This window comes from Pteropus medius, unplaced genomic scaffold, assembly GCF_902729225.1.
Source record: "Pteropus medius unplaced genomic scaffold, Ma_sr-lr_union100, whole genome shotgun sequence".
Lineage (NCBI taxonomy): Eukaryota > Metazoa > Chordata > Mammalia > Chiroptera > Pteropodidae > Pteropus > Pteropus medius.
Window position 1 is genome coordinate 799 of NW_024353789.1, and position 116,850 is coordinate 117,648.

At 46.5% G+C, this 116,850-nt stretch overlaps 1 protein-coding gene and 1 long non-coding RNA gene across 9 annotated transcripts; one reads left to right on the forward strand and one right to left on the reverse strand.

Moving 5' to 3' along the window:
- Positions 1-18,772: 18,772 nt before the first annotated feature.
- Positions 18,773-69,628, reverse strand: BIN1 (bridging integrator 1). Of its 8 annotated transcripts, XM_039851247.1 has the most exons (16): positions 69,277-69,628; positions 39,642-39,722; positions 36,141-36,195; positions 35,857-35,951; positions 35,547-35,642; positions 34,373-34,480; positions 33,419-33,511; positions 29,618-29,703; positions 29,351-29,426; positions 27,920-28,002; positions 24,706-24,853; positions 23,203-23,331; positions 22,038-22,127; positions 21,677-21,787; positions 21,283-21,384; positions 18,773-19,430 (listed from the first exon to the last, which is right to left on the reverse strand). In XM_039851247.1, exons 1-16 carry the CDS (start codon positions 69,358-69,360, stop codon positions 19,323-19,325), a joined length of 1,545 nt encoding a protein of 514 aa, XP_039707181.1. In that variant the 5' UTR covers positions 69,361-69,628; the 3' UTR covers positions 18,773-19,322. The 8 variants fall into 8 exon arrangements, with proteins under 8 accessions (XP_039707181.1, XP_039707182.1, XP_039707175.1 ...); XM_039851248.1 differs by lacking the exon at positions 23,203-23,331 and having other exon boundaries at positions 69,277-69,620; XM_039851241.1 differs by lacking the exon at positions 33,419-33,511 and having other exon boundaries at positions 69,277-69,607.
- On the forward strand, positions 69,093-75,469 carry LOC120593425 (uncharacterized). The gene is made up of 2 exons (XR_005650361.1): positions 69,093-69,292; positions 74,608-75,469. It is a non-coding gene; the product is annotated as an uncharacterized LOC120593425 (long non-coding RNA).
- Positions 75,470-116,850: the final 41,381 nt, after the last annotated feature.

Genomic DNA, 116,850 nt, shown 5'->3' on the forward strand with positions numbered 1-116,850 from the left:
TCCTTTCCCATTTTTTGGCTTCCTCGTTAACATCATGTTCTACTAAGAATTATGTGCTTCAGAAGCTTAGGAAAAGGCTAGGATCTGGGTTTTGAAGCAGTTCTGAAAACACCATGGCCTTTAAACCAGATAGAATCATTTGTTTCTAGTGCCATCTTTCAGCCATTTCTGAGAACTGCAACTGATGGTGCTGAAGTAATGGGCCCACTTGCTGAAAAAGCCTTTTCTTTACTTCTAGTTTAGGGAAAATGCCAGCCTAACTTAACGAAAAGTCTGAGCTGGAGATCATTTCTGAGTAAAATGATGGTTTTAAATATTTCAAGAGCTTACAGTAACAGTTACTGGACCAGGAGGCAGGTCGAAGGCCTGGTCTAGTCTTTCAGGAGACAAGTTCTTGATGAGTGAGAGTCAACAATTAGCTCAGTCTTCATTTTAGCCAATACCTGGATGAAATCAGTTTTACATGAGAAAATAACTTTGCTTTTGCCTTTAAGAAGAGCTCAATGGCTGCTTTTCCAGGACAGCCAAGGCTCCTCACTCTTCCAGCCCTTTGTACACGGTCAGCCCCTCGCCATCCAGCACTTCTTGCCTTGGGCTGTCAGAGAAAAATAACATCTTCTTAAGGCTGTGCACCCCTTGTAGGCCTAATCCCAAAACTGTTGCAAGCATGTCTAGGTGTCGGTGGTGTCTCTGGGCACATAGTACCCAGATGGGGTTTCTCTTTCAAAAGCCCCACCTCCCACAGGAGCCATGAACTCAGATGGCCAAACCCAACAATGTCATTTCTAGAAGTGTAGCTGCTGGAGAAATACACTAGTGTGAAACGCTATTTGAATAAAGTTATTCATAGCAGTGGTTTTTTTTTTTTTCAATTATAATTGACATTCAGTATTATTTTATATTAGTTTCAGATGTATAGGGACTAGTTAGACAGTTATATAATTACTAATTGGTGATTCCCCCCAATTAGTCTAGTACCCACCTGGTACCATACATATTTATTACAATGTAATTGACTGTATTCCCTATGCTATACTTTACATCCCCATGACTATTTTATAACTACCAATTTGTACTTATTAATCTCTTCTCTATTTTCTCAGCCCCCAATATCCCTCCCATCTGGCAATCACAAACTGGTTCTCTGTATCTATGAGTCTGTTTCCATTTAGTTTGTTCATTTATTTTGTTCCTTAGATCCCACATATAAGTAAAACCATATGGTATTTGTCTTTCTCTGACTTATTTCACTTAGCATAATACTCCTTAGGTCCATCCATGTTGTTGCAAATAGTAAGATTTTATTTTTTTAAGACTGAGTAATATTTCATTTTCTATTTGTACCACAACTTGCTTATTCAATCGTATATTGATGGACACTTAAGTTTCTTCCATATCTTGGCTGTTGTAAATACCGCCAGTGAACGTAGTGATGAATATATCTTTTGAATTAGTGTCTTGAATTCCTTGGGATAAATACCCAGAAGTAGAATTGCTGGGTCATAAGGTAGTTCTATTTTTAATTTTTTTAAGAAACCTTCATACTATTTTCCATAATGGCTGCACCAATTTTCAGTCCCACCAACAGTGCACAAGAGTTCCCTTTTCTCCACATTCTTGACCACACTTGTTTGTTGATTTATTGATAATAGCCATTCTGATAGGTGTGAGCTAATATCTCATTGTGGTTTTAATTTACATTTCTCTAATGATTAGTGATGTTGAGCATCTTTTCATATGTCTATTGCCCATCTGTATATCCTCATTGGAGAAATGCTTATTCAGGTCCTCTGCCCATTTTTTCATTGAATTGTTTGGGGGGGTTTTGGTGTTGAGTTGCGTGAGTTCTTTCTAAATTTTGGATATTAACCCCTTATCAGGTGTATCATTGGCAAATATCTTCTCCCATTCAGTAGGTTGTCTTTTTGTTTTGTTGATTGTTTCCTTTGCTGTTAAACACTTTTTTAGTTTGATGTAGTCTCATTTGTTTATTTTTTCTGTTGTTTTCCTTGCCCGAGGAGATATATCAGAAAAAAATATTACTAAGAGCAATGTGAGAGAGTTTACTGCCTATGCTTTCTCCTAGGAGTTTTAAGGTGTCAGGTCTTACATTTAAATCTTTAATCCATTCTAAGATTATTCTTATATATGGTGTAAGCAGGTGGTCCCGTTTTTTTTTTTTTTTTTTTTTTTTTGGCAGGTATCTGTCCAGTTTTCCCAACACCATTTATTAAGAAGATTGTCTTTACCCTGCTGAATATTCTTGCCTCCTCTGTTGCAGATTCATTGACCATATAGGCATGGTTTTTTTTCTGGGCTCTCTATGCTATACTGTTGATCTATGTGTCAGTTTTTAGGCCAGTACCATACTGTTTTGATTACTATAGCCCTTGTAGTATAGATGATATCACATATTGTGATACCTCCAACTTTGTTTTTCTTTCTCAAAATTGTCATATCTATTTGGGGTTTTTTGTGGTTCCATATACATTTTAGGATTATTAGTTCAAGTTCTGTGAAAAAATGCCATTAAATCTATATATTTCTTTGGGAAGTATGGACATTTTAATGATGTTAATTAATCCTACCTATGAGCATGGTATATGCTTCCATTTATTTGTATCTTCTTCAGTTTCTTTCTTCATTAACATAATTTTTCGAGTACAGGTTTTTATCCCCTTGATTAAAGTTATTCCTAGGTACTTTATTGTTTTTCATGCAATTGTAAATGGCATTGCTTTCTTAAATTCTCTTTTTTTTTTAATTTAATTTTGTTTTTTATTTTTGGTTTTGGTATTTTTACCATTTTATTTTTTAATTCTTCAATGTCACTACATGTTTGACCCCTTGTACCCCATCTACCTCCTTCCTCCTCCCTCTCCACCAACCCTCTGGTAACTACTATTCTATTGTCCATGTCCATGAGTCTCTGTTTGTCCTGTTGATTTGTTGCTTTTAGATTTATATCCCACATATAAGTGATAGCATGTGGTTTTCAACCTTTTCTGTCTGGCTTATTTTGCTTAGCATGATTATCTCAAGGTCCATCCAGGTTGTCTCAAATGGCAGTATTTCATCTGCCTTATGGCTGAGTAATATTCCATTGTATATATGTACCACCTATTCTTTATCCAATCATCTATCATAGGAGACTTCATTTGCTTTCATGTACTAGCCACCATGAATAATGCTGCTGTGAACATCAGTGTGCAAATATCTTTTCAGATATGAGTTTTCAAGTCTTTGGGGTAAATACCCAGTAGAGGGATTGCTGGATCATATGGTAGATCAATTCTTAGTTTTTTGAGGAACCTCTATACTGTTTTCCATAGTGGCTGTACCAATTTGCAGTCCCACCAGCAGTGTATGAGGGTTTCTTTTTCTCCACATCCTCTCCAACATTTGTTATTAATTGTTCTGTTGATTATAGCTATTCTAACAGGTGTGAGATGGTATCTCATTGTGGTTTTGATTTGCATTTCCCTAATAGCTAGCGATGTTGAGCATCCTTTCAAATATTTGTTGGCCGTTTGTACATACTCTAGGGAGAAGTGTCTGTTCAGGTCCTCTGCTCATTTTTTGATTGTATCATTTGTTTTTTTGTTGTTGTTGTTGTTATTGAGTCTTATGAGTTCTTTGTATATTTTGGATATTAGGCCCTTATCAGAGGAGTTGCTTGCAAATATATCTTCCCATTCGGATGGTTGTCTCTTTACCTCGCTGACAGTTTCTTTTGTTGTGTAGAAGCTTTTTAGTTTGATGTAGCCCCATTCGTTTATTTTTGCTTTTACTTCCCTTGCCTTTGAGGTCAAATTCATAAAATCCTCTTTAAGTCCAAGGTCCTTCAGTTTAGTTCTTATGTTTTCTTTTTTGCAATTTTTTGTTTCAGGTCTTAATCCATTTTGAGTTAATTTTGGTGTGTTGTGATAGACAACAGTCTAGTTTCATTCTTTTGCAGGTGGCCTTCCAGTTTTCCCAGCACCATTTATTGAAGAGGCTTTCCTTTCTCCACTGTATGTTTTGGCTTTTTTGTCGAAAATTATTTGCCCATATAAATATGGGTTTACTTCTGGACTCTCAATTCTGTTCTACTGGGTCGTGTGTCTATTTGTCTGCCAATACCATGCCCTTTTGATTATTGTCACTTTGCAGTATAATTTGAAGTCAGGCAGATGCCTCCAGCCTCGTTCTTTTTTCTCAAGATGGCTTTGATGATTCAAGTTCTTTTATGCTTCCCTATAAATCTGATGGTTTTTTGTTCTATTTCTTTAAAAAATGCTGATGGGATTTTGATGAGGATTGCATTAAATCTATAATACTTTAGGTAATATGGTCATTTTAACAATGTTGATTCTTCTAATCCAAGAACATGGAATCTCTTTCCATTTCTTTGTATCTTCTTCATTTCATTTAATAGGATCTTGTAGTTTTCATTATACAGGTCCTTCACATGTTCCATTAGATTTATTCCTAGGTATTTTATTCTTTTTGGTGCAATCGCAAAAGGAATTATTTTTTTCACTTCTTTTTCTGACACTTCATTATTAAGTATAAGAACACTATGGGTTTTTGAACATTATATTGTATCCAGAGACTTTTCTTTAAAAGTATTTGCTTATCGTTTCTAGTAGTGTTCTTGTGGAGTCTTTAGGGTTTTCTATATAGAGAATCATGTCATCTGCAAATAATAACAGTTTCACTTCTTCGTTTCCTATTTGGATGCCTTTTATATCTTTCTCTTGCCTGATTGCACTCCCTAGGACTTCCAGTGTTATACTGAATAACAGTGGTGATAGTGGACAGCCTTGTCTTGTTCCTGATCTTAGAGAAAAGGTTTTTTAGGTTTTCACCATTCAGTGCAATGTTGGCTGAGGGTTTATCATAGATGGCCTTTATTATGTTAAGGTACTTTCCTTCTATACTGATTTTGTGAAGATTTTTGATCATAAATGGATGCCATATCTTGTCAAAGGCTTTTTCTGCATCTATCGATATGATCATATGATTCATATTTTTTAATTTGTTTATGTGGTATATCTCATTAATCAATTTGCATATATTGAAACATCCCTGTGCCCCTGGGATGAAGCTCGCTTAATCATGGTTTGTAATCTGTTTAATATGTTGCTGTATACGGTTCGCTAGTATATTATTTAGGATTTTTGCATCTGTGTTCATGGAAATATTGGTCAGTAGTTTTCTTTTGTTGTGTGTTATCTTTATCAGGTTTTGGTGTCAAAGTAATATTAGCCTCATAAAATGAGTTAGGAAGTATTACCTCCTCTTTAATTTTTTGGAAGAGTTGAGGAGAATAGGTATTAAATCTTCTTTGAATGTTTGGTAGTATTCACTGGTGAATTCACTGGTGAATTCCTTTCCTCCATTTGGTCGACTCTATTTCTCAAGCTTGCTATTTCATTTTTCAACTTTTGCAGTGTGTTATTTATCTCCAGAAGTTCTATTCTGTTCTTTTTGAGGGTTTCAATCTCTTTGCTAAAGAACTCATTCTGCTCATCTAGATGCTTTTTCAATTCCTGAAATCATTTATATAAATCATTTCGGATCTCACAGAGTTTTTTCAGAAGTACCATCCTGAATTTTCTGTCATTTAAGTCACATTTCTATGTCTATAAGCTTATTTTCTCAAGATTTTTCTCTTTCTTCCTGAGATGACTTGCCACTTTGTTTGTTCATGGTGTTTAATGGACTATTTCTCCACCCCGGCATTAATGGAAGTGTATTTTGCTGTTTTTCCAGAAAAGATTTATAATATAAAGGTCTCTCTTTAGCCTGTTGCAAAGAAGGCGCTTTTCTTTTGGTTTCCAATAGGTGGCGTCTAAGCCTCTTGGATCCCTGCTTTATATGAAGCTTTAATAATACCTTTTTATTTTCTTGTAGATATTTAATCATGCTCACTACCCTCAGTCTCAGTACCTGTCAATGTTAGCAACAGTTTTGGTAGGGTTTTTCAGATTCCCCTAGGATTCTACAGTGTTCTGTCTTAAAGGATATGGGGAGAGAGACCCTCTGGGTTGGGAGATGGGGGCTGCAGCTCATCTTCGGTTTTGCAACTGCAGCTGGTAAAAATCAACTGTTGCTTCTCTGCCGTCCCTGCTTCTCTGCTTTCTGTCCTGGTGACTGGGCCCTGCTGCCAGCTACGCTGAGCTCCCTGCTCTTCCAGGCAGGGCTGTTCAGAGTACACGCCACACCTTCTCCCCTCTGCCTCCTCCTACAGAGAGCTCTGGTGGCTGCGAGAGGCACCATCTTTATTTTTCCCAGTCCACAACCTGATACCCAGGGTTCTGACCTGTGGTAGGTCTTATGCACAGATCTCACACTCAGATGTGCTGGTGTGCAGTTTGGGTGTTTTTTGTTGAGTTTTAGATGTTCAGCTTATTGTTGTTTCAAGAGGAGAGATCTGGGGACATCTCTCACTCCACCATGTTTTTCTAAATTCCTGGAAATTATTTTGAATATTGGCAGACTTGAGAAGGGAAATATGACTTTTCTAAAATGGATTACTATAAGGAGTTAACCATAATTTAGTACGTACTTGCAGAAAAATGTAGGTCTCTGTTTATTTCATTAAAGACACAATGTGTAAAATAAATAAATAAAACAAAATAAAATAAAATAACTGCCATGAGACAAACAGTAAGTTATGTTTAACCATTCAGATGGTTAAGGTTGTCTCTTATTAATATTTTGGAAAAAAATAATCTTATGGGAGCTATGGGATAGATTCTGGACAAAGGTGCTTGTATTTGTACTTAAAGAAAACAAACTTCTTTTTCTTTTATTTTCAGTCTTAGAAATTGGGGATAGTGAAAATAGGTGAGCTTTGATCTGCTTCTACAGCTGTATTTATGGTTTCACAAAGATTTGTAAGATAAGGAAAACCACTTTCAATTATGTTGTAATTTAAGGGACATCACAGGTTAACCTACCTGTCTAACTACACAGCCACTAATTTGCTTATTTCTCTCTGAGTATACAGTTTTATTTAACTTAGGGAAGAGAGCTTTAAAAAATTCCTATCAGTCTTGGAATTTTCAGCTTCCAATTTTGCCAAATTTCTGTTCAAAAAGTTATTAAATCCTTCCTTATATCTCATCAGGTTTCAGCTGGGACAAACTGAATATTTCTGGCAGTATTAAACAATTCCATGGACTTGAGAGGGTGCAAAAGTTAGTACCTTCCAGAGTTATTCCCTCTGATAGTCCAAAGAAAGAACTGACAGCCTGCATTTCCTAGGCAGGCAGAAAGCCACGCCAAGCCTTTAGGACACAGGCAACATATGTCCCTGGGAGAAAAAGGATCAATAACCAGTTTGTCTGGCTTTGGTTAGGAAGGGACAACATAAAACTTTATTTCCCCCTCTCACTGGACTCTGGATATGATCCATTTATAAAACTTTTGAGAATCCACTCTGGTTTTAAGAAATTCTCTAATTATGGCCCTCAGATTGGCCTTGATCAAGCAATAATATTTTAGAGTAGACTCAAATAAAGGAGGATAAAGGGGAGCAGTAAGAGTAATGTCAGCAGTCTTTTTTTTTAGGTACCTTTTACTTCTTTAATTTTTCATTAGCCTATTTTCAGTGAAGCTATTAAAATTTATTTCTAGCATGTCTAATTAATATTGCTTGAAGGGAAGATTTATATACTTTCTGATTTACAATATTAGGCAGGAGAGTGTTCCCCAGTGAGACACATGTTTATTTCCACAATACAATCAGGTAAATTTGATGCAATCATTTCACCTATAGCCTGTTCAAAATGTACCAATTCACCTATAAACTCTTACCTTAATTCTATCAACTCTCACATTCTTAACTACAGCTTCCATTAGGACTTACTAACAAGTTTTTGTTTTACAATACTGGGTAGGAGAAGTGTTCTCAGCCGGACATGATATCCATTCCCATAAAATGTTCAGGTAAAGTTGACGTAACTTCTTAACATAAAGCTTATTTAAACATTTCAATTTTCATAATCTTATCAATCCTTACATTTTCATATTTTTTTAATCTAACCATAGCCTGAGTCAGGGTTTCCTCAGTGGGTTTTGGTACCATAGTTCATGAAATTTCCATATCAAAGAGTCCCCGAAATTTTTCTTTCTATCCCCTGATCACTTTACCCACTCTTGTGTAAAAAGGCTTTGGGTCCCCAGCAAGAGATCAAGCTGAGGAACTCTGGCCTTGTTATCAAGCTTTAACTTGATTTAATCAGCCTGACTACTGCTCCAGGTAATCGCTGGTCAGGTTTCTCTTTGTGATCTCTGCTTTCCAGCTATTCAAATTTCTCTAAACGGTGTAAAAAAAAGCGGACTTGTTTGGGGCCCTTTAATGTCAGGGAATCAATAAGGGGGTCACCTTTGAACCATGCAGCCTCTAGTAGTGTGGTATTAAAACCTTTGTTTTAACCCCATCGATGCCCATTTTATTTATCCCCATTTGTTTATAACCATCTAAAGATTTCCACCTTGCCGAAACAAGTCCTGTGACTCTCCTTTCTCTTTTCTCTCTGTTGCACCTTTACTAATTTTTGTAAATAGGTATTTCATTCTGTTGACTTGCTTTTAAGTGCACCATTAAATAATCTAATCTAATTGACACATTCCTCACAATCACCAATATAACTTTAGGTACAATTTCCTTGAGGGCCAGCAGCAGTTTGGTAGGATGCTGGCCGTAAGTGGAGTTTGGCCCACATATCTATCTCGCCATGTTTTGGAGCTCCCGGCCTGACAGTTACTAAGCTGAGTTCTTAGGACATAAAATTTTGGAGTTGTCTTTTGGCAGGACTTTGCCATTCTTTTTCTTTTTCTTCGTGCAGGACAATTGTACTTCCAATGATCTAATTTTTTACAATATCTGAGAAGTCTGAAGGCAAATTAGAAGGAATATGAGTGGACTTTGATTTTTGTTCTAATTTCTGTCCTTCCATCTTATTAAGGGAATCTTGGTGACTAGTCATTATAACAATATGAGAGCCCTCTAATCATTTTTTTATTTCTTTTTAATTTTTAAGTTTTTCCAGTTCAAAGGATCCATCGCCTGGCCTTGAGGAGTAGGATCTTAACAGCAACTCAAACCAATAAGAACTATGGATACAGTAAGTGTCACCAAGGGAAAGTGCAGAAAGATCCAACCCTCACAAGATAAAGTTCACTCCCAGAGTTAGAAACAGCCATTCCACAACACAGGGAATTGCATGTTCCACTCTCCTTTTGAATAAAGTGTTTGGATTCCCTAAGCTCCAATCCAGAGCCTACTAGGCTGCCCACCAGATGCATATGCATCCTCCAATTAGCAGAAAACAAGAATGAGGCTCCATGGTTTACTGTCTCTTGGAGGAAATGGATAGACACAGGAAACTGAGAGGTTGGCACAGCCAGACAGCCCACAAGGTACTCCCCAGAAAGTGTACCCTCTAAGTGGTAGAGGCTAGAGAGAAAATATTGTCACTGGTGATAAGGCTGAGCTCTCAGGACATATAACAAGGTGAAAAGAGAGACAGAGAAAAACAGAAAAATCCATGAGTACTCATACCAACAGCCATTGCCAAAAAAACTAGTAACACAAATATTTTCTCCTAGAAATTTAAACTGAGAAAAGGAAAAGACTCTCACCACTCTGCTTCCACCTACCTCTGCAGGTACTATCTGAGAGTCTGCCTTGGCAAGAGTTCTTACTTTTGCTGGCTCATGCTAGAGGCCCCAGGATCTTTCTACTGCAGCAGCTTCGGGGTGAGCAGTGCCCAGTTGGTGAGGTATCCTGCTCGCAGTACCAACTGTGGGGGAGGAAGAGACTTTCCTCCACTCTCAAGATTCTTTTGTCTGGTCTAATATTCAAATAGACATGAGACAGATTAACAAGAGAAAAATAACCAAATGGGTGAGAGGTTCAGAGACAGATAGGGAAGATGAGATATATATGTTACTCTGAGCCAAGGATGAGGCAATGCATCTTGCAGCTTCAGAGCAGAAGAAGGTCATTCTCAGGACAATAAGAAGAGCAGATGTTCAGTAATCATAAGTTTGCCTTGCCCTATATACAGGTCATAAAATGTTATTTCTAGTGACAAATCTTATCATGGGTCCAGTTCTTAACTTAAATTCTTTAACGGAGAGGTAAAAGTTTCTTGTGAGACTTCGGGGTCTCAATTGCCTATACCTCAGAATAATCCTCATTCCGAAGAGGCACATCTTGGAGTGACTCGTTCCAAAACCCCATACCTGGGACCCCATCACTCAGCAAGTCCAAATGGGGACTGATAACTGTGGCCTCATTAAAGCTGCCACTTCACACGATTTTTGGTAAAGTGGGGTCCACTTTTTATTCTGGAGGCTGTGTAGGGAGTTGAAACTTCCTCCCAAAAGCTCCCCAATACTAAAAAGCCCACTTCTGCCCCAGGCATATATTGTGCATGCACAAGCAATGCAAGTCAGAGGTGTTGGCACCAGGAACCAGGCAGGTATATAAAGATTCATAGGTCTAATTAAAAGTACAGGGCTTCACTGGTTTAGGACACCTGGAATCTTGGGACAGACAAGGCACATGCTTAATTAATAGCCCTCACCCACACATATGGGCATTCCCCACTGAGGCCTGAGCTGAATAAATCTGGCCTACCTTGCCAGGAACAGGCCACATGGGCCAGCCACGGTTTCCTTCAATGAGAGACAGACACCTGTACATTTTGTTGACTGAAGAACCCAGGACCCATCAGGCAGCAAGTCCAAATGGGTATTGAGTGTGTGGTCATAATGTGTGGTGTTTGTGTTTTTAAAATGCTCTTGTTTGTTAGAGATACATACTATAGTATTTATAGGTAAAATTACTTGCTGCATGAGATTCTCTTTAAAGAAATCCAGATTTTTTTTAAATGTAAGAGAAGGGGTAACTCAAATAAAGATGGAAAATATTAACAATTATTGAAGTTGAGAGATAGTTACATAAGATATTTTTATTATATTAATTTCTTTACTTTGTGCATGCTTAAAATCTCTCCATTGAAAAGTATTTTATTGTTTTCAAGTTCAAAACAAAAAGTTAAATCCTGAGAAAAAAGAATGAGGCTGGAGGCATCATGCTGCCCGACTTCAAATTGTACTACAAAATGACAGTAATCAAAACGGCATGGTATTGGCAGAAAAACAGACACACGACCCAGTAGAACAGAATTGAGAGTCCAGAAGTAAACCCATATTTATATGGGCAAATAATTTTCGACAAAAAAAAGCCAAAAACATACAGTGGAGAAAGGAAAGCCTCTTCAATAAATAGTGCGGGGAAAACTGGAAGGCCATCTGCAAAAGAATGAAACTAGACCGTTGTTTATCACCACACACCAAAATTAACTCAAAATGGATTAAGACCTGAAACAAAAAATTGCAAAAAAGAAAACATAAGAACTAAACTGAAGGACCTTGGACTTAAAGAGGATTTTATGAATTTGACCTCAAAGGCAAGGGAAGTAAAAGCAAAAATAAACGAATGGGGCTACATCAAACTAAAAAGCTTCTACACAACAAAAGAAACTGTCAACGAGGTAAAGAGACAACCATCCGAATGGGAAGATATATTTGCAAGCAACTCCTCTGATAAGGGCCTAATATCCAAAATATACAAAGAACTCATAAGACTCAATAACAACAACAACAACAAAAAAACAAATGATCCAATCAAAAAATGAGCAGAGGACCTGAACAGGCACTTCTCCCTAGAGTATGTACAAACGGCCAACAAATATTTGAAAGGATGCTCAACATCGCTAGCTATTAGGGAAATGCAAATCAAAACCACAATGAGATACCATCTCACACCTGTTAGAATAGCTATAATCAACAGAACAATTAATAACAAATGTTGGAGAGGATGTGGAGAAAAAGAAACCCTCATACACTGCTGGCGGGACTGCAAATTGGTACAGCCACTATGGAAAACAGTATGGAGGTTCCTCAAAAAACTAAGAATTGATCTACCATATGATCCAGCAATCCCTCTACTGGGTATTTACCCCAAAGACTTGAAAACCCATATCTGAAAAGATATTTGCACACTAATGTTCACAGCAGCATTATTCACGGTGGCCAGGACATGGAAGCAATCGAGGTGTTCTACGATAGGTGATTGGCTAAAGAAGCTGTGGTATATATATATACAATGGGATATTACTCACTCATAAAAAGAAATGAAATTCTGCCATTCGCAACAACATGGATGGACCTCGAGATAATCATGCTAAGCAAAATAAGTCAGGCAGAAAAAGTTGAAAATCACATGATATCACTTAAATATGGGATATAAACCTAAATGCAACAAATGAGCAGGACAAACAAACATAGACTCATGGACATGGAATATAAACTAGTGATTACTAGAGGACTATAGACCAGTGGTTACTAGTGGGGTAGGGGAGGAGGGGGAGGTATACAAGGGAAAGGAAGTCAAATATAGGGTTTAAGGGTGGGTGAAATGGGTAAAGGGGATCAAATATATGGTAGCTATAGGAAACTGGACTTTGGGTGGTAAACACACAATAGAATATACAGATGTCAAATGATAATGTACACCTGAAAATTATATAATTGTATTAACCAATGTTACTCCAATAATCTTAATTTAAAAAAAAAAGGATTAAGAACATGAAACCAATTTGCCAAATTACAAATGGCTAGTGAACTTAAAAAATTGAATAGTCATTAATTTTTAAAGGAATCAAATTAAAAGTGATGAAATATTATTTTAAAATATGTTTCAAACTATTGTGATGTGATAAGAAATAGACACATACACTGCTGGGTAGATTATAAATTGTACAAACTTTCTGGCAAATAATTTAGCAACATGTATCAAAGACCCTTAAAAATGTATGCTCTGAGCTTTTTGAAATTGTTGGTTCTAATACTGGGGCAAGAAATATTCAGATGGATCTGTAGTGCCAGAAGGTAAAGAGGTGCCAGAAGAAAAACATAGAATGATGGGTTATGTCAAAGGGATACAGGAATCAAATGAAAACTGGAACAATTTGAGCAACAAAATTAAGTAGCTTTGGATAATAACCCAGAGTTTAAAATCAATAACAATGAGACCATTCTGATAAAAATGTACAAGTGAGTGAATGAGTGAATGGATGAACGAACGAAAGAATGAAAAGAGGAGAATAGACAAATCCCCATGCACTCCAGATAACTTCTTTAATACCCTCCCTCGAGGAGGTGAAGCATAACTGCCCATTCCTTAAGCAGGTTGTACATCATGACTTGCTTCCAAAGACCATGAAAAGAAGAGTCACTTTACAATGGAAAAGCTTGACAAACACAACCTCAGCCAGGTGATCAAGGTCAACACCAAGAGCAAAAGTCATATTGAGAGTATGTACCAATGATATGCTGTAATGAAAAAGGTATTTTACCTCTGTGGTCTTCAACCCCAAAACACATACACCCAGTGTAATCATGAGAAAATCATCAGACAAATCCCAAGTGAAGAACATTCTACAGGTATACCTCTCAAAACTGTCAAGGTCATCAAAATCAGGAAACAAGACAACTAAACGTAACATGGGATCCTGAATGGGATCGTGGAACAGAAAAGAACATTGCGGGGAAATGAGGAAATCTGAACAAAGCATGGAATTCTGGGCCTCCCCTAGTGGACCCTCAGAGACTGTCTGATTCTGTGGGTGCATGTCTTTGACTGTCTGGGTTTGGGCTGTTTTGTAGTTCTGTAGAGACTGAATTAGCTGATGTGGGGCTGACAGAGAGGCATATGATTCCTGCTCAAGACGATGCACATGAATCTTGTCCAGGGAAGACTATGCAGCTCTGTAAATCCAGTTCTCATTCAATCTGCCTGTAGCATCTTAGTGGTTCCTCATAAATGAAATAAAATGTGTTGCTTTTCTATTTGTATAATATGTAAGTATATACATAGGTATAATTTTTCCTTTTAAAAATATTCTGTGATACTTCTTAATTCATGCAACGCTGTGAATTGTGATGTCACCACTATTTGATAGGAAACAAACTGAGGCCCAAGGCAATGGTGCACCATAAAAGCTAGATGACCCTAGTGCCAGAGCCCAGCTCTTAACCACTCTAACACCTGCATCCAGATGCCTGAATACAACCCAGACTTATCAGTGCCCTGTGCCCTTGTACCTTCTGGAATCACCCTTTCCTTTGCTCTGAGGTAAAATGGCTCACTGTCTCTTCCCACATATTTTAGTTTCTACCCCATTATCTCCGAATACCTTTGCTGGGCACTGGGCTGGAAGGTGGCATTTTTCCCCATGCACTACTCTCTCCGTCCTCCTGCTCCTCACACATCCTCTCTCCCTTCCACCCTGAGTCAGCTTCTACATAGAACTCAGCTCCTTCTCCTTGATATCCTCAAAGTGACATTGACACACTAAAGGTTTAGGATTAAAGGTGGGATTTTTTTCAGCCCAGCACAGAATTAGAAACAACTTAAACTGAATATTAGTCTTCAGTGTCCTACAGACTCATCTGGTGTTTGCTGCAGGCGTAGTTCTCCGTTGGCCCGGATGACTGCCATCTCCTCAGGCGCCTCTCCCTCCAGACTCTCCTCATTCTCTCTCTACACTTCATATTCTGGGGGTCTTCACATCCACCTCCCAGTTCCCCACAGGTAGAAGTAAAAGGACTTTATCATGCAGAACAATTCACCTCTTTGGCTTCTCCCATCCAGGCTATGACGGGGGCAGAGGAATCATCTTTCAGAACCAAACGTGACCATTAAGGTATTTTTTTCCCAATAAATGACCTTTGACTCTGTTAGAGATATTTTTTGCTTTCTCCTATTTTCAACCACAGGCAACTTTTTAAATAAAAATTGTTTTCTTCCTATTACGTAAAAATTGAATTCCTTGACAGAAGATAATAATCTGTCAGCATGGGATGCACTCGAACAACGTTGCCACTGGCCTGATGATGCTTGCCAAAGAGGAAATTCAGAATATACTGAGCAACTGCAGCTTTTGCGAATATAAGGACACATGCACACAGCACACTATTTTAAAAGATAAATGTTCACTTGGATGAATGGCTAGCCTACAGAGTGCTGACAAGTCTCAGCTGTTGGGTCAAATCTAACCAGATAAAATGAGACCAGGAGAAACACCAGTCGCCCTTGAGTTTTTTAAAAACTACAGTCCAACATGGACAAAAAGTGAAATAAGTTACTAGGTTGGGATGATGAGATTATGACTCATTTATTTTACTTTTTATAAACAATGCCCTGTGGCCTCTGGAATAAGCAGTGGTGGCCACGTGGCAGGAACCGAGCAGAGTGTGATGAAGCCCAACATTCTCTGAGCACCCCGAGCCTGGACTCTGACCTGGCTCATACAGGCAAGGATCAGAAGAGTAGACAGCTCAATCCCCTACATGCAGCTTGACAAGTGCTTGACAGATGGATGGACAGATGAGGGTGAGTCAGAGGAAGGAACCAACCCTGGGACTGGGCACCCAGGTTCTAAAGGAGAGCGGGCATCAGCAGGCAACAAGAAGGGGCACCTCTGCAGAATGCTTGGCCACGACACAGCAGAGGGAAGTTGGCAGAGGGAAGAGGGCATGTGGCTCAGCTTCATCACTGGGACAGTAAACTCAGATCAGGGAGTGGAGGAATATGGACCAGAGAGATGGTCGGGGACCAGATCCCGAAGGGTCTGGGTAAAGGGTTCGGGCTAGCATTGGAATAAACTGCAGGAGTAACGTGGTCAGACATGAACTTCCAAGGAGGGAGCCCTTCTCTAAAGAAGACACTTGGCAGCCACAGTGCACTCCAGGGATGGACCAGAGCAAAAGGACGCAGAGGCCGTGAGGCCCACCAGGACACTATCACATTTGTGCAGGGGGAGGTGATAAGGCCTGAACTAGGAGAAAGCAAGCGAGGGGAGAAACAATTCAGAATTCTTTAAGAGTCAGTCAGAGAACTTGATGACAAACATAGGAACACAGAGCAACCAGGAACAGAAACCCCCACAATTATGATGGGCTTACATGTTTCACACACAAAAAGATGTCATGAGACAGCACAGTCAGGTTGGAATAAATACGACTTTTTAATGACATTTCTCCACCTTTCCACTCTGCTATCCTCAGTGAGTGGCTGTCCTCATACATGCAGCTTCAGAGTCACAAGATGGCTGCTGCACCTCCAACCCTCATTCCAGGCATGGGAGAGGGCAAGGGGCTTTCCTTTAAGAAGGCTTTGACTTTTTTATTTAGGAAGTGATGCCTTCTCTCATCTCATTGATTAACACTGTGTCATAAAGCCACCCAGAGCCACCCAATCGGAGTTCAGTTAAGGAGGAGGAGCAGGTGAATATTAGGTGGGCACAAAACCTCTTCTTCCTCCCACCTCTTGATGTTGGCAGTCAGGCCACCCCCCGGGCCCTCTTCCCTCCTTCACTGCCAGCTCTCCCCAGGTGTCTTCATCTCTTCCCAGGCCTCAATCTCCACCTAGTTGGCCCTCAGTCCTGACCTCTCCCCTATGCTCCAGGCTCCCCAGCAGAAGCTGGAACCCCTACGGGCCTCCTGGCAAGACTTGTTTCTCTCTGCTTGAGATGGGTCTTCCTTGCGTCAGCTCCAGTGGACTCCCCTTAACTCTAAAGGCAGCAGACACCTCTTCCCATGAGAAGCCAGGGTGGTGGCTCCTTTTTGTCTCCAGACCTTGAACACACCACCATGGCAGCTGCTGCTCTTTCTTGCCTATTCTTGTCTGCTTTTCCCCAAACTGTTAGGGCATTAGGGGTAGCAACCACATTTTAATCTCTGTAATCTCAGTGCCTATGTGAAAAATGAGCGAGTGAGTGAGTGAGTGAGTGAGTGAGTGAGTGAATGAGTGAGTGAATGTTCACGAGACTGAATTTATACAGACACAGGTGCATCCCCTGCTACAAGTCTCCAAATAGCTAAGGAAGACCACATACTGTCTATACTGGAACCAGTGGTGAGATGAGTTCTGGGACACGGAGGCAGAACGGGGCAGGGAGGTCAGATGAATATTCCTCCAGAAACATGGAAGGACAGATGCACATAGTTTATGTTCCTTGGTCACCCACTGACTTTGAGGTCAGCCTTAGATAGACTTGATAGAGTACACACACTCACACTCCCAATACATATTCACACACGGACCTACTTATAGTCACCCAGTCATATTCCCCAGTCTCATGGCCCTTTCTGGAAACCACTATTGAGGGATAGTCGCTATAGCTTCTAGAATCCATCCCCTCTTCTCCTTAAAAGCCATAGTTTTTTGTTCAGGTGTCCACCCTCCCCCGCCTAGCCCAACCCAGCCTCCAGCTCTAGGCCTTGCTAAGTGTTGGGCCAATGTAGAAGTCCACAGCAACTGCTTCAGTACTGGAAACCTGACCCAATTCAGGCCAATGAGAGAAAGATTTGCTGGGGGTCTTCTGGGAAGGAAGTTTGACACCCCGCTGTGGAAGTCTCATCTGTACTATGCAGTGTGCAGACATCAAACTTGGGATCGTTGAGTATCCAGCTTAAAGATGCTGACACCCAAGAGACAGAGGCAAGAGCTGCAGGCTGAGCACCCACCCACCTCAGACACCATTAACACCAGCCAAGACTTGCTGAACAAATGAATCCAATGTTTGCTCATCTGTCTGCATAGAACCTGGTGTTTGGGGATGGGTGGGGCTAGGGTGTGAATATCTAAATTCCCAGAGGCAGAGCTGGGGGTCTCCAGGCCAGTGGAACCAAGAGAAGCAAGGCTGCTGTGGTTATTAAACCCAACCAAGGATGAGGAAAAGAGGCCAGCCAGTGGGCTGTACAATGTCCAAGGTATGTGGAGGATCTCAGGAGCAGGCAGGAGACAGAGACTAGGGAGAGTTCCCCCTGAGACAGTATGGGGACTTCTGAGACACGCTGGCCACTGTGCAGTCTGTGGCCTTGGATACAGGGTGGGAGTGGCCATTAGCACTGACAAGTTGTGAGCTGCCAGGCTGAATTCTCTTGGAAAGACACAACCTGGAAGTGTCCCAGCTCCCAGACCCTCAGCACAGCTCAGGCTTCGGGCCCACTGGAACAGAACCACTGCACCCAGCTGCCCTGCCTCTGGGTGCTGTCCCAGTAGGGCCGGCTCCCCACCTCCCACAGAGAGCTTCCTACAGTGCTCACCCCGTAACACCTAATGTTGGAAAAATGAGGCTGGCAGCAAGGAGAGGGAGCAGCTAGGCAGCAGAGCTTGCTCCTTCCATCACCAGGCTCAGGCCTTCCCCACGTGCCTGGGCCAACTGCTCAGGTCAGACCCTTTCCACCACTCACCAACAAGCTGCCGAACCTCCTTGCACCTCAGTTTCCACATCTGTGAAATGGGGTCTTGGCACTTGACCCCTCAGTTCTCATACGTAGTATATCATGTCACTTAGGGCAGTATCTACCAGACTTCTTGGCACAGAGCAGGCTCTTCGAGCTCCTTGTCTTACTTGTCATCACCTGGTCCCTGTCATCTGCATCCCAACCGACATTAAAAATACCAAGGGACAAGGGTTGAAGCTCTCTGTTGGCTCTGAGTCCAGCCAAACTCAAAAGGAAGTGGTGGCCATGCAGCTGGCTGGGGGACTGCCGAGAACTAAGCCTCCTGCCCAGCAGAATTTGCCCAGGGCAGAGGGCCTGCAGAGGTGGACAGTCTTGGTAGAAAAGCCACAGATAATCACAGTTACAGTGCACAGCAGACAGAAATGGAGGGAGAAAAATGAACAAACGCACATTTTCTGAGTGCTTTTGTCAGTTTTTTTTGTTTCATTTTGTTTTGAACACTAAGATTTATTTTCAAACAGCACACAGATGGTCTGCGAGGCAGGGCCAGGCCAGATGGTTGTCTGGGTCCCGAGGTGTCTGGAGAGACTGGACCCTACCCACAGCAGCTGCCAGGAAAGGAGGACCCTTGCCCGGGTGGCTCAGCCAAAGCTTCAGGCAAGCGTGGTGGCTCTGCGGCCCCCAGGCCCCGCCCTGCGGCCGGGCTCACTAGCAGCTGCAGCAGCAGACACCCAAAGGATGCGGGGCAGGGCTGAGGGCAGCCAGGAACTCAACTAGGGGACACAGCAGCTTCAGGAACACTGGTGATTCCACCGAACTTGCCGAAACCAGGCTCTTTGGAAAACAACCTAATCTTTGGGAGAATACCTCTCGGCTTAGGTCTCTCCTCTCGATTTCCCTTTGCTTTCCAAAAATTAAAAAACAAAAACAGAAAAACCCACACACATTTTTCGGGAAAAGGTGTTCTTCACAGGCCCAGAGAGCTGCACCAGCCTCTGCCCTCACTGAACCCGCTCAGTGAAGTTCTCAGGGAAGACGCCCCGGCATTTCTCCAACTCCTTGTGCTGGTTCCAGTCGCTCTCCTTCACGCCCATGAGCCAGCCTTCATCCTGAAGGGGAAGCAGAGCACCCAAGTCGAAGAGGAATGGAGAAGGAGGGTAGTTGGATTCTACGAGGTATGCATCTCACTGGGGACCCAATAGAAGGAAGTCTCCTCCTCTACTTATTCATTCCTCCGAGCGGGTCACACCCCCCTTAAGAAATGCTTCCTCCAGGCAGCATTCCCTGCTAATCTCCCCAGACCCAAACCCAGCCACTGCAGGATCTTTCTGCCCTTCAGCAGGTGGATTTAACTCTTTGTGATCTGGCAAGTCCTTTTCACTCTGGAAAGGCAGGCTGACTGCCGCACTGGTATATACACGTCTGAACAATTCCCTCAATGCCAGCTGAGGAACTAGTTGCCCACCATCTGGTGCCCACAGAAGACACGTCACTGAAGAAGACATCAGCTGTCTGTCCAGACTTCTACAATTCCAGAAAGTTCTGCTGCATGCTGGCCACTTAAAGGCTTCTAGAGTGATCTGAGGCCACCCCACCAAGCCTTCCAACTCAAACTGGACCTTTGCTCTAATCCTGACCCTCCCAGGGATCACGACAACCTCCCTGGCCCCAGACTCTGACCCTGAGCCTGCAAGAGCCACACACCTGGCCTCTGGGTGAGGCCATTGCTATCCCGGCAACTGGGCTATGCCTGAGACCCACCTAGGTCTTTGTTGTTTCATTCTGCATCATTACATGCCTCGTCACAGGCCCTACGTATGTGCTATCTGAGCCACTTCCAGCCATCCTAGATGGCCCCCACTGTGGGCCAGGGGCTAGGATTCTGGTTCAGAAAATCCCACCCAACTCAGGACTGGCCCGCTAGGGAGATCAAGGGAGACCTGAAGATTTAAGAGAACTGGCCGAATTAACTCCAGGCCCAGGAAATCCTTGTTACTCAAACATCGCAGCCCAGTGTAGCCTCAGTAACCACCTGGTAGCCTCAGTCCCAACCTAGGACCCCCAGCCATGTTGGCCTCATCCTAAACCCAGCCCTCCTCCCCTGACAACTAAACCACACAGACCTGTTGATGACTAAGTGTGTCAGAGTCTAACCAGGACCGCTATGCACTGTGGATGTCACCTGGATATCAACATGAGCACCCCAATCCCACCACCGACATCCCACAAAGACTCACTCGATACCCACAGTGAGATTCCTACTGAAGGGCCACAGCTGCCTGCACGAAGCAGCCTGTCTCAACCTAGGAAACAGTTCTGCCTCACTCTGTGCCAGCCCTAGGCCCCGAGGGGGCCCGCTCTGAAGAGATGAACTAACGAGGAGAGGCCACAGCAGGAAGAGAAGGTTCCAGGAGGCATCTGGGGTGAGAAACAGCTGGGGGCATGGTGAGGGTGCTCAGGGGTCCTGCTGATACCACGCACTGTCCCTGTGGGTGCTGTGTGAATGGGTGAAGGGCCAGCCTGGAGGGGCAGCATGCGGGGACAACAGGGGCCCGACATGAGTCATAGAGCAGGCGCCTTGGCAGCAGTGACCAGGGTGGGACAGCTCATGGAGGGGCAGCCAAGGATCCTGTCCTGGAAGGAGGGAGGCTTCCAGGCAGGGAAGGGAGAAGTGGAGGAAAAAACAGATGCAGAAAGCTGGGGAAAAGTCAGATAGAGCCTGAGGAAAGGAGAAAGCAGGAAGAAGGAAGCAGACAGAGTTCGAGAAAAAAAGAAAGTGAAGAGAGAGGGGAGATACAGACAGGGAGACACCAACAGAGGGGGAAACGTGACAACACAGGAGATGGGCCAAAGAAAAAGGAAAGGGGATGGATAGAAGGAAGGGAGGAAGGGCAGAAGGGAGGAGAACAATGAATGATGAGAGAAAAGGACAGTAGGCCCCAGCCCAAACCCAGGCTTCACCTGTTCTTCTGGATTCTGGAAGGGGATCACCAGCACCACGTCCCCAGCCTTGAGCTGCAGCTCATCTGTGTCGGTGGCCGTGTAGTCGTGCTGGGCCTGCACCTGCAGAAGTTGAGAGAGAGCTCGACGTCCTTCCCTCAAAAACCCTTGGTCTCCGCTGCAACCCTGTACAAGGCACCAGGCCTCATAGCAGCTTTGGTGTGATGAGGCAACACGGTGACCAGGAGCTTATTAAAGTGGTGGGACCAGGGCTGACACCACCTCACCGACTGTAGCAGGGGATAAAAGGGTAGAACGACTTTGGGCCAAGCACATAGCCCCCAGGTGGTATCCCACCTCCAGGGCACTATCAGATAGTGGCAATCAGACTGTGGGGTCAGTACCCTGGGCTTACCTTGAACATGAACCCCGGGGGCAGATCCAAGCGTGCAGCCCCGCTGCCTCCCTCCACAGTGCCATTCACAGCTGCTGGGAAGGTCTCCACCACAACAGCAGGCAGAGAGCTCTAGGGAGGGAGCACAGGTCAGCATGAGCAGGAGGTGGTCCCCGAAGAGCCAGGGCAACAGGCAGGGAAAAGGGATGTCTGAGCCTGATGCCAGCCCAGCCTGCCTCCAGTCTCCTGGACAGGAACTATGACCTGGACAGAGCAAGGAGAACAGGCAAGATACAGGGCTGGGAGCCACAGGTGGGTGGGCATACAGATGGACAAACAGACAGCAGGAAAGAAAGACAGGGCCCTGGTCCCTGTGTCTTACGGAGGCTGCTTCACTTGCTGCCGTCTCCCCAGGCTCCTGGGCTCCAGCCGCAGGTTGGGTCCCACCCGCCACCTCTGAGGCCTCTGTTGGCTGCAACATAAATGCCGGCATGGGGTCAGACACAGGACGGGGCACCGCCACCAGGACAAGCACCCAAGTGGCATCCAGAGTTGGCCAGTCTCTCTGCACAGTATGGCGAGCTCCCGAAGGAAGCGTGGGGTCCTGGGCATGAGGAAGAGCTGGAGAAGGTACTAGCAGGCACGAAGAGGTTGCCGAGAGACATGCAGCAAAAACCCAGCAAAGGCCCCTGGGTACCACTCCTGACTCTCCCTCACAGGCCCCACCCCTAAGCCCACGAGCTGGCCCAGCTTCAGCTCCCTCGAACCTGCCTGGCCAGCCTGCACCTCACAGGTTGTTCCCAGAAAAGAACGAAGCGCAGGATGGGAACCATGGTGGGGGCCCGGGCAAGGCAAAGTTGACACAACCTGGCTGCAATCAGGCTGACCTGGGCCAGCACTCAGACTCAGCCACTTCCGAGCTCTGGGAGCAACCCCTCAACTTTCCCAGCCCCGATTTCCTCATCTGTAAAAGGAGGAGATGCCTAGTGTAGGGTGAAGATTAAATGAAAAAGTTCTGGAAAGATATTACTACAAACCAGCGGGTGCTCTAAGTGTTCCTCCCTCCCACTGTGGGAAGCCTAAGCTGGGAGGCTGNTAGGGCATTTATGAGCACATCGAACTCTAGAAGTTCTGAGCCCATCTCTCAGGCCTCCTGGCCTATGCACAAGCTGCTCTCTACTTGCAGCCACCTGGCAAACGTCACCTGTTCTGGGAAGCCTTCCCTTACTGGCCCAGGTCTTCCATGCTCCCCACCACTTTTGGCCACAGCATCGATGCAACCTTGAGGCCATTGCTGAGTTGTCTATCTCCAATAGGACCATTAACCTATGTCCCTGTGAGTGGCCACAGTACATGCTCAAGGATGGATGAGGGATGATGGATGAAGGGATAGACAAATGAATGAGAAGGAGGCTCCAGGCCGGTCTCTCTGGCCAGATTCCTGGCTTTCAAGGCAGAGGCACAGGGCATGGAATGGAGGCGAAGGCCATGCACGCCCCAAGAGAGCAGGAGAGGGGGAGAGCTGGGCCGCGGCGGCCGCGGCTGACCTGGGAGGGGGTGGTCACGCTGATCTCAGGGACAAACGTGTCATCAAACAGGCTGAGGATCTGCTCCTGCTTGACTTCCTTGGATGGGGTGTGTTTGGGAGGCGGAGGGACTGGTGGGCCTTTCCGGAGCTGTGAGTCGGCCACGGGTAAGGGGCCACACAGGGAGGCACAGCAGAGCGGGAAGGTTGGGGGGAGACAGAGACAAAGCCATGGTTAGTCACACCCCAGGCCATGGCCCCACTGAGGAAGATGAAGCAAGAAGTGTCACTGCTCCCCAAGTCACACACACCAGGACCATGACCACCCCAGAAAGGAGACCAAGGCAGGAGGTCCAGAAACACTGTACAGAACGAAGAAACGGGAGGGGAGAGGAAGGATAGGTGAGGAAAGAGGTGTGAGAAGAGAAAGGAGGAGGGAAGAATAAGGCAGTGGCAGTAGGAGGGCTCGCCACATGGTAAGAAGACAGAGAGAAACAGTAGCTGAGACACAGCCCGGGCACCCACTCTCCTGCACACCTAGGCCCCTCTCCACATTCCACCGGACAAGCTCCAGCTTGACCTCTGCAGTGACCTGTGGAGACCAGCCCAGAGCCAGGGCCCAGAGGAGGCCTAGGGAAGGGGATCACACACCTGCACACTTGGGGGGGACCTCAGGCAAGTCACACAACCCCCCACCCACCCCGAAGCCTGGGTTTCCTCATTTGTCACTCTGGGGTGATTTAAAAAAGCATCTGCCTCACAAGGTAGTTGTGAGGATTTAATGAATGAAAACGTGAAAAGTGCTGGCACAGCGTCTGGCCCAGAGTAAGTGCTGTTCAAGTGTGGGCTCTCATCACCATTCTTAACATCTTTATCCTAATCGGCTGAGTGATGGCCTAAAACCAAAAGAGCTGCTGCCAGGAATGAAAGGGCATGGGGGACAGCCTAACAAGGCTCAACCAGAGACACTGCAGAAATGCAGAGAAACCTCGTGGGGGTGGAGGCCAGGCGCTCCAGAGGGGCCGGACCAGAAGCCCAAGGCCTGTCCCCCTTCACCACTACACAGTCCCCTCACTGAGCCCTTTCCCATGCTGTCCCTCTAAAGGTCCTTCGTGGCAGTTCCAAGCAGGAGGAAGAAGGTGAGGACAGAGAAGGCAGTTGCCTCCACAGACCTGGACATTCCGGTGTTAGGGGCCGAGCCTGCGCCTCAGTTGGAAAGGAAGATGGAGGAAGTCAAGCCTCCCAAAAGCCAGGGAGAGAAGAAAGAGAGGGTACTACAGCGGGGCAGGGGGACACTTGAGGAGGAAACAGGCAGTCACAGATGTCCCTGAAAGGGCCCAGGGCCATTGAGGAGAGCCTGTGTCCAGCAGGGCCCAAGGGAGACCGATGTTCAGGCTCAGCCCCCATTGGGCAAAACCCCAGGAAGGAAATAGAGGACTAGAAATGGGAGGGATAGGTAGATGACAGCAAAGCAGGAGGAAGAGCAAGGAGGAGAGGGGATCAGTCACAGAGACACAGTGCCTACCTGAGATGGGGATTTGGGGAGGGCGGCCCCAGGGGTGGCAGCGCTGGCTGGTTCAGGCTCATGGTTGACTCTGATCTCAGGGGTGGCAGCAGGAGAGCCATCTGGTGGAGGTGAAGGGCTCTTGTTCTCTTTTGCAGGGGTGTTGTCACTGTGGAGGCAAGACAAGAAGGAGCCCAGTGGGGAAAGGTCATGGCCTCTGAGACAGGATGTGCAAATCCGCAGGTATGCGTGTGATGGGGCATGTGCACGAGCAGATGCTTTTGGTTCCATGTGTGGAAACATGTGTGTACATATGTATGAGCATGCAGACCAGTGTGCGAAACTGAGGATGTTTTCTTCCAAAGTGTATCCACAAAGATTCACTGTGAAAATGCAATGTTCCTGTGTGAAACTGTGATCTTGTACATGAGAATGGGTGGAAATGAGACTGCATGCTCTGGCAGCAGGGGCCTGTCTTGGAGACAGTGACAGCACATGGAGGAACTCCAAGCTGGAGGCCTGCAGTCCCCAGGGGAGGGGAGCAGGACTCTGGGAGCCACCGCCAGAGGTAGCCCAGCTGCCCCACAGGCCTGCATCAGGCTAGCCCTGTATGAGAGTCCGAACTCCCCAGCAGGAGAAAGCAAAACGTCCTAGAGGCAACGTGAGTCTCATTCCTCACACCACACAGCAGCCCCCATCTCAGCCTGACCCCCAAGGCCTCTTGGCTGCCTCCCTGCCTGTCTACTCACTCACACCAAAATGCCAAGCACAGCCTGCCACCCACACACACTCCCACCCACATGATGCCATCACTATGTCTGAACCTTTGCTCCCACAGGCCCTTCTGGGAAAACACGGGAAGCCACCCAGAGGCCATGGGCAGGTAGGTGAGTAAAGGCGGTGCCCTCACAGAGGATATGCTGGGGGTGAGAGGGCAAGGTCTCTAAGCCATATCGTTCAGTACCGAAAACCAGGGCAAACATGTGCATGAACCTCCACTTGGGTGCAAAGGGGGCAAAAAATAAATACTTATATTCGTACTTACACACAGTGCTGACCAAGACTAGCCATTAGCCGTAGGTGGCTGTTTACATTTATATTTAAATTAAATAAAGTTAAAAATTCAACTCCTCAGTCACACTGGCCGCAGTCCAAGTGCTGGCCAGCCATATGAGGCCAGTGGCCACAGTGATGGACAGGGAAGGTCTAGAAGGACACAAAAGAAACTGGTAACCACGTCACCTGGGGGAGGGAGTATCTAGATGATGAGACAGACATGAGAGAGACATTACTGGTACCTTCTCATCTTTCCTAAACTTGTGTTTCATGGGTTGTATTTGCCTCCTTAAAGAATTTAAGTACAGGACACATGCACATGTCATTTTAAAAACGCCACCGTGCCTCAGCAGCCCTCCCCAAGCCTCCTCAGGCCTCCTTTTTGGTGCCATTCTCCATCTGTTGATGCTCCTGGTCCAGGCCGCAGCCGGTGGACGCTCAGCAATGCAGAGAGGAAGGCGCTAACCTGAGCTCCGGCTGTCTGCACAGCATTCCCGCCCAACGAGCCCTCTGCCCTGTCCTGCAGCACACACGACACAGCGCAGGCCCGGCCTGCCGGGCAGCACCACACACAAGAAGGCAGGTTAGGGGTTAGTGGTGCCCTCAGAGAAGGGCGCTAGGCGCATGCACTGGGGCCACGGGCCAGCGTGCTGGCCTCGGACGCCCCACAATGCAGCACTCACTGCCGGTACCTGTTCTTCTTCCTGCGCAGCCGGGAGAACAGTTTAGTTTTCTTTCTGTGAGGATGGGACGCAGAGGCCTTCATTTTGGGGGAAAGCTGGATGTCGGGCTGGCCTGTCCCCTTCCTTCATCAGCAACCCCTCACAAAGGGGTTACACAAAGGGAAAAAGACTCCCCTAACACCCAGGGGCCTTGATGAGGGCTTAACTTCCCCCTCGGCCCCCCATCATACAGTCTCAGGGGCCCCACTGGCCTCAGCATGGTGTCAGGTGCCCTGGGGTGGTGCTGACAAAACAAGCAGAAGAGGAGGCTACTCGAACACAGGGGTGCAGGAGGCTCACACTGGCCACTGCAATGCCCATGGTCCAGCCCATAGCAGCACCAGGGGCCCAGAATGCCAGGAAAGAGTGGGGTCAGCTGGCCAGTATGGGACCCTAGGAGAGGAGGCAACCAGGATACCTAATGAAGGAGGCTCACAAGCCTCCACGCCCCTCCCTTCCCCCTCAGATCAGCCCCTTTCCTACAGAATGTCAGTCTAAGCAGCCTGCACTACCCAGGATGGCCACCACTTGCCCCTCCTCACCCAACCTGGGTGCTCCCGACCTTCCAGACCAGGCAGAGCAGCTCAAGGGAGGCCAATCCTTCCTGCAGTGATCTGGGAAACTGCCCCTGGGCCTTTACTCTCCCCACCCCCACCGCCCTCCCCACCCAGCTTGCTCCTCATCCCCAGGCACCCTGTGGGACCCTCTGCATCACATGTATTTTATTTTCAGGAGAGAAAAGGGGCAAAAATAATCACTGAATATCTTCTTAGTCCTAAGTAATACCTCCCTCACCCCAAAAAGCATATACAATCACCCCATTTCATAGACGGAAAGCAAGGTTCCCTGTGGTCCCCACACTGTGCTGAGATGGCCAGAAAGGAAGGAGAATCTCAGACTTGCTTGTTTCCCATGAGCCATAGCCAGAGAGCAAGACCCATCCCCTCCTCCTTCGCGTTTTCCCCTAAGGAAACAGGAATCTCCTGGGAGGTGAGGCAAAAGGCGACCAGGGCTGAGCTGAGGGCAGGAACATGGACACCTTTTCGGGTGTGCAGAATGCCACCATCCTGGGACTTAGGCTTCCCGGGAGCAGGACAGGGAAAAGGTGGCACCACCCCCTGCTCTAAGAGGACCATTCATTTTCCAAAGGCTCTGTGCCTGTGAATCACTTAGTTCCCCACCCTCCTCCCAAAGCTGTGCAGGTGCCCTGGCTGCTCCTGCCTCACAGATAAGGAAGGGAGTCCAGGCTCAGGTAATGTGCAGGCTTCAGGGACACACAGGGGGAATGGGGGTGCCCTTACCTGCACAGGGAGGCCAAGACAAGAAGGCCAAACTCTGGGGCCACAAAAACAAGCATTGTCCTAGCTTTGCATGAGTCAGGGAGCAACAGGAGTCGGCCCTTTGTTCACACCTCCCCACACCCACCCTCAGCCCGAAGAGTGGCGAGCATCACACACCTGGGCTGGGCCTTGACCGTGAAGGTGTTGCTCCCATGCTGCTTCTCCAGGCTGACCAGCACGTCGTTGAGGTTCTGATTGAGCTGCAGGTGGGACAGCAAGCAGGTAGGAGGGCCTCTAGGGCCACCAAACAACCTCACTCTCCCCAATAACATCACTGCTTCTCCCCCTACTCTAACCCCTTCCCTGCATCCCTGCCTCCTACCGAAAACAAGTTCTTCTTTCTTTCCCCATCAGTGGGAAAAACGGAGGAAGTGAGCTGCAGTGCTCATTTAATGTTTCTGGGGACCATTTTTTCTCTTCTTTCTACTTGTAGGATTTCCTAAGATGATACATAGAGCTTGTACTGTTCTTAAATTTTTTTTTAACTGTTTTTGCAAACTAACCGTTGATTCTAATTGTTAAGGTCATTTTGCTAAGATGTTTTCAGGCCACACTACAACTGCCAGAGAGTTCACCAAAAGCACAGGCAAGAGAAGAGGTTTATCCCATGCACATAGTGATTCTCATTACTGAGAATATTTCTCTCTTTTCGCCACTAAGATGCCCAGAGAGGAATTTCCCTCCTGCCTTACATAAATGTTTTCTTCCCCAAGTCACCTCTCTCTGTTTTTAAAAATTTTATAAGTTATCTCAAATGTCTAAAGGGAAGAAGGAAAAGAAAGAAGGAAAGGGACACCCCAAAAAGCAGGAAATCAGGGTGGTGGAGGTCCCAGGGTGGTGGAGGTCCCAGGCTTGCCTTTCCTCCCCCTGCCCTCAGCCTGGCATCCACCACCATCATCTCATTCCTCTTAGCCCACGGGGTAGAGTCAGGCAACCCCACTGAACCAAAGGAGGAAGCCGCCACTACTAGGTTTCTCCAACTCAGCTTTGCAGTTTAACTGCCAGCTAGATGAAGATGAAAATAACACAACATAGGAATTTAAGCTAATCACATCCCTTCTTACACCAGATTCTGGCAAATAAAGCAGACCTGTTTCAGTGTCTTAACACACATGAAAGAACATTAAAAACTGACAAAACACTAGCAATGCATTTATCATTTGCCTACAAATTGAGAAGCCACCACCGTTTTCTGGGCCGAAGTTGCCTGAGAACACATTTATAGTTTGAGAAGAGGTGGCTCTGTCCAGGCAAGAAGAGTAGGACTGGAAGAAGGAAGGAGGTGGGGCTGGACTTTCAAGCGCCACTGACGGCCTCCCCAGCGCACCCGGCACACCCGGCAGCTTCCACTGGGTAGAACACTCTGGATGGGGAGCTCTTTGTGAGCTGGGTCTAGGCAGCTCCTCTCCAGGGCCAGAGGAGACTCTGTGATCACTAGTGTGTGCAGAACCTCAACAGAGAAAAGGGAGCTCAGGCCACCCCTTCCGTGCCTCCGACCCTGGCCTTGGGCAGAGTGACTCTAAAGCCCACAGAGTCACCAGAACCTACCTTACTCATCTCCTTGTGGAAGTTTTCTTCCAAGCCCGCAATGCTCTGAAACGTGTTGACATAGAAACCTACACGGCTACAGGAGGCAAGGAAGGAGAAATGAACACACAGGTCAGGGCAACCCAAGAGAGCCACATACACGCCGATATGCCTCGACCCACATGAGACACAACCCTGAGAGGACACAGGGCACCCCAGGCAGACACACATGACACAGCTGTGCAGCTTGAAGGAGGCCAAGGCTCTTCTCCCACCTCCTGGCCTCACCTGTTCCACAAGGAAGGCAGCTCCTCCTGCAGATCCACATTCATCTCCTCAAACACCTTCTGGGCTTTGATGAGCTCCTCCTCGGCCTGAGGGGCAGGGCTTGTCATTCTTTCTGCTGAGCCTGTGTCCTAGCCAGCCCAGGCCAGGCCAGGCCCGCCCCCATGACCTGTACCCCCCAGTGCACTCTGGGCAAGATAGAGGTGGAACTCGATGTGGACGTCGTGGCGGACCTCCGCTTGCAGCCCCTCACAGCACTGTAGCCAGGACCTCAGGGACTGCTCCAGGAAGAGAAGGGCAGAGCATCCCTGGCAAAAAGGAGGACCCCTCTCTCTTGTGCAGATGGGATCAGTGGAGCACAATAAGAAGGTACAAGACACAGGGCCTGGGGTGCTGGGGCACGGAAAGGGGGAAGAGGCAGACCCAGACCCAGCCAAGTGAGGAAGGACCCTGTCCCCTTACACACGAACCTCTCTCAGGCTAGGTGTCAGCCCGCTGCCCAATTCCCAGGCCTTAGTGTCCCCTCCTGAGTATTCCTTTCCCCCTTTCTCAAGGTTGCCTCCTACTCAGTCTCAGCCAACAGCCTGTATTCACTTCCCCAGGAGAGTCTTTCTACCCTCCCCCTGCTTCCGTCACCTGTCCAGTCAGGTGGAGGGCAGGGCCAGGGTGGGAGGGAGCTGGGCAGCTCAGCAGGGTGCCTGAGTCCATTTCCAAGGCCTTCACCTTCTCCTGGGCAAGACCTGCTCCCTGCATCTGCTACATCCACCAGGTGGTGGCACCAAGTCCCCATCAAAGAGCCAGCGTATAGGGAAATAGAGCAGCAGGTGGCCTGCTCTGAAGGCAGAGAGCCAGAAGAGGGTGGGGATGAGTCACAAGACCCCAGAAGGGGCTCTGCTGGCTCATTCTGGAGGGCGCTGCTGGAAAGAGTGACTCGGATTCGGGGTCTGAGTCACAGCCCGGGAACGTGGCAGGCCCCACCCACGAGAAAACTTGCCGCCAGCAGCCTCAAATCCTCAGGCCTTCTGGCAAAGGCAGCCAATTGACCTGAACGCCAAATTGCCAGAAAGCACGAGATTTCCCCAAGCCCACCAAGCTGTTCCATCAGCTTCAGGCACCAGGCAGGACAAGCCCTATCTCCAGAGCTGAGCCTGGTGACTTTGGGGTGGAGGCAGAGGAAAGAGAGGCTACCACCTCTTCTGACTCCAATTACCTTCAGGTTGTTGGAACTTGCTAGGGTGAGCTTGAGCTCTTTATCTAACTTCTAAAGATCTAATTTAAAAATTAAAGGTAGAACAAGGGGGAAAAAGAAATCACTCTCTAAGCATGCGTGCTTCAGCTGCTCCAGAATGGATCATAACTGCTGGGCCCTCCAGGCTATTGGCTAGGCCATGCCTGCCTTACACCTCAGGGCACCCCTATGCCTGACTGGAGGCTACTGATGACGGTTTGTGAGCACAAGATGAGTGACTTCCACATCTGGCCATGAGCACCTCTCACTGTCATGCACACCTCCCATCTACTACCAAGAGTCTCACCCAAGTCCCATGTTCCCCAGGAGCCCACCTTGACCACCCCAGCCCTGTGCCTGCAGAGACCACCTCTGCACAAATATTCAGCCTCACAACGCTGCTCCTAACTCCTCAATAAACAATCGTGACAGTGGCACAGCATCTCGTCGCTGTGTGCCAGGCCTTTTTCCCACGTCCCAGCAATAATGCAAAGAAAAGGGTGGCTCTATTTTAGAGCTCCCAAAGGTCAGGACCTGAGTCTTTTATTCCCTTTGGATTGTATTCTCATATCCTGGACCCTTCAGAAGCACTGGGGTGGCAGGAAGGGCGGCAGGGCCACCCACTGTGGGAAAGGACTTGTAGTCCTGGTAGCTCTACTACATGCTGACAGACGGACATGGGCGGCAGACCCAAAATCGGCCCACTCACCATGCAGTAGGGCACCGGGGTCCTGCAGGCAGGTTTTTGGAGACTATGGTAAGTGTGAAGAGCTCAAAATTAGCCTAAGGGACACCTGGAGCTGGTCAGCTCAAGAGATCACAGTCTCCCCAAAGTCAAGTCAGCCAGGAGGGCAGCCGTGGGCCCTAAGTGCCCAGCTCACAGCCAGCCAGTTGCCCACAGGAAGCCTCGAGCCTCCCTCGCTTCCAGCCAGGCACGAGGCAGGGTGGAGGCAGAAGAAGGATATGCTCAAATAAACACTGGATCCAAATGGGAAAGCCAATTTGGCTGAAAGGCGAAATATCTATAGTCCAGCATCCAAAGATGGGATCACATGCTCTGGCCTCCCCTGCTGCTCCCCCCAAGGGTCGGGGTGTGGAGCCCTCCCAACAGGATCCCCAAACATACCCATTCCAGGAGCCCAAATGCAGCCACGTGCCTCACCCTGGCCCCACACTCTCAGGGGCTTCTCCCACACAACAAAAATGGTCACCTGGCCTCCTGCCGAACCCATTTCAGAAAAATTATGTAGAAACCCTGGCTCTGGGACAGTGGCTCCATTCTCCCTCCAGCTAGAAGTCTTGAATTTTATAGGCAGAAAAGGCCCAATCCAGCCCCTCACTCTTCCCGCACCTCCTGTGGCAGAGGAGACCCTGGCCTATCAAAGACTCCCTTAACCATTTCCCCAAGACTCTGGAGATTTGGGGTCACTCTGCCCTCCAAAATCAGCCCACAGCTTTGCCCTAAAAGAAATCAGGTAGGTCAGGTAAAAAATTAAACTATGAGCCTATGCTGAGCCCAGAGGTCTCCACATCACAATATTCAATACATGCAGGTTGAAAATGAAGAAATCAGAGAGTGGCCAGAAAAAATGGGGCAGCTTCCCAAAGAGAAACCCAACCTCCCAGGTCAGGCTTATTGCTTGCCCCCAGCCCAGGACTATAAAAGGAGTGCTGAAGTCACGTCAGTTTTACTGGAGAGAAAACCACAAGGCCACCTCTCCCAGGGCACTACACCCAGTGGCCCCTGGCCACACTGGGTCCATTCCGAGAGCAGGAGACTGAGAAGAGTACTGCCAGGGTAGTAGTATCATTCAGGAATTTTGTACCAATAGCCTCCTCCAGGACCACTATGGTGCAGACTGTCCTCTGTGAAAATCCCAAAGAGCCAATCCCAGGTCTCAGCATCCCAGCCATACTGAAAAGCACTCTGGTATCTCCTCCAGAGGCATTATAGGGGCCCATGAGGGGTCCCAAGGGTTCCCATGAGTCTGGCCAACTGTGGCAGGACCACCCACATGGAGCCCCAGGCCAGGGAGCTAAAAGAATGGCCCAGGCCTTGAATCAGGTGAGCCCCAACTCAGCCAGTAAGAGGCTCAGTAAGACTGCCTCTCTGTAGCTTTGTCTACTCAGTAAATTCAAGATCACCTCACAGTTCTTATGAGGCAGGCTTGAAGAACAATACATGTCCAGACAGAAGCCCTAGTGACATCATGTCCCTCCCTGTAGGAGCCCTCACAGAGGACGGATGGCTCCAAGGCTTTCCTGGGCTCCTGGAGGATAGGATTTCAGAGAGTCTCAGCACTACCAGGGACCTGGGTGCTGAGCAACAGACCTGGGCCCAGTCAACCAGAGCCTGCAGCCTCTATTCCTTCCCACATCACTGCAGGTCGCAGCTGAAGCAAGAGCTCTCCCAGCAGAGGCATTTGAAACCAACCCTGCCTCCCAATCCAGGAAAAGGGCCAAGCCCTCCCCACCGAGGGCAGTGCAGGGCAGTTGGGCAGACAGACGCCCAGCACCAAGGACAGGACAGCAGACCAGAAGGCGCCAGCACGTGCAAGGTTAGAAGCCAGTGTCACCTGATTTCGGAGCAGGTTAGTTTGAGCTACGAGATGAGCTTGCAGTTTGCCTTGGCACCACTGGGGGGCGGCTTTCTCAAGCAGCGAGACAGGCTGGGGGGAAGGGAGGGTAAGGCAAAGGAGAGTGGAGAAACAGGAGGGAGACGGGAGAGAAACAGAGACACAGATATTAAACACCAAGTCCAAACGTCCCGAACGCGGTGGCAGACAAGCTGGCAGCCTCTCCAGGGTGCCAGCCCCCCACAGCAGGCTGAGAAAATTAAGGAAAGCCCCTAGTGGAGCACAAAAGAGGGTGAACTCCAGCTGCAAAGCAAAATGTGAGAACTATTAGCAGGGGCAGAGGGGCTCAGCAAGCACGGTCCTCCCCAGGGGGTGGGGGCGGGGCAGGGCAAGCATAGGAGGATTCGCCCTTGGGGCCATGTGGAGAGTGTGGAGTGTGGCCAACCCAAATCCTGTGCACCCCCACCCCCTCACACCCAATTCCACCCTCACCATCCGGCTTCTTCCAATGGAGACAGGGTCACATATGATCCTGTGATGGAATTCCACTCAGAGAACAGCAGGCCAGGTGGGGCCTTGCCAGTGAAACTCAAGCCTTTTCTCATTCTGGGAGGTGGCCTCAGAGTGAGTGGAAGGGCCAGGAGTCAGGGCAGGCACCATAGAAGGGCTGTAGGTGGTCCCTCACCCAGGGGACCACGAGGACCTTTTACTCACCCACCCAGGGCCCAGCCCCATCTCCACCCCAGCCCTGGGACCTGGTACTAGTCACAGGTGGAAACCGATCCATAACGGGGTCAGGGTCAAGGATTCCCATCCCCCAGGGGAGTGTGAGAGCCAGGGTGCAAAGGGGCAGATGAGCGCAGTGCAAGAGGAAGGCTCCCCATAGCGGGGCACCCACACTCTCCCTGCTTTGTCTCTCTGAACACTCTGCCCTGGCCCCTCTCCAGCCCTTACCTTGGCAATTTTGGCTTCATCCTTCTTTTTGGCTGTTTGGAGGGACTCGTAATGGTGCCGGGCACTGTCATAGTCTACCAGCTTCCGCCCTCGCTTGGCAATGCGTGACTAGGGACAGACAGAGGAGGGAGTAGCTGAACAGGGTCTGGCACAAGGCTTGCTGCTATGCTGACCCAGGTGGGCCCAGAGAAACTGGGTCATGGACATGGGACCTGGATGGAGCCAGAGGGCCTAAGCAGTAGACCCCAGGCTCAACAACCGCATCTCACACATGCTTGAGACAAGGCTGCTCGAACATTTCTGGTGGCAAAGAGCTCACGCCTTCAAAGCAATTTGTGCCCTCTGAGGTCCTTTCTTATACAAAGATCAAACCATTTCCTTGCAATATTAACCTATTAGTCAGTACCCACTGGCCAGTACCATGTTGACTGAGCTTCTTCCCTGGCCCAGCCCTCAGATCCTTGAAGATGCCTCCTGGGCTTCAGCCTTCTCTTCTCCAGGGCCAGCACCATCAGCCTTCCTTCCACACTCCCCACAAGGCACTTTTGGGAGCCTGAGGCATCTACACTGGGTGGCCAAGAGGGCTAGCATGGAACATGACTCCCAGTGGTCCATGTCCAGGTCACCACCTGAACTCCAGACCCCTCTTCATCCATAGCTGAAGCACCCAGGCCTTGGCGGAGACCCTGGCACACTGACAACTTGCAGCACATCCCCAGACCAGCAGAGGCAGCTGGCTTTTTGAACATATACGATCACACAAATACAACCAGATAAGGGGCAACACACAACTATGCATACATTCCCTTCCAAGCACATACAGTCTATCACAAGGCACCTTTGGGCACAAACCCCCAAGCTGGACATCCCCCTAATACATCTTATTCAGTCCTACAGACTCTAGAGTGACAAGGGCACACACACACGTACGTGCACCATGGGGTCACTTCCCACAGCCGGAAGCTCCCAGCTCAGAAAGGCCCAGGTCTGGGGGTTGGCGGGCTGGCCTCAGCAGAAGCAGCCCTGGAGAGATGAAGTGCCCAGCAAAGGGGATGCCTGGCTTCAGTGCAGTCACCACAGTGCCTGAGCCAGCCCTGGACTGCCCCAGTCCCGATCCTTCTGTCTCTCTCCAGCTCCCCAACACATGCTGCCAGCTCGACAGGCAGCCTCTCACCTTGATGTCAGGGAACTGGCCCAGGTACGTGTCCATGGTCAGCAGGGCCTGGTCCACCAGCTTCTGGTGGTAATCCATCCAAAGCAGGTCATTGTTCTGAAGGAAGAGGCAAGAGCACATGACTGTATCACCAGGGCCACCGGCCACCCCAGCACCCACCTCGCCTCCCAGGGACCTGGGGGTCAGCTCTCGCCCCATCGCTTCCTGGCTCGGTGGCTTCTCAGAACCTCAATTTCTTCATCTGTAAAATGGGCTGGCGGCGGAGGCCAGCAGGGTCCTGTGGGAGGGCCGAGCCCCCTGCCTAGCTCACCTCAGCGATCTTGTTTGCTTCGTCCCTGCCAGGCCAGTCGGGCTCATACACCTCCTGCAGACACTCGTTCAGCTTCTTGGAGGCCTCATGCATGGCTGTGGGGCAGAAAGGCCATGCTTCAGCCAGGGCCATGGGGCCCAGGACAGGGCATCCCCCAAAAGCCCAAGAGGTACATGGGCTTCCACAATAGCCCTTGCCCTTACCCCACAGACCCTGCCTCCCCTCCCAGCGCGATGTGGGGAGGCCACTCCCTGTGTCCCATGAAGGACAGGTCTGCCCTTTACCTTTGACAGAGGCCAGGTAGGTCCGGAGATCTTTCTGCAGCCGGGTGCCCTCGTTCTGCAAAGAGAAAGATGAGAACAAGGTGAGATCCTGAGAGTAAAGCCCATACCTCACCTTCTCCTTCCTGCACTCCCTCGTGGACAAACGAAGGCTCTCCGTGGACCAGCTTTCCTCATCAGGGCATTGGGAGGACTGAAGAAGAGAGCTGTGTAAACACCCCTGGGCCAGGACCCAGAATCCAGCTCGATTCACAGCACAGCAGCTGTTGCCTCTCTGGACACCAGCACCCACTGAGCATCCACTGTGTTCTCAGCTCTGTCTCTGCAGCAGGAGCCCTGTGCCCAACAGGACATTCATCCTGAGTCTGTCAGCACCTGTCTCTTCCAGGTACTATCCTCAGCCTCATAAGAAAGTCAGGAAGATAGACCCCTCCGCCCTGGACAAGACACTGCGGGCTCTGCTGAATGACACACACACAACACAAAACATGTATATAATGGGTCCGGCGGGCAGCAGGCCTGCTCTCAGACAACTGTGGACAGGGTGACCAAAGAACACAGAAACACAGGCCGGGGACAGGGGCAGAGTGGAGTAACCCTCCAGCCCCTTGTTCCAAAAGCTCAGGTGGTGCCCAAGCCCAACAGGCTCCTGCCACACCATGCCAGGACAAAGGACGGGGAGCGGGGACCTCTGAAAGGGGATAGCCAAACCGTGTGCAGAGCATGTGAGGGCCATGTCTAGGACTCTCAGGACACTGGTCCAGCTGAGAGGGAGCATAGAAGATGTAAGAGGAAAGGTTGATGGGGAAGACGGGCCAGGTACTAAAGCCAGCATCACGCTGGACCTGACGCACTGGGGAGGACGTCCTGCTGCTAAAACCAGCTTTCCTATCTGCCGAGCCTCCCTCATCTTGCTCCTCTCCCCACCATCCACCAGTGCCTATCTGCTCTGCACCCTGAGGAAGTGGTCACCCATGGGGTGAGGTGCTGCGCCTGCCTGGGCGTCAGGCTGTACCAGGGCCCCTTGTGCCTCCCAAACAAGGCCACACTGTGAGCAGGCACACAGGACACAGATGTGCAAGGGGCCTGCCACCCACGTGCCAAGTGCAGCTGGGCCCCTAAGCCGGCTTCAGTCAATCCCCAAAGTCAGACACAGCCCTCCCCAATCCAGCAGCCTCCTTCAGGGCAGTGCCCAGGCCAGCCAGCACAGAATGTGTGTGCTTACTTCCACTTGGCTCCCTCGGCCCCCCAAACAGGCGTTTGACAAACAGCTCTCCAGAGCTTCCTGGGGCTCTAACATACTCCTTGCAGAGAAGCTAGGGGGAGGATAAAGTTCTGGACCTACTCTCGGGGCTCCAGACTAGGGGGACTGCAAGGGCACCACAGCCCAGGACCAGCACCTGTGGTTGCAGCTCTGTGGAGGCAGCTCAGCCAGCATCTCCACATCTTCACTGTACCTCCCTCCAAAGGGTGATCCCCACCATGCCTAACATCAACTTCCACCAATTGCCTGAAGATGGAGCCTCCATCTTCCCAATGGATCTAAGGTGCAGGGGTGCCCCTCTTGCATGGATCCCCTCTGCCTCCAGCTGACACTTGCCCCTCTGCAGTCAATATCAGAGAATCTTCAATCAGTAGCAATGCCCACTTGGAGCAGAGCCCCGAGTGGGCCCTGGGGACAAAAAGGAATAAGACTTGCCCCACCTCAGTGACAGATAAACAAACAGCCATGATGAGTCCTGGAGTACATGCTGCAGGTGACCCCTAGGAAAAAGAGCTTGGCCCATTCGGAGGACCTGGGGGGCTTCTAGGAGGGCCTGAGCTAGGTGTACAGTACACAGGGGGAGGGGGAACAAGAAGCCCCTCCAGGATTTCTCAGTGCACAGACAGGAGGGCCGGGTTGCTATGACTGCCAGTTTGAGTGGGTCCAGAAGGGGCTGTGAGAGCAGGCGACTATGCCCTCTCCTAGGGCCCATCTCTACTAAAAGGAGTAGGAATTTGCCTCCTTAAAGACCACATTCCCTGCCAACCCAGCCTGACTGGCACTGGGGCCACTTCATTGCCTGGTGTTCACAGATAAAGAACAAGAGGGTGCTCAGCTTCCTGGCTTCAAGGCTGGCAGGACCATGGGGAATGTGAAGCTTGATCTTCGCCTCACATTCCCCATGGTCCTGCCAGCCTTGTAGGTTGGCAAGGCCAAGCCACTTCAGCTCCCTGTATTCCCCCCTCCAGAATAGTCACCCCAGGGCCCAGTCACCCCACACGCACCAATCAAATCCGGAAGCGCCTGGCCACCTTAACCCCCAAGGAAAGGTTATCCCAAGCCTTGAATGAGACCTCAGATTCACCCCCTCCTGCAACCACTCTTGGCCCCTGAAAAGCCGGCCACCCCACCCAACCTGAGAGTGGATAGGGTCCCAGCTTAAGTGACCACTCCATGTCTACAACTAGGGAGCCACCAGACAGCCACCAGCATTGGCTATCTTTAGCCCTCGCTTCATTGCCTGGCCCCTCTGCCCAAGGATCAGTGAGTAACTCCTTGCCCAGAGCCAGGGGCCCAAAGGGGTTGACTCTGAGGAACGAATAAGGAAAACGACACTCTGGTCACAGCTCTGGGGCCAGGCCAGCAGGAACCTTAGCCCCTAGACCTGCATTTTCTTCACCTTCTGCCAAATAGCCCAGCATGCTCTAGGGCAGTCTCATTAGGTCCCCTTCCTCAAGCTACAGCTCAGGAGCTACCCTAACATTTCTCCCTAGCCCTCAGGACTGGGACTTAGCTCCAGAGTGGGAACCTGGGAGTTGACAGATCTGGATTTAAACCCCCAAGCCCTCATATAAGGTATGTGGTCTCGGAAGAGTTGCTTAATCTCTTTGAGCCTCAAGTGTTGCCCCAAGGATGCAAAACTCATGTCTGTAAAACACAGAGCAAGCAGTACCTCATCCATGGTAGATACTCTAGTAATGACGATCCCTAAATGACTTTCAGAGCAGCATCCCACAACTGAGAAAGCCAGCCGAATGGGGACATGCCCCTAGGGCTTGCTGGAGACAGGATCAGAAGCAGAGACTTCAGGTTTCTTGTTCGAGCCTCCATTTCACAGGTGAGAAAAATGAGGCCAAAGGAGCAGGGGCTCACCCAGAGCCACAGAGGCAGTAGTTGTCTCCTTCATGGCACCTACCTAACCTTTGAAACAACTCCTATCACTGGTCTGCGGGACAAACAGACACAGGGCTCCTATCCCTGCCCTGAGAGGCTCTAAGCTAAGCTCCCAAAGACAGATATGGTCACCTCAAAGGTATGCCCCTGCTCCCTCCTATCTCCCACGGCCCATGCTCAGTGCCAGTGCCCCCTCGCCTAAGAAGTGTTCCGTGACCTTGCCAGCCCTCACTGACCCCCTTCTCCAAGCTCCCCTGCTCCACAAATTCAGCCTTTGACATTTTCCACCCAGCAGCCACAGTTTTGCTTTCAAGACCTCCCTAAGGCCAAGGGCCACCCGCACTCACCAGCTGCTTGTTGAAATTCTGGACACACTGTTCAAACTGCTCATCTTTTGTCTCGTCTGCCTTCCCCAGTTTCTGAAGGACCTGTAGGGGCAGAGGGAGATGGGGAGAGTGTTACCTTGAGAAAGACACTGGCCAAAATAAGAGATCCCAGATACCAATAACAGAGGCTACCCCACCCTGGCCAGGGTCTGGGAGGCCCACAGCCAAAATCATCAGCCCAGGATGCTGGGACCATCTGGTCTCACAGCAGCGATTATACCCAAGGGCAGCACTGAGTCCATCAAGTCTCGAGGCCTCCCTACCCTCCCTCTAGAGCTTGCCCATCAGCCAAGAGGAGGAGCTTAGGACAGGCTGACTGTAGTGACCAAAACCAGGAGGACAAGGGCTTCAAAGACAGCATGAGGAATCAGGATGATCTCACACTGCACCCTTGGGTGCTCGACTCCCACCCTAGCAGCTGAAGAGTGAGCCGAACACAAGAGAGACCAAGTAGGGGTGGTCCCCCTCCCCACAAAACTCCATATCCTGGGCACAAAGCTCATGAATTCCAGAGGGAGGAGCAGAGCAGCCCCTGAGCTGAGAGGTAACCAACCACCCAAGACAAGGAGGGCAGTGAGGGGTGGCCAGGGGTCGGGCTCTTTGTGTTGCTAGGAGTCAGCTCCCAACCTGACTAGATTTTCAGATGCAACCCACTCTAGCCACCCTGCTTCCCTTCTCCACAGCCCAGCAGGTCATGCTAGGCCCAGCCCCAGAGCCCACAGGAACACATGCATGGACATATAGGGCCTCAAGGCCACACTCAAGGATCTACTCCCAACTGGAAATCTCAGAAGCAGACTCTCCCTGCTGGTAAGTCCCTTCTCAGCTGTGTGGCAAAAAGGAGGTGGAGGGCAGAGGTGGAGTGATGGGTGGGTAAACACAGAGAGAAAGAGAAACCCAAGGTCAGGAGAGGAGCCTGAGAGCAAGCCCTGACAAGAAGAGCTGGCCCGCTGGGTTCTCCCAGGTTCCCCTCCAGTCCCCGAGTTCTCTATGATGAGAGAGAGAGGAGGAGGAGAGGAAGGGAGTAAAGAGGCACAAAATAAACAGGCAAGGAGGGGTGAGGCAACTTTGGGGAGAGCACAGAAAAAGAAAGAAGAGAGATGGGAGTGCAGAAAGGGGACATCGAGGCTGAGATGGGGGTGGGGTTTGCAGGGAGAGGGGGAAGTGGAGATCAAGATGGAGACAGAGACCGCAGGCTGCACTAGGCAGTGGAAAGGATAACATGGATGTTCAGCAGAAGCAGTGGCCAAAACCCAACGAGAATGAGAAGCAAACAAGTGGCGGTAGGGGTGGCAGATGGAGGAAAAAAAGCTGGGACAGTGCAAGGATGAGTACCCAATGGGGCTGGGCCCCACGGGACCAGGGCAGCCAGTCTAGCAGCTATCTGAGGCCAGCAGGTCACCACCATCACTCTCCTCAGCTATGTTCTCCCTTTGAAGACCTTGAAGTGGGTGGCACAGTCTGGAATGCCAGCTCTACCTGCCCAGGACCCAGGCTCAGGTCCTAGACCAAGGGCACCCAGTTCCAGAGTAGATTCTGGACCCTTCCTACCCCTGACTGGCCCAAGAGGGCCTGCACTGTCCTGCTGCTCCTTCTCCAGCTGGCCCAGGATACCACAGCAGACCAATCAACTCTCAGATCCTCCCCCGTCTCATGTAGTGCTTTTGGCCATCTCTCACCAAGTACCTGCTCTGTGCCCAGTCCCAGGCATCTTTGCCGGGGCAAGAGAGATCAACCAGATGTGGGCCTAGCCCCAGGAGAGAGGGAGGCTGTGGGAGCCCAAGTGGAGATCCCATCAAGGAGGACTTCCTGGGGGAAGCAGCTGCTCAGACAGGGGAAGAGTGTGCAGTAAAGGCAAGATGAGGAACACTACCAGGGAATTTTGAGTCACTCAAGGCAGGCAACGGTCACAGAGGATGGTGAAGGGGATTGTGAGTGGCAGGACGGGCAGGGGGTGGGCACTGACGTGTGGCCCACCAACAACTCTGTGCTACAGTCAGGACACATTCTATAGGGCAAGTGCAGCTAGATACCGAGCACTGACACTAAGGTGACAGCAGGAAAGCAAAACAAACCACTACACCCACAGGCCCCCACTCCCACAGCAACCACATCCAGCTGGTCCCGTGGAAACAGGGAAGCTGTGGAGGTGCCCAAGCTTGGGTAGTTTACTCACCCCTATCAGATGGCCACCACACAGCCCCACCACCTCCAAGGAGAGAAATGGTCCCCTAGGCAGAAAACTATGTGCAGAAGTCAGTGAACCACTGAGTAAGCCAGAGGCCCCCAGGGAGCAGAATCAGGGCCTGGCCAGCCCTCAAGCCTGGAGGACCAGGGAGGTGGCCCTGTCCACCCCCTGCCTCTCCTTCTCCCTGAGGAGATACACTTAATCAGCAAAGATCTCCACCTGCCATCAGGTCTCCCAGTATGCACACAGACACGCACAGCCGGCCGCAGCTGTGTGCTCCACCCAGATGGCCACCAGGGAGAACTTCGGGCCCTGAGAAAGACCAGCGACAGTGAGACAATGCGAGGCAGTGAGAAGACCCTTGAGAAGAAGAACTTTTACTGTCTCTCTGCCTCAAATGCCTTATCTGGAAAATAAAGAGACTGTTAGCACTCACCTTAAGCTCATATCTGTAAAACACATCTCTGTACCTGGCCTATAGCACATACTCAAGAAATGGTGAGCCCCTAAAAGCCTTCAGAGCAGCCTTCACACAACAGGGGGCCAGGACTGACACCAACCAAGCCTCGTGCCGGGTCCAGACTGACGGCATCCCAAGATGCTAGTCAGAAGTCACATGCACACATGCTGCTCATGTGCACATGGGCATGCACATGCATACAGCAAGCCCCCTTCCTCCTTCAGAGCCTGCTCAGGCGACACCTCTTCTGTAAAGCTGCCCTTGCCCTCTCTCTCTCCCACGCCACTCTGTACCACTTAGGGCCAGGGACCCACTCTCCTCACTGCTGTGCAATGGTGCCCAAGTGTCTGCCTCTGGCCCTGCCCCAGCCACGTGAACAGCCTGAGGTCAGGGACAGTGTCCAGCCCTATGTCCGCAGCTCCTCTATTGGGCTGGGCACAGGGCAGACACATAACATGTTTCTGGTGACCACTGGCTAACCTGAGCCATGGGCTTTGAGGCCAGAATCATGACCTTGAACAAAACATCCCATCTGTCAGCCTCAGTCTTCTCTTATGCAAAATGGGAGGGTCATGCACAGAAAGCATTCAGCCTAACACACAGGAAGCTAGCCATGAGAGGCAGCCATTGGCATAAGGATTCGAATGGGAATTCACATTAATCTGATGTCTGGTCTTGAGTAACCCAAGCTGGCTCCAGTGGGTCCCAGCCCTGAGAAAGTGATGTGGAGGGGACCAGCCCAGGAAGCTCTGGGTGACCTCGGGCTAACTGCTTAACCTCTCCACATCTCAGTGCCCCACCTCCGACATGGAAGTAATACTGAGATCACAGTGTGGCCAAGGCTCAGGAAAATGCCCAGGAAGTGCATGCTGGCCTTGGCCTTCTTTAACCCTCATTTAAATCATCCCCTATCTTACAGGTGAGGGAAAGAGAACACATAGCCTGAGTCTCTGTCTTCAAGGAGCTCCCAGTGTGGCTACTGGAAGGAAAAAAGGCTGAGCACTGCTTGCCCGAAGGCAGAGTCCAGGACATAACACAGTCCAATAAAATCCCACAGCTTCAACCACTACCGGCTTCCTATTTCCATAACTGGGACTCCCAACACACTGGGTGCCCAGACTACAATACAGACCCTTCCTGCCCACTAAAAGCTGCTCAGCCATGCCAGGATCTGTCCCCATCCCCGTGGGGAGGCCGCAAGGCTTCTTTCTCCAGTCCCCACTAGTGCCTTCACCTAGGACAAACACACACACACACACACACACACACACACACAAAGCCCTCCACTCGCTGAGAGGAAAGCTGTGGCGAAGACCATAGACCTTGGGGACATAGGTGCTCCTATGTCTTAGGAGGCCCCCCTGTGCCAAGCTCGCAGACAGATCACCGAGGGCAGCAGGAGAACTGCGGGTGTCTAGAGGGGCCTGACCTACAGGGTCTCAGAGAATTCGGAATGGCTGAACTAGGTTTTGAAGGATAAGCAGAAGTCAGGTGAGCAGGAGGGCCTGATGGCAGAGTCAGGAGTCACACTCTCTTCTCAGGGTTATGTGGCAGGGAAGCCCCAGACACTCCTGTGTCACACTTACCATGTACCTATCACACACATGTCCCTTTGTAATACACAAAGGGAAGCTTTTTGATGATGGGACAGAGCACCAGCACACAGGCCCCGCCAACTTGGTGTTAGGCCAGGAGGAGGGCATGGGAACGAGTTCAGCAGCCCAGGTGCCAAGAGTCCAGGAGGCCTTATCAGTGCCACCGTGTTTCCTCTCACCACATCCTCAGCTCAGCCAGATAGGAGTGGAGCTGAAGTGCCCCAGAAATAACAATCCAGGGCAGAACAGGGCAAGTCAGAGAGAGGAGCTGGTGGCAGAAAAAAATCTCCTTCTGACAACATCCAGTTAGGCCTCTCTGAGCCTGGGCTGTGAATCATGCCAGAAGCCACGCCCTGAGGGAAGGCAGGAGGCTCACCAGACACGAATGAGTGACTCTAGGTGACCGGGCTCAACAGGGGTTTCCTTTGACCCGGATGTTATGGAGGACAGAGGTGCCCCTCCCCCAGCGTCTTGGCTGTAGCCTTTCTCACAGCCCAGAGCACGGACAGAGTCTGTAGCTGGCCCACTCCCTGCTGTTACAGGCATCCTGCCCAGCCCTCTCTGCTCCTCTCCCTGGCCAGGAAACAGCCAGGAGACAGGCAAGCCTACTAACATGCATATGTGCCTCTGTACAGCTGTGCTGCACGGCCACCAAACCCACAGGGGCAAAAGGCCCACTGGGGCCAGGCTTGTTTGAACTAAGAGCAGTTTATCAGTTACTGGCCACTAACCATGGCATTTTACAGACACCGAGTACTCCCTCCTCACAGGTAAGTGTCTTCAACCCCATGTGACAGATGGCAGGTGAGCACAGATAAATCAGGACACAGAGCCTAAGGTCTTATAGTCCGCTGCTCCCAAGCTCCAAATCTGGAGGCCAGGCACCGGGAGACCTCACCCTGCCCAAGCTACTCCAGCTGGCCAACACAGTGTGGATGAGCATCTGCATGCTCGCCCACTGCGCTGACACTGGGTGGCCCTGCTTGCACTGCTGAGCCCTGAGCCCCTGGCCATCCCCTCCTAGGGCCTATGGCTCCCAGAGAGTGGCCAGACTCCCTGCACTGGTGGAGACACACACCTACATCTGAATGGCATGGCACAGGAAAAGGGCAGAACCCAAGGGCTCAGGAGGGAAGCCCGAGGAAGGCAGGACCCACATCCCAGTCAGCCCTGCTGCCAGACTCTGGGCCAGGCAGAAAAGCTGGAGGCTCTTCCAGTAACCCTAGCATCCATCACAGCTGCTGCAGGAGGCAGCTCACACGGCCACACACGCCTCACCTACAGTGTCCTCAGAACCCCAACCCAACCTACGCTCACACTCACACTCACACACACCAGGGGGACCTCATCCAGCTCCCCACTAGGAACCCACCACCCAGCTGCTGAAACCCCATTGTACCTTCACCTTCCTCATCATCTTCTCTCTGTACCAGCCCTGCCGCCACCTCCGTCAGCCTTGGTCTCAGAGGGAGATACACTACGGTGGTGGGTGGCGCCACCTCACTTCTTCCTCCCAGCAGAGCTTGTGGTCATGGGACCACAGCAACAGGATGCACATCCCCGTACCCTCAGACAGAGGCTCCCCGACAGGCAGCAGCAGACAGACAGAAGAATAGGTAGGTAGAAGGCCAGGTTTTCCCACAGATGACTCAGCAAACACAGATGGGCTCTGTTCTGGGGGTGACACCCCAAGAGGGAAAAGTGAGGCATGGCCACTGGAATCAGGCCAAAGGTCACCCAGTGGCCAGACCTGCCCTCCCCAGGCTGACATGCCAAGATGGGATATTCTTCCGATGGACCCCTGGATTTCTGACTCCCTCGCCACACCCTGAGGCTCCTTCCTGTGAGTGTCTCTAGCTGCCTCCTTTTCCCTCTCTGCCACACATGCTGAGATGGCCATGCTGGAGAGAGGGTGCAAACAGCACAGAGCCAGCCTCGGGCTCCTCCGCTCTGAGGCTGCAGAGGCCCCGCCGCCCCTGTGAGGCATCTAACACCACAGTGGCTTAAGCCTGTTCCCACACTCCCCGGACCCTCTAGAATCCAGGAGCCATTTGGACAGGATTTCAGCACTGCCTGCCTATAAGACAGCAAAGAAGGCAAGGGAGAGAGGCCAGCCCACAGCTCACCACTCCCTGCCTCATTCCCTATGCCCCTCCCAAACTCTTAGTTTGAAATATAACTCTCAAAAGAAGTTGAAAGAACAGTGCAACGAGCTGCCAGATACACTTCCCCCAACCTGCCAACTGTTACCACTGGGGTACATTTATTTACTCTTTCTCTCCATATAAACAATTTGAGTGGTATGTTTGTATGTTTGCTAAAATCACTGGGCAGTGAGCTGCAGACATCATGACCCTTTACCCCAAAATACTTCACCCCTAAAGACTTCAGCATATTTCCTAAAAATAAGAATGTTCTAAATACTCATATTGCAATTAGAACACCACCAATATGTACAGTATTTGTCTAATACTGTTATCTAATATGTAGCCCATCTTCAAATATCCTTAGTTTTCCCCCAAAATGTCCCTTATGCCTGGGTCGTTTTTCAATGTGGGATCTAAACATGGTTCACATACTGCTTTTGAATGTCATGTTTCTTGTCTCCTTTTACCCAGAACATTCCCTCAGACACCATTGATTATTTGTTATTATATTTTTTTCTTTCATAATATTGACATTTTTAAGAGTATAAACCAGTCACAGAAAATGCTCCACACTCTAGATTTATCTGATGATTTCTTCGTGATTAGGTTCACGTTAGACATTGTTTTGGCAAGAAGACTGCAGAGGTGAAGCAGTGTCCTCCCCACAAAGTCACAGCGGGATGTCCCCTGCTCAGTATGCTGAGTCTGGCCACTTGGTCAGGTAGAGTTTCCCAAATCTCTGCTCAAAGGAACCTTTTCTTGTGAAAATTAATTAGCCTTCTGAGGGGCAATACACCATCACTGTGTAAATGTCCAAGGCCAACGACGTTTCACCCAGCAGCTTTACCGCCCATTAATACTTTGCTACTCAAAGTGGGGTCCATGGACCAGCAGCATCACAGTCATCTGGCAGCCTGGAAGAAATACAGAGTTTCAGCATCTCCCCACCCCAGACCTATTGAATTCGACTTTGCATTTTAATGAGTCCCCGGGTGCTCTACATGCACACAGAAGTCTGAGAAGCACAGCACCCCTTAGCTCTGCCTGAACCAACGGTTACCCGGGGATTCTATCATCTCTACATTACCTTGCATTCTACAAAGAACAGCTTCCCCTGGTTGTGCCTCTGTGGGGAGGGTATTTGGGATATCATATGGACTCAGGTCTTCATTTTGCAGTGTGTTATAAATCTATTACCGTCATATTCTTTCTGATGCTCAAACTCTCCTAAATTTGGGCAGTGGGAACCTGTGTACTTGTCCCCATTCATCTCTGAGCACTTCCTTGCTTTCTGACACTACGAGATACTCCAGGCTCGGCATGTACTTTCCCTGCCCCATTCCAGAATCAGCCATTTCTACAAGGAGCCCTGCTTCACTTTATAGGGAGGTGTGTCCTTACTCCTAGGCATGTCATTTAATCTTTAGGCCATGCCTTGAGCTAACATATTCTTACTTCCACTTTAGAAATAAGAAAAGTAAGGCCGAGACATTAAGTAATTTGACCCCATAGCTAAGAAGGAACAAAGCCAGGACTCTGTGGCTTTGTGGTGGCCATGAACAAGTGTGGCTAGATCTCATATGCTCTGGCAATAAGATAGACTGATGGCTCCAGCAGCTGCCCTCTGGGTCCATTACTGAGTCCCAGCCAAGGCCGCACCACCGGTGGGCTGCTCTGGCCAGTGACTGGTCACAGTGGGGTTGCAGAGAGATGATGTACTCCTCCAACAAGCAACTCTGGCCCAGGGGGCCCCACCGGCACTGTGCTACAGCCTGAAACCTTCTGCAGGGCCTCCCTTTCTTGGCATCTTCTTCTAAGTGTGCAAATGGCACTCCCGCTTAAGGAGTGAGAAGACTAAGGCAGAGCACTGAGGTGACCTGTCGGCTGGCCAGGACTGGACCCAAGTCTCCTGACTCCTGAGTCCTTTCACTACATGCCTTTCCTGTGCTGTGGCTCTTGACCCCAGGCTGGTGGTTGCACGAGGGAGCAGCTTCATCTTCTCATCCAGCCCAGGAAACTCTGCCTTTCCCTCTGGAGTGCCCAGAGAACTCCCTCATAAGAAGGAACCAGGAAACTCTGCCTTCAGAGCAGCAATGCTTACCCCCAAGGCAGGTGATCTCCTAGTGATGAGTTTGGCATGGTCAGTGGTCCCAGAGCTGCTGCTGTACCCTTGGCTTGGGAGGGGACCGTGGAGAGAGGGGCTAAAAAGAGGGGCCTGGCCTCCCCGGGAGGGCATCAAGCCAGTGGGCCCCTTGACCTGGCTCCAGCCCAGCTGGAGGGAAAAGCAGCTCAGGATCCTCCTTGGGAGTAGAGCCCAGGGTCTAGGAAAGTAAGAGCAGAACATGTGGCCAAAAGGCTTTGGCCAACAAAACTCCTTAACCTCTTGCAGCACCAGGAGGCTTTGCCTTACAACTTCCCAAAGGCTGATGACTTTTTAAGAAAGACAAATATTGAAACACTAGCTTTGGGTAAGAGCCAGGAACAGCATTCCATCCGTAAGAAGCAAGAATGCTCCTCAGCACTCGGGCCCTCTACGCAGTGCCCATTTGCACACTCAGGTTCCCATGCCCACACAGCAAGCACACCCAACATGCACATGTTCACATGCAGGTGCTCGCCACCTGTCTGTGCACACACACTCAAACACACTCCCTGACAAGGCTCCTGCCCACAGCACTTCATTTGCCTCTGGGCACAGGAAGAAAGTAGCAGGAACCATGAGGAGACAAGCAAGCAGCAGAGCGGAGGCCAGGAGAAACTGTGGGAGAAGGACCAGAATGAGGAAGGGGAGCTGGAAAGAAAACCAGAGAAAGAGAAACCAACACTAGCTCAGGGTGGGAGGGTCCAGCTCTGGGGCACATGTGCGTGCGTGTGCACATGCAGGGCTGCCCGAGACAGGCCAAAGGGCCTCAGTCCGTCCCCTCCCATAGTCCCTCTTCCCCATCCTCACTTTCAACCTCCATTTCCAGACTGGCTCTGGGGACAGGCTATCTGTCATCCTACCTTCCTCCCAAGGCAAATACTGTGAGCTCGGCTCACACTCCAGAGGGGACCCTTAACCATCAGATTCCATCTCTCAGCCACATACCTGCCCAGCCCAGCCCAGTGAGCTCCGCACAGATGCCAACGGTGGGCACTGCATCCGTCCCTCCTGAGCTGCACTGAGATCACATAGCAAGGCATGACTGCAGACAGCCTGGTCCAAGGACCCACCTTGAAAAAGATCAGCACCCTTGACACTCTTACAGGTGGGCTCATATCACCTTTTACAGATGAAGAAACTGAGGTTCAGAGAAGTCACCTACTTAATGAATGGCAGAGCCAAGACGCCAGACCTGTGGAATTCTAAAGCCCAGGCTCGACTTGTGATTCTCAAACGCGAGGCTCATAGACTCCTGAGAGCAACAGGCAGTGTGACTAGGATTTGCTGCAAAAGATTCACACTCCATCTTGCTGTGTCTCAAAGACTGAACTTGTAAAGACAATACTTTTGTGACATAACAAACACAGATAGACAGACTGTATAGCAGAATGCAACGCTTGCAAAGATTTTTTTCGTTGAAACGCGAAACTAGAAAAATATTTCCAGATTCCTACTGGCCAACTGAGACTGGGCTGCCCCCGTCAAAGCTCCAGGGTCTCACCCCCACTTGGCGATCTGTTTTTCTAAGTCCTTGTGTCCTGGAAGTCACTGTCCCCTGATACCAGTCCAAAAAGACGCATCATCCTTTTCTGTGGGCCTCTGGTCAAAACGGCTGACTGAGGAAGCCAGCTGGCCTTTCTTGAGAAACTGTAACTCTAAAATTATCTCCTTCCTCTTTTAGTGACTTTCTCTTTCCTTTATGAAATACTGGCGAGAGTAAAAAGCGATATTTGGTTTCCTTTTTTTACGTCCTTAACTGGATACATTAAAACTTTGGCTAGCCCCACAACAATGCCTTGAAATGCGGCTGGGTGGTCAAAAGCAGAAGTGCAGAGATGCCCTCTCAGCTCAGGCCCTTTCCACAGTGACCCCTCCCAGGGCTGGTGCTCGACCTCCACTCCTAAGAAAGGTGGACGGATGGGGGGCTCCTCCTTTTCCTCCTCCACATCCATCTCTCTAGGTAGAAGGGAAGGCTCCTTCCCCATCTCTTGTCATCCTCCCTCTCCCAGTGTGCCTGAAATTCCATCCTGTTCCACAGATAAGCCTGTGTCCAGGAGCCAGGGTAGGGCCACCCAGATCCCAGAGAAAGCTGGGGTGGGCTGAGGAGGCTGGACCAGCCCAGAACAGAGCACAGAGCAGCAGAGGCAACAGGGGACAAAGTTAAAATGGGAAAGGGGTTGGGGGTGCTTGGAGGAGCCAGGCTGGGCTGATGGGGGTGGGGGTGTGAGGTAGAGGCCATAAAACAACAGCAGCCGTAATCCAAAGGCCTCCAAAAGCCTTACAAGTGTCCTCCAAATCCTGGAGATGGAGGCAGTCCGCAGAGGGGAAAACTGAGGCTCAAAGCACCCGATCTCAGGGCTAAGTGAATGCAGAGCTAGAAGCTTGATGGTCCTAACAGCCATGGCACCACCTTCCAAAGGTACGTTGGGGTCTGCCAAGAGGAGGTACAGGCTGAAGCAGCACTAGAGCCACGAGGGACTGGTGGAGGGCCCAGGCTGGGTGGTGACAGGCACCCCCCACCTCAGGGCCCCCCTACACCAGGCTGAGCCCATTCCTAGTCTCAGAATCCAACATGGGAGGAGGGATTCTGGAAGGGCCAAGACCACCCAGACCAAGAAATGCCTTCTTCAATAACAAAGCGCCACCCAACTATGCAGAACTCCCCACTTAGCCCTCCAACACTCCAGTGGAATAAAAGACAGTTCACCTACTGCTGCTCCCTTCTCAGTGGTCTCTACTTGACTTTCACCCTTCAGAGCCCAGACCCAACAGCCCCCCGACCCTGACACAGGGCCTTGGCCTCCTGGGCTGTAAAGGATGGGCTCATCTTGGATGCCCTCACAGAGCCTGGCTGGCTCTGCTCTACAGGAATCTAAGCAAGTCTTGGCCCTGGGAGGCCAGTGCTCCAAAGGAGGGAGGGAGGGAGAGAGAGAGAGAGAGAGAGACAGAGAGAGAGAGAGAGAGAGAGAGAGAGAAAGAGAGAGAGAGAGTAGAGAGAGAGAAAGGACTGAGAGAAGTCTGGCGTGCTCTGGCAGTCAAAAAACTCTGCAGGGCACAGAGGTGGGGCGGGGAGAGGTACGGTTCTTAGGGCGGAGCTCTGGAAATAATATCTGAGACCTCGTCAAGGAGGGCAAGCCAGGCAGAGCACATAGGGAGTGCAAAGGCCCCGAGGTGGGAAGAGCAAGGCCAGTGTGTCTGAAGAGAGGATGTGGATAAAATAAGGGGTTCTTTGTAAAGTAACCTCACAGGTTGATTTGATCATAGATTCCTAACTGCACAGATCATGGTGGGTAGTCATGCCCCAGGCTATAACTTCTTTAGTAAAAGGCTTATCTTTGCCTTAAGCAAGCCCTGTCCATTGTTCTCCTGCAACTAGGTTAGCACATCTTTGAAATGCCAGAAGTAATACCCCTCAAAGGGGGTATTAACACTCCAGAGAGCACATAATCTCGTTAACTATTCTGTAATCCAACCCAACCCGCAGCCTTGTTTTTTTCCCACCTTTATGTAATCTTCCTTACATCCCCTCCTTAATTTCAAATTCTTAAAAGAAGCTGCAAACTCTCATTCTCCAGAGCATTTGAAATCTTGCTCCATGGCATATGTCATCAGTTTAGCTCAAATAAACTCTTACAAAATTCTCTACAGATCTGGACGTTTCTTAAGTCAATACTTTGAAACTCCGGCATGGAATGTGAAGCCCTGGAGAGCTCTGATGCCACCTGCAGTTTTAAAAGATCTCAGGCTGCTGTGTGGGGACAGACTGCAGAGCAGGGTGGCACAGAGCTGGTTTAGAAGGTGACTGCAAAAACCCAGATAAGAGGCAATGGTGGCTGGGGCAAGGACAGAAAATGGAGAGAAGTGGTCAAATAGGGGGTGACAAAGAGAAGTAAAGGGGACTCCAGGGTCTGAGCCATGAGAAGGAAGAAGCTGTCATCATCCGAGATGGGGACACCTAAGGATCATGGCGAGCTTGAGGGACTCAGATGTCACGGAGGGAGGTGGGGACACACCAGCCAGGACTCTGGGGTGACCAGGACAGACCCCACCATTGGACTCCTGCCACTCCCCATTCCCCACCCACCTGCCCCTCAGTCATACCCACTCCAGCCACCAGCTCAAGGTGGTGACCAGCTCAGTGTCTGGCCTGGACAGCTGCTAAGAGAAGGGGAGGGAGAGTGGGCAGAGAGCTCTTCCTGCTCTGGACTCCTATTGGTGGGAGAGGCTCTGGCTGGAGGTGCAGGGAACAGGCCCAGACTGCACAACCCTCTGAAGGAACTCCGCCTTTCTGAGCCCTGAGCCTCATCAGCAAAACAGAGCCAAGACCTCTCAGTCAAGGGAGTATTTAAGGATGATGTGTGGTTGTGTAGGTAAGAGGGCGAAGCACAGAAAGGTGGCTAGTTTCCTTCCTGCCCTATTACCTCATCTTGACCTGAGATTCTCCCCAATGCAAGCCGAAAAGCTTTGGCAGCCTCTCCTACCAAGTCCCTCCCCTGTTCCACCCTGCCAGCCCACAGATGCCTTTCCTGGTGCCTGGTGCCTACAGCCCAGTACACCTGCTTCCCATGACTCATTCGGGCTTACACAGGACATTCCTCACAGACAGCAAACAAAAGCCCACCCCGCCTCCCTCTCCTGGCCCAATCTCCCTTCAGCAGCCTCCTTACCCCTCAGCTCTGTAGGGACCATGCAAGCCCCACCCATATCTGGCTGCTTTGGTAAAACAGTAACATGGTAAAGGGCCTTACAGAAACCAAATAACCAAATGGCAGAAGAAAGTACTGGCCTCTTCTGACCAGCAGCAGCCCCATGGGCAGCCACATGGGCCTCGATATTCAACATCCCAGAGCCCAGCCCAGAATGCAGCCCACTACAGGAGAGGTTCACAGAGCACTGCAGCCGGCGCCACCCACTGGCCCTTGTGTCTTGCTGGGTGGGGCCCAGCCCTCCACACCACCTGTTCAGAGATGTCAGCATTGCCACCCAAAGAGCCACTGTCCACACACCTGTCCTTTCCATGCAAGTGTGGGTGCTATTCTCAGCCCAGGGTCTTGGACACTGGCCATCAACAGAGGGGTAGATTCTGCCCCCCAGGCTACCCACCTCCCCTCATCAGCTGCATCCTAAGCTCAGTGAGGGAGCAGCCTGTGCAGAGGAGCAGCAGAGCATAGGTCCAGCTCATAGCAGAGCACAGGGCCTACGGAGGGGTGGGTGAAGGCCTTGCCCAAACCCACCCACCTTGCCATGGACCATGCTGGTCCTTCATGTCACCTCTTCCAGGCAGCCTTTCCTGACCCCACCCCAGGCACAGAAATGCACTTGTCCCTCTAGATGCCCTCAGCCCTTTACATATGTCTGTTCCTATCTGAGAAGCTTGACTTAAATGTGTAATCGGGTTGTTCATTCATTTCACCAACTGGACTCCTCCATTTCCATGTCAGTGCAATTGAAACTATTAAATAGTACCCAAAGGAGACAAGATATGTGGTATTTTTTTCAAACACATTAGTGTTATTGTTTTGGTCATTGTTATTTTTGTAATTCAAAAGAGTTGATGCCCAGGGTCAGCTTTTAACAGCTCCCACCAAGTCCGACCCACCCAAGTGCATGCCACACACAACACAGCAGGAAGGAGGGCTGCCCCTCACACCAGCCCCTATGGTTACTTCTCTGCCCTGAAGCTGTTCTAATGGCTTCCTCTGCCCTGAAGCTGTGCTAATGGCTTCCCTCTCTCAGCCCTGAACTGTCCACAAGTTCCCAGGATCCAAGAGGGTACCACAGGACTCCCCCATTTTGTTGATGGAGAATCGAGGGATAGAGACTCACTGTTCTGAGGTGGCCCTGCTCCTAGCCCAGGGTTAGCTCCACTGCATTTCACCAGAGTCAGGGCTGGAGGAGAATGGGAAGGGACTGGAAGAGGAGGTGGAGGGGCAGTGATCCACTTACAGGTCAAGGGTGAAGGTTGGTGGGGGGAAGAGCAAGAGCCCTCTTTACCAGGAAAAACGCAGTTCAGCAGTAATGGAAAGCTGAACAGCCACAGAGTTACCAATCCCTTTTTTAAAAAAAGACAAAACTGGGAGAATGTGCCAAAGGAGGAGTACAGAAAAGAGCAGAGGGGGACTGGGCCTGGGAGTGAAAGTCCAGCCCCCAGGTCCTGGAGGTTGGCCCCTGGCCATTCCTTGCTGCGGCTGTGGACACTTCTAGATATCCAAAAGCTAGAAGGGATTCCTGCTGCCTACAGGGAGAGGGAGTAAGGGTAGGAGGGCTGAAATGGTGAGTGGGGGCTAACCATGTTGTCACCTGATCCTTGGCCTCCACCAGGCCTTCTCTGGAGAAATCCCCTCCCGTGAGGCCTCAGCCCCCACCATCTGGATCTCAAGCTGGGCCTGGACTCCTCCATTGCTGGTGGGCCAAAGCCAGCCTAGACTTGGACAGGAAGGCCCAAAAGGACACACACAGAGGGCACGGGTGCAGTTGAACACTCCACACTTGCCTAAAGCATCTCAGCCACCCCCATCCCACAGTAAAGCTGGGCCCATGAGCTGCCACCCCAAACTTGTGTCCTCAGGTATGAAATGGAGACAACTGTTCTCCCATTTAATGCTCAAAATAGGAAAACCAAGGCTTGGAAAAAATAAGTAAGTTGCCCAAGGTCAAGGGCTTGTGAGGAGCAGAGCTGGCATTTGAGCCTAGGTCTTCTACCTTGCCACACTATATAAAGTGCCTTGCAAAACCTTTCCTATCCCTTGTGCACGAGAAGCTCACACTCCAAGTCCCTTGGCATTAAGTGCCTACTATGTGTGATGGTAGGGTCACAGCCTCCATCCTCAAAAGCCCAGGGGGAAGATTGTTACCCAACTTTAAGGAGGAGCAAACCAAAGTAAGAGAGGCTAAGCAGCTGGTTTAAGTCTCCAGAGGACAGAGGAGGGGCTGGCTCTGGAGTGGCCGGGGCTTTGGGAGTGCCGAGAGCCCTTCAGTGCCCAGGCCTCTCCCCGCACCCTGCTGCTCAGGAATAGCACTGCACTCACTCGCTGCAGAACATGGAGGCGACCTCCCCAAGTCTCTTGGGGTGCACAGCGGGCAGGGTGACCCGCGAGTGCAGTGGCACAAAGTCAAGATGCAAGCATCCGGTTTTGTCCTGCTGCTGATCACAGGTTTCCCACAGTGCTGACTCAGCTTTCCCCACAAGGCCCTGAAGCCCCACACCCACCCACAGGACAGCTTTCGCAGTGCCCAGGTCCACCCGATCCAGGACAGCACCGCTTACAACATCCTCAGAAAGGACCTAGGGCCCCGCATGGCTGTGGCCTCCTCCAGGCCCACAGTCCACCCAACCTGAAGGGCAGGGCTTGGAAAAGGTGGTGACATTCCAGCTCGGCCAGGCCAGCTACCAGAACAGACTGGTCCATTGAGTCCTCGGAGAGGAGGGCAGGGAGGACACAAATAAATAAACTCCTGGTTTACAAATTTCAGAAAAAAAAAAAAAAAAAATAATATTTGGATCCCGTCCCAGGTTCAGCAAATGCATCTAATTAATTCTGGATTCTTTTTCTTGGTTTAGATCAAGAGTCAGCTTGTATTCCTGGCCATTAACTCATCTGAATTCTCCCTGGCCCCAGCATCCCTCAAACTCTTTCTTTGAGGGAGATGGGTGCTATGGTATTTATGCCCAGCTCTCCCCCTACTCTGAGGCTCTCTGGAGAGTGCAGAGTGAGTCCAGCTCCATCCAAATTGACTTCGGGATCACAGAGGTTGCCAGATTCCTGCAGGTGCCCAGCCCACCCCCTCAGCCCCACCCCACCCACCCCACCCCTCCACCCGCCCCCCCCACCTCCATGAGCTGGGTTGATAGGGATTAGTGACATAGTGAAGAGCCAGCTCTGCAGGTTCACCTTCCTTCCTTGTGTGCCAGCCTACTGGGGCACCAAGGGTCCCAAGCTGCTGTACACACACACACACACACACACACACACACACACACACACACACACACACACACATGGTGTTCACCTCACAAAGGCAGCCCCCACCTCCCCCCCCATCCCCCCCACCCTCCCCCCCAGCACTCCCCATACTGATTTTCATTTGAAAACACTTAGGTACTCACATTTACACTTTAATAGTCACTATTACCCTCTCATTCCCTGGATTCAGGAATGGGGGAGGCAGCACCTAGAAAAGGTGAACCTGGGGCCAAGTTTGTTGACTTGGGAGAGAGGAAATCCCAGGGCTTCCCTGGGCTTCAATGTTCCCTCCTATCTGCCAAAGGGAACCATAATCTTGTGCTGCCTATCTCACAGGTCACTGAAAGAAACCAATGAAAAATGGTGTGAGAGTTCTTAGTAAATTACAGAATGCCATGGAGATGCTAAGATTGTCTTCCCTCCTGAACCATCTAGTCCAGGCTGGACCCAGCAGGAATTCCGCTCTGCCACTATCACTTACAGGAGTCCTGGAGTTCTCTGCATCTCACTGCCCCTCGTCAGGCCCCTCACACCACAACTCCACCTGGAACTACTCGCTCTCCCCCACCCCATTCAGTCAGACCCTGGCTCAGGGGGCTCTGGCTTCCCACCTCAGGGAGGTGATACCACTATGCCCCAATTTAGCTTTCTCAATCTACACAAGAAGAAAAGGGAAAATGCACTGCAGTTCATTTTCAAGAGTCCTGTAATTAGCAAAGACAAACAGCTCCAAACACAAAAGCCAGAATGGTGCACACATGTGGTCTCTCAGGAGCTTCCTCAGGATGACCCCACCGGGGACCAGGAGTTGACCACATTCACCTCTTCCTGGACCCTTTCCACAAGCCCGTGGGGCAGAAACTCCTGCTCCCATTTACGGAGAAGAAGATGAGGACGTAGAGAGGGCAAGCGGTCACTGGGGCCACAGTCCCTTCTCTCTCTGTTTGGGTCTGTCTTCCTCCCACACATACCTCTCAACTGTCTTCCCCCCTCTCCCCTGCTCAGTATCTCTTCTACTCCTGCCCAGCTGCAGTGCTCCAGGGCCTGGGGTTAGCACCTCACCCTTGCATCTCCTGTATCTGGCCCCAAGATGGGCTGGAATGTATGTTCTAAGACTATTGATGCCATCTCAGAGCAGAGAAACAGGGGAGCCACAGCAAGAAGGGGGGAGGGGTAGTCACTCCCTACCCCCCATCCCCCCGAGGGATCTCTCCTGACCCAGGTCTCCCCGTGCCACACCTATCCCTAGTGCCCAATGGCGGGCCCAGAGCTTAGGCATGTTGGCCCTGGTCCTAGGGAGAGGCAGACCTGAGCAAAGGGCCCAAAGAAAGTAGCAACAGCTGTTGGAAAAAGGGACAGGGCTGACAAAGGCTCTCCTGTCTTCCCATCCCCCTTCCAGCCCCACAGCCTCTGCAAAGCTCCTCAGGCCACAGGCCTGAGTGGAAACCCCAACCCCCTCACCAGCTAGCCACTACCCCTGAGCCTCTATCCGCATATTACCACTACTGATGTCCACGCCCCACCCAGCAGTCTGTGCTTGGAGCCAGGGATCTCTACCAGCTGGTGTGACCCCTCCTCATGAGAGGACCCTCTTTGGCTTTGACTCTGGAGCTAAGGGATCCCCACAGGGCCATCTGATCAATGGTCCAGCCTCAAAGGCCAAAGCACACAGGAATGTCTTGAAGAGGAGTGAACTGATCCACTGATGGCCCCTCCCAGCTGTACAGCTCTCCAAGCCTATCAGTGTCACCTTAGGGCCTCCAAACAGACAGAGGAGTAGATATGCATGTGATGGGAGGTATAGGATATTGTACACCAGCCTTTCCAGAAAGGCTATGGCACAGGTATCACCCAGCCCCTGTGACTCCAGCCCTGAAGAGGTGAACTCTGGGATGGCAGCCCTACTCCAGACCTCCTTGTACCTTCCTGGACAGGGTCACATTCTAACTTGTCTAAGGCCTAGTTCATTCCCTCAGGGGACTCACCCCTCACCCTATCTCCTCCTCTTCCTCAGAAAGCCAAGGGCTCCCGGGGCCCAGGACAGTGAGACACTGGGTCTTCAGTGAGCCCAGACTGAGCAACAGACAAATGGCTCAGGCCACATCTGTGGAAGAAAAGTGAGCAGGCTGGGGCAAATGAGAGCCTGGCAGCAGAGCCCACACTGGTCCTTCACAGTCCTCCAGTGCCTGGTCTCCCTTACTTGTCTTTTCAGATTCAGGCTTGTCCCACCCTACCTCGCTCACACACATTCTGGCCACTCTAAACAGGCTTCCAAAAACATCCCTCCCTACCCCACAACCTGCCTTCTTTGCCCTTCAATCCCAGTTCAGGATCTACCTCCTCTGAAGAGCCTTCCCTGGCTGCCTGGGATGAATGGGAAGCTCCTTGGGGACAATGCCCTTGCCCAGTCCTTCCCAGCGCTGTGCTGGGTACTGTGTACAGAGCTATAAGCCCCTTGAGGGCAGGGGCAGGTTCTTCTCAGTAGACTCAGGGCTTCAGCATCCAGGCCCACAGTGGGCAGGCCATGAACGAGAGAATGACAGTAGTGATAAATAAGGTCATCACACACGGGAGATAATTCAGTATAAGAAGCTAAGGCAACTAAAACAAGGAGCCAACAGGGATGTCCCTACCAAGTTGCCTTGGGGGCCTCAGTACAGAGGCCTGCAGGGACCCAGAAGGTCTGAGAGCCTAGCCCACCCCTGCCATGATGAGTGTCTCCTTCCAGTCCTGTGGCAGCTGTTGCCTGCAGCCACCCACTCACTCGCAGCTAGTAGGTGTCAGCCCCAGACACTGCTGAGGTGGCCTCACACTGCAGAGGTGCTGTCTGAAGTTCACTGGCCTTCCATAGAGCAAAAGCAGTGGTGGAGACATGGCCCATCACCCTAGGTTTGGGCTCAGCATGGGGGATACAAATGCCCACTCCCAGGGGTACCACGGGAAATTCTCAGAGCTCGGGAACCACTGCCAGGCTCTGACTCCCACCCTTGACTCAGGCTTCAGCCCTGATCTCACTGGCACTGGGGTCTGGGTCAGGAACTGGGTGAAAGGTGAGGTCCTGGAAGCAGAGTGAAGAGGCCTGGCAAATACCAGAAATGGCTATGAGGGCAGCAGCTCCCTGGTCCCTAACAGTAAAGTCTCAGGTCCAGCAAATCACATAGACCACAAGTCAGTGATCCCAGCACCTCTGTCACCTAAAAGCTTTCTCAGGTTGGAAGAGAACCTCTACAGAGGGACCCAAGCCAAGCCCTGGCATCTGGCCTAAAGCCAGGCAGGGCTCCCCAGTAGGGACCTAGCCCATTCTTGAGGGCCCATTTCTGGGCCCAAGCACTGCAGCCCCTGGCTTGGGCATGCACCACCACAGCCCTGAACCATTTTGCTGTGGGAGAAGGTGCTGGGCAGTGATGCCTGGGTCCCTCAGAACAGCCTGTGATGGGGTGTGATGTGCTTCCTCTATCTGACTCCAAGACCTGACCTCTCACTGCTGCTTCCCCTGCTCTCTGAAGGCCTGAAATCCTGCAGCCACAGCTCCCTCTCCCTCTTACTCTGCATCTTGAAACCCAGTGAGCCTCCCAGGACACTGATAGCCATCAGCCTATCTTCCTTCATGCTGGAAGAATCCATGCATCTGTGCAACAAGTATGTACTGAACACCTGTGTGCTGAGCTGAGGACGCCACAATGACTGCAGGCGGCAGGACCCAACATGGAGCAAATATTCTAGGAGGCTTTCCCCAAGTCACCATGGGCATGCCTCCAGCCTGGACTCAGGAGAGCTGCCTCCCCATCCACGTGGCCAGTCCACAAGGGTGGGCAGCAAGCTCCCGGAGCAGTGGGTCCCAGACTTTTAGATTCCATACCTGGAAAAGTGTCTTGAGTGTGTGTGTGTGTGTGTGTGTGTGTGTGTGTGTGTGTGTGGTCATGCAAGACCATTCCCCGCTCCCCCAAGAACATTAAAAAACAACTAGTATTGAGTGTCATGAAAAAAAAAATGGCGTAGATGATAGAGGCTCCGTGCATCCCTCTAGCAACCAAATCAAAGTTGTAACGGAAACAAGGAGCAGCAGCAAGGAAAAATCTTCTGGGATCTAGATGAACAAGCCATACAACTAGGGAGAAATCCAAGAAATCACCCTGCAACGAAACAAGGTAGGACAGGGCGAGGACATGGGGCTTTCCGGTCCCAAGCGGCTGAGTGAGATGGAGGCTGTGGCATCGACAGCAGCAGAAGCCTCTTAAAGGGGCTGCATCCACAAGCAGATTTTTGTGGTAACGGACCTGCTCGCTGTGAGCACCTATGCTTGTTAGGCTGCGCGCAGGGGGCACGAGGGACTTATAGGGAGATATTGTCAGAGTGAGGGCCAAGGGGAGACTTGCTTGGTACAGAAGTGCTGGCAGTATTCATTGTTCCCTGTTGAGCCCTCCCCCTTCCCAGGACACAGGACACAGCGCCGCCATAGCTGTGAAGTCATCAAACTAGGTAACAGAGGTCACTTCACCCAGAGGATTCCCTGAAACCCCGCCTACCCCAACTTGAGCCCCACCCAGGCCATATCCAGGTGTATACTCAGCAAGTCAGGTGCTCCTTGCTGAGACTCACTCACACTGGAGGCAGCCTCAGTTTCTGGTGTGGCCTTTTGAGGCAACTATAAGCACAGCATCTGTGGACTGCTTGCTGAATCTTAACAGGTGGCCCCAGAGGGGTAGAGCCTTGGGCTAAGTTTGGCCTGCAGCTGAACCCCTCTCAGGCCTGTGCCACTGGACACCTACTCACAAATCCACACTAATAAGACTGGGAGACTTAGGAGCTTTGCTTAGTACATAGAAATAGACACGGAAAGGCAGCCAAAATGGGAAGACAAAGAAGCAGAAACCATATGAGAAAATAGAACAGAGATCTAGATATATGATAGAGTCAAGTAATCTAACAGATACAGAGTACAAAACATTGGCTATAAAGATGCTCAATGAACTTTTGGAAAATGTAGATAAATTCAATGAGAACTTCAACAAAGAGAGAAAAAACATAAAAATGGAAATGGAAATTATAAAAGGGAACCAGTCTGAAATGGAGAACATATTATCTGAGATAAGAAGTATATTAAATGGAATGAACAAAGGAATAAACAAAGTGAATAAAGAAGAGGATCCAATGCCCTATCTAGAGGACAGGAAAGCCAATCAGGACACTCAATCAGAATGGCAAGAAAAAAGATGCCAAGACTTTAAAAATAATTTAAGGAGGATAAGGGACACTAGTAAGGCTCCAAATATTCATCTGGTTGGTGTAACTGAAGAAAATCAAGACGCTGAACAGCTGTTTGAAGAAATAATGATGGAAAACTTCCCTTACCTGGTGAAGGAGATAGACATAAAACCCCAGGAAGCTCAGAGAATTCTAAAAATCAGAGATCCAAAGAGGCCCACACCAAGACACATCATAATTAAAATGCCAAAGATTAAATACAAAGACAGAATATTAAAAGCAGCAAGAGAAAAGTAGATAGTTACCCACAAGTACCCATAAGACTGGCAGCTGATCTCTCAAAAAAAAACTATGCAGGACGGAAGGGCCTGGCAAAAAATATTCAACAGAATGAAGACCCAGGATCTACAACCGAGAATAATTTATCCAGCAAACTATCATTTAGAGTTAAAGGACAGATAAAGAGCTTCCCAGGCAAAAATAAGCTAAAGGAATTTATAACCACTAAGACAGTATTATAGGAAATGTTAGAGGAACTTCTTTAAGAAAAAAAACCATGTATCAAATACAAGAATAAAGAATGGTAACAATTACATTCCTATCAATAAGTACCCTAAGTGGAAAAGAATTAAATGCTCCAACCAAAAGATAGAGTGGCTGAAAGGATAAGAAAACAAGACCCCTACATATGAAAAGGAAGAGGATGGAAAAAGATATTGCTTTGATGGACCTAGAAGATATTTAAGCAGACAGAGAAAGATAAATACTATATGATTTCATTTATATACGGAATCTAAGGAATAAAAAGAACAAACTAATCAAAAACAGACTCACAAATATAGTGGACAATTTGGTGTTGGACAGAGGGGAAGAGGGCTTGGGGGGCTAGAAGAATGGGGTGAAGGGCTAAAGAAGTACAAATTAGTAGCTGATGGATGGTCACGGGGATGGGGAGCACAGCATAGGGAATGCAGTTAGCATTAATACGTTGGCTAGGTGGAGTGTCAGAAGAGGGAGGGTGCAGTTGTAAGGATACTTGAAACTAAATAAAAAAATTGTTAGAGTAACATTGGGAAAAAAAAGAAACAACTAGTATTACCACTATTTCATAAAAGAAACATTGTTGCAATAACATAAACAAAAGTAGGCATAATCTCAGAATAAATGGTGTTCTTTTATATTGAATAAACTGGATGCAGCTCTTAGAATTGGGAAAACACACACACATAACACATGGCCTCATTGCACGCAGGAACACCTGTCCTGGACTTACATCAGGAAGCCCCAGGCCATCCTCTTACCCCAGAGCTTACCATATATCCCAAAAGGTAAGTATAAGCCTAGACATTGGGTGGGGATCCAGGGGGAGACCAGGGCTCCAAATCTCATTTAATGAGGGAGAGAGTAAAGGTCTTGGGAACCAAAATCTGTCAAATGACTTCCCTGATAGATTGTCCTTCCTGGTCAGGGGGGCCTCACTGGAGATCCACATCTTAGTTGCATGTCCCCCAGGCACTATAAAGTGGCAACCCAGTTGACCAGGTTAGCCCATGCACAAGTCACTATGCACAATCACAATACTGCTCTGAGCCTCAGTTTCTTCATCTGCTGAATGGGAATCATAATGACCTCAGCTGGTTACAATGAGGATGAGAATTTTTAGCAAGTACCTGGCACTCAGCAGCTATGCAATAAACCACAGCTATTATTACTAAGTTAATATTTGACAAAGGTTGCCCTTATGGTAGGAAGAAACTGCCATACTCTTCTCAAGTCCCCAGTCTGACCCCTTTCAGCCTTGGCACAGAGCCAGCTTTCCTGTCCAGTCCAGAACCATGTGGCCTCTTTGGGAGGCTGACCTCGTTGGGAAGGCACCAGGATCCCCGGGTGCCAGCCAGTTCCCACAAGGTATGCCCCTTCCACAGACAGGAACAGCTCCTCTAGGGAACTGCTGGCCTTGCCCTTTGCTCGTGTCCATTTCATCTGCACAGCATCCTCTGTGGCACACACCACCTGTTTCAGGTGAGGAAACTGAGGCTCAGAGAGGTCAATATAAGATTTTGTTGGGTAGTAATTCATGGGAAGGGATCCAAACCCAGCACTCCACAGCCTGAATGGTTTTCCTCTCACTGCAGTATTGCTTGATGTGAAAATCACACAAATGGCCCTCCCCAGGCTGTGTCATCTTTGCTGCCTTCCTCCGCCTCTTTTAGCAGCTCTCTCACTTCCCCATCCTACATCTTGGGCAAGAGCCCCTGCCCTCCCAGGCTGCTCAGATCTGCCCTCTGTTGGTGCTCTGATGAGTGGTTTCAACTTGTCCTTTCCTTTGCACTTTTAATCCCAAAAGCAGATTTTCCAAAGAGACAGCTTTAGAAAAACACAAGATACCAGGGTGACATCCAACAGGAAGCCTTCTTCCCCCATGTGCCCTCTAACCTGGAGACCAGAAGCTTCCACTCAGCCTCTCCCCACCCAATCCCTTGCACTGCTGTCTGAGCACCCACGTTCACATCTATACCTGAGTCCTCAGCACCTGCACTGGGGATGCTCAGGAAAGGCTGAGCCAATCGATCAGATTCCAGTGAGGAAAAGGTAAAAGACACCCCCGCTTCACAGCCCTTATAACTACCTGCCACCATAGTTGTTTCTTTTCTGTCTCTCCAGTTAAAATGTCAGCTCCCTGAGGGTGGGGCTTGATTCTCTTCAGCCTGTACTCCAGCCCTAGAAAAGTGCTCACCACCGGGGGGTGCTCAATATTTGTTTCATGAATAATGAATGAATAAGTATCATCATCACTTTGCTGATGGCCAAAGTGAAGCCTAAAGAGAGGAAACTGACCCAGGCCCACAGAGTTTATGTGCAAGCAAGTCAAGATCACCTGGGAACTGTATGACCGATTCCCTCCTCCACTGCAGGCTGCTCCTCTACACACATTCACGCAGACGCACACATGCACACACCACCTGAGACTGGGACAACATCATAAGCCCTGATCAGCCAAGGGTTCAGCAGGGATTAGCTGTCTACAGAAGACTGTAATGGACACTCTAGGGAGAGGGACTGAGAAGAGGCCCGTGCAGGGAAGATGGGCTCCAGTTTGGGTTCAATCGCACTGCTCTGCCCCAGAGCTGGCATTTAATGAGCACTTGCTATGTGCTGGGCACTTATCTAAGGCTTTACTCCACAACGAACATGTGAAGAGGAACCATTATTATCCCCATTTTATAGATAAAGAAACTGGGCTCAGGAAGGTCCTGTAATTTGCCCAAAGTCCTGACTCACAGGGAACCCAGGACCACCCTCCTGCCGAGCCCATGCACATACTCTCTTCTTCTTTGGTGAGACAGAGGCCTAACACCAAGAGAAGGGCCCAGGGATTCTGGAACCTTGGGAAAAGAACCATATGAGGCCCAAGCTTGGGTTAAGGCAGAAGGGAGGGACAGAAGCATTCTTCTCACATTGTTCAACTCACAGAGTTTGTAAAGGATGAGCTGGGCTGGACAGCCTAGTCTGAGGGCAAGGCCTGGACAGATGCCAGAGTGAAGGTGAAAAGGGGCCTTGATGGGATCATCTGTGAAGACTGCAGAAGAAGAGTTCAAGGCTCTGCTTCTCTGAGAATCCACTGGATAGACAGATTCCTCTGCATCAAATCCGACCCAAATCTACTGCCTACCACCCCACCTCACCACGCCAACATACTACACCCCTTCTTTTCAGTTGAACTGACAGCCTTGACGTCCTTACTCTCAGCCCAAACCTTGGCTCATATCTGTCCCTCCTGGAACACCTTCTCCACTCCCCCATGCAGCCCAGTGTGGTCACCTCCTCTGTAGGCCCCTGGGCGAAACAGCCTTTGCCTCACTTTGAGCCCTGCCATGAGCCACTAAACTCTACTCAGCTCATTTCAGGCCCCATCCCACCCAGGGCTTGCTGAGGCTGAGGGAAGATTGGAGGCCAGGTTTCTAATCTCTCCACGCCCAAATCTTCAGCCAAATGTCCAGCAATCCCCCATAAACACCCCACCCAGAGATGATGTCCAGCTTAGGAGCCTTCTATCCAGCAAATGAGATGAACCATGTACATCAATAACTGGTTGCTCAGAGAGAAGCTGATCTGAGACTGGAGAGGTACAGAAAAGCTTGTACAAGCTCAGAGGAAACAGACCAGGGAGACAGAGAAAGAGAGCAAGGAAAAGACTGGGGGTGGGGGCGCAGATGAGGGGGATAAGCAGGAAGAGTCCTCAGACACTCAAGGACAGAGAAATGGACGCCAAGGGGAAAGAGAAACTGAGAATGAATGGAGGGAAGTAACTTTGAACTGGAGCCTAGAAGTGGGGAGGTGAGGGGATCCTAGGGCTCTGGAGGACCTCCAACAGACCTGCTGGGCTCCCCATTTCAAAGGCCTGCTCTTTGGTATACTGTGGCTACTTGAGGCTGCTGTGAGAATAAGGATTGGTTGTAAAGGCCTGACTCCAACTGAGGAGGCCAAAATGGATGCTGCGTGAGGAGCTAGCCCTTGACCACCAGATCATCATGATGTCATCCTGGCCATGTGTCATGGTTCTGTAAAAAACTGCCATTGCACCTTCCCTCTGGTAAACGTCTGCTCAGACATGCCAGCTCTGCGCTGTCCACTAACAGCCCTGGGCTCTACCGCTCCCCGCTGGGCCTCCCCACTCTCAGCAGGCTCAGGAAGCACCGAGGGGGACAGACAGAGTACACACTCCCACCTCTGCCAGAGCCTTTTGCTGTGCTCACCATTGGCCCAGCCCCCCAGCACAAGGCCAGCCTCCCTCAGGCAGCTCTGTGAGGACTTCCGGGCAGTGGACCTCAGCAAGAGCAGGCCAGATTCCACCCCCCACTCCAGTTGTCCCTTCTCCCCAAACATCCCCTCCCCCAAAGGGCCCAGCCCAGACAACCTCTAATCCTCTGTCATCTGACCCAGCTCCACCCTAAATTAGCTCTGCCCAGGCACCCTACTGAGGACCAAAAATGGACAGTGTCATTTATAGAGGGTCCAAGAAGCCAAACACAATGAGAAGATGATCTCATGGTGCCCACGGCCTGAGCTCCAGGCACACACTCTGTACTCCAGGCACTCTGGAGGTAGCTGGGAACTGGGAAGTGAGCAGCAATGGTACCATGCTGGCGGGCAGACCCTGGAGACCCTTCTCATATATTCTCATGTCCTCCCCACACCAGGCCCAGAGGCCAGAGTACATTACAACCATAGCTCCACGCCAGCCAGACCCACAAGCACCCCGCTACCCACTGCCCTGGGCTCAGCCCAGGATCAGGCACAGGACATATATCCAGGCAGGATTTGCTGAAGAAGGGAAGGCAAAGGAGCACACATCATGAATCAGCCCACCCACAGGCCAAAGTAAGGGCTCCCAAGCCAAACCCCCAAATGCCCTTGTTCATTCATAAACAGTCACTCAGGCACCTGTGGGGACCTGGTGAATGCCCCATCCCTCAGGGAGCACCCAGAGCAGTGGTAGAGGCAAGCAGGTGGATGGGTTTCCCAAGCCAGGACCCATAGAGAGACACACTGAGCTGGGGGACAGGAGGGCTGGTTCCATAGGCACCAGAGAGCAAGCTTTCTTTGACCACACTGTCGCCCTCTGATTCCTGACAGACTGAGCCACGGCTTGGCCCTGCTCAAGAAATGCCTTCCTATGGCAACTAGATAACTGGAATCGCTTGGTTACTCACTGATTTGACAGGGGCAGGTGGGGTGGGGGCAGGCGTGCCTGTGAGACCACTGTATGCAGTCCTGATACCACCAGAAAGTGCTGGGAGGCAGCCAGGTCACAGCACCCAGGCTGTGACTCTGAGCTGCAGGAGGGGAAAGGGGAGAGGTCCCTGTGGGTTGAGGCATCAGACTTCCTGGGAAGGGGTACTCAGCTAGGCCAACAAGGGAGGGGACAAAAGGAAAGCTGCCTTCTGAGATAGCCAGGAAACCTGTTGTGCTGCTCTGGCTTCTGATGGGGGATGGTCTCCCAACCAGTGCCTCACCAGCAGCACTAAGCTGCTCCAGTTCCATGAAGCCAAGGCTTGGATAGGGACAGCCCTTGTGCAAGGCCAGCATCCACAGCTGACCAGCTGTCAGCCAACTGCCTGAGGCCACAGAACAGGAGCTGAAGAGTGGACAGGGTGCGGGGGGCAGCTCAGTGGGGTCAACGATGACATACATATTGCCACTTACATGGAAGAGACATAGCCCAGGCCTACTGCCCCTATAATTACTGAAAGATGCTGTTGCAGTGACAAGGCAACCAGGGAAAAAGGGACACTGCAAGAGCAAAGGGGAGTCAGGGAGTAGGACCTCCTTGGAGTGGGGGCAGGGACCTGTCTCAGCTAACCCTCTGCTTCCCATTCATCTTCTGGCCCCTTAGGAACAGGAAGCAGGCTTAGACCCGGAGCTGCTGGCTCCAGGCACCTAAATGGATTACCCCCGTCACTGGAGGGGAGTAATGTGGGGGAGAAGGCAGCAGATCTGCCCCCCACCAACCTGGTAAACAGAAGCCTTCCCAGCACCCCGCTGCCTATCTATGGGGCTGTAATCCGTCCTCCCACTGTGGGGGTTGGAGAGGACAGCTGGGGCAGGCCAGATCTGCAGCTTGGCTGAGGGCCCAGCCACCCACCTCCTCAGCCCGGGACCACCAGGATGAGCATCAGGACTCTGACTGAAGGAGGCGTGGGGAAGCTCTAGCCGATGCACCCCCTCCATCACGTGACTGCATCCTTAGGGAGCCCCCCGGTCCCAGCTGCAAAAGTCATTGTTTATAAACAGCCACAATCCTAGCAAGGGAAAGCCTGCAGTCCCTGGGGTCCCACTCTGCCGCGCGTTCCGCGGGCGGGGGTAAGGGGAGGGCAGAGGACGGAGTTGGGGGGCACAACTTGCGAGGGGAGGACTGGGGGCCACCCCGGCAGCCTAGATTCTGCAATCTCAGATTTCAGAGTCCGAGTGGGTAGGGGAAGTGGCGTCAGCAGCTGGCGTGATCCAATGCAATAAACCAGAGGTGGCTTAGGATAGAACGCCGAGCCGGTGCGAACCCCCACCCCAGTCTTGCGTCTCCTGAACAGCCAGGGCACCGCAGGAAGCCGGGCTCCATCTCCCGCCGGCGGCTAGCTGCTTTGGGAGCTCCGGCTCACGTTTCCCGCGGCGCCCTCCACGCCCCTGCAGCCTGCATCCCCTCCCCAAAGCCGGGGCCACCACCCCTCCCCCGCCGCCGGAAACGCGAAGCCCCCGAGGGGTGCGAAGCTCTGCTCCCCGGAGCTTCCAGGCCGCTAGCACCCTTCGGGAAAGGAAACCCAATCCTCTCGCGGCCGGCGGGGAAATGGAGGCTGGCGAGAGGAGGGCACGGCTGCCGCCAGCAGCGCCCAGAGACCTGCAGCAAATGTGCGGGCGCCCGGGCCGAGGGGCAGCCTCGGGATTCCCCAAGCAAGGCGGCCCCAGGAACAAGGGGCAGGCCGCTCTCCGCGCGCCGCCGGCCTGCAGGGCCCGCGGGGACCTGGACGGCCGGAGGCGCCAATTCGTCCCAATCCTCCCGGCCTTCGGCCTCTAGGACACAGTTAGCCTGGACCTCAAGCGCCCGAGGAGAGCGTGGGCCGCTCCTCTGCAGAGGTGCGGCGAAGATACGAAGTAGCCCCGCGGGGGGAGGGGGAGGACAGCTGCGCCCTCTTCTGCCCCGCCGCGGTGCGGGTTGGGGCGGGGGGGTGGGGGGCAGATGACGCGGATCGGAGAGGGCGCTCAGAGCTCGGAGCGCGCAGCCCAAGGACCTCCGAAGGCCCTCGGCAGCGGTCGTCCAGAGATGACAGCACCAGACTCCGGTGCGGGATTGGGGCAGCTGTCCGGGTCCACCGGACTGCCGGGTCTCCGGTTCGCTCACCTTCTCCTGCGCGCGGGTAAGCTTCTTCTGCACGTTGCTGGCAATCTTTCCCGCCGTCACCCCCTTGCTGCCCATCTCTGCCATTGTGCCCTGGGCCGCGCCCGGTGGCTGGCACCGAGCTTCCAGCCCCGGCTGCGGGCCCCGGTCCGGCTCCACGCCGCGCACTAGATAGCCGAGTCGACTGACGGAGGCGGAGCGTGCGCCAGGCGAGCGAGCGAGCGACGCGGGGACCGAGGGAGGGACGGACAGAGGGAGGGGGGAGGGGAAAGGCCGAGCCTGCGGCTGCGGTCAGCACCCCCACCCGCCCCGCCGGACAAGACACTGCCTTTTAAAGGGCCCCTCCGGCGCGGGAACAGCGAGGCGTTTAGGGAGGGAGCAGCGAGCACGTGCGCGGGGGGTTTCGGCGAGCGGGACTCCGGAGACGTTCTAGTGACACCGCCTCGGGGCGGAGACTAATACGCTAGTTCTGGATCCCGCGCCGCCACGAGCCCGGTTCTCCTTCTGAGTAGTCACCTCCCGCAGCCCAGGAAAGGAGGACAGATGGAGGAGAAGAGTGCTTTAAAAAAGCAGAGAGAACGTGCGGTCATTGGTGCGCCTCCCTGGAATCCGAGAACCCCCTCTCTTTCCCGGGGCTACTTTGGCCCGGCACTAGACTCTCGGCCTCCTCGGGTCCTGCAGACTCACCGGTCTCCACCTGGGTTATCTGAGCGCCTCTGGGACAGGTTCATATCTCTGTCCCTGGAGCCTAGTCCCTTAGTCCCATGCTAACCAGGCACTCAGCCTTCAAGTTTGCTTATAATCATTACGATTTTAACAACAACTTGACATTACTGAGGGCTCACTATGTGCTTGCAGTCTGCTAGGTGCCTCCTCGACAGGCCTTATTCAGTCTCCATGACGGCCTTATGAGGTAGGTGCTATTATTAAAATGCATTTTAATAGAATAATAGAATTATTATTCCCATTTTATGAACGAGGCACAGAGAGGCTTGGAACCAGATATCTGACTCTATATCCCAGACTCTCAACCACTATATCCTGCGTGTCCCCTCTTGCTTGCTGGAAGAAAAATGGTTAACGATCATTATTTAAAGAGAAGATAAGGTTACTGCTAACCAGCTTTGCCAATAGACCGATGACACTTATTCAACATGAATAAATATATATTGAGTCTACTAATCCCACCCACACCCCTCCCCAACTAAAATGGAAGGATGCCACAGCTCTTTGCTGCCTTAGGTTTCTCAAGGATTGTGGGCTGAATTGAATGGAGAAAAGAGTGAGTCCTTGAGGCCCTCCTGAGAAGGAGGAGGACTAGACCTGTCAGTGCATCTACAGGAGCCAAGGCAGGGGTCCCTGGGAGCAGGAAGGGCTCTTGCAGACCATAACCCAAGCCCCCTATAGGATTGGAGATACAGGTCTAGAAAGAAGAGTTTCAGCCTGGATTCCTTCTTCCCTCCACCTGGTAGACTCCCCTGCAGTCTGTCTAACTATTCCTGGTTCTTCCCAACTGCTCAGCACCTATATTTGAAGATCTTAAACAGCCCTCCCTCCTGGCCTATTATTATTCCTATTTTGCAGAAAGATAGACTGAGGCTTTGCAGCTGCTAAAGGTCACAACAGAGAAGCAGAGATCCAGACCTAGGCCCTCCTGTTCTAAAACCCCCAGGTGATACATTGAACTGCTTCCCAGAAAAAAAGCTGGAAAGAAAAGCATTTTGTCAAAATTATTATAAACTCATGCCCAATTCATGAGTTACAAAAACAAAACCTAAATAGCACAGCCTGAGTTTTAAAGAAGCTTTCTCCTAAAAGCTCAACATGCTTTCACCTCACAGTCTCTCTCCTCCTCATTTTGTTTGTCATTTTTCTAACCATTCTCTAAGAGCAATTACTTCCAGCACTCCTTTGAGGAAAAGAGGAAATGAGCAGAAGTCAAATCCTATTACAGTCAGCCCCCGGGAACAGTGGGAGTCTGCTGCGCTGGACTTTGGTATTTTGAAATATCACTTGACAAAAAATTGGAAGCAACTAAAATGGTTATCAGGATAGAGTCAGCTAGAAGGCACAGGGACCATTAGGGGATCATTTTAAACAACCATTACAAAGATTGTGTAGCAACATGAAAATACAGTTTACAGTATAATTATGAGTGAAAAGAAGATAGGACATTCTGCATGCACTATCCTTGCGACCACATAAAAATAAATATAAATGTTCATGACCAAAGATTCAAAAGAACCAGGCATAAAAGAGATAGATGTGTCAAGGTCAAAGCATTGTGGCTGATTTTTTCCTCTTAATTTCCTAAATATTCTGTAGTATTCTATATTGCCTTCATAACTAAAACACATACACGGCTCTGTTTTTACAGAAGGTAATTCTTTATTTGATCTCTAGATTAGAAAGACTTCTAAGCACAAAAGCATTGAAATCAAAAATGCTACTTTGGCGGTATATAAAAATTAAAACTTTTTCAACTTCAAAAAATACCATCAATACATAAAATAAAAGTTTGGAAGGAAATGCCAAGGGATAGGAATGTAGGAGATTTTTACTTTCTTTACAATTTTCTATTGTGTCTGGGTTTGTTTGTTTGTTTGTTTGTAGTAGCCCATTGTTTTTACTTTGGGGGGGGGAAGCCATTTCCATTTTGAAAAGAAATTTAACATAAAAAATTAAAGCATGAGAAACTAGGGAAATATTTTTGAAAAGAAAATAGAACTCTTATAATTCATAAGAAAAACATTAAGATCCCACTATACAAATGAGTGGATGATACAATGTACAATTCACAAAATTGAAGATTTAAATCCTCAATAAATAGGTTTTAAAAGTTCAATCTTTCCAGAAATAAAAACGTTCATTAAATCAATGAGATACCATTTCTGAATCCACTTTCATCAACTCAGCAAATCATTTCTTCAAATACTTTCCTTAAAAGAAAAGAGATAGACACTCACTACTGCTTCCGAGAGTAACCTTTAAAGAATTTCTGGAAAGCAATCTTGTAATATGTATTAAGAATCATCAAAATATCCATATTCTTCAACACTAGAATCTCAAGTCAAAAAAAAATTCAAAATTTTTTTAATCACACAGATGTTCATCACGTTCATTATAATTTGTACAAAACTGAAAACATACAAATGTGAGCTATACTACTATTGTTATTCGTGTTCACTCACTCCCTCAGTCTGCAAGCATTTCTGAGCACCTACTAAGTACCAGCCCTGGGCTCATGCTGCAGAAACAGCAGTGGGTGAAATAAAGTCTTTTTTTGGGATACTTCCCTATGTGGGGAGGGGATGGGGAGTCTGGGAGGGATTGAGGCTCTTTGAAAGGGTGATCTGAAGACCTGAAGTCAACATTGACAGGAGAACAGGGAGGGATCCTGGTGCCTAGCAGGGTTCTCAACTGTCAAGACAGAAAGAAATGACCAGACAAGGAAATGTCCAGCAAATTATCAGCCTATCTTTCCTTCTTCCCCTTCAACATCCCAGCCTCCCAGCACTGCACCCCTCTGGCTCTCCACAGTGGAGACCACCGGGCCTCCTGTCCATCCCCACCCCCTCCAGACACCTGCAAAAGGCCTATTACTACCTGTAATTAACTAAACTACAGTATAGCTATACATAAGATGTTTACCAAAACGATAATGCTCATGCAGTTTTTCATGATTGGGAAGTGTGTTGTCAACAATAAAGCGAGATATTAAATTGCATGACAGTATAGTGCCAACTGCTGTCGAAATGTGGTTGTTATCTCTGGGTGAAACAGTTCAAGGCAAGAGGTTTTTTTTTCTTCTTTTTATTTTCCAAATTTTGCACATGTACTATTTTTGTAATCAGAAATAAATGCTATTAAAAATACAAATATTTGCATTAAAATGAGGAAACTGTCCCCTGAGACTCTACTCGGGCTACCACAATGTGGCAGAGTAGAAAGAGAAAGCACAGAGTGTGTGCTGTGCCTGTCCACCTCTGTGTCTGAACTGTGAAGTCTGGGAAAGTGATTTTTCAAACCATGAAAAACTCAGACAAGCGAATGGGCAGTATTCGTTTCCCTTGGAGAGAAAAGAGCACCACCCCATGTTTTCCTTCTATCCTTCAAGAATTGAGTAAGAGTTTCTGAGCTGGCACTATGACTACTATCATCATCATAATCATCATTCTGTCTTACACAGCAAGATCTTTTTGTTTATACTTTTTTGACCATCAGAATAATTCTTTGTTTGACAGCAGTAGGACTTTTTGCCATTCTTTTATAGGTGGAGACTTGGAGAACACAGGTCTACCCAGAAGACACACAGCTGACATCACTTAGCATCTAGCCATCTTCAAAACCAGAACAGACCAGCTTCACACCTCTATCCTGGGCCCGCGGGCCTCATCTCTTAGAGAAGGGAGATCCAGGAGAATCTACAGGCAGAACCAGAGAGGATTGGTTTTTCTAGAAATGTTATTTTAGGACAGCATATGTGTAACATGGTGTCCAAGAAGGGCCCTCTGACAAATTTTCCTCACTCCCTCTTACATGTAAAATGCCACCACCATGATATTGTGAGACAGACCTGGAGTCAGAAGTCAGCTTCTCCATTTACCACTTTTCCATTCTTGGCTACATTATTTAAATTGTTCAAGCCTCATCTGTAATATGGTGGAGGGTGAGGGAAGGTAAATTACACCTTTAAATTATTGTGGAAATAACAATATCTATAAAAGCTCCTGGAATATTAGAAGTGATTCTATAAATGGTGGCTATATAGTAGATTGCAAATGCTATAAATTTGGCCTGCCCAGCTAATTGTCCTACTTTCTTTAGGAATTCCTTCCTTGTTTGGGGTGGCTTGAGATAGTCTTATCCCTTGCACCATGTGTACATAGCGCAGGTGAGACATTCACTGCAGCCATAACAATTGGCTCAAAGATGAGCACATGACCCAAACAGAGCCAATAAGAGCCTTCCCTGGGCTTGAAGGGATGTGTGCTTGTAGGACACAGAAGTTCCTCTTTCCCCCAGAGTTGCTAATATGGGAGGACGTAGATCTAGAATCACCAGCGGCCAGTGTGCCCACCATGTGAAAGATTCTGCCTCAAAGATGAAGTCAACAAAAGTTGAGAGTTGGAGAGATGGGGACAGAGGGAGAAACAGAGGCAGAAAGAGAAAGACACAACAGTATTGTTTGAGAACTTGTTCCAATCGGGACATCTGAGCACCTAGATTGAGGAGTAGGAGTTGAGAGTAAAGGTAGGAAGGGAGGCTAAGGTCATGCAGTTCACAGTCTGTGTTCAAATTGGTGCTGACCACTGCACCTGTCCGTTCTTCCAGGCCTGTCCATCTGTTCTCTACAGGATCCTTGCAGAGATGGGAGGGCGACGCTCCAGAAGACCTTCTGAAAGGAGATATGTCCCTAAGCTTTGCCTCCTGGCTTCCAAACCTGCTGATCCAGATGTTCAGCTCCCATCTTGATCCAGTTTAACCATGCCTTGCAGAAGTGACCTAGGGAGTAGGCCAGTCACAGGGCCACCAAGTACCTCCAGGATGTTTCCAAGGCTTCCAGGAAACAAGGTTTCCAGCAAAAACCAGTTGTTTTCTTTTGCTACCAGCAAACAAAACCTCTCCAAGAGCAAAAAAAAATAATAATAATTAAGATGATTGACTTCTCTGGTGAACTGTGTATGGTCTCCGGTGTTGCCGAAAGGTAGTAGACTGAGAAGATAACAACAACATAGGCTTCAGACCAGAAGACCTTAGCTCTGTTGTTATGAGTTGTGTGATCTTGGGCCAGTCACTGCCTGCTCCTTTTACATGTAGCAATAATACCACCAGGCAAGGCTGTTGTTAAAGACCAGAGGTAGCTCTGACCGTCCTTGACCCAGGATCTAGTTGCCCGGGTAGATGGTAGTTACTCTTATGATATCCTGTCCTGAAGGTCAGGAATAGTGTCTCTTAGTTAATCTGGTTTTTGGCCTCTTTGCTGGTGAGACACAGTAGGCTAACCTTTGCCAGCTTCACCGATGGGTAAATAGAGATGCAAAAAAGCGAACTGTCCAGTACTCCTTCAGAAAATCACTGTTGAGTTCCTTGGGAAGTGAGATTCCAGCATCTAGAAGTATTCACTGGAAATTTCCTATAATTAGCTTTATCTATGAAAAATAAATGGTTTACTAAATAAAGTGCAGTGACAAGATTGCATATGTATGTGCTTGCCTTTCTTACACACCTAGAAACACCCCCCCAAAAAGTTATTCTGTAATAGTGGGGCAAAGGCACTCTGGGATCCAATTCCTAACTCTGACAATTAGTGAGGGTGCACCTACTGTGTTCCTCCTGGCCTGGTGATGAACAGAGTTGGGGGAAGAGGTTATGCTCTTTGGGGGGCAAAGAATAATTTCTTGCTCAGACCCCAACTTGAGAAATGACAACCCCCTACATAGAATCACTGTTGCCTTTGAGTGGACATGATGCTCTTTTTGAGAACCACAGCCTCCAACTAAGGCTCCTGGCTGGCAGAGATTGGGTCTGGTAAACTCTAACATGAGGCCAGGCACAGATCAGGCACTCAGCAAATGCATGCTGAATGTTGCCACTGCAACTGGCTCTGGGTGTAGTCCACCGAAGATCAGGGAAGGCGTTCAGAACCCCAGAGTGGAGAACCTACCCAGATCTGGTGTCTCATAAGTGGGCTAGCTGCATTCAAAGTCACTTTGTCTTTTCACATGTATCCCTCCCTTGTCACCTCCTCTCTCTCTTACAGGTGCTGCATTAAGTACAGGAATGGTGTTATGGTTTTATAAGTCATTGGCCATGCTAAATACACTTATTTCCTGCTGACCTGTATTACTTCTAAAGCCAGCTTCTACCACCTCAGGCTAGTTCCTGGCCCCCCAGAGCTGGTGGAAGAACTGAGGACATGGCTGAGCTCTGCCTGGTGGACCTCTGGATGCTGGGTGCAGCAGGGCAGACAGATACACATTCACAGAGTGCAGGTGGCCAGCATCACTCTTGCAATGAAATCATGTTTCTCACATTTTACATTTTACAGAGTAGGACAAAGAACATAATAATAGTTTTTGTTCATTCTAAGTAAACATCTGACAATGTCCAATTCAATGGGCTCTGCCCCCTAAACACAACAGTTCTTCCTTAAATAAAAAATGAATGCAAATATGTGCATATATAGGTAGTGGGGTAGATCTCAATCCACAGTCTTGGCTGTGCAAGAAATAATTGACTTCCTTTACTCTTCTCTCTCAAAGCCTTATTTTACTGCCAAATCACTGCCGCGCTCTGCTCCTATTTCTTCAGACTTAGAAGGCTCTGGTTCCCACAGTTGTCTTCTGGCCACTTTCATCCACTACAGCATACTCTTTCCCATCTCTCTCCAGTCTGGAGTCCATGCGTCACCCACACAGTTGTGTCACAGGTCTGTTCCAGGATGGGGGAAAATATCCTAAATCCCTCATAATCAGGTTTTGGGATACCCAACTTTGGTGGCCTCTCAGGCTGGTGGGCAGACATAAGGAATCATTTTGCTTCTCCCCCTATGTTGGGGCCACAGGTATAACCCTCTCTGGACTCCTTAGGCCCACCACTCACAGGATGGCAGAGTTTCTCCTGCTTTCTGCCATGACTGTTGTACTCTGCTTTCAGATTCTTTCAAAACTGGTTGGGATTCCCTCATTTGCCCTGTCTCAGTGTCAGGGCCAGAGCCTTTCTCAAGAACCTGAGAGTGTCCACATTCTCCACTTCTCTGATGTACCACCATAAGAATAGCTTTCCGATCTGACAAGAGGAAGACTTGCTCTAGACTAACTCATCAGGTTAGTCTGCTGGCTTAATAAACATGTCCAGGCTTTTCAAAGTCAAAAGTCAAGAATTTGATCCATTCCTTGAGGCAGTGAAAGCAGAGAGCTCATCTGTTTGAACCAGGCAGGGTAGCGGGTAATAGAATATGCTGATGGGAGAAGCCATGGTTACTATTTCAAATACTGTACTGTGTATATCATATATATACTTTATATATAAACATAGTTTATGTAAACCTCACTGTAAACATGAAACAGAGAGATATTTTGTACAATCTAACAAGGCCCCAGCACAGTCAGCCTGTCAGGGCAGAAACAAAGGCTGCTGAGAGTGAATCTGCCTTCTAGGCCATGAAGCTGCCTCCTCAGTGTGCACTGGGAACTTAGCTGGCCGGCCGCAAGTGGGGAGAAACCTGAACAAGGATAGATATTTTGAACTGGCTTTGAATTATAGGCACACAAATGTAGACACCTTTGAGGGAAAGCTGCCTCATACCTATAGCCATGGGGCTAATACCTGGGATCTTTACTAACTGCAGCTGCAGCTCCCTAGTGGTAGAGAGGTCCCAGCAGGAACATCTTGATATACCCATTCAAAAAGCCTGACCCTCATACAAGTCATCTACAGAAACAAGACATCTCCAAGTGGTGAGCTTAAAGAATGCTATGCTGTAGCCCAAGGCTGGGCCCACTCTACCCCAGAGTCCAGGAGGGGACAGTTTAGCAGCTAGAAGGAAGTAGAAATGTGTTCCAGGAATTCCTGGGGGGCCTGGCCTGGTCTCTGGAAACATTATAGCTGCACAGCCGTGGTTAACTCTGCCCCTCCAAGACTGCTTCCCTCTGAACCCTCTTCCTCAGGCCCATAGTCTTCCCTCCTTCAGGCCTCCCACCCTGCTGGCTGGATCCTGACCCTTCCCCTCCAACCTGCCTTTTCTGCTGTTATTCTGACCATATCTCTCTCCTGCCTTTCACTACCTCCCAGATTTTAGAAAAAAATCCTAAATACTTTAGATTAATACACAGTCCTCTGATGACTCGGCTCCCACCTACCTCTGTACTGTCCTCTCCCTGCACTCCGAGGCTCAATCCAACCCCAGTCCTTCCTGCCAACCCTCCAATTCTGGCCTTGGCACAAGCTGTTTCCTCTGCCTGACCAGTATCCCGTTCTTTGCCTAACTGGTTCTAGCTCATCTTTCTAGATCAAGTTTGAGAATCCTGCCATCCAAGAAGCCTCCCCAGGTCCACCAGGTGAGAACTCACAGCACTTATTCTACCTTAACTGTCCCTCTAAGGAACTTTATTCATCACCACATCCTCAGTGCCCAACAGCATCTGATGCATAATGTGCTCAAATGCTTTAGAGAAAGAGAGTGGGAGGGAGAGAGCAAGGAACATTATATTACTTGTCCCTTTTTCAACTACATGGAGCCTTCCTCTGCAGCAAGTGCTGCTGACTTCATCAGTACCTCAACTAGACAGCATCTGCACATATTCAGACTCAATCCCAGCCCCTCCCTACTCCCTCCCACCACCCACTTCCATGATTCTTATATTGGGGTTGTGGGCCCTGGAAGTGTATAAGGTATATCGAATGCGTACAAAGAGGTTCATGCACTCTATTGTAATTTTTTTCTGAATAAGTCTTTATTTTGCCACCATTTTTTCTTCACTTTTAATTCTGAAATAATGGCAAATTCATAGAAAGTTGCAAGATAGTATAGAGAGATGCCATGTACCCTCCACACTGTTTCCCCCAATGGTAACATCTTGTATAACTATAATACAATATCAAACGAGGAATTTTATATTGGTACAACATATGTGTATAGCTCTCTGTCATTTTATCACATGTGTAGATTCATATTAACTACCACCATGGTCAAGATACAGAACTATCCCAGCCTCACAAAGAACTCCCCGGTGCTACCCTTTCACAGTCACATCTCCCCTGCCAACACCATCACCATTCTTCAATGCTGGCAACCACTAATATGGTCTCCATTTACATAATTTTGCCATTTCAAGGATGTCATATACATAGAATCATAGAGTATGTCATGTTTTGAGATTAGCTTTTTCCTCAGTATTTTCAGTGCCCTAGAAATTCATCCCAGCTGTTGCATCAATCAACAGTTCATTCCTCGGTGTTACTGAGCAGTGTTCATGGCATGCATGGATGTTCTACACGTTGCTTAACTATTCACCTATTCAAAGGTATTTTGGTTGACTCCAGTTTTTGACTATTACAAATAAAATTGCTATGAGCAATTATGCACACGTTTTTGTTTCAATGTAAGTTTTTATTTATAAGATATGTTTTGTTTCTTTAAGAAACTGCCAAATGATTTTCCAGAGTGTCTGTACCATTTTATATTTCCACCAGCAAAGTATGAGAGACCCAGGCTTTCCACATCCTTACTAGCATTTGGTGTTGTTATTATTTTTCATTTCACCTTTTCTAATAGGTGTATAGTTGTGCCTCACCATGGTCTTCATTTGCATTTCCCTAATGGCTTCCGATGTTGAGCATCTTTTCTGTGCTTATTTTCCATCTATATATCCTATTCAGTGAGAGATTTCTTCTTGTCTTTTACATAGTTTCTAATTGGATTGCTTCTTTTTTCACTGTTGAGTTTTAAGAGCTCTTTATATTTTAGATAATACTCCTTTGTTGGAAAGTGGTTTGCAAATGTTTTCTCACAGTCTGTAGCTTGCCTTTTCATCCATTTAACAGGGTCTTTTGCAGAACAAAGACTTTTCATTTTGAAGTCCAATATATTCATTTTTTTTCTTTTAGAGATCTCGCTTTTGGTGTCATGTTTAAGAACTCTTCATCAAACCCTAGATCCCAAAGATTTTTCTCTATTTGCCTATATTATTTTCCTAAAAAGGTCCTTTGTCAAAAATCACTTGGCTATACTTGCGTGGGTCTATTTCTGGGTTCTCTATTTTGTTCCAGTGATCTACATGTCTATTCCTATGCCAATACCACCTAGTCTTAATAACAGTAGCTATATAATAAGTTTTGAAAACAGAGTGGCTCCTCCTATCGTATTCTTTCTCAAAATTGTTTTAGCTATTATTATATTTAAAAATTTGACTGGCATTTGTCCCTAGTTCCTGGAAGAGAAATGAAATCCTTGAAATTTTCCGAGTAATAGGAGCATTTGTTTTTCATGAACCCCTGGAGATTTCTCCTGAGTTTATGCTAAGAGATGAAATGACTCAGGATGGGGCTGGTCACCAGAAAGACCAACCATGTGATTAGAAGGTTGAGACCTTGAGCCACATGATATCAGCCTGGCAACATCTGACCTCAGAGGAAACTGGGGGTGGGAGTGGGCTGACTGGAGATTGAGTTCAATCACATAGTCAGTGATTCAATACATAATGAAACTCCAGTAAAAACTCTGGACACTGAAGATTGGTAGATCTTCCTGGTTGGTAAGAACATTTATGTGCCAGGAAAACATTTATGTGATGTCCCTGATTCATGGGAAGAGGGCACAGAAGGTCCTCCATTCTCTCCCAGACCTTGTCCTATGTGTCTCTTAATTTGGCTGTTTGAATCCTTTATAATAAAACTGTAATCATAAGTTTAGCATTTTCTTGAGTTCTGTGAGGCATTCCAATAAATCATCAAACATGAGGAGGTCATGGGAATCCTAAATTTGTAGCCAGTTGGTCAGAAGTGCAAATGTGTTGAGACCTCACTTGTAGCTGGCATCTGAAGTGGGAGTAGTCTTATTGGGGACCGTGACCTTTAATTTGTGGGGTCTGTACTAACTCCACGTGGTTAGTGTCAGAATTTTACTGCAGTACATCCATTGATATCAGAACAGTTGGTGTTGAAATGGAATACCTATCTTAGTTCCTTTGCCTTTCCTTTCCCTATAAATTTCAAGATATTGTTTAAATCTATAAAATGTCTTGCTGGAATTTTGATAGGAATTGCATTGTCTATCGATTAGGAGAGAACTGACATCTTTTCGATGTTGAGTCTTCCTATCCATGAACACTATATGTCTTTCCATTTATTTGGATCCTCTTTGCCTTCTCTCATCAGGATTCCCTACATTAGACATTCGTGTCACTTGCAAATAGGGTTATTTTATTTCTACCTTTCTTATCTATAGGACTTTAATTTCCTTTTCTTGACTTATTGCCCTGGTTAGATTTTCCAATATTATGTTGAATAGCAGTGGTAAGGGTGAACATTCTTGCCTGTTCCCAGTGTTAGAGGGAAAGCATTCAATCTTTCACCATTAAGTATAGTGCTAGCAGTAAATTTCTTTTAGATATTCTTTATCAAATTGAGGAAGTTATCTTTATTCCTAATTTTCTGAGAGTTTTTATCATGAATGGGTGTTGAATTTTGTCAAGTTTTTTCATCAATTGATATGATCATTCAATTATTCTTCTTTAGACTGTTAATGTGATGGATTACATTGATTGATTTTTTAATATTGAACAAGCCTTGCCTCCCTGGAATAAATCCCACTTGGTCATGGTGTATAATTCTTTTTATATATCACTGAGTTGTATTTGCTAATATTTTTGTTAAGAACTTTTGCATCTACATATATGCTGCATATAATCTAAACATCTAACATTGGTATATTCTGAATTAATCATTCAAGGATGTATTTATTTGCAAGTCAAAGAACACTGGCTTAAACACATGAGTTTGTTCTCCTTATGCAGTAAGAATTCTTGAGAAAGGCAGTCTATGGCAGATACAATTGTTCAAGGATGTCATTAAGGACATAGTTCCCGTCCATCTTCTAGTAATAGTTTGTAAAATATTTATGTTCACAGCTGCAAGATGGCTGTTGCACCTTCATTTTAGTTAGGAAGAGAGGGACAAAGAGCAAAGGACTGAAGCTATATGCTCTCCAAATATATCCCTTGTAGAAAGGTTATCCAGAAGCCCCATTCAATGAATGACTTTTGTTTCATCCCGTTAGGTCATGTGCCATACTAAACAAGAAGGCAATTTGGGCAAGTGAGTATTAAAGCGGGCACAGTGCTGTAATCAGTTTGCTGATACACTAGAATCATCAATGTAATCACCGTGATAGAAGGCAACCACCAATATCATCGCCCTGGATTATCTACATGACCATATATATGTTTCCATTTAGAATAATACTGGCATCAAGTAAATTGCTGTGTCTCATGCTAAATATAAAAGAATAGGCAGATTTTATATGTCAATATTAGTATCAAGTGAAGAGAAGCCCAAACAATTTCATTATGACCCATAAAAATGTTTGACAACATTTTGGGTAGAGGAAGTGGTTGGAAAATTGAGCCTTCTCGTGACACTGAGTTCTATGGGCATGCTGCACCTGAAAATTAAAACAGCAGCGAACGTTGGCATCCAACTGGTCATAGGCAAAGCATGATTTATTTTAATGTGATGAAGTAAAACAATATCCTTCATCACATTAAATTTATGTCGTTATTTTGATTTTATTGGGTTCTTTGTAACTTTTCCTAATGAATCTTACTCAGCCATAAGAAGAGGTGAAATACTGCCATTTGCGACAACATGGATGGACCTCGAGATAATCATGCTAAGCAAAATAACCCAGATAGAAAAAGTTGAAAATCACATGATATCATTTACATGTGGGATATAAACCTAAAAGCAACGAATGAACAGGACAAACAAACAGAGACTCATAGACATGGACAATAGACTAGTGGTTACCAGAGGGTAAGGGGTGGTGGGGAGCAGGGTGGTAGACAGGGTAAAGGGGCTCAAATATGTGGTGACAGAAAGAATTCTAACTATGGGAGGCGAACATACAATGTAAATATATATATGCCTTACTGTTAAAAAAATTGTAAGTTTTTTTTGATGCCTCCAGAGAATACTACTAAAGAGCATCATAAAATATATATATATAATAAAATAAAAATAAAAACAATAAAACAATGAACACTCATATATCCCCTCACCTCAACACAACAGTTGTGAACACTTTGCCATGTACTATATATGTGGTAAAAAAATTATAAATAAATATAATGTATATATATCATATATAAACTATGCATAATATAATATATATAATGTATATATAATTTTAATATTATATATTAAATTTAATATATATGAAACATTTGAAAGTCAGTTGCAGATATCATGACAGTTTACTCCTGGAGACTGCATTGTGTATCTCCCAAGAATAAGAAATTCTCATAAATTTCACTACCTAAGAAACTTAACAGTAATATGTCTAATATCATGTAATATCCAATCCACAAAGACATATTTAGGGAGGAATGGTTGGCCTCAGCAGGGAGGGACAGAATTCAATTAAAGTTGGCACATCGCATTGGTTGCTAGGACATTTTAGTCCATTTTGAACAGCCCCTCACCTTTTGTGGGATGTGATATTGCCTGTTTGAAGAAACCAGGTCAGTTGGCTTATAGAACATCCTGTATTCCAAACTGTATTTCCTTGGAGTTTGGTTTGACTTGTTCCCCTGGGCTTACTATAAACTGGAAGCTAAATCTCACCACACTCCAGCAGGCTCACTTGACCTGTGATGCTGTGTACTTCACAACAGGAGGTACCCAATATCAGCTGATCCAATTATTAGTGATACTCAATTTGACCACTTGGCTAAGGCAATGACAGCTTGTTCTTTCCATTGTGAAAATATGTTTTTATCTTGCAATTAGCAGATAAGCTTCAGTATGGTAGTTTGGTACCATGCAAGTATTGTGATTCTCAGCACACTCTCAGCTAATGAGTTTAGCATCCATTGATGATCTATTCCCAAATATGTTATTTCATTGGGGATTGCAAAATGGCTGTGTTCTAATTCTAACATTTTGCCTATATTTTCTGCTAAAAAAGAAAATATAAATGCTTATTTTTTTTTTGATTTTCAGAATAAGGAATTGGTATAATAGTCATTGATGGTGATAAATGAGGTAGAGTTTTTACTCTTTCTCTTTTTCTTTTTAAATATCATTCAGTAGTTTTAGTCCTCTGGATGAGGAGGATGAGGGTCATTCACATTATTGAGGGTAATCTTCTTTACTTAAAGTCAACTGGTTGTAGATGTCAACCACATCTATAAAATGCCTTCACAGCAACATCTAGACTAGTGTTTGACCAAACAACTGGGCACCATAGCCTCACCAAGTTGACACATAAAATTGACTATCGCAAAAAGCTTTCTTAATTGCTGGCATAAGATATTCCAAGTTCACCTTGTATTTTCACTCATCATCCTTGGAATCAGCCAATTCTCTATGAGGTCAAATTTCTTTCAGTGGAAAATTATATTAGAACCCAATATCTGAGTGCTAGGTGTACTCATTTCTCCTGAGATCTGATTGCTCCTGGGCCCTTTTAGTGGACAAAGATAGAAAATTCACAATTTAAAAAACATGCATTCTTATTGATATTTCCAATTCAAATTTAATATTATAAGGTTTCCCCCTTAATATCTTTGATTTTATATTTATATCTCTTTTCTCTTAAACCGAAAATCTTGGTTTCAATTAGTATATTTATGTACTTTCTATTGCAACATGCATTAAATAATTTTAAATTACATTACTAAGTTACTTGGAGGACTAAAACTACTGAATGAAGTTTAAGACTACTTTTCAATTATTTTGTTCTTAGAAGTATAGCATACTGAACAAAGACAAAAACAACAACAACAACGTAAGAAAAAACATATCTCTGGTCAATATGGCAGAGTAGAAAAATGCTGTGCTCGCCTCCTCACACAACCACATCAAAATTACAGCTAAATTATAGAACAACCATTATTGACAACCACCTGAAGACTACCTGACAGAAGTCCTACAACTAAGGATATAAAGAAAAAGCCACTACATAGGTGGTAGGAGGGGTAGACTCATAGATGGGCAGGTCCCACACCCAAAGTGTGGCAATTAAAAATATCCATGGATATCTCTGCTGCAAAGGTCCCTCCTGAGGAACAAAAGGGCCCAGCCCCACACCCAGTTTCCAAGCCTGAGGCACTAATGCCAGAAAAGAAGTCTTCATAACATCTGGCTGTGAAAAACCAGTGAGAGAAAATGCTGCTGGAGTCCTAGGCGTTTTTCTTAAAGGGCTGCAAATGAAGTTGCTCACTCACAGACCCACTTGATATGGGCTCCAGTGTGTGGTTGATAGCTGGAAGAATGCCACAGACAGATGGGGAGGAACTGAATGCACTGGCTTCAGGGTGAGGGCTGAAGGGGCAGAGGTTGGGACAGCTCTCTCCAGGAACAAAAGCACTGGCAGGCGCCATTGTTCTTTTGTTGAGCCTTTCCCCTATCCAGTCGGCAGGCGCAGATGGGCACCAAATCTGAGCTCACCACTAACTATTTGTCGCATCCTGGTGATTCCCTGACACCCTGCCCACCGAACTCATACACCCAGACAGAGCTGCTTCCAGTGGCTTTTCTACACAAGGGGCATGCCTCAACTAGTGCTGCAGACTTTCCTAAAATCTCTAAAAGGTATACAAATGCCAAACAAGCAGCAACTGGCCTCGTTGTGCCCTGTACCACATGCTAGACAGCCCCAAGCCCAGCACAAACGGCAACTTGTCTCAATTTGCATCATAACTCCTATCGGGTGGCCCCAAGACTGGCATAAGCTGAGAATAGTGTTGGCCTGGACCATAGTTTCAACTAAATGGATACAAACTCAGCACAAGAGATGGGTGGCATCAGTTCACATTGTTGTACCCACTAAAGGGTCCCAAGTTGACACTAGTGGCAGCCATCCTTGGTTTGCAGGATAGCCTAAGCACCTCCAAGCCCAGGACAAGCAGCAACCACCTGCCAATTACTTTTTAGCTCCTATCAGGCAACCCCAAGCTGGGCACAAACAGCAGCTGACCTGAACCTACCCTGGAGCCCCCTCCAAGATTCTCCAGAACCATCACACCTGGTGGCTAGCTTCAGACCACGCCAGAGCACCATGCAACTAGCTCCACACATGATACATTCAAAGGGAAGACTCCAATGCAACCAGAGCCCTGCTAAAGCAACTCCATTCAGTGGGGTCAGCCCCCACAAAATAGCTCGTTTTCTATAGTTCTAACCAGCCCTCACAGCCAGTCAGTCTGAGGGACAATCTCTCCCACTGATGTGTTAACAACAATCAAAACTCAATTACAACCGGAGGGCACACAGAACATATACAAGGGGCACCCCTGGACCACTCAGATCAGGTGACCTGGGAGACAGTGCCACTGGGCCCCACAGGACACCTACTACATAATTCCATTCTGTCATGACCAGGGAATATAGCAGATCTACCTAATTCATAGAAACAGAAAAAGGGAGCCAGACAAAATGAGCAGAAAAAGAAATATGTTCCAAATGAAAGGACAAAAGAAAACTCCAAAAAGAAAAAGAAATAAGTGAAAAGGAGACAAGCCATCAACCAGATCCAGAGTTCAAAACACAAGATATAAGGATGCTGAATGAACTTAGGTGAAGAATAGAAGAACTTAGTGAAAACCTAACAAAGAGATAGAAATCATTAAAAAAAGAACCAGTCAGAAATGAAGAATACAATAACTGAAATGAAGAATACATTAGAGGGAATTAACAGCAGATTAGATGAAGCAGAGAATCAAATCTGTGATTTAGAAAATTAGGTAGCAGAAAACACCCAATCAGAACAGGATAAAAAAAAAAATCCACCCCCTACCCCAAAAAAGGATAGTTTAAGTAACCTCTGGAACAACATCAAACATAACAACATTGGCATCATAGGGATACCAGAAGGAGAAGAGAGAGACCAAAGAATTGAAAACCTATTTCAAGAAATAATGACTAAAAACTTTCCTAACTTGATGAAGGAAATAGACGTACGAGCACAGAAAGCATGGAGAATCCCAAACAAGATCAATCCAAAGAGGCGCACACCAAGACACGGCATAATTAAAATGCCAAAGGTTAAAGACAAAGATAATTTTAAAAGCAGCAAGAGAAAAGCAATTAGTTACCTACAAGGGAGTTCCCGTAAGACTGTCAGCTGATTTCTCAACAAAAACTTTGTAGGCCAGAAGGAATTGACAGGAAGTATTCAAAGTGATGAAAAGTAAGGACCTACTACCAAGATTATTCTACCCAGCAAAGCTATTATTTAGAATCGAAGAGCAGATAGAGTTTCTCAGACAAGAAAAAGCTAAAGGAGTTCATCATCACCAAACCAGTATTATAGGAAATGTTAGAGCAACTTCTTTAAGAAGAAGAAAAAAGATTAAAAGGTAAAATATATAAATAATAAAATGGCAATAACTACATATTTATCAACAATTAGTTTAAATGTAACTGGATTAAATGCTCCAACCAAAATGTAGGGTGGCTGAATGGATAAGAAAATAAGACTCTTACATATATTCCCTACAAGAGATTCATTGCAGATCAAAAGACATACACAGACTAAAAATAAAGGGATGAAAAAAGATATTTCATTAAAATGGAAATAAACTAACAAAATCTGGGGTAGTAATACCTATATTAGACAAAATAGACTTTAAAACAAAGGCTTTAACAAGAGACAGAGAAGGAGCCAGTTATCCCACCTCTGGGTATTTATCTGAAGAAAGGCAAAACATTACTTTGAAGGGACATGTGAATCCATATATTTATCGTAGCAGTATTTACATAGCCAAGATATGGAGGCATCTTGGGTATCCATCAGTGGATGAATTGATAAAGAAAGGGAGATATATATACTTACTCAGCCATAAAAAACAACGAAATCTTTCCATCTGCAACCACATGAATGGACCTAGAAGGTACTGTGCTGAGTGGAATAAGTCAGGCAGAGAAAGACAGATGTCCTTTGTGGAATCTAGAGAACAGGATGAACAAACAAACAACAGAAAGATCATAAATAGCATTTTGATGGTGTCAGATTAGGGGGTGGAGGGACGAGTGAAGGCGGAGGAGATTAAGAGGTAAAAACTGGTAGTTACAAAATAGTCATGGGGATGTAGAGTATGCCATGGGGAATATAATCAGTAGTATTGTGATAGCTATGTATGGTGTCAAATGGGTACTGGATTTATCGGGGTGATCACTTTGTAAGTTATATAAATGCCTAATCATTATGTTGTATACCTGAAACTAATATAATATTATATGTCGACTAGGACATATAATATTAAAAAATTTTTTAAATTTTTTAAAAACCAGTGAGCTATCATCTCACACCTGCCAGAATGGCCATCATCAATAAATTAACAAATAACAAGTGTTGGAGAGGATGTGAAGAAAAGGGAATCCTCGTGCACTGTTGGTGCAATCATAAATCATGCAGCTATTATGGAAAACAATATGGAGGTTTTCCTCAAAAAATTAAAAATAGAACTACCTTATGACCAGCAATTCCACTTCTGGGTATTTATCTCAAGAAATCCAGAACACTAATTCAAAAACATATACGAACCCCTATGTTCACCTGCACCATTATTTGCAATAGCCAAGTATGAGAGCAACTGAAATGTCCATCAATAGATGAATGGATAAAGAAGCTGTAGTACATAATATTACTCAGCCATATGAAAGAATGAAATCTCGCCGCTTGCAACAACCTCGGACAGATCTAGAGGGCATTATACTAAGTAAAATAAGTTAGACAGAGAAAGACAAATACCATATGATTTAAGTTATATGTGGAACCTAAAAGACAAAATAAATGAACAAATAAAACGGAAACAAACTCAGATACAGAGAACAAATTGATGGTTGCCAGATGGGAAGGGATTTGGGGGGCTGGGTAAAAAAGGGGAAGGGATTAGATGTACAAATTGCCAGTTATAAAAACAGTCACAAGGATGAAAAGTACAGCATAGAGAGAACATGGTCAGTAATATTATAATAACTATGTATGATGCCAAGTGGGTACTAGACTTATTGGAGTAATAACTTTGTATGTTATATAAATGTCTAACCACTATGTTATATAATATAACATTGTATATCAACTGTAATTTAAAAATTTCTTAATAATAATTTTTAAAATTTTTTAAGTAAAGCCTTATACCTCTCAGTAATACTTTAAGTTGTTGTTTATTCTTAGTAAAACATTATCATCCCTCAAGTTAAATTAATGTTATTTTAAATTTTACTGGTTTTATAGTGCTGTTTATATATGATTTCTAAATTTGTTTTGGTTTTATAGTAGTATTAGAACTATCAGCATAAGAATTTTATGCTTAATTTTTATTTGTATATATTTAAGAAACATTACAATGAAAACAATTTAGGCCACAGTTTCAAATAAAAATCTCAAAGTGATTCAGCCATAGGATCTTCTTTCTTGAATAGCAAGAAAATGTACAAAGTTGATTTTAAAAATGGCAAAAATTCATAAATTCAGTTTTTTGTATTTTTCTAATGAGTTACCGGTTTATAACAAGCCTGTAGCATTCCTTCAAACTAAAAATAATTTTAAAAACAAAGCTTTTTTTAAATTTTATTTAAGCCCACAGTTGGAATAAGGAAAATTTTTTCCTTGGAGATGACAAACACTGATATAGGCCCAGACTTGGCTTTTAGAAAAAGCAGCAAACATACATCCACTCAATAAAGAATAGATATTCCTGTTGCTATTAGAACTAATGGTAAATAGATGACTCCCTTGAAGAAAAAGTCCAGAGGAAGGAATCCAAGATGACCTGATTCATTCTTGTATGACAGAAAATGTAGGGTTTGTCCATGCTGCCATCTCTTTCCCACACTCTGGTCCAGCCAAGGTAGCTGGAGTCATTGCTGGGGCCTTGGTATTTCCTGCCCTGTGGGTACTGCCACACACACTAACCCAGAGTTTTCTCACTTCTGTCTTGGTTGACTCAGTGCAGGGGATGCTTTTCAATGCCTATTGCCTATAAACAGATCTATATCTATACATGTGTATACACAACTCTTTGGCTTTCACCCTGTTCTTCCTTCCTCTCTGGCCTTCTCACAGTGATTTCATGAAGATAGGCCATACAAGCTAAAAGGACCCTCACATGCCATCTTGTCCAGCCACCTCATTAAGGAGCCTAGAAGCCAAAGTCCAGAGAAGGGAACATACTAGCTGGTGGCCACACATCTAACAACACAAACTTCCTGCCCCCAGTCCCGAATTCTGTACTTGATTTTTCTCTCCCAGGTACTCTAGGCACAATTCTGACAAGTTCACAAAATGCTTCTCTCCCAAAATTCCATCGGAAAAAGGAGAGCAGTAAAACCACAAACTGAGGCAGATTGCAGTTGACTAAACCAATAGGATTTCTCCCCCTCATCCCCTGTTGCCTCCCTTAAAGGGCCTGGGAAAGATACTTACTTTACTAGCCTCCCCTGAAACTGAGTGAACATTTCACATAGCTCTGGGAAATGGGACTTAAGTGAAATTTTTCTGGGATTGGGTAGGTTTATGTTTTTTTTTATTAAAGAAAAATGTGCAGCTGGTAACTTCTCCTCCTGCTTCTTGCTGCCTTGAACACAAAATTCTGGAGCTGCAGCAGCTGTTTTGTGATCATGAGGCAACAAGCAAAAAATTTTCAGATAAGGTTGCACTGACATCATGAGTTGAGGAACCAGTGCATGCAGTTACCTGATTTAGAGAATCTTGCTATATGACTGGCCTCTAAAAATAGGATTTTCTGATTCTTGTAGCAAAAAGCATTTTGATACATACATATATCACTTATAAACAATTTACTTCAGCAGGTATTTGCTAAGCCTTTATCATAAACCTGAATCTAAGGATCCAGACACAAATAAGACATTGTCCCTGACCTAAAGGAATTCACAGCACTGGGATTATATTTTTGTTCTTCACACAATTCTGTGAGATAAATATTATTGTCCCCATTTGGCAGATGGGATAAATGGAGGCTCAGAGAGATAAGGTGAAGGAATTTGCTCAAATTCTCACAGTACTTAGAATTGACACCCGTCCAATATAGGGCAATCAATCCTTGAGAAGGTCATCAACCAAAAACATGATTACAATGATGATAGCCCAACTAACCAGAAAATTTCTCAGAACTCCTCTCCCCAGGTTTCTTTTTCCTTTGAATTAGGAAACCCAGAGAAGATCAGCTGGTCAGCAAGGGATGATAAAGGGAAAAGTCCTGAGGTGGAAACACCCCAGGAGTGAGAGAACACATGGAGGGGATGGAGGATTGAGGTGGGGAGAGAAGAAGGGGAGGGAGAAAAGAGAAGAGGGAACAGGGTAGGCGAGAGCACACATGCAAGAATAAGGACAGGAGCAGGCTAAGGACCCAGGCATGCCCAGGCTCCCACCCCTGCCCACTGACCCCAGCAAGATATAGCTGCAGCTGGACCTACAGCAGTCGCAGGAGAGGCAGAAGCTGTCATATCACCATAGGAAGCAAGAAGAAACCCAGAGTGCCTAGACCCAGAGCAGAGCACTAGGGACCTGCAGGGAACCCCTCCTCAGTCTATAAGAATGTGGGCCAGTCACTGTTCCCTGAAACAAAAACAACTCAATGTGGGGTTCAAAGAACAGACACTAAATAAGGCCAACTCAAGCAAGCATGGGAATGTATGACACAGATACAGATGGCAAACAGGGGGGCCCTTCTATCCTTGTGCTCACTACCCCCACCCATTAACTCCTCAGTCCCTCTTTACACAGAACACACACTGAGTAGAGACATTGGGAGGAGGAAAGACTTCAGAGAGTAGGGACCTCAGTCCTGACCCCACTAAGACCACCTCTTTTCTTCCCTACTCACGCAATGACCTACACTGACTTTTCTGGAAATTGAGATTTTAAATAGGCTTAAAAAGCAAACAAATAAAAAATAAAGCCCAAACTTCTGTTCTGCTTTTTTTTTTTCCTTTTTCCTCTTTTCACTTTCAGCAGCAGAAGTCACTGGAGAAGACTAGGGGAGGATATAAAGGGAAGGTGGAAGGAGAGGGGAAGGGGAAGTCTGAATACTGACGGGGAGCCCCTCTTCCTCTTCTTTCTCTTTCTTCTCCTCCTCATCCTAGTCCTCCAGTATTGCTGGGGGCCCACTCCTACTGGAGCTGCCACCACCACACCTTCAGGAGCTGCCCGGAAAGGGTCCTTGCTTCCCATGCCTGCCACTGTGCCAAGCCCAGAGCAGTCAGTCACACTGTTGATAAAAACAGTAAGAAGAGCCCCCATATTGAGCTTGTGCTCCAAGTAGACACTATGCACAGTGTATTATCTAATTTAGCCCTCATACCAACCCTGTGAGGGAAGTAGATCTTACCTCATCTTACAGAGGAGGAATCTGAGGTTCTGAGTAGCTGAGTAACTTAACCCAAAATCTCTCAGAGAGTCAGTGGTAGAGCAGGCTCTAGATCTGACTCCAAAGCTTGTGTTCTAGACCCTATGCCAGAGGCTACAAACTGAAAGCTCTGGAGCTAATTGCAGCCTATACACATGTTTTGCTTGACTCACATGATTGGCGCCTGCTCAGTGTGTTAAATTCGTTAACATTTAACAATCAGGTGAGTTTACATAAAAGCTCACATTTCTGGATTCTCTAGAAAAATCAGATTATTAGGCCCCACTGAGCCCGCATTTCCTCTTGGCAATAATTGGCTGAGCTGACCCCTTTATATCAGACCCTGCTCCCTAGTTTCTCCCATTCTCACCACTCCTTATTGCCCCTTCAGCACAAAAGCAAGCATTAAAGGCTACTGATCATCTTCCTTCTGGCCTGTTTCACTCATTCATGGTATCCTTGTGGTCCTGTGAACAACCAAGTTTGGAAACCTGCACAAAGCAACACTGCTTCATGGATGGATCGATGGATGGATGGATGGATGGATGGATATACGAAAGGACAGACAGACAGATGGACAGACTGACAGATGGGAAGGGCTCAATGGATATCAGCTGTCTTCCCAGGAAGTATCTATGGACAATGGCCCAGCATCTTGTCAGCCAACTCACCAAGTCCAGGATGTCTGTCCTAACAACAGTACCTGGCTATTCATTCCCTTGCCCCTGAATCTCAGGCACTAAGAGTTCACGGTACCATGAAATGATTCACCCTTCATTCATCTGTCCCTGTCAGAACATCATTCTACATCAAAACCTGAGGTAGAGAGACCCTAGAGAAGCCCTCATCTGTATGAAGGGCAGATATTCATTTGTTCATCCCAAGCTGTGCAGGCACACAGTGCCTAATCATGAGTTTGTTGTTGAGATGAAATTAGATGAGGCCTCTTCCAAATGCTCAGTATAAATTGGCCATAATAGAAGGTGAGAAGCCAGGGAATCATGTGATGGGAGTTAAGCAGGCCATGTAAGTAGATGCTCCAAAGGCCTTCGATGTTGGCACAAGTTGAAATGGGAGGAGCTGAGGAATCAGTGAATCCAGAAGGGTTTAGAGTTGGGGAATGAGGGAAGATGAAGAGAGGATGGGATCTTGGGGTAGGAAGAGCAGTGAAAGAAGAAAGGTATGGGTAATAAATGAAGAAGAAAGAAAAGGCCTGAAAGAGGCATGAGGGAATCTGAGAGTCTGCTGATCCCAGCACTACCCTCAAGATGGAATGGGACAGGGAACAGGAGTGACCAAAGGGCACAAGGGAAGCTATTGTCTAGTGTTCACTGCCATTCATTTCGAGAAGGACGGACTGGAAGTTTATACAAAGGTAAATGATGTAGGCACATCTCAGCAATAGAACAAGATCTCCAGGAGCCTAGAGAGGTGCTTTAGAGCCCACAGGGAGAGAGGAGGAGTAAAGTGGGGAGAATGAGACAAGATGTGCCCTGTAAGGTTTGAACATTGCTCAGTCAGTATAGATGGTATGGGAGGCAGAGGGTGGGCATAAATAACACCCGGATGAGCCTGGAAGCACTCCTAGTCTGAAAGCCGTGATAGTTATGGCAATGCTGGAAAGCCCCAGGCCTGCAGCTCCCCAAATTTCTAGGTCACCCATAAGGCCCAAATGAAGTGGAAGTTGGTCATGAAGCTCATGGCAATTTCTCTTCAGTCTTTGAAGTTCCTGACTCACTAATACTCTCTTCTTGCAGAATCAGGCTGAAGCTTCTCCTCTTCCAGAAAGACAGGAGGAAGCTCGAAGAGGTACTTACCTCCTATTCAAGGGCCTAAGCATGCTCCTTTGCAGAATCCCTGCAGAACTGAGACCTGAGCCCACAGTGAAGCTGCCCAGGAAAGCTGGAAGAGATGGAGTGGCCTCTGGGGGCTGGTGGACACATCATATAGAGGTGGTCTCAGCAAGGCGGGCTCATAGGCCATATGATGTCACCCAGTCCCAGGGGACAAGTCCGGTGGGCTCATCACAGGCACATGCATCAGCCAGACACCAATACATGAGTTGACAGTAAAATATTCAATTTCCAGGGCCCTAGATTCCCCTCTGTGATTGGCATGTCCTCTCCCTGTGGGGCCATTGCCATGGGAGGTCCAAGGACTTCTAGGATTTTCTGGGTGAGACTCTTTCAGTGCAAAGGGAAATGGTTGGTCAAACTCAACAGCCTTTGCTCTTGAGCTATACCACCCTGATGCTCCCTCTTAGTGCGGCTCTGTTATGAGGACCAGGAAGGCAGGCTTGTGGGCCAGGACCCCATCTGAGGCCAGAACTCAAATATCACTGGCTGACCCCCTTCTCTAACTTCCACTCTGGCAACACATACTTTCTTCATCTGGGTTCCACTGTGCTGCCACCTGTGGGCAGAGTCGGAAAATGACGGTGTCTGAGGCATAGGACCTGCACCAAGGTACTCACAGCATATCTGTGGGGTACTCCCACACCAGTTTTCTCAGTGGCATCATTTACAGGCCTTTTTCAGAGGTCATTGCTCAACCACACAGCCTGGGTGTGGGGCATAGCCTGCCCTGCAGGGCCACACATATAGATGGATGGCCTCACCCTTCCAGGCGGTCTTCATCGGTCTGACTCTAAATCTTGAGTGGAGATGGATGTCACTGCTCACCGGCAAGCCCACTAAGCCCAATTAGATAGTGACACCAACAAATGAGGAGGAAAATTTTCTAAAATATTTGATATTGAACCTTGACCCAAAGAGCCTTAAATCTTAAGGGCATTTATTCTCAGTAAAAACAGGATACCTGAAGGTAAGGTAGACCTAGGGTCCTGATTCAGTAGCTCGGCCCTGTCACCTATGAACAGGTTTGATGCATTTTCTGCCCTGCCTTTCTCAGTGTTGGGTTCTTCCTTCAGCTGCTTGTCTCACCCTGTCACACAGAAGAGGTGTCATCTCTCCTGGGGCCTCTCTTAGAAGATGGACATATTTTTTGTGTGTGTGATAAAATACACATAACAAAATTTACCATCAGTGACATTTAGTACATTTATAAGGTTGTGTAGCCATCACCACTACCTATCTAGTTCCAGAATATTTTCATCACTCCAGAGGGAGACCTCGTAACCATCAAGCAGTCACTTCCCATTCCTCCTCTTCATCCAGCCTCAGGTAACCACTCATCTGTTTACTATTTCTATCAATTTGCCAATTCTGGACATTTCATTTTGTATGAATGGAATTATGTAATGCATGGCTTTTTTGGCCATATTGGAAAATGTGACAACTTCACCTCATGTTGTCGAGATACATCTTCATTGTAGCATGTGTCAGCATTTCATTCCTTTTTATGACTGAATAACCTTCCAGAACTTATAGATTTTCAGAAGACTGGCCTTCTGAGTCTTCTCCTCATATCTCATTGGGAAAGACTGGGTCACATGTCCATCCCAGAACCAATTACTGGCAAAGCCAAGGGGGTCACCTTTAGATAATGGTTTTCTTGGCTACACATTGGATCACCTGAGGAGCTTCAAAAACCCTAACCCCAGGGCCCTACCTCAGTGATATTTATTTACTTAGTCTGGGATGGGCATTGGGGCTTTTAAAAAATTGGTTGTTGTCATCATTAATGATGGAGATGATGAGAAGATAATGAAAAAATGAATAAGTCAAAAAAAAGGTGGAAGGAGCCAGGTGATGGGGCTTCAAGAGTGAGGAGATGTTATCAAGAGAGAACAAACCACATGTTTCTAGGCTCCAACTCAAGCAGCTGGACTCTACTTGTGGTCAGAGCAGCTTCCAACCCTTTCCTGAGGGCAGGTATGGCAGAAGAAGCCCCAGAACCTGCTTGTGCATGAGTTTTTAGGGCAGGTTTCCCAGCTTTGCTGCACACTGGACCCCGTTACGAACTCCCTGAGGTGGACTCCAGAAAGTGGACTGTCTCTGCATTTTGGTGCATCTCCCTCTTAGTTCTGGGGGTACCAAAGGTTGAGAAGCACTGGCTTAGGCATTAACCTTCTGTTAAAAAACATCCTCCATGTCTCGGACTTTGCCCTGAGCTCAGCTGTGGCTCCCAGAGACCTCCAGTTCAGGAAGGCAGAGGCCTGGAAGAGAGCCATTTCCCACTGCCAGGAAGTTGGTCCAGTGAGGCCTGTAATTGCAGCTGCACCTCTGTCGGTCATTATTTAACCTCTTCCCTTTCCCTAGGCAGCTTCCAAGCCCTCTCACTGCTGGCCAAGTGCTCCTCTATGCTGACAGCTTTGGTCCAGCCTGAAATGGCAACTCATCCAAGAGGTGGACAATTCAAGGTCAGCCCTTTGCTGCCTGCACCCTCTCTACACCCTTTTCCCCCTTCTATCCTCCCTGCATTTCCTATGCAGTGAGCTCTCCCCATCTGCTCCCACCACTCCAGAGAAGAGATATTCAACTGAGATGTTAGGTGATTAAAGATGGTTTTTCTAGAGAGTTTAATTTTAAAAGGGCAGTCTGAAGAAGAAAATAAATCACTAATGGTGGATTGTTGTTGTGGCATTTTCAGCTCAATTCTTACTGGGCCACAGAAAAGGCCCATGTTAACTTGATGACTTTATAACATGACCAGCAGGATGAATTATCTTATTAATTTTAATCATTTTCCCAATAACTCTCTTGGGTTATTTAGGTTGAAGTTTGTACTATCTGCCAACAAGAATAGTTTGTCTCTTTCTTTCCAGTACTTAGGCACTGTATTTCCTTTTTTGTCACAGGAATGTCTATTTTAAGAGGTACCTAAGTGGAAGAGCAGTCTCTCTCTTTCTCATCCCCTAATCACTCAAGTCCCTTTCCTGGGAGTCACCACTGGAACCAGTTTCTTGTGAGCCTATCTAGAGACAGTCCGTGCACACGTGTTCTCCCTCCTCCCACAAAAATAGTCTTTCAGGTACCACTGTTAGATAACAAAACACTATGAACTTAGCAACCTAAAATAACGACCATTGAAGTAAGCCACAGATTCTGTGTGAAGAATTTTTCAGGATTCTGGGGGGATGTTTTTCCTTTGTTCCAATCATTTTGGGAATCTCAACTGGAAATACTCAAATGGGTTGGGTTGGCATTGCCTGTAGCTACTTAATTCACATATCTGGTCCCACACTCAGTCAGGACTGTTGACTAGTTGACCCATATATGATCTCTCCAGGTGGCTTAGGCTTCTTCACAGCATGGAAACCTCTGGTCTCTAAGAGCAAATATTAGAGTGAGAAAGGCGGAGGCTGCATGGCCTCTTATAACCTACCTTCAGGAATCAAATAGAATCACTCTGGTCAAGATGGTCACAAAGCTCCGCCCAGTTTCAAGGGATGGGGCATAGACCTCACCTTCCAATGGGAGGAATGTCTAAGAATGTGTGCCTATGTGTTTAAACCATTAGGGGCATAGTACTAGCACATTATTATGCATAGTCTTTTTTTCTTGTTTGTTTTTCACTTAATGTATCTTGCAAGCTTTATATATACATTTATATGAAGTTCATGTAAGGCTTCCTTATTCTTTTCTATGGCTGCACACTAGTCCATTATAAGAATGTACCAAACTTTGCTGTATCAGTCCCTGTAGATGAACTTGGAATATTTGTATTGTTTCCAGTCTTTGCTGTTACAACTATGATACAGTGCAGATCCTTGAGCACACATTATTTCCATGCATACAAGTAGATTTGAAGGGTAATTAAGTTTGATAGATATTGCCCAACAGCTCTTCACTGAAGCTGCACCAGTGTATATTCCCACTGGCAGTGTAAGTGACTGTTTCCTCATATTCTTTCCAGTCTAGTGCATTGTTGAACTTTTTTTATTTTTACCAATATGGTAGGTGAAAAAAAATTCGTTATAATTTTTCTTGGTTGTGCTAAAATACAAGATATGAAATTTACCATCTTTACCATTTTTAATTGTATACTTCAGTAAAGTACATTCACATTTTCCATTTTTTCACACAAGTAACAAAATTCTTCTCATTTTACAAAACTGAAACTCTGTATCTATTAAACAACTACTCATTCTTTCAGCCCCCAGGCCCTGGTAACCACCCTTCTACTTTCTGTCTCTGAATTTGACTACTTTAGTTAACTCATATAAGTGAAATCATACAGTATTTATTTTGGGGGATTGACTTGTTTCACTCAGCATAATGTCCTTCCATGTTGTAGATTGTATCAAAAGTTCTATTATTTCTAATGCCGAATAATTTTCTATTCTGTGTATTATCACGTTTTATTTATCCAGTTATCTGTCAACGAACACTTGCATTACTTCCAACTTTGGGCTATTGTGAATAATGCCACCATGAACATAATGGTACAAATATCTCTTTGGGACTGCTTTCAATTCTTTGGTGTATATATCCAGAAATGGAATTGCTGGATAAAATGGTAATCTTATTTTATAAATTTTTTTGAGAAACCACCATACTATTTTCCACAACAGCTGCACTATTTTACATGTCCCATCAACCGTGTATAAGGATTCCCATTTTCCACATCCTCACCAACACCTGTTTTTTTTTTTTAATAGTAGCCATCTAATAGGTGTTGAATGGTATTGCACTGTGGTTTTCATTTGCCTTTGTCTAATGATTAGTGATGTTGAGCTTATTTTGATGTGTTTATTGTCCATTTGCATATCTTCTTTGAAGAAATATCTATTTAAGTCTTTTGCCCATTTTTTAATCAGGTTTTTTATTTTGTTGTTGAGTTGTAGAAGTTCTTTGTATATCTGGATATTAACCCCTTATCAAATACATGATTTACAAATATTTTCTCCTATTCTGTAGGTTGCTTTTCACTCTGTCGATTGCATCCTTTGTCTCACAAAAGTTTTAAGTTTGATATAATCCAACTTATGTATTTTTACTTTTGTCACCTGTGCTTTTGGTGTCATACCCAAGAAACCATTGACAAATTCAATGTCAAGAGGCTTTTCCTCATTGTTTCCTTCTAAAAGTTTTATAATTTTAATTCTGAGATTTAGGTTTTTTATTCATTTTGAATTAATTTTTGTATATAGTATAAGGTAAGTTTCCAATTTTATTCTCTTGCTTGTGGATATTCAGTTTTCCCAACACCATTTGTTAAAAAGACTCTTTTCTCCTATCGAATAGCATTGGCATCTTTGTTGAAAATCATTTGACCATATATGCAACGGTTTATTTCTAGGCTCTCCATTCTATTCTATTCTATTCTATTCTATTCTATTCTATTCTATTCTATTCTATTCTATTCTATTCTATTCTATTCTATTCTATTCTATTCTATTCTTCTGTTGATCTGTATGTCTGTTTTTATACCAGTATCACACTGCTTTGATAGCTGAGGCATCCTAATAAGTTTTGAAATAAGGATGTCTTCCAACTTTGTTCTGCTTTTCAGTATTGTTTTGGGTATTCAGTGTCCCCTGATATTACATATGAATTTTAGTATGGATTTTTCTATTTCTACAAAAATATTGTTAGGATTTTGATAGGGGTTGCATTAAATCTAGAGATCACTTCGGGTAGTATTGATATCTTAACAATATTAAGTCTTCCAACCATGACTATGGGATATTTTTTCACTTATTTGTGTCTTCTTTAATTTCTTTCTGCAATGTTTTATAATTTCAGCATACAAGTTTTTTGGTTTTTTGGTTAAGTTTATTCCTTAGTATATTATTCTTTTTAATGCTATTGTAAATGCAATTATTTTCTTAAATTCCTTTTTGAATTGCTCATTGCTAGTGTATAGAAATGCAACTGATTTTTGTGTGTTGATTTTGTATCCCACAACTTTGCTGAATGTATTAGTTCTAATGGGGTTTTTTCATGGAATCTTTTAGGGTTTTCTACTTTAAAGAAAAATTAATTTCTCCTGTGTCTCCTCTACTCTCAATACTCTACTACAACATTACTTCACTTCTGACACCAAGTGTGTGGGTTTTCTCCCACGAGCAATTTTTTCTCCCACAAAACTAGTTGTGCATCCTAGTTCTTAGAATTTAACTAAGTTCTAATACTATCTCAGCATTTTATCTCTTTTGTTGCTGTTGTAAGTAGTCATTTCTTTCATTATATAACTCCTAATTGTTGTTTATACATATGTAGTTTATTGTGATCTTTATATTAATTGTGTACATACTCAAACTTATTGAATTCTCTACCATTTGTTATAGTTTTTCAATAAATTATCTTGAGTTTTCGTAGTACTGAACCATAAAACATACAAATAATGATATTACTTATTTCACATTTTGAGAGCTCTTGTTTCACTCTTTAGTTCAATTATGTTGGCTGATATATTCAGAGCAATGTTAAATAATATTAGTGATAAGGGACAGCCTCTCTTCTTCCTGTGCTTAACAGAAATATTTCTAGTGCTTCCCTTTTTTGGTTGCAGTATGTATATATTTTATCATGTTAAGTAAGAGTCCATCTACTCCTAGTTCAGTAAGTGATTTTATTAATAAAGGGCATTGAACTTTATCAAATACCTCTTCAGCATCAACAGGAAATATCCTATAGTTTTGTTAACTTTTGACTTATTAACAAATATTATGTTTATTAAATAAACCTCATTTGGTTATGTCTCCATTTATTTTAATGTGTGCTTTCCTCTTTATATTTTAATGTTAGGTTGTTAGGTGAATAAAAGTTCGTAATTGTTATATCATTATGAAATTTTTCCTTTATCTCTTTAAGTGTTTGTTTGCACTGAATTCCATTTTTTTCCAATATTAATATCATTAGACTTTCTTCCTTTTTCGTTAGCATATATTCAATATATCTCTTTCCACCCCTTCATTTTCAACTTTTCTGTTATTTTGTTGTAGCTATGTAGATTTTACTACAGCATGTAGATTTTAAAGATTTCTTTCTCCTCCTGATTTGCTGTTTTTTCATAAAACAATTTAACCTACTCACATTTATTGTGATTACTGAGGTGTTAAGACTTGTTACTGCCATCTTATTTTGTGTTTTATATTTATCATGCTTTCTATTTCCCCTCCTTTTCCCCTTTTTGTCAACTGATTAGGTCTTCTTGACTTACTTTCTGATGTTCAGGTGCTTACTTTTAAGTTTTAACTCCAACATCTGACTATTATTTTCCTTCCACAGCCTATACAAGTACAGTACCTCTCACGGTCAGCCACTGAACAAAGTGTAGACCTTGGTCTACTTACACTTTCTTCCTCTCCCTCCCTCCCCACCTTCAATGTTAATACCATTTGGGATTTCAGCTCCAGATGGCAGGGGTTTTTTTTTAACACTTACTTAGACATCAACAGATTCTACTGATTTCTTTATTCACCACAGCTTCTTAAATCCTGTAGTTTTTTCTCTTGCATTTGTTTTCATTTATTTTTATTACCTATTACAGGTAAAACTGAAGGTGATTTATTTTATTATCCTTGTATACCTGAAATTGTCCTTATATATTTTGCCCTCACATTTATTTTATTTATTTATTTTTTTAGGTGAGGCAACCCTTGGTTGACCTCACAGAATGCAAGAACCTTGTCAGCTTACAATCTTTTATTTTATTTTATTTTTTCATGCCTACAGCACCTGGTCTTCCTCTACCCTCACATTTGAATGATAGCTTGGCTGTTTCAAATAATTCTCCCTTGGATCTCTGCAGATATCCCAGCATGCAGTGTTATAATTGAATGTGATAATAATCTGCTTTCTTTATGAATAATCTGTTTTCCTTTTCTCTGTCCTTTATGTTCTAAATTTCACCATGACATGTTTATTCATTGTCTTATTTTCTTTTCTACTTGTCATGTGGTAAGGATTTTCATCCTTAGTCACCTTGAGAAATTTTCTTCCTTATTTATTTCAGTATTCCTCACTTTCATCTTCTTTATTTCCTCTTTCTGTAACTTCTATTTGGTGCATATTAAAATTTCTAAATCTATTCTTTATATGTTCTAACATTTATTTTATGTTCTCTCTCTCTCTCTCTCTCTCTCTCTCTCTCTCTCTCTCTCTCTCTCCATTCTAAAAGAAGTCCTCAATTTGGTTTTCCAGCTCATGTATATGCTGTATTCATCTGTGTCCAACTTGGCCATAGCCCAATTATTGAGGATGCTTTTGAGAATCTTATTTTTTATTTCTAAGATCTCAGACTCTTTCCTCTAATAATTCTCTGAGAATGTTTATGCTTATTATAAATGTCTAATCTGTCTGCTTTGCTAGTTCTGTTTATTTTGGTGTTAGTTCTGTTTACTATATACTCTGTGTCTCTTTCGTGATAGTGGTTTTCCTCAGTGCTTAATGACTCTTGGTTGTCTGTTTGCCTTGGATTTGAGATTCCTTGTTACTCAGTCTATGGATGATGTCTCCAGTCATTGTGTGAGAGGGATGATAGTAGATAAGAAACAAGCCAATGGAGGACTTCGGTCAAGATGTAGAAAGTAAACACTGTGCTTGCCTCCTCTTGTGGCCACATCAAAATTATAACAAAACTACAGAAAAATCATTATAGGGAGTCGCCTGAGGTCTAGCTGAACAGAAGTCCTACAACTGGAGACATACATAAGGACCACCTCGAGACTAGTAGGAAAGGTGGAGATGCAAAATTGGGCTGGTCCCACAACCACGCGTGGCAGTTGAGAATCCAGAGGAATAACTTGGCTACAGAGGTCTCCCAAGAGGAGTAAGGGGTCCCAGTTCCACATTGGGCTCCCCAACTGAGGATTCCAGTGACAGGAAGAGAAGCCTTCACAACCTCTGGTTCTAAAAACCAGAAGCAATTGTGGCTGAGTGAGACAGAGGCTACAGGAGTCACAGTATTTTCTCTTAAAGGTCCTGCACATAGATTCACTCAATTCGCTCAGAGCTCCAGTGCTGAGGGAGCTGCTTGAGCAGTGCCATGGACATACGGGGAGAAACTGAATTGTCTTGCTTCAGGGCAAGGGCTAAAGAGGGGCTTTCTCCCAGAAAGAAGTGCAGGCAGAATCCATTGTTTCTTTGTTGAGCTCTTCCTACTCCTGGAGTGCAAATGTATCTGAGTTTCCATCAACCTGGCTAACATAAGTCACCCTACCCAGGTGATTCCATGAGACCTCACCCCCCTCAACTTATAGGCCTACCCAAACTGCCTCCAGTAGTTTTTTCCATACAAATGGCCTATCTTAGCTCATGCTGTGGACTTTCCTAAAACTTTCAAAGGTTCACAAAACCCAAAAAAGCAACATCTGGCCTCAGTGTGTCTTGTACCTCTTGATGAGCAGCCCCAAGCTCAGCATTAGAGGCAGCTGGCCTCGGTTCCTGGCTTGGCCTCGCAAGGCACCTCTAATCTCATTGTGGGTGGCAGCCATCTGCAGATAGCTTGATGACTCTTACAAGGTGGCCCTGGGAAGTTCACAAGCTGCAGCTGAACATGCCCTGCAGCAGGGCACTTCCAAGGAGGCCTGTGGGCCGGCACACCCAGTGGCTGGCTTCAGCCAGTGCTGGAGTACAACCCAGGGCTGAATCTGAGTAGAACACACCTGAAGGGCAGACCAGGCAGGCTCTAGAGCCCTGCTAAAGTGAATCCTGCTCCATAGGGTGCAAATCCTCACAACCAATCAGCCCGAGGGTCAATCCCTTCCATCAAAGTGCAAACAGCAACAAAGCTCAACTACAACAGGAGGGCACACACAACCTATCTAAGGGACACACCTTGAGAACCTGGCTCAAGTGACCAGGGAAGACTGTGCCACTGGGCTTCACAGGATAGCTATTACATAAGGCCACTCTCTTAAGACCCAGAGACCTATCAGCCTTACCTAATATATAGAAACAAACATGAGTAGGCAGCCAAAATGGGGAGACAGAAACATGTTCCAAATAAAAGAACAAAACAAAGCTCTGGGCAGGGAGCGGGGGTGGGCAGGGACTGAACAAAATGGAGACAAACAATGTACCAGATGCAAAGTTCAAAACACTGGCTATTAGGATGCTTAATGAAATTAGGGGAAGAGTAGATTAACTCAGTGAGAACTTTAACAAAGAGATAGAAAACATAAAAAAGAACCAGTCAGTCAGAAATAAATAATACATAGAGGGAATCAACAGATTAGATGAAGCAGAGGATCAAATCAAAGATTTGAAGATAGGGTAGCAGAAAACATCCAAACAGAACAGGAACAAGAAAAAAGAATCCAAAAAAATGAGGATAGTTTAAGGGACCTCTGGGACATCATCAAGTATACCAATTTTGCATCAGAGGGATACCAGAAAGAAAAGAGAAAGAGCAAGGAATTGAAAACTTATTTCAAGAAATAATGATGAAAAACATTCTAACCTGGTGAAAGAAATAGACATACAAGTTCACAAAACACAGAGAGTCCCAAACAAGATTAATCCAAAAAGGCCTACACCAAGACACACCATAATTAAGATGCCAAAGTTTACAGAAAACAAATGTTAAAAGCAAAAAAAAGAAAAGCAATTAGTTACCTACAAGAGAGCTCCTGTAAGGACTGTCAGCTGATTTCCCAACAGAAACTTTGTAGACCAGAAAGGACTGGGATGAAATATTCAGTGATGAAAAGCAAAGACCTACAACCAAAATTACTCTACCCAGCAAAGCTATCATTTAGAATCAAAGAATGGGTAAAGAGCTTCCCAGACAAGACAAAGCTAAAGGAGTTCATCAACACCAAACCAGTATTACAAGAGATGTTAGTGGGACTTTTTTAAGAAAAAGAAGAAAAATGAAAAAAAGATAAAAAATATGAACAATAAAATAGCAGTAATACATATCTATCAACAATAGTTTTGAATGTGAATAGATTGAATGCTCCAATCAAAAATAGGGTGACTGAATGGATAAGAAAACAAGACCCTTATATACGCTACCCACAAGAGACTCAGGATTGAAACACGTACACACAGACTGGAGGTGAGGGGATAGAAAAAGATCTTTCACACAAATGGAAACAAAAAGAAATGCTTAGGTGGCAGTGCTTATACCAGACAAAATAGACTTTAAAACAAAGCTATAACAAGAGACAAAGAAGGACATAGTAATCCCATTTCTGAGTATTTATCCAAAGAAACCCAAAATACTGTTTTGAAGGGACATATGCATCCATTTGTTCATTACAGCGTTATTTAATAGCCAAGATATGGAGACATCCTGGATGTCCGTCAATGGAAGAATGGATAAAGAATAGGTGGTACATATGTACAGTGGAATGTTACCTGGCCATAAAAAAGAATGAAATCTTGCCAACACGAATGGACCTAGAGGGTGTTGTGCTGAGGGGAGTACATCAGACAGAGAAAGTCAAATGCCATATGATCTCACTGACCTGTGGAATCTAAGGAACAAATTAAGCAAAGAAAACAGCAACAAACTCATAGAAACAGAGAACATTTTGAAGATTGCCAGATGGGAGGGGGCTTAGGGGTGGATGAAAAAGGGGAAGGGATCAAGAAGTACAAGTTGGTATTTACAAAATAGTCATGGGGATGTAAAAAGTATAGCATAAGGAATATAGTCAATAATATTGTAATAACTATGTGTGGTGTCAGATGGGTAATGGATTTATAGGGGTGATCACTTTGTAAGTTATATAAACATCTAATCACTATGTTGTACACCTGAAACTAATACAATATTGTATGACAACTATAATTAAAAAATAAAAATATTTAAAGAACTTTTTAAACATAAAAAAAAAGAAATAAGCCAAAGGAAAAGGAGTGCCAATATCCAGTGTCCATTCTTCTTAGATGTCATCTTGCCTCTCTAGCGAGTGCCCACATTTGCATAATGAAGACAGGTATGTCTGCTGCTGCTGTTTGGCTAAGCAGGGAAGATGGGATTGGAAGAGTAGGTAGTTGGTTGTCTTGATCATTCCTACTGGAACAATCAACCCATTACCCAGTCAATTATTCCCACCCCCATTCACTGTCTTTAAGTTTGAAGCACCTTCAAAGACACTCCCACCTTTCACAGCAGGTGTCTCCTGCACATGTTTAGGCAATGGTTTCTTTCTTCCAATTCCACAATCTTTCTTCTTTCAGGAATTCCTCACAACTTCAAATCCACTAAGGTTACCCTCTCTTATTTGCTAGAACATTTATTAGAATATTTTTTTTCTGATGTTTCTAAGGTTCGAGATAGGAAAAAAATGGCTGAAATTCAGTCTACCATTTTGAACTAATATTAAACAGATTGTTCAAATGCTCAGGGCAGTCTTGTGAGCTAAGTACTAATTATTACACTCATTTTTCAGATGAGAAAACAAACTTAGGGGAAAAAATATACAATTTGCTCAAGATTTCACATCTAGCAAAGAGCAGCATTGGAACCAGAACCCAAGTCTGTTCCACAGTAAGCCCAGAGCTCTGACCCAACTTCCTGTGCTAACAAACTACATGTAACAGAGACAGTCTTGTGATTATGTCATGGTGTTCACACGAAGTCCCAGAACCTCCACATCTTCTGCCTCTGGACCACAGTCGAGGACCATGCTGCATGTCACGCCTCTGAAACTCTTTCACCCATCACAGCCCCTAATTCCAAAACCTCATATCATTCATTCATTTACACATTAATTCGCTATTTACTTAGCACAGCCTATGTTACAGACACTTCTAGAACAAAATAGACATGATCCTTACCTTCACGGCCCTTCCTGTCTACTAAGCAGTTAGTTACTCATGTTACAGATAAAGATGTCATAACCTAGAAGGAAAAGGGTTGTCAGAGGCACAGGTGACATTGGAACACCGAATTTCCTTATTTTCAGACCACTACCCCGCTTTTCTTCTGTCTTTTTTAAATAAATGAGTGTTGCAGGAAAATTAGAAAATACAAGGGAATAATAAAGAATGAAGTAAAAATGGTCTATAATCCCACTTCGCAAAGGTCCAAGATTAACATTTTTGTATTTATTCTTCTAGACATTTTTCTATGCATACATGATTTTTTCCTAACAATATTTGTAAGGTCTTTACAACATCTGTTTTATCTTACAGAAATGAAATCACAGTATATATACTGTTTCTCTAAAGACTATGCTGTGCAAATATTCCCATATTATTAAATACTGCAACATCCTTCTTAATCCTTGTATGATACTTCACTGTAGGGATGTATCACATGTTATTATCCTATTGTTAGAAATGAAGGCTAATTTTTTTAATGTTCATGATTATGTATCAGCACTTCCAGAGAAATTTCTAATTTACAGGATCTTTTCATCCTTTTCTTTTTCTACTTTTATTGCTTTTATTTCCTGTTCCTCTTTGCTGGAAAAAGCAGAAAGGCCTGGAGAGAAATTAAAGGAGGAAACAGGGCCATGAAGAAGAGGAGCAGAAGGAGAACACAGCAAGTCAGCCCACAGCGGCTGATGCAGGAGTTGGGAGGAGAGGCCCAGCTCCGGACCTGTAGTGAGCCCAGATACTACCCACAGGCGTCCTCTCAGATTCTCACTGTGAACTAGATGCTAATTCTACTTCAGAGACAAGAAAATGGTCCTAAGAGATTAACCACTAATATTTATGAAGTGTTAATCATATGCCAAGATGTCATTAAACTCATTTAATTCTCACGATGAGAATAGATATCATTATTATTCCTGTTTGGTAGATGAATTAAATGAGCCAGCAAGGGAGAATCTGAAATCAGAACTTTGGTCTCCTCAACTATCAAATCATACTCTTCCAAAAGAGGCTATCAAATCATACTCTTCCAAAAGAGGCATTTGCTTTCTGTGCCTGTTCCCTCGAGCCCCTCCCCTATGGTTGATGGCAAGTGGTGGGGGAAGAGGGGTGTGCATATGCTCTCCACCGTTCGCCCCCTGCCTGGCCTCAGATGCAGAGCACCTTTCTCAGGCTCAGGCTTCAGTGATAGATGATGCCTTTCCTCCAAAGACTTTCAGGAAAAGTTGGAAACTGGTAGGCCCAAAAAATTCATTCATTCATCCATTCGTTTATGCAGCACAGACTCTTTGAGCATCTACTCTGAGCAGAACCCTGATTAGGTGTTGGAGATACAGGGATGAACCAGACAAGGCACAATATTCAGATTACAAATCATTTTCCCTCAGAATTTTGAAGACATTGTTCCATTGCTTTCTAGTTGGCAATGTTGCTGTCTGATGTCATTTAAGCATGAAATTAATTTGTTTTTCAAATTATGTGTTACTTTTTCAAATCGCCACTAAGTTGTTAGGACAAAAATAATAAAGTTTGGACCTAACTACTTAATAAATGGAACTATTAAGTACTTCTTTTGGCATAGGTAGAGCTGTGAAAAATTTCTGAGACACTGAAAGCACCAAGAACCAAGAAAGTTTGGAAAAATCTGCTCTAAGATAAATTCCTATAATTGCATTTGCTGCATCAAAAGGTAGGCAGGTTTGGTTTTTTTGTGCATAAGTCCAAATTGCCTTCTAGAAGATTTTCATTTATAATGGAACCAACAGACTGTGAAAGTGAAAGACGATTTGAAAGTAACATTGATGCAGAGACTCCAAAGATCTAACTCCTTCCTTCCAGGAAACTGTATTGCACAAAGAATCCAAGGACTTTCTTGGACTTACCATTTATTTCCATAAACACAAATTATCCATTTTTTTTAATCTGTGAGATTTAAGGATTTGTTAAAAAGCATTAGGAGGAAATGCACCAACAAGCCAACAAGTGTTTCTCTTGGAATGAGGGATTTCTTCTTTAGAACTTTCAGTGTTATCTGAATTTTTTACAAGGATTGTATTCAACACTTTTAATCAGAAAAAAAAATCTTAAATTACAAAGCTTTGAATATTTTGAATTAAATGTGTACCTAAATTCCATTAATAAGAATTAAGGGCACAGTACTAAAATATCCACTGCCTGTCATCCTCCTTTTGAGAAATGAAACCCCTGGCCATAAAAATAGCTTTTGTGTGCTGTGAGAAGGAAGAGAGTTTTAAAAGAAAAAGAAAAGGAAAAGGGAAAGCAGAAGGAAACTGTTAGCAAGTCTAAATTCAGACAAATGTCTGAGGGGCTGAAAGATAGAGACTGTCCATGCTCTGCTCCCCAGGTTAAACCCTCGCTGGGGTAAGGAGGGAGCTGACTTTACGCAAGCTGCTGATTTTAGATGTGGCTGCCGATTAATTTTAGAAGGCCCTGACATTCTAACTGAGTCATTCTGAAGAAGCCTGATTGGAACTAATTGGGCTGTCTTCTCAAGTGTCCCAGACCTCTGCGCATCTGCCACCTCCTAGAATTAGGAAGCCTTTTTCCCATTAGCGAATGTCATTTAACCAACAGGAAAGACCTGGATCACCACCTGAAAATGGCGGGACCACCTGAAAACACACCACAGAGCCCTGGAAGCTCTATTTGTGTGTTCAGTTCAAAGACAGCTAGCATAATCACATTGGAAAACCAGCTCAAGCCTTTCCATTATGCCAGCAATTCTAAAGCACCTACTGCATATAAACGCAGTGGGGGCGATGACTCTCAAACCTAGTCATCCATATTCATTAGGGAGCTTACTAAAAATGCAGATGTCCAGGGCCAGCCCCAAATTTGCAGATGTGGAACATTCAGGGAGGGGCTCCTAGGTGTTCATCATGTCATCCAGGTCTGGGAACCAGTGCTCTGGGGAGGCCCAGAACTGAGTGATGCACAGCCCCTGCCTTCAAGACACTCACAGGAAATAGGAGGGTGACCACAGGGAGTAGACTATGCTAACTGACCAGTCTGGGCCATGTGTCGCACTCCTGGCTAGGGTGGGGTTCCATCCCAACACATGGGCTGAAAGGAAGGGTGGTTCCCCAGTGGAAATGGGAGTGGTCATTATGGAAAAGGAGAATGAGTGTTGGACAGACAAAAAATAGCAAATGTCATCCTCAGTCTGCAATACAAGGAGTATATCAACCTTAGCATCTTCAGCATCAAAGAATCCAGTAAGCATCACGTAATGAACATCATCTGCCCACTACTGCTTCCATTCCTCTGAAAAAGGCATCTCCTTTTATGGAAGATGTGCCCCTCCCCTTAGCCATGTGGTCTGACCCACCTCTTGACCTCAACAATTAATTCAGAGGTGAGCACCTGACTCAGGTTGTGCCAATCAGAGCCCTTTCCAGAGATTTTCTGAACCAGGAGCCTGGAGGAAGGCCCATTCCTCTTAGGTGGCAAATACATGAGGAGGTAATCCGGGAAGTTTCTAGGGTCATGCTCTTTACCGTGTAGAGAAAGCTTGTGTGCCATGGAAGAGAATGAAGGCCATATTCAAAGAGAAGCAGAACCCACAAAGGAGAGCCATCTGGCAGTGCTGAGTCTCTAGTTTCATCAGCCCAGCTACTACCCAAGTTTGGATTGGGTTTCTGTCACTAGCAACCAAAGAGTTATAACTAATATTCATGTTATATATCGGTTCATCTAAAAAGAAGATTAAAAGGCTGAAAAGGAAAACTGGGGCCTGAGTCCTCTATCACGGCCCAACAGACTTACTTCTCAAACAGCACCGATCTATTCATTAGCCAAATTCAGGTTTAGTCATTCCAGAAATTCAAAGAGATTTGGTGAAATCAAAATATGCTTACTGGGGGAGGGGAATTTAAGGCTGGATTTTGAGAGAGACCAAAAGGCACTCTCAAAGCACTACTGCAGGCTGAGGATCTCTTTATTCCAGGAAGGGCTGTAAATACTCATGACTCCTTGGGAAGATCTTTAGAGGCACACATACTGTACTCTCACTATTCTTAGCAGCATTCCATGGTTCGCGAAGGGTTCAGGATCCCTGCGGCTGCACATCCTGGGAGAAAGATGAGCTGGCCCCTCAGCCGTGCTGCCCTGCTTAGCTCAGGAGCTTAGCAGTGTGAACTTGACTCACATTGCAGCTGGGAATTAAAGCTGAGGAGCTCCAGGTGTTTTTCTTGAATAAGCACTCCCCAGATTTCTGCAAGGCTTTGGTTAATTCCCAGAGTTCTAAAAAGGTTGATGCTGACAATATTTGCCAATTTCTCATTGATTTTATAGGGAGAAATTTCAGAAATCCTTACTCTACTCATTTTGCCAACATCCACTTCATATTTTGCATTCTACTCTATAATGTATCCAAGTTGTTTTAATATGGCATTATTTGATTTTAAATTATTTAACATGGAATGAAATACACTCTCTGGAAAGATACACTGAGTTTATTCTGGGACTTCACACCCACCAGCATACTCCTAAGCAGTATAGTTCATTATAACATTCTAATTATGTGTTGTCTCCTACACCAGACTGTAACTTCCTTGGCTGTAGAACCAAGTAGAAGTCATTTCTGTCAACTGTGCCTAGCACAACATTGAAGTAGGGTGATTATAAATATGGAGCCAACCAATTGTCTATTATATTTCAACAAAGCCAAAAAAAATTGACGAAAACTCTTCAGAATTGGGGTAATTTCTAAATCAATATCTTAAAATAAAGATGAGAATGAAATAGAAAAGCCTGCTATTTGGAAATGTTATGGGCGATCAGGTGTCTGTGTTGTAGGAGTCAGGAGTTCGGTTCACGGATCCTCCACGGAAGATTTATGTGGGGGTCCGGACACTCTGTGAAGAAAGAGCAGATGAAAACTTGCAAACAAAAGTGATTTTATTGAGTAAAGTAGGCAGAGTAAAGTACACTTGGAAGAAAGTTCAAGCGGACACCTCAGTAGAGGATTGAGGGCCCCAAGAAGTTGATGGTTGGGAGTTACATAGGCCATAGAGTTTCTTTGTTCTCCTTCTGTCCCTCCCATCTTGAATAGCGTGAATTTTTCACTCCTCCCTCAGACCCTCCTGCTTCAAGCTGGGGTATGCGCAGTGGGTGCCATAGATGGGAAGTCATACACCAGCACTGTGGGTGTTTTGAGAGTAAGCGCATGCCCAGTTAACTCATTTTTCCCATACCAGTTGAGAGTCCTCAGAGTAAGGTCCTATAATGGTCATTTGCAGTTACTTGATTTGGGGAAGTGTGGGGCAGGGGAGGAAAGGGGATGAGGAAGGTGCTGGCACTACTAAGATTTTTGCCTACCCGTCTAGCCTCTGACCTTGAGGGACTGAGGGAGGCTTCACAAGCCTGCCAGACCCCTGGTTGTATGTTTTCTTCTGCTGAGCTTGTCTCGGGGCCTTGTTAACCCTTCATTGTCCCTCTCCTTTCAGCTCATATTTACTTATCTATCCAGCCTGTTAGAAAAATATATGCTAACTCTGCAGCGACAAGTTTCCTTTACTTGGGATCTTGGCGACAGCTGGGTTCTCCTGGCCTCTGCTTCTCACCTCTCTCTCCAGGGACCAAGACCTTCTGAACTTTACCCCAAGGAGAACCCCCTGGGGAGCTTCTGGTTCTGAGCAAGGCCTCCAGGGCTCCTGGCCCTTCGTTCTCAGTCCTGGCTGTGCTGACCTTCCCCTGTACTAGACCTTAGTGGGCATGGTGAGCAAGCCACATAAATGTGCTAACTTTTCCCATCAGCAGCTCTTTTCCTATTTGGGGAATTTCATAACCATCCCTGAGAGAGATTCTTCCTTCTGCATCCAGAAAAGCAGCCTTATTCCAGGCCTCCCACTGAGCCCCTCAGAGTCCCATCCCACTAGCAGCACAATGACTGTCAAATGTGGACAGATGTGGCTATGTTTGTAAGAACTCCTTGAGACAGAACTTTGAGACCTGAGCTATGAAGGAGAGTCAGAAAGAATAAGCACAAACAGGTAATGGTCCTGCCAGCACTTAGGGTCCTGAAAAGCTTCTTTTTTCTTTCAAGCTTTATTGAAATATAATAGATAATTAGTTGCTCATATTTACATTGTACAATTCAATGAGCTTTTTTTCAATTATAGTTGGCGTACAATAATATACCACTTTCAGTTGTACAGCATAGTGATCAGATATCTAAATAACTCTCAAAGCAATCACCCCGCTAAATCTAGTACCTCTTCCCCTTTACATATTTATTACAACATTACTAACCATCTTCCCTATGCTACACTCTACATCTCTATGTCTATTCTGCAACTATCCATTTGTACTTCTTAATCTCTTTGCCTTTTATTCCCTGTCCCAGCCCCCAACCACCCTCCCATCCAGTAGCCCTTTAAATAGTCTCTGATCTATGGGTTTATTTCTGCTTTTGTTGCTGCTGTTGTTGTTTATTTTGTTCTTAAGATTCCACATGTATGTGAAATCATGCAATATTTGTATTTCTCTATTTAACCCATTTAATTCAAGCAACACCTTCTAGGTCCATCAAGGCAAAATCTTTCTCCATCCCCTTCCTTTTTCTGTGTGTATCTTTTCATCTAAAGCAACCTCTTGTAGGCAGTATATGTAGAGATCTTGTTTTCTTATCCATTCAGCCACCCTATCTTTGGGTTGGAGCACTTAATTCTTTTCCAGTTGAGGAAATTGTTGATATGAATGTTAATACCATTTTTTATTCCTGTTTTTGATACATGTTTTTTCTTCTTAAAGAAGTCCCTCCAACACTTCCTATAATACTGGCTTGGTGTCGATAAATTCCTTTAGCTTATTTTTGTCTGGAAAGCTCTTTACCTGACCTTCGAATTTAAGTGATAGCTTTGCTGGATAAAGTATTCTTGGTTGTGTATCCTGGGTTTTCATCACGTTGAATATTTTGTGCGAAGCCCTTCTGTCCTACATAGTTTCTTTTGAGAAATTGTCTGTCTTATGGGAGCTCCCTTATAGGTAACTATCTGCTTTTCTCTTGTTGTTTTTAAGATTCTCTCTTTGTATTTAACCTTTGGCATTTCAATCATGATATGCCTTGGTGTGGGCTTCTTTTGGTTCATCTTTCTTGAGACTCTTTGAGCTTCCTGGATTGTATGTCTATTTCCTTCACCAAGTGAGGGAAGTTTTCCATCATTATTTCTTCAAATAGCTCTTCAATATCTTGTTCTCCTTCAAGTACCCACATGACATGGATGTTTTTACATTTAATTTTGTCGCATAGGCTCCTTAAATTAATATTATAGTCTTGGCTTCTTTTTTCTTGCCATTTTGATTGTATGTCCTTGGCTTCCACATCCTCTATATCGGTGGTTCGGTCCTCTTCTTTATCCACTCTGTTGATTTCCTCTAATATACTCTTCATCTCAGATTATGTGTTCTTCATTTATGACTGGTTCCCTTTTATAATTACCATTTTTATGTTTTTATCTCTTTTTTAAAGTTCTCACTGAATTTATCTATACTTCTCCTAAGTTCATTGAGCATCTTTATAACAAGTATTTTGAACTCTGCATCTGTTAGATTGCTTGACTTCATTATTCCTGGATCTCTGTTCTGTTCTCTTATACGGTTTCTGCTTCTTTGTCTTCCCATTTTGGCTGCCTTTCCGTGTTTGTTTCTATGTACTAAGCAAAGATCCTAAGTCTCCTGGTCTTATCAGTGCGGCTTTGTGTAGTAGGTGTCCAGTGGTACAGTCATAAGAGGAGTTCAGCTGCTGGCCAAGTTTAGCCCCAGCCTGTGCCCCTCTGGAGTTACCTGTTAAGCTTCAGCAAGCAATGCACAGATGCTGTGCTTATAGTTGCCTCAAGAGGCCACACCAGAAACTGAGGCCAGTTGCCACCAGTGTGAGTCTTAGCGCTGCTCAGCAAGGAGCACCTGACTTGCTGAGGATACACCTGGATGTGGCTTGGGTGGAGCCATGAGTTGAGGGAGGTGGAGTTTCAGGGAATCCTCTGGGCGGAGCGACCTCTGTTATCCAGTACAATGACATGTCAGCTATGGCAGCAATGCGTCTGCACACTGGAATAGGGGAGGGCTCAACAGAGGAACAATGGATACCGCCGACATTTCGGCCTGGGAGAGAGCCTCGCTCTGACCTTCGCTCCCACAATTCACTGTCCCCTGTACGTCCCTAGCACCCTCATGCAACTGACAGGCATTGGTGCTCAGAGCGAGCAAGTCCATCACTGTGAAAATCCTCTCACAGACTCAACCCTTTTAAGAGGTGTCTGCAGCTGCTGCTGGGGCAGCCGCTCGGGACCGGGCAGTCTTGCATCTTTGCCCCCTCCTACCTTCTACTGTTGCAGGTTAATTATTTCTCTCCCTAGTTGTAGTGCTTCTGCTCATCCAGATCTCAGGAGACTTTCCTTGCTGTTTGCTCCATGTTTCTGCCACAACTTTGATTTGGTTGCAAGAGAGTTGAACAAAGCTTCTATCATTTATGCAGTTTTTTCCCCATCTCACATGGGGGAATTCTTTTAAGCACTTAGAAATGAAAGTAGAAGCAGCTCTGAAGAGCAGAGCCAATGATATTGGAATCTAAGGACTCTACGTTAACCCCTACAGAGGTAGGTAACATGCTAATATTGTTGCCATATTGCTAGAAAAGCCAAAGAGGGAGAGAATTTTTGGTATTAACATGCCCCCTCTTCTGGTCAGGTTTTTCTGAAGGTATGGAGCTAGCAATCATTTATACCTTAGTAAGACATACTTAGGTAAACTTACAGCTTTTTATCACTGAGACTAGCTGCACTGGAGAAGTGAGCCTTTTGCTGCATGTACACAAGCATAAGGAGGTAGATCTTTTTAAAGCCTACATCTTCTGAGGCAACAACAGGTGACAGGATGGCAGAGGACACACTTTGAAGCAGCTGAAGTTACTGAGGGCCAAATAATAAAAGCTTCTAAATAATAATGCTTCTAAATTTTCTGTTTTAATTCCGAATATGCTAAATACCTATAGACATAATCCACATCTGTAAAAGCTATTTAGGGTCTCTTATGATTTTTAAGAATTTAATGAATCCCTGAGACCAAAACATTAAAAAAGCATTCCTCTATGACAGCGGCCAGGCACCCTTACGTCTCACTTTGGCACCAAGATTACCCCTTAACTTCCTCTTGCGCATCTAAAGAAGGTAGGTGGGCTGTTCCCAAGTGCAAGTGGTGAATCATATGTCTGCTCCTAAAATTCCATCACAGCCGGGCACACCAAGACATAGATGCAGGAAATCTGTTACTGAATTTACAATTGGTCTGGCCACCACACATGGAGGACAAAAGAGAACGACAGTGTTTCCAAAGAAATGAGGGCTGGGCTCACCAAGGAAGGGAGGACCATCTGCTCTGCATCTTTGGTCTTTGGGCTGTTTCTTAGATAAAAGACCCCAGAATAATCTTGCCCTCAGAGCACAGGTGACTTTGCTAAAAAGAAAAACAAAAAACAAAAAAGCTCACCAAGAGACACCAGCCTGCATCCTAACATAGCATCTCCCAGGAGAATGCAGAGGTGGTCCCTGCTCCCCACACCCTGGAAAGCAGAAAATCAAAGGTCTGTCAGGGCATCTGAAAGGCTGTGAAATAGAGCACATGCCCCAAGCACCCCAGAGCATGGAGAGCCCAGCAACCCCATGGAGCCAGGCATGCTGGCTGGACCACCACCACCAAGGCCCTTCCCACCTCCTAGGTGTGAGATCTCTGCCAAAGATAAATGCCAGTTAGTTAGATTAATTCCTGGAAATTTTTTA

Bases quoted from the DNA above. Each gene is read 5' to 3' on its own strand.
- BIN1 (XM_039851247.1), bottom strand. From the start codon at position 69,360: ATGGCAGAGATGGGCAGCAAGGGGGTGACGGCGGGAAAGATTGCCAGC. The intron at 35,643-35,856 runs GTGAGCTAGGCA...CTCTTCCTTCAG, and splicing joins AAGCAAACAAGATCGCTGAG to AACAATGACCTGCTTTGGAT. The intron at 22,128-23,202 runs GTCAGCCGCGGC...TTTATGTTGCAG, and splicing joins GCGTGACCACCCCCTCCCAG to CCAACAGAGGCCTCAGAGGT.